We start from the raw sequence: 144,179 nt of genomic DNA, 5'->3' as shown, positions 1-144,179 counted from the left end.
ACTCAAAATTAACTCTGATAAGAGATCAAAAATGAAGATGAGATATGCCGGTTAGGAACTCAAAGTTAACCATAATAAAAAGCTCAGCATGCAGCTATTTAATTGAACTATGCATGAGGACATGAGGTCTGGTTAAATCAATTCATATTTCAACTAGTAATCAAGTCAATTTCATAAGAGATTGGCGTGGTATAGAAATAATTTTTGCATTGGAATCCATTCATATATCTAGTATATAGAAATTCTAATACCAAACGCCAACAAAAAGCGTTGTTTTTTAAATAGAAGCAAAGTTTTTTTTTTTTTTTTTTGAGAATAATTGAAGCGAAGTTTAATACAATGAGAAAGTGGAAAATGCTGAAAAGTCCATACGTACATTATACAATCTTCGGATAAATTTCCCAGTTTATTGGGGCTTGAGTCAGTTGAGTGCTTGAAGCTCGAGGCTTGACGCTTGAGGCATTGTTAATGAAGAGTGGGTATGGCTAACTGGTTAAGGGTAATATATGAAGTTATGAACTGTATGCCAGTTAAACGACATATTAACATCTATATTATAAATAAGTAATTATATGAAGCTTTTTTTTTTGGTGGAAACGATACGAGTCAACAGACAAGGAGGTACACTTATCGCTGAAAACATTAAGGATTTTTCACATCTCTCCTGACTAACGTCTGTATCAAGATATATCTGCTTTGTTCAACAGGCAACAGCTGTTTCCATCTTCCCAGTTCCATGTGCTTCTTCACATCAATTATTTCAGTTCCATTTTTAATTCGTATTGTCCCAAACATTTAATATTTTGGTGAATTACAATGTAGGCAGATGTAGAATCAATAGTATTTATCTGTTTTTGCTGTTTATACATTTTAGGTACGCTATCGTTGTTCTACTGTTCAGATTTGCAGCAACCAAATTAATTTGTATAGTCATATCCATTGCTGATTAACCCAAGGAATCGAACACGCATGTGTACATGGTCTAAACCGAATTACTTGGAGACCAAGAAGACCATGTTGTTAGTTTGAAGTAGATTTAGATAAGTGAAGAAACAATAACGTTAATTAGAATGGCGCATGTCAGCCACTAGAATATGACATGACACTAGCTCTCTAGCTAGTGAGCTAGTATGCGAAATTACTCAAATACCAACTTTATCTTCATTGTGGTCGTGGAAAATATGTTGGTGTTGATTTCTCGCGCAACAACAGTCCACTACTGGTTGAAGCAGTCCCTTCATCTTTGAAAAAGAAATAGGTGCCTAAAAAAATGTAGTCATCTATAGGTCGTTGATATCGCCAAATCATCTATTATCTGTATACATTTTTTGTTTATTCAAACATGTGAATAATTGGTCTTCCATATCGAATTTGATCAAGACTTCTCACTTTACAAAAAAGAAAAAAGAAAAAAGAAAAAAAACATATGTCATAGATTAAATAGTTGATGAAAATCATGAAATACTATATGTGAATTATGAATATACATTAACACATGCATGAGATCGTTTGGTATAATGTTTGAAAACATTTCTCTACATTTGAGACAAATAAGCATGTACCAATCAATAATTTAGCTTATATCATCATTCTTTTCTAGCACAAACCTCCTTTTTATTTTATTTTTTCCATTTTGACGTATTGCTGACAAAGCGACCTTAAATTCAAACCGACTTCTTCCCTAGCTTGGCTAAAACTCTAGGTTAATCTCAGCATTTAATTTCCCAACAAAATAATAAGATATACACCCTCCCATGATGTCGAGGTCAGTGCCCTCCTGTATTCTTTGCGTCTAGTAAAGGGTAATAATAAAAACACTACTGTCAGTGCCTCCTCGTCCTACATTAATTTCCAATCACATCAACGTATTCTGCAAGTTAGTGCAAAACCTTCTGCAAATTGATAACCAATGAAACACTAGGTCCATACTCAACAATAAGTGAGCTAATTAGCTCGATCGATCATATCCTTGATTAAACAAAGAGAGGCTTTACAGATTTCAGCTTTTAGCCATTGGCTTTTGGCTTTTAGATTTATAAAAGACGTATTAGGTGATCGATCGGTGATCCTGATGTGAACAAAAAGATGGTATCGTGTGGAAAATCTGTAAAAAAAAGTTGCCCAACCTTTGACTAAGAAGAATCACTTTTTTTTGAGAAAAAAAAGGAGCTAAAGCCAGTGACTGTTTGTTTTAGTTTTTTCTTCCCTCAAGCGACCCCAGTGTAAGCTTCGTCAACACTGCAAGTATGGGGGAGAGTGTCGGTTCTGGTTTTATTGTGTTTTTCTTCTTGGAATATTATACTAAACTGTTCATAGATTTGACTCCTCTATATGGGAAAAATGGCTTTTTCTATTTGGGACCCGACTGGATTGGATTGGATTGGAGTGGATTTTATCCCTAAACGTGTAGACTAATACTATGCTAGTTTTGGTTCAATCTTTTCAAACTAGTATAGCGGGTGGAGCATGTTATCCTCTGTCGATGCAAACGGCTAGGGCCTGTGGAGTCAAGAATATCAATGGTGGGTTGCATGTGGGTGTTGGACTTTTTGCTTTTATGTTTGATCATCATTGACTGAATGAGTACGAGTTTTAGAAGAATGTGGAAAATGTTGAAAGTCAAGGCTTTTTTCCTTTATTTTTCTTTTCTCGTTCAAAACCATACAACTAGTAGGACTGTAGGAGCATGATCTTCTCATTTATTAAATTGTTTGATACATAAACGCATTTTTGAACTAATGTGCTTATCTTAAATTATTGATAAAGTTTAAGAGTTTGAGGTGATATAAATAGTCTGTCTTTCATAACATTTTAGAGTTGTTGTCATCGGGTGCTTCACGTTTTATATATACAACCAATCACTTTAATGTCATGCTCAGTTACATTCTAAAGATGCAGTCTTTATATTCGTTACCCTTGCATGCAATAAATTAATAAAAAAAATGAAGCTAAAATCGAGATAGGATTATTACAACTTTCATGCCCAAATAGCATATTATACTTCTAGAAATCTAATAATGAACTAGCAATGTAACAAACCATAATTAGTGAATCATAGTTGAGATAATTTAATTTCTTGTTAAACATTATCACACCTATTGAGTTATGGTGGAGAGCCGCCCATTCTATACCAACCTTTATCACTTTTATAGTAATCCCATACCGCCATACGTGTCTGTAACATTTTAATAACAGACCTTACAACTATCGAGATCCACTTGAGCAATTTTCTAGCCAAAAAATCTCTCTCGTAGCAAGGAAGCCAAAGCCTACAAGAGAAAGAAATCTACCAACTGCACGTAATTCTCTGAGCCACATTAAGACTCCTCCTCTCAGAGTCAGAGACTCTCCTCCCCTAGTCCTTCCCCAAATCCTATAGAAAGACCTGAAGAGGGAAGCATTACATTTTCATTCAATTAATTTCGTGTCACTTTCATTCATTATCGATTCCTTTCCCATTTCCCACTTGGGTCTTCTTTCTCTCTCTCTCTTTCTCATACATTAATTCCCAGATTGGATTTCAACTCATAGTCCAAACTGGGTTTTCTCTCTGGCTGTAGTACAGAACTACAGATCTTTGCCAATGCCTTTGAGTTTCATGCGTTTCTGGGTCTTTCTTGTATAAGTTTTAAGATCTAACAAAACCCCATTTGGTTTTTAATTCCATGGATCTTGTAAGAAAAGGCTACTTGATTCATGTCTCTTCATCAGAAGCACAAGCACTTGTTCCAATTACAAGTCCAGGAAGCTCAATCTTTGGGACTCCTATTCATCATTCAGACACTAGCTTCCCCATTATAGCAATTGCCATAATAGGAATTATAGCCACGGCTTTCTTGCTAGTGAGCTACTACATCTTTGTCATCAAGTGCTGCCTCAACTGGCACCGTGTGGATCTCCTCAGGCGATTTTCACTGTCACGAAACCGGCGCGACGAAGACCAGCTAATGGTGTACTCGCCGGGTTTGGAGACCCGAGGGCTCGATGAAGCTGTGATTAGATCAATCCCATTGTTGCAGTTCAAGAAAGAAGGGAAGAACAGAGGTGGGTTTGAACAAGGAAGCTTGTTTTGTGAGTGTGCTGTTTGCTTGAATGAGTTTCAAGAAGATGAGAAGCTGAGGATCATACCCAACTGCAGCCATGTTTTCCACATTGACTGCATTGACGTTTGGCTTCAAAACAACGCGAATTGCCCGCTTTGTAGAACAAGCATTTCATCCAACACAACCCGGTTCCAATTCGATCAAATCGTGGCTCCGAGCTCTTCACCTCAAAATCCAACCCCTGGGAGTCTCGATGGAGGCGACGACGACTTCGTGGTGATCGAATTGAGCAACGAAAACAATCCGGCGGATCAAGCGTTGATGCTTGGAGTGCAAGAAAAATTGAACTCAGGGGAGTTGTCTGTGAGGTCCATTAGTCCTTCCCCAAGGAAATTGGAACAAATTAGAACATTTGTGCCCAAAAAGGCAAGAAAGTTTCACAACAAGGTTACTAGTATGGGTGATGAGTGCATTGACATTAGGGGCAAAGATGAGCAATTCTCCATCCAACCCATAAGGAGGTCTTTCTCTATGGACTCATCTAATGATAGACAGCTCTATTTGGCAGTTCAAGAAGCTGTGCAGCAGCAAAGCCAAGTCAGTGAGGTCAGTCCAATTGAAGGTTGCAGTAGCAGTACTAGTTCTAGAGTCAGAAGGTCTTTCTTTTCTTTTGGGCATGGTAGGGGATCTAGAAGTAACAATGCAATTCTGCCTGTTTATCTGGAGCCATAATTTTTTTTTTCCTTGGAATTTTCCAAGTTTTAGTACTTTTGTCAAATAGGCAATTCTAGATTTATTATTAAGAGATTACAGAATTTGTTACATAAGCCATATATTCTATTGAAATTTAAAAGCTACAATCTTTGTTGTCCCAAAAAAAAAAAAGGTACAATCTTTTTGGGTCCATATATTTGGGATTTGGGGTCTGGTTCTTGAAATAGCTGCAAGCCATTATTATGAGGCTGTGAGCATCATTGCCAGAAGGCCCAAAACCACAACTTTTTCATTTTCTGTTTGTTTTTTAAAAGAAGCAAGAAACTGTTCCCACCTATTTTGAATTGAAAAATTGGAAATCTTGTTGGTTGACAGAGAAAGACAGAGTAACCTCAAGAATCAAATTTTCAAAAGGGTAGAAGGAAAGGGATTAATTTTAGAATGATAGGGCCCTTATGTGAACCAACTAGCTGACCTAGCTTCGGAGAATCCAAAGATTAGAAAAGCGTGTAAAATGGGGAAGGTCCCTTTCTATTGATTGATTTGGGCAGATATGGGTCCTCTTCAATTGAAAAAATCATATAAGCAAGTACTTGTTGGTGTGTGATTATCAATAATGCTAATGCTGGTAGAGGGGAGGTATAGTTTGTTCTTACATATGGTTGTTGAGGTTCTTATTTAGTGATGCACTCTATTCTCCAGACTGGATGATGAACCTCCTTACCTACAATGAAATGATTATATCTCAATCATACAGCAAACGGATATTGAGATTATTAAATTAGGTTCTTTCTATATCAAAGTACAAATTTTGAATGGAGAAAGTCTTGATGATAACAATTAAGGCGTGTACAACCTACTTCCACAATATATCATTACATTAGCAACATTTGACGAGTAATTAAATCTAAAATATGTAAAATTCGGTCGAGAACAACCTAATATGATGAGAATTTTCTTCTCGCTTAGTTTCAGTCGCCGCCAGGCCTCATTTCGTGTTCAATCGGATCGGTCTCTGATCAATTGCTCTGCTCTCTCAATTCCTTCTTCCTATCAATCTCTGATCTCTCTCTACTGCCCCTCCTCATTTTCAGGTCCTATCTTCTTCAATTCCTTTTCCTCCCAAAAATACAAATGTCAAGAGTGTGGAGGCTATCACATAGATGATGGCCGTGACATTGGCCATCGGCGGTGGTGTTTGAGCCCAAAAGTAATTTTGGTTGGAGACTTTAGAGTATTAAGTTTGTTGGGCCGATTCTTGCAACTCAAACTAGTTTTCTTTACATCCTTAAGTTGGGCTTCGCATAAGCCTAAGTTAAGAAGAAAAGATAATCATTGTACAACTGCAAATACGTATACTAGTTCTAAAGGAATGTGTTTAATTATCCCTCAGCAACAAACAACCAGCGAGTGTGTATAAATAGGAGGCTCTAGGGCGGAACAAAGATATAACTTATCATCTATTCAAATATCAAAACCTCTCCAGAGCAACTATCTCAACTATGGTTAACCATGAGAAGTTAAGGACCGCCTTACAACCCCATGTTTCTCTTACTTTTTCGTGACGCCAGAGACCACAACTGAAAGTCTTTATTCTTTATAAGGTAGTAGAAGAACCTTGTGACAGGGTTAGTGCTCGTCCACAGGCCTGATCGAGAAGTCAGGTCAGGGACTATCCCTACAAGTCGCACCCCACTGTGCTTGCAGGCCGCTCAACACATAAAAGAGATTGTTTGCATCGTCTTCTTGGGAGACCCATACATGTAGCAGTGATGAACTTCAGCATGGCTCGGCAGTGGATCCCCTCCTTCAAAGGCTACCCTCAGGATTTGTCCAAATTTGAAATGAGGAAACTCTCCGTGTTGGCTTCTAGATTCGGGCAGTGGCGGTGGTGTCACTGACAGCATCATCCTTATGGAGGTTGGCCTGATGATTTAGCTACTAGTGGTAGTGTTGCATGTGGCAGTTTCTAGTTCGGCAGTCAGGACATTCTCCATGGTGGCTAGGGTGTAATGGGCCCTAGCTTCATTTTAGGGTTTATTTGGGTTTGGGAGTGGATGCCGAGTCCATTAATTTTTGTATTTTCTTCATCTTGTTTTTGGATTTGGGAATGAGAGTGGGAGTCCGAACCCATTAGTTTTAGATTTATTATAATAATTTATACGGATCAATAGTAGGGGGATTCGTTTTTTGAGTAATGGCCGTGTTCGGCTTTGCTTATTCTTTTGTGTATGTATACTCTATAAGTTGAAGTATTTGTTACTAGTTAGGACTTAGGAGCTTGTTTTTCTACACCGTGGTTGGTTTCTTGTAATGTTTGCTGCTAATTGTACTTGAGTCCAAATAATAAAAGTGTTCTCATTTCTCTAAAAAAATCAAAAATACATCGCGTTTATTTTTCACTTTTATTTGTGTGCAAATGGGCAGTGTATTTCATAATTAACATGTATAAAACAAATAGATAATAGACTAATGACAGGTTTACATGTAATTTCTTAAATTACTTTGTCACGACCTCCTTTAGTTGGTACACCAAGTTTGATCACAATCTTCACAGCCATGGGGCACAACACGGCGCGGGTAGTTCAAGTGAGGACTGTTGAAGTCACTTGGGTTTTAACACTTGGCGTCCAAACAGTTTCGATGTCTAACTGGCTGGTTCTCATTCCCGATATTTACTGTTAGTATTGAAGTATGAATAACTTCGTATCAGAAGGACAGATGATCTGCACACCATTCATGATAGGACTGATTGCCAGCCAACCATGTAAATGATAGCATGCATATATCTCACCACCACCACTAATCACACTTGGAACTGAAATTTAGCTGACACAGTTAGAAAGATCACCTAAGGTTTACAAGCAATAAACCTAAAACAAAGGTTCTAGAGTCCACCAGAGATAATAGAGAAAAATCTCAATTTGATTGATAATATGATAAAAGATAGTTCTGCAGCCGTTTAAGCTTGCTTATATATGAGAAAAGAAACCGTAGGGCGACTAACAATGAAACCCTAAACCCCATGGGTAAAAAAAAAAAAAACAAAAAAAACTAGGAAACCGAAAATTCTAAAAAAGAGTAAATTGCAATTTTTAGGCCCTAAACGACCCCGAAAGCCCAAAAAAGCCCACACATCGTGGTATAGTGACGAGTTTTGTTCCTGGCGCGATTCCCTTTCAGAAAAACTATAGTGCGCTCCAATCGGACACCAAGCTATGGCGTGGCTACTAGTAACTTTCGTTTTCCTCCTTTTGCACGATCAAACTGCTCTTTGAATTGGGCTGCCATCCATTCTGCATCAGTCTCCTCCACCTCCGAAGAGCTCGACCCTGAGTTCACTTCAGGATAAAGAACCTCATCTTCACGAAACTCTTGCAGATCAGCCACATTAAAAGTGTTAGAAATGCCCATGGAATCAGGAAGGGCAACAACATAAGCATTGTCGTTGATCTTCCTCAGCACCTTAAAAGGACCATATTTTCTGGGTTTCAGCTTGTTGTAGGTACTAACAGGAAATCCCTCCTTCCTCAGAAACACGATCACATCATCACCCTCTTGGAACACTTTAACTCTTCGATGCTTGTCAGCTGCATCTTTATACCTTGCATTAGTTTCGTCCAACTTGGCCTTAACTTCTTCTCTAACAGACTGCACATCCTAACCCATGCCCTCAGCAGCAACACTAACACTAGGAACTTTAGGAAGCTTCACTAAATCAACCACATGTCGAGGAACAGCAGTATAAACTAATGAGAATGGTGATTTCCTGTTGCACTATGCACAACACTGTTATAAGCAAACTCTACCTGTGGCAAAGCATAATCCCACTGTTTAGGCCTATCTCCACAAACACTCCGAACCATGTTACCTAAAGTTTTGTTAGTAACCTCCGTCTGCCCATCAGTTTGAGGATGAGCTGTGTTTCTACGATTCAAAGTTGTTCCAAACATTCTCCACAATGCAATCCAGAAGTGACTAAGGAACTTCGTGCCTCTATCAGAAGTAATGGACTTGGGCACTCAATGCAAACGAACCACCTCCCTGAAAAATAGTTTGGCTATATTGGACACATAAGCAGTCTTCTTACAAGTTATAAAGTGCGTCATCTTGGAGAACTTGTTAACTATCACAAACACATAATCCACACCCATTTGGGTATGGGGCAATCCCAACACAAAGTCCATAGCAAGATCCTACCAAATATCTTTAGGAACAGGTAAAGGTAGATAAAGACCTGTATTTTGGGACTGACCCTTAAAAACCTGGCAGGTGTAGCACTTCCTCACAATAGCTCCTACATCCTTCTTCAGTTGTGGCCAGAAATACCTCTCCTCAAGGCTAGCAATGGTTTTGTCACAGCCCAAGTGTCCACTCAAACCCCCTCCATGCAAATCTCTAATCAGTTTCTCCCTTAATGATGAACTAGGAATACAAAGCCGATTGCCTTCGAATAAATATCCATCACGCACATGGAAATCTGCAACTGCATGATTGCTATTGCACTTGGCCCAAATCTCCTTAAAATCAACATCTTCCTCGTATAAGTCCTTCAAGAGATCAAAACCCACGACTTCCTGAGCTAGAGTGACCAGCAAGGAAGCTCTCCTACTCAAAGCATCTGCCACCCTATTAAGAGTACCAGATTTATGTTGAATCACAAAAGGAAATTTCTGCAGAAAACTCACCCATCGTGCATGCATCTTGTTTACAGTTCTCTGGCTGCTATGATACTTTAAGGCCTGATGATCAGTGAACAATAAAAACTCTCTCTGAATAAGGTAGTCTCCCATTGCTTCAATGCCCTGAACACTGCATAAAATTCCTGATCATAAGTACTCCAGTTTTGTCGAGCTTCACTTAGCTTTTCACTAAAGAATGCTACTGGCCTCTTCTCTTGTGACAACACATCACCTACTCCAACGCCACTAGCATCACATTCAACCTCGAACATCTTGTCAAAATTGGGAAGAGCAAGAACTGGCGCAGTACAAAGTTTCTCCTTGATTAAAGCAAAGCTCTTTTCTTGTTCTTCTCCCCACTGGAACTTGCCTTTCTTCAAACTTTCAGTTATAGGAGCAGTAATGGTACTGAAATTTCTTACAAATCTCCTGTAGAAAGTAGCCAAACCATGGAAACTCCGCACCTCAGAAACTATTTTTGGAGCTGGCCATTCTCTTATAGCTCGTATCTTCTCTTCATCAACCTGAATGCCTTCTTCTCCAACCACAAATCCCAAAAACAACAGCTTGTTTGTACAGAAAGTGCACTTCTTCAGGTTAACATACAGTTTATTTTCCTGTAAAGCTCCCAAAACCTGTCTCAAATGTACCAGATGTTCTTCTTTGGTCCTGCTATATATTAATATATCATCAAAATATTCCACGACAAATGAACCAATAAAAGGATGAAGAACCTGGTTCATGAGCCTCATAAAGGTGCTAGGTGTATTAGACATCCCGAATGGAATCACCATCCACTCATATAAGCCATCCTTGCTCTTAAAGGCTGTCTTCCATTCATCCCCTGGCTTGATTCGAATCTGATGGTAACCACTTCGAAGATCTATCTTGGTAAACACCTTGGAACCCTCCAGCTCATCAAGCATGTCCTCCAAACGAGGGATAGGAAACCCGTACTTCACAGTGATCTCATTTATAGCCCTGCTATCAACACACATCCGCCATTGATTACCCTTCTTAGGAACAAGGAGGACTGAAACTGCACAAGGACTCATACTTTCACGAATGAACCCTTTCTTCAGCAAGTCTTCAATCTGCTCCCTCAAAATCTCGTTCTTTTTAGGACTCATGCGGTAATGGTGCAGATTTGGCAAACTAGCTCCAGGAACCAAATCAGTCTGATGCTGAATGTCCCTCATAGGTGGTAACTCATTGGGCAGCCCATCTGAAATCAGCTCTTCAAACTCTCCCAACATATTCTGCACTTCCTTAGGAATCATCATATCTTCCTTTTCTGTAGTCAACAACCCTTTAATCACCACTGGACAAATAACTTCAGATTCTTTAAGGCTTCCTCCATCTCGAGTTCACTGCTAAACAAGGTTAGAAAACTCTCCCCTTTCTTTACACCAGATCTCTCAAATTGATAAATAGGAGCCATGGCAATTTTATGACTATTCCACATAAACATCATCACATTATCTCTGCCTTTGTACGTCACATCCACATCATATTGCCAAGGTCACCCAAATAAAATATGACAAGCATCCATATCAATAATATCACATAGAACTTCATCTTTATAATGCTTACCAATGGATACCGGTACTTTGCAGGACTCAGCAACTCGAACTTATGGACCTTTCTTAACCCACCCCAGAGAATAAGGTGTATCATGAGGTTGCGTAGGCAATTGCAAATACTCCACCAACTTCCTGGCTACGAAATTTTCACAACTCCTATTATCCACAATTAGATTGCACACTTTGTTATTAATGGAACAAAGTGACCTGAAAATATTGCACCGCTGCCCATCTTCCTCCTTAGGAGATAATAAGATCCTCTACAACACAATATTAACTTTCTCAGGAGACTCCTCCACCACAAACTCAACCCCTTCATATTCATCACCTCTTCCAACTTCTTCTTCATCTTCATCATAATCATCTATAAGGGCAGATTGTCTCCTCTCAGGACAGACATTAGACCTATGCCCATGCTTGTTGCACCTATAGCAGACATCTGTTGTAGGCCTAGCATAAGGATTGGTAAGTCTCTGGTTTGGGGCCCTATTTGGAGCACTACTAGAACTGCTAGAATTGCCAATCCATTTAGAAGGGGGATTGGAAGCCCTACAAGCACTTCTTGTATTCTGCTGTAAGGCTTTACCTTTGTTAGTTGAAGCATTTACCAAATCTGTGCTCCTTTGGTAGTTATGTCTCTGGAAAGAAGAAGCTTGTGGAGGCTTCTCTAACAATTCTACCTTCAATGCTAGATTTGAAGCTTCTGCCACAGTCCACACAGTTTGCAACCCAATTTTCTCCTGAATGCTTTTGTTCAACCCACTAATATAGCGAGCCACCTTCTAACCTTTAGTTTCTCCTAGTTCATTGCGCTCAGAATAGCGTAAGAACTCAGCAGTGTACTCAGTAACGGTCCTAGTACCTTAGACGCATTCAATATACAATCTGTACAGAATCTGCTCATAATCATCCGGCAAGAATCTCTCCATCATAAGTTGCTTCATTCTTCACCATGTTTTAACTCCCTGCTTTCTTTGCTTCTTCCGGATATTCTACAACTTATCCCACCAAACTGCAGCAGTACTCTTTAATCACCAGGCAACATGCTTAACCTGCTTGTTTTCAGGCACCTCCATAATCTCAAAGAATCTGTCCACCTGAAGCTGCCAATCCAAATAATCTTCCACACCCAAGTTTCCCGAAAAGAAAGGGATCTCAGCCTTGACTTTGTAATCCTGATCAGCTTGTCCTTGTTGTTCAGGTTGCACAATTTCTTCTTCAGAACTAGATTCTGAATTATTATCAACAACTTCACCACGCGGAGCCCTAACTCACTAGCCTCCTTCCCCGCCTCTATTCCGATTATTGTTGTTGTTGTTGATATTCCTATCTCCCAACAGTCCACGAATTTCTCCAATCTGAGTATTCACGAAGTTGAAGGCAGCGGTAAACGCTGCTGTAAGAGCTTCAATATCTGCTTTTGTAACTTCACCCATATCTACCAAGGTAAATAAGAGAGACAGGGAAGACCTGCTCTGATACCACCTAACGCAGTCGGAAAGATCACCTAAGGTTTACAAGCAATAAACCTAAAACAAAGGTTCTGGAGTTCACCAGAGATAATAGAGAAAAATCTCAATTTGATTGATAATATGATAAAAGATAGTTCTGCAGCTGTTTAAGCTTGCTTATATATGATAAAAGAAACCGTAGGGTGACTAACAATGAAACCCTAAAGCCCACGGGTAAAAATAAAAAAAACAAAAATAAAAACTAGGAAACCGAAAAAACAGTAAATTGCAGTTTTGAGGCCCTAAACGACCCCGAAAGCCCGAAAAATCCCACACGTCATGGTATGGCAACGAGTTTTGTTCCTGGAGTGATTCCCTTTCCGGAAATCTATGGCGTGCTCCAATCGGACACCAAGCTATGGCGTGGCTACTAGTAACTTTCGTTTTCCTCCTTTTGCACGATCAAACTGCTCTTCAAATTGGGCTGCCATCCGTTCTGCATCATTAGCCAACCATAAGCCATAAAATGAAGGACATAATTAAGAGTTGGAGAGCACAAATCTAACATAAACCAGGTGAAACTCAACTCTCAAACTCTCAAACTAAAGGGTGGAAATATTATGTTAACAGTAATGCTAATTGACACAATCAAGTTTTTCAGTGACTCATAAATGATATGGCCATAAGTGCCTACAACCACAAGAGGGATGCCACATTTGTTACTTATCCACCCACACCAAAGCAGTTCAGGACATGTCCCTTCTTCTTGGATTGTGGCTTCGGGGATTGGATTGTTGGCAGTGTTGGTGCCAGTAGAGGAGTTCAATTGTAGAAATATTGTTGTGATACGTGTGAGTCGGAATTGCTCTTCTTGTACGTGATGCTTGGGCTAGTTTGATGTTGAGGGGAAAATGAAAATGGTATCGTTGAGCTTATTAACAGGATTGTATACAAATATCCGCATGCTAGTCCTGCGTGCTGCAAGCTAAACCAAGAAAATACTGCACTATTATTATGATCGATGTTGTTGATTCTAAATTTCAGGTCAGCTCCACAATAAACAAGAGACAAAAATCATTCGAAGATCGTGAGCATATTTGAACAAAGATAAATATCAATTTATATTGAACATAACAATCAAGACTACATATGACTTCAAATTGGCTTCAATTGAAGGACAGGATCACGGAGAGCAAAACCATATACTACCAGATATTTTTAGGTGAAACTAAAGTGTCAGTGTAAAATGTCGAACCCCACCAAAAGCAATAATCCTTATGAACAGTCCTCAATGTATTTTCCTTGGGATTATATAATGCCACCTCATCATACATACTATCCTCTTCCAAGATTATCAAAACTTCATCATTCTCTAACATCCATTTAGGCTTCGGATAACATGTAAAACCCCCCACGAAACATATCTCTGAAGGAATTTGTACAAGTCTAGTCCAAGATTTCTCGATCCCATATTCCTTCATCACCCATATTGTATAGGCAAAACCCACATTGTAATTATGATTGTGCCGATCGTGAACATACACAAAGAGACAATTTCCCATTGTCGTTCCAATTCCCACAGAGAGCTCATGATCACATTCTTTGTCGAAAATATTGGTTAATGTAGCGACTTCCTGAAATGTCTCTTTGGCTAGATCAAAAGAGATGATTCTTGAACAGATGTTTTGCGATGTTAAAGGACAACGTTTCTCACGATTTTTAGTCTCTAACCAATGTAGAGTTCCGTTTACTAAGCACCCGTTCCCAAACAATTCGTAATGCTTTTGGCATTCAATGAGTCTCCATGAACTCGTTTTCAGAGAGAAGATGGCAATTCGAGTTGGACTTGCACTTGCACTTGCACTTATATCAGGATCAGAATCTGTGAACTCTACTATGACCTTGTAATCTTGGGTGGTGGAATCATAACCAAATCCCAAAAAAAACTCCTACAAATACGCCTCCTAAAAGACTCGGTCCTGATAGCCTGCATGCATATCTAGTGCAAGGATTCCATACGACCAAGTCAACGGAGCACAGATGAAGTTGTATAACTTCGTCGGTGGTATCTTCTTCCTCGGTGGTCTCTTCGTGAGTATCTTCACAATATAGACATATCAAGCCATTGCAGGAACCTATAAGGCGGTAACTAAATCGATTATCATCTTCTTTAACGCACATAGGGGCAACAAGTTTCCTAGGTCCAACAGGACCATCCTTGTTCAATAATGCTTCATAGTGTATGAATCGGGGTGGATGTAATCCATATAGGAACTTTAACCTGCTTCTATCTCCAAGAGTGACCCTGGTGTGTTTGATGAGAAAATATGAACTGGATATTAAAGTACGCCATGACTTGCATACAAAACGAAATTGTCGTAGTGATTGGAAAGGAAGCCCAGACAGTATCTCGACAAGAATTTCCGAGGGAAGGCTGCCGTCGAGGATCACCTCCATGTTAAGATTGGGTACTGGTATTATGGTGGTTGATTGCAGTCCTCTCTCATCTCTTTCGTATATAGGCGTGGGAGTCTCGGACTTTTCTTAAGCGCCAAGTCTAATAATTGTGCGCGGTTGTAGTTTTCCTTTTTTGGTGAACAAGGGGCCAGAAAAGCCGGTTAACCAAGCAGTATTCCCTGCCGAAAAAGGAGTAAAATATATATTTTATCAAGAGATTATTAAATGTTGATCATACCAAAAGCACATGGAGAAGATCTCGACGATAACAAGAAGGTGTACACAATCTATCTACTTATTAGTTAGAGGCGGAGGCACATAGGATTTTTTTATTTTAATTTTTTTTTTTGAGAAGGGAAAGAAAATTATAATTAAAGCCCCTACTACAATTAGAATTAAACTGAACAAAATTAAAAACAGACAAAGCAGAGAACGGCAACTTTTTGGACCAAGTGATAGGAGTAGATGATCTATGACCCATATTTGTAACAGCATCAGCAACGAAGTTCACTTTCACTTTTTTTTTATTTTTTTATTTTATTTTATTTTTTTATATATTTTTTTTATATAATTGCTATATGATCTAATCCATATAGGAACTTTAACCTGCTTCCATCTCCAACAGTGACCCTGGTGTGTTTGATAAGAAAATATGAACTGGATATTAAAGTACGCCATGACTTGCATACGCCACAAAATTGTCGTAGAGATTGGAGCGGAAGCCTAGACAGTATCTCGACGAGAATTTCCGAGGGAAGGCTGCCGTCGATTACCTCCATGTTAAGACTAGGTACTGGTACGGTGGTTGATTGCAGTCCTCTCCCATCTCTTTCATAATCATATATAGGCGTTGGAGTCTCGGACTTCTCTTAAGTGCCAAGTTTTCTCCCATCTCTTTCGTATATAGGCGTTGCAGTCCTCTCCCATCTCTTTCATATATAGGCGTTGGAGTAGGGATGGCAATGGGCCAGGTTGGGGATGGTCCATCCCCATGCCCGCCCCAATCCCCAATAAAAATATATTGAGGATTCCCCGTCCCCATCCCCATCCCCACTGGGGACGAAGTCTCCAAACCTGCCCCAAATCCCCAATAAGAATTTAAAAAATAGAATAATTTTTTTTCTCATATTGCCTTTTTAAAAATCAAAATCTACAACAAGTAAAATTAAAACATGATTAAATTCATAAATCATAATTTGGTGAGTGCAAAAGTCAAACACCATTAAAGTAAAGTAGTAAATGTATATATTTGTGATTTATATTATAAAATATATATATATATATATATATATAAACTAAAATATATATAAATTAAATATATGTATATATCATTGGGGCGGGTTTGAGGATGGTATGATCTCCATCCCCGATCTTAGATAACGGGGATTGGAGATCCTCATCCCCATTCCCCATTTGTCCCCGAATTCTCCCCCCATTTGGGGCGGGTATCCAATGGAGCTCCGCCTCACTGGGGATTTTTGCCTTCCCTACGTTGGAGTCTCTCCCTAAACCCTAAATACTGGTATGGTGGTTAATAATTGTGCGCTTTTCCTTCGCCAATGAAAGTAATTATCTCCACTTACTGCTAAGTGCTAACAAATTGCTGACTATCTTCAAGTCTTTATGGTTTGGTTATTGTCAGTGGACTTGCCAATTTGGATGGGACGATCAATAATATGAATTTATTTGTCCTTTATTACTCGTATTCATTTGTTGGATTATAAGCCACAACTTTAGCCTAGTTGACTATAAGATTGATGAACAAAGTGTACGAAAGAAAGTTTTTCACTTACCAATTAAATGTTGATCTCTTGGAACTAGTCGAGTCTCTACCTGTTTGAACCTTTTTTATTAGGAATGCAGGATTTTAGAGGGAAGCATGCTATCTTGGAGTGATCTCTAGTCATTAGTTTGCAACTTTAAACAGAGTTCTAAAGATTGTACACTTTTTGTAGGTGTGACGTAGCCAATCAATGCATCATTTCATTGAGTTCGACGATCACAGAAAAGGGTGGTTATTTGGTTAAATATCCTTCTTAGGCTCAGCTCAAACAGTACTGTTAACAAATCTGCACAGCTCTTGTGAAAGCAGTGAATGGTGGAGTGAAGAGTTGTTAATAAACGAGAAGCGAATTGAGCTTAAAATCTGAGCATTGGCTGCCACCATTTCCTTCGCCATCAAAGACTGATCAGTGGCTGTCAATCATCCATTCTATAAATACTGCCATGCATTAAGGTGAGTCATTTTACTGGTTAACTAATAATTAGCTTTTGAGAAATGTTAACTACTGGTGACAAGGTCCAAACATCCCTAGTATTTCTGTTTGTATATATGGCTTCTAATGATACCTCTATAAACTCTTATGTTTTTATTTTTTTATGAATACCAGATGTTCAGAATCAATTGCCAACTACCAGTTGATGATCGACTAATTAAGGACATCAAAGACTGATTTTGGCAAAAATACGTTTGGCCACCACAAAAATTAATACTCTGGTGTCAACTTGCATTTTTCTTTTGCAACTTCAGTCCATTATAAAATGATCTTCTCAGCTCACTTCAAACACTATCAGGTTTGAATCATAACTTACTTTGCCTAGACAAGATGGTAGCTACCAACAGAAACGATGTTCCGACATTCTATGACAGAACAAGTGAACTAAAGGCTTTTGATGACAGATAATCTCGAGAGAGAATCATCATGATTTGCAAAATGTGGTGACAGATAAACTTATATTTCTGGATCAGTATATTTTCTTCTCATGTGATCACTAATTAAATCTGAAGACTGAAGATAGACGAGAGGTTTATCACAATACTTTTGATAAAAAAAAAATTGATGACTTTCTATCCAACCAGTAACATAGAGTACAATTTTATCCCAAACAAAAATCACATAAAGCAAAGCTTATCCAACATAAATCCAACAAGCCCGACACAATTGGGCGTTTTCCTCCTAATACACTGCACCACTCTCAGAGTGGCACTGTTTCCACAAATGTATAAAAGAGGGAGAGACAGAGAGTCAATTAGAAACAATAACAGACAACAAAGTAAGCAGAAGCCATCGGTTACAGTTCTTCACGAAGCTGCTCAGACAGTTCTTCACGTGAAGCCAATCAGAAGGGAAAACTATTGGCTGAATAGCCTTTTCCATATCACCCCACATAACTTGCATCCTCCCTGTACCAGTTGGTACAATCTGCAAAGTCCACATTCATATCGAAGCAAAAGTGAATTTCTCAAAGAATATAAGTGTCACGTAGAGGCTTGCAGATCAACAAAACATACACCTCTAGCTCTCAAAAGATCAAGCTGCCTATGTAACTTGGATCATAAACGGTCTTCCCATCTCTAGTAATCCCATACTCGGCAAAAAGAGCTTCAAGGTCATTGATGCATAGGCTTGCAAGTTGAAAAGACACACTGAAATAGACTTCTATTCTTCTGCAGCCAAGCCTTGCACATATTTGTGCACCGTGGGATTCCCATTCATGCTTCCAAATTGCTCGGTCTCTAGAGAGGTCTGGCCAATAGTTGAGAAGATCTCGTGTTGAAACACCTCTTAGATGAATTGACCGCAAGGGGGTTATTCCACCAATCTTGACAAAATTCTGATGTCATAGTCTGTGAAGAGTAAAAGACGGTGGGATAGGTGCAACACAAGCCCTTAATGAGCAATAAGCATTTGGATTGGTTAGAGCCAATCTCAAGTGCTCCACATTCTGAGAATATACTGAGGGAAGAGTGAAGAGCAGCAATCTTCAAAAGTCACCAAATGGGATCCAAAACATAAAATCAGTCATGAAAACACGAAGGCAAACTGAGAAATTTGACTAAATTATAGTAAATTTTGTTCTCACATCATGGAGAACATTAACCAGGCTCCATGAGCATTGAAGTCTTTATTGCTTCCCTCCTTACCCTTACGGTTGTGAGCATTGAAGTCATTCTTCTTGCTTGCATAGTGGCGTTCCTTCTCAGCCTTACACTTGTGAGAATCGAACTCCTTGTTGTAAGCAACCTTTTCATTCCCTCCATGCATGTTAGTGGGTAGCTGAACAGTAACAGTCAAACCAGTAAGCAAGGGTTTGACATGTGTACATATAATGGATAATCCAATATGAACAAACTGCATATTCCAATATATTAATATTAGCTAGCTAGTAGTATTAGCCTTCAACAGAAGTTGGTAGGCCATTGCAGCGGCCAAAGCACCAACAGTTATCAATTGATCACACAGCACACCAAGTAGCAGTTTCCAAATTCTGTTATAAGAACATCGCAATAAGCTCAAACTATTTTAAAACTAAACTCCATCAGATCGATGCAAGGCAAGCTGGCAATTGCAGTCAATCTAAAGTTATAAACTAAGATTGCCCTCTTCTTAAATCTCAAAAGCCACACTTGTTTCGGGATGTGAAGGAGCAAATGAGTTCCTTGTAAGCTAAAAGAGAACTTAAAAGAGAGAGATGAAACCTGTGTAGACACGCAGAGAGAATGTGTCAGATGTGTTTTCCCAGACCTGAAATTGGTGTTTAAATGGTCACTAAAGAGGTACAAATTTGAAATATTTGGAAATAAAAGCTTATTAGTCCAATATATACAAGCAATCGCAGAAATAATTCATCAAACAAACTCAGCTATGTGCTTACTGGCATTCCCCAAAAGCTTCATTGATAGCCATATATAGTTTCAATCCCCCCCCCCAAAAAAAAATTTATGAACACACAAATTAATTCAAACCAAATAATCAGCACAAAAAGGATACTCTAGAGAGCGAATGAACAGTTATGACCGCAAATTAGTAATTACCTCCCAATAGTTCATCAAGGGCTTGGCTTCCAGTTGTAATGACTATGGACTTCCTCTATACCCAAAAACACAAATCAACTTATTAGATTCACATTGAGCATTAGTCATTCGCTGCAACTCAGATCAAACTGCTTTAGTCTTATTTGATTTACTCAAGCCAACTGAAACCAAGACAGCTATGAACTTACTTTGGTCAAGGCATCACTTCTAGTAATATATGCAAAATTCTGAAAAAAATAAAATGAAAATGAAATTTGATGAGAAAGTTAACAATCTAAATCCACTAGAAAATCTTAGATTAATTTGTCCATTTTTTCGTCCAAACATGGATTAATTTTGAAAATCTAAGTTAGCAAATGGTTAATTTTAAAAATTTAGGGAACTAAATTGGTTAATCTTAAGAACTAAAGAGTAGAAAATTTGATGGAAGGTAGCAAATAAAATAAAACTTAAGGTAACAAATTGACACTAAGGTGAAATCTAGAGTAGCAATTTGGCAATTATCCTTTGAAAAATGTTAACTACTGGTGATCACGTCCAAACATGCCTAGTGCTATTGCTCTTAAAATAGCTTAAAGTTTTTCCTTTTGGCCAATAGCTGTACCAAAAGTTCTTCTCAGACTTATAGCTTTTTATCCTTTGCTTCCCTTGTTCTTAATACGGGCCAGCGCTTATATTTTTACCCTTTTATGGCTTTTTATTGTATGAAGAGGAAACTGGAGCCTTTGAGAACTGGTTGAAGAGCATGGAATATGATTCTAGAAGCAAAAATATATCTACAATATTAACCAAACATGATTTTGTTTCACCAATTTAATTTCATACAGTTTATGCTCTCATTCTTCTATAATTTTTCTTTGCCCTACTGCACAAATCTTGTTTTAGTTGGTTCAAATATATAACCAAAGAGTTGCGAACACTTGTGTTCATTATTCTTTATTCCGGGTTATATTGCATTGATTCTTAGTTTCTTACCCTTGATTTCCGTGCAAATGTTAGAATAGCCAGTCACCTAAAGATTCAATAGTCTCAAATTCAGTCATTTGTACGTACCAGCCCTGGAATCAGTACTGGTCATAATCTCGAGAGAGAATCATCATGATCAGCAAAATGTTGTGACAAATAAATTTATATTTCGGGATCAGTATATTTTCTTCTCGTGTGATCAATAATTAAATCTGAAGAGTGAAGAGAGAGGTTTATCACAATTCCTTTGATAAAAAAAGAATTTGATGATTTTATATCCAAACAATAACAAAGATTACAAGTATCAGTACAAAATTTATTTGTTGCAAACACGCTGCAGAAATACCACCTAATTAAGGAGGTGAAGAAATTTAGTTATAGCAAATAGAACACCATCTATATATTCTTCGAATCGTAGTGCATCTCTCACAATTTAACTGACTACAGTCTATGTTTGGAACATCTTAAGTGCTCCTCTGATGTAGGAAGAGAATGTGATCAGTTTACCCGGAAAACAATCAAAGTAAGAAAGTGGCGTAAAGTCAAAAAGAATGATCGAAAAATAAGTGACTCCTACATAATGAGGACATGAAGTCATTAGCCATGGGAATATTCAAGAATATGTGGTTTTAGACTGTAATAACTCATCCCTAAATTTTTGTTTTTATTTTATTTTCTATTTTCTTTTGCGGGTAGTTTTATTTTAGAAAGAGAATTTTCTTGTTTGAAATCTATTTAGTGGGGCTTTAATTATGAGTTATTGCATGAAATTTTCTGATTTGAAATCTATTCTGACTAAGTAGAGGTCTAGTTAGAAGTTATTGCATGAAATGATTTTTGTGAGTCTGGAATTTATTAGAGAAATAATTTTTGTGACTCTAGAATTTATTAGAGATTTGGAATTTATTTGGGATTTTAGAATTTATGTTTTATTTATGTTGTTATAGAAGATTATAAAATGAAAGTTGATTTTCAATTTAGAATTTATATTCTTATAAGTTAAGGTAGGAAAAGTTGGAATTAAATTTAGAATTTATTTTGTTATTAAAGGTTGAGGAAGGAAATATTGAAATTCACTTTGATATTCAATTTATTTCTGTTGGAGTGTTTTAATGGAGAAGTTGGTTTAAATAAAATCCTACAAGATCGAGAAAATCTTTTCTCTCTTTCATCTACGATCGCGGAACACATCACTTAGAATAAACAAAAGAAAAACGTCGTAGGTGTTCAACGAGAGTAGTGTTTTGAGTACCTTAGTGAACGACATGAACTACGAAGGAGGGACTACTGGTGTGGAGCAAGAACAAGGCTAGACTCATTTTCTTTTTCTGAGTAGGGGTTTTCATTCCAATGATAGATATATATTTAATGTCTCTCTAATTTTTGTGTGAATTGTGGTTTGTTGATTATTGTATTGATAAATTCGTTGTGCATCTTGTTGGTTAAGCTTGAAACTTGATTTCTGACTTTGTTGAATGTGATGAAATTGATGACTTGTATTTATTGCAAACGTAAATGATTGCTTGTGGTACCTCTAGAGTAGAAAGCAATGCCAATGATTTTGTGGCTGTTCGGAGACCTGGGGGATGTCATGAGGAAGGGAGGGGGGTGAATATTTTGCTTAGTAGTTGAGACCAAACCTTATAGGGACCAGGGTTCAGGTGAGTCCGTGTGTCCAAGAGGATGAGATATTTATTATATCTCTACTAAAGATTTTGAGATGAGATGTCAGTAGTCGATGATTCCGAGATGGGATGTCGGCAATCAGTGATTCCGCAATGAGATATTGATGGGGGTATAGTAAGTGATTTTGAATTGGATGATTTGAACCTATAGATCGAGGGGAGGACAAGATGACTAGCAAAGTGGGTTACGGTTGGGTTGAACAAGAGTTAATGTGTAAATGTTAGTTATGAAGGATTGGACTTTGAGGTGCGAGTGTTGCTTGGTGCTTGTGTGCGTTTCTTGCTTCACCAAAGAAGTTATTGAGACATGAGTATGTGAGGAAGATTTTCCCCTACTGAGCGGTAGTATCTCACTCCTATGCTACTATTACTTTTTGCAGGTTGGATCACTTCTCATTGAGATTTCGAGTGCGATGGGTGTGAGCTAAAGATTGTTATTTCTATTTTTGTTCTTTTCATATTGTAATTTTGGAGACATGTTAAACTCTCTTCTATTTTATTTTTCATTGTAATAACGAGCTCTACTTTGTATGGAACCTTGCAAGTATCATTCTTGAAACTCAAAAGTAGCTTGTAAACTTTAAATTTTCTTGAACTTCTATCAAAAGTTTTAGTTTTCTTTGAGAAAATTTTAGGAAGGTCGTTTGAACAATTATCAATTATTGAATTTATGAAGGATGGAAGTCTGCTTAATTGTTTTACAATTTATTTTCTTTTCCTTTTCTTTTCACTCTTTTATTTCACGCACTAACTTGGGAATATTCTTTTTCTCGGGACAGGGTGTGATATGGACTTTTCGGGTTGCTCGTTCGAAAATTTTGGGTGATGAATTGGATTGGAGAAATTTTTGGCCAGAATGTCTGTTTGAGACCTTTCAGGAGTAGGAACGACAAGATCTACAAGTCTCACTTTAGTGAGCCCTATCAGATTTAGGCAAAAATATATCGTCTTAATTATCCGATTCGAGATTTAATATTTTTAGGCCAGTTTTACATTCGTTTTATTTTTAGGGTCTTAGTTTTCTTTTTAATTTAGATTCTTTGGGATTCCTTGTTAGATTATGATTATGATTATGATTAAGGCTTGGATGCCTACATAAGCACCATATATCATATTTTGTATTAGGATCAGTTTTATGATATCAAATTTGATAAAATGAGTTTTTCTCAAATTCTCTTGTGCACTCCAGATTTTTTTTTTTATTTTTTTTTTTTTTTTTTATGGTTTATTGCTTGTTAATACTGTCACTTCTGACTGTGTTAGATGGTATAAGATGATTCCGGCTGCGTTAGTCTTATAGATCTCGTCGTTCTCATTCCGGAAAGGTATTATACATTTCAAACGACACTTTGGCCAAAAATTGTTTCAATCCGATTCACCATCCAAAACCTGACAATTTGCACGAGCAACCCGAAAAGTCCAGAATCACATCTTCCTGAATATTCTAGCGGTTAAATGACCTCATAACGCAAGAGTTACCTATTTTCTAATCATTATTTTTTATTCTATATCGCTTTCTTATTTTAATTATTTTCCGACTAAACTGATCGCATTCTCGGTTAAAAATGAATTTTTCTAAAGAATATAAATGTCACGCAGAGGCTTGCAGATCAACAAAACATACACCTCTAACTCTCGAACGATCAAGCTGCCTATGTAAATTAGATCATAAATGGTCTTCCCATCTTGAATAATCTCATACTCGACAAAAAGAGCTTCAAGGTCATTGATGCATAGGCTTGCAAGTTGAAGAGACAGACTGAAATAGACTTCTATTCTTCTGCAGCCAAGCCTTGCACATATATGTGCGTCGTGAGATTCCCATTCATGCTTCCAAAATGGATAGCAATTGAATCTTCCATTCGTTGCTCGATCTCTAGAGAGGTCTGGCCAATAGTTGAGAAGATTTCATGTTGAAACACCTCTTAGAGTAAGGATGAGAATGCGTTCAGTTTGACCGGAAAATGATTAAACTATTAAAATAAGGAAGCATTGTAGAATTTTTAAAAAAATGATTGGAAAATAGGTAACTCTCGTGTAATGAGATTACTAGTTGCTGGAATATTTAGAAAGATGTGGTTTTGAAGTTTTTAGATTGCTCGTGCGAAGAGTCAAGTTTTGGATGATGAATCAGATTGGAGTAATTTTTTGCCAAAATGTCCGTCTGAGACCGTTCCGAAATAAAAACGATGAGATTTACATGTAAGACTGACTGTTGTGAAATTTTAATTGAAACTCGCAAGCGCACGAATCGTCGTTAGTATAGTGTGCAAGTACGAGCTAGGTCGTTCCAACTGAGGATTGATAATTAATTTAAACCCTCACTCAATTAATCCAAACACAAAATCACAAAAACACAATGAATAATTAAGATAAAGAAAGTATTGTTCTTAGATTTTTCGAATAAAGAAATAATAATGTGAAACAAACAAACAAACAAAATAAAGTTTGTAAGTTGAAAAGCAAAGATGATAAAACCTAGGGTTTCGGAATCAACCACTAACAATCCTATTTATGTTTCGATGCAATTAACAGATTCTTTTGTTTATTTTGATGACAATTCTAGTATCTAAGTCCAGGTACGGCACTTAGACCATAGTTTTCCTTAAGTGTATGATTCTCTCCAGGTACGGCGGAGGTCATATATCCTAACATAGAGTTTATCCTAACATGCAGTATATCCAGGTATGGCATAAATTTAACACATAGGACTCATTACGTTCTAGAAAACAAGATAATCATGCAAATCATTGCTTCAAGTATGACAGTAATGAAATTCACAACTCTTAATCACAAGAAGCTAATTTGAACTATATTGCAGGTATGCCTCAAATTCGTCTTCTAATTACTAGATACAAAGCCCTAAGATGATCAATCAAAGAACTTAAACATAAAGCATCAACTCAAATAGTGACTAAGAATTCATCATAAAGAAACTATAAATCCATCAACAAATTATCAAAGTACATAAACAATCATGCTAGGGCATCATCCTAACCCAAGAAAAAGGTTTCGCAAAAGATAACTAAATAAAACATAAAAAGAATGGAAGGGAAAAGAAGGGAAAATAGATGAGTCGTCTCTGCTCCTTAGGCATCTACCTTGTGCTCCCGAGACTTCTTCTTCTCATGTAAATTCGTGCTTCGTTATATAGGGAAGATTTATGCTCATCTTTGACTTCATGTTTCCTTGTAAAACTTGGGTTTAGATTCCTTTCTTCATTTGGAATGGGAAAACCTTGAAATATCTCTTGTAGAAGTAGGAATAAGTTCATCATTTAATCCTCATCTAAATTAACTTCCTTGAAACATTAGGATTAATGATCTTGTGCCACGGAACATGAGTTCTCCATGAATGGTTGTAAATTCCCGAGCATATTTCCTGTCCGACCTATCTTCACTCAAATAATCATAACTTTCTCCAAAAGTATCGAAATTGAGATCCGTAAAATTCTACAGAAAGTAGACATCCATAGCTTTCCATGAATATATGGGTCATTGTCTGATTCAATCTGATAATTTCCCAGTAATTCGACGAAGTTGGGTGTTCTGCACAGACAGATTCCCAGTCTCAGATTGCACATTGCCTTTCAATCCTACTTAGCTCATTTTGGCTTCTTTTCTTCTTTCTATGGAACAAACCTACAAAAACACTAAAAGCTGTAAATGAATCATAAATAAGGAGAACTAAACATAAAAACCAAGATTAAGAGGCATAGAAATATAGGATAATATGAGCACATCAAATACCCCCACACTTAGACTTTGCTAGTCCTCGAGCAAAACAACAAAAACTAAAAACACAAAGACACAAAATAAACAAAAACACACTAAGCCTTTCAACGTTAGTATCAAAAATCTCATACTTTCATGACATCAAGATTAGCACAACAATCAAGAATCAATCCAACATTTATTCGAGAGTTAACAAAAATATATAACTTAACATATAAACATGTAGGACATGGGGGCTACATTGGTGATATTAATCTCAGCATGCTTCAAACAAGTTATGACTCAAATCCTCACCGGTTTACCCTCTTTCTTCTCTCAGATTATTGGCTCATGCATAATCATATATTCACTCAAGTTGTATGTGAGAAGGATAATATATAAGACAAACAAATAGCTTGCACATAATAGAAAGAAAAAGCGTTTTCTGAAAATATTTTTTTCAAGTATGATCTCATGAAGGATACCAACTACTTGCACAAATAGACCCAAAGCATAGGTTCAACTCTTATGACTCATCTCCACAGATCAAATGCTGCTCTTTTCAAGGATCACAGAGGTCTTATAATTAAGGTTGTAATGAGGCCAAGGCTTAGGGTTTATAGAAACGAAGGGAAGGAAAAATCACAAAGTATCCTAAAAACCTAGTAGAGCTCTTGTTGATATAGAGAGACAATCTTGAAATTCTACCAAATAGAAACGTCGTAGACTCCTCCAAAGTCTTTATAAAGGGCCAAATGTCATCATTGTTGGGCTCATGTTTCATTTTAGGGGTTTAGGGCCAAATGTCATCATTTTTTTCTTCTTCAATTTTTCTAATTTTTACGATTTTTTATTTTATTTTTATTTATAAACCCACAAAACTAACAATCTAATAGAAAGAAGAATCAAAATCCCTTCCCCCACACTTAAATCTAACATTGTCCTCAATGTTGAAAGAATTAAAGTATGCAATGCACATAAAAGCATGGAAAATAGATAAGTGAAAAATCTTTATAAGAAAGTAAAGAGAAGAGTTTAGAGCTCCCTGCTATTTAGTGAAGAATAGCACAAAGTCGATGTTGAAGTCGAAAAAGATCGCAGAAGTCATCAGGAAAAATTTCTGCGTAGATTGAGCACTGTTTGTTATTTCTCAAATATCTCTTAGCTCACAGCTCCGAATGATGATCTGCTTGGTGCGTTGGAAACTAGACTCGCGTAGCTTTCCGGTGATGTCCAGAATCTACGTCAAAAGGCAGGTACAGAACCTTAAGCACAAAAAGATAAATATTTAGGGAACTTACAACTAAAAATTGTAGAAACAAAATATAAAATCAGATTGGTAATCAAGTTAGAATCAAAATCAATATGAGCACATCACTGACGCAGTCGAAATTTGCCTTGAAAGAAAGGTATGGTTGAGCCAAAACCTTGAGGAAGCCTTGGCCTCTTAGATTCATCATTAATGAATAGGAAATTTCGCCCCTTAATTGCAATTAATCAATTACTAATGGAAGTACTTCTTTGATGAAAAAAATTAAATAAATAAATTTTATAGAGAACTATTTCTTTAGGGTGTTTCTATTAATACCTCCAAAATCAGTATTTAGACCTCTCTACTTATTAGACCTCTAAATTACTTTTTCAAGTACACAAAATGCTAACTACACCTCTCTAAACTCCCTAAAATACCCTTAGCTTAAAGCCTTAAACCAAAATTATAATTATTTCCCTACCAATTTTTCCTTAGCCAAAGAATTGGGCTAGAACATCACTGAAAGGGCAAGGCAAACGAACAAATCTGAAAGAGCTAAACTAAAACATGGAGCAAACGATCAAGAATGATAATCAATATTTTCTTTTTTTGAATTTTAGAAGGATAATCACTATATAAGCCAAGAATTTTAGAATTTCCTTGTAACAACTTGTTCTTTTCCAACAATATGAGCTTGGAAGTTATCAAAGATGACATTCTTGATCATTGATAATGTCATCAACTTATTGAAGCAAATAAAAATAAAATAAAAATATACAAAAAAAAGAGGTTGAAGATGAAAACTTCTAATACTACTAAAGTTCTTTGAGCTTCAGTGAGAAAAAAAAAAAAAAAAAAAAAACCTAATGTCCTTTGAGCCCAGATTGAAAAAGTCTAGAAAAATAGAATCTTGCAAATTCATATGTATATGAAGGCTTGGAAAGAAGATTTGGTTCCCAATTACTAAACCATTAGTTTCTTTCATTTCCTGCACAAATTAGAGTTTAAGGTTGGAAGAGTAGGAAAAAAAAAAATTATGAGTTGTTATACTTCTGAAAATTGTATAGTTTGCTTCTTTGATCCCCAAGAAATTGCTCCTCCCCCTAATAAGAATATGTAACCACTAGTAGACTTCACATCCTCATTATCTGTTATCCAATTTTCATCACTATAACCCTCTACCACATTAGGGAATCCCTTATAGCACAATGAGTAATTAAGTGTACCTCTAAGGTATTTAAAGACTCTCTCCAAAGCATTCCAATGCTCCTTACTAGGGTTATGTGTATATCTACTTAGTCTCCCATCTGCATAAGCAATATCTGGCCTAATCTTATTGGCAATGTAAAGTAAAGAATCTATCATTTGAGAATATTTCAATTGTGAACAAGGTTCTCCTTGATTTTTCTTCAAGTGGATGTTTGAGTCATAAGGTGTCGACACGGGTTTGACCTCAAAATAATTGAACTTCTTCAATATCTTTTCAATGTTCCTAGATTGACTCAAAAATATACCTTTAGAGGTTCTCTCAATTTTCATTCCTAAAATCACATGAGCTTCTCACATGTCTTTCATGTCAAAGTTCCTAGATAGATATGATTTTACATTATTAACAATCTCCAAATTTGTCCCAAAGATCAATATATCATCAACATATAAACATAAAATCACGTGTTCCCCATTTTCTACTTTGGAGTATAAACATTTGTCATGACTATTGATCTTAAAATCATAATCTATGATCACTTTGTCAAACTTTTCATGCCATTGTTTAGGAGCTTGCTTAAGGCCATATAAAGACTTAACTAACCTACACACCTTGTGCTCTTGGCCTTTAACTATAAATCCTTCAGGTTGCTCCATGTAAATCTCTTCATCTAAATCTCCATTTAAAAATGCGGTCTTCACGGCCATTTGGTGAATGACTAGATTATGTACGGATGCTAAGGCTATTAAAGTCCTACTGGTGGTAATCCTTGTGACGGGTGAATAAGTGTCAAAATAATCTAAGTCCTTTTTTTGTGTAAACCCCTTAGCTACTAGCCTAGCCTTGTATTTGTCTATACTTCCGTCAGGTTTCAATTTCTTTCTAAACACCCATTTGCAACCTATTGCTTTGCTTCCAGGAGGCAAGTTTGTTAACACCCAAGTGTTGTTTTGGATAATAGATTGAAACTCATCACTTATTGCCTCTTTCCAAAAAGGTGCATCTATAGATGAAGTGGCTTCCTGATAAGTTGTGGGTTCTCCTTCTATTGAAAAGGTGTAGAAATCATCTCCAAATTTCTTTTCTACTCTAGCCCTTTTACTCCTTCTAGGATCTAAAGGTTATGCATTTTCAATTGTATTTGAGCTAGAAGGTTTGTCTCTAATTTGTACTTCCTTTGGAATTCGGGTTTTGAAAGGAAAGATATCTTCAAAGAAAGTAGCATCTCTAGATTCTATGATAGTAGTGTTTGCAACTTCCTTAACATCATAGTTGAACACTAAGAACCTATTGGTGTTGCTATTTTTGGCATAACCTAGAAAGATGGTGTCTACGGTCTTGGGACCTATTTTCTTTCTCTTAGGATCTGGTATAAGTACTTTTGCTAAACACTCCCACACTCTAAGGATTTTGAGATTGAGTGACATTCCTTTCCATAACTGGTAAGGAGTTTTGTCATTATGTCTCACAGTTATCCTATTAAGTATGAAACAAGCTGTCAGCATTAATGCTTCCCCCCAAAAATTCTTAGGTACTCCACTACTAAGGATCATAGAGTTGACCATGTCTAACAAAGTCCTATTTTTCCTCTCCACTACACCATTGGATTGAGGTGAGTAAGGTGCAGTGACTTCGTGAATGATTCCGTGTTCTTCACAAAAGGTATTAAGATCATTAGAGGTATACTCTCCACCTCTATTAGACCTAAGTCTTTTGATCTTTTTCTCTAATTGGTTTTCAACTTCACTCTTATATACCTTGAACTTATCAAATACCTCATCTTTTGTTTTGATAAGAAAGATACAACAATACTTAGAGTAGTCATCAATAAATGTCACAAAGTATTTATTTCCACCTCTAGTAGGGGTTCTATTTGAGTCACATACATCACTATGTATGAGTTCTAAAACTTGTGTGTGTCTTTCTACAAGTTTGTTATAGGATAACTTAGGTCGTTTGGCTTGAACACACACTTCACATTTTTGCTTAAAATCTAAAGTAGACTTTGGTATTAACTCTAAGTCCATCAATCTTTTAACTTTGTTCAAACTCACATGTCCTAACCTTCCATGCCACACATCACAAGATTCAACACTAAAAATTTGAGAAGAAATTTTATTCATTTCATGTGCTACATTCAAATTAATTAAACCTTCACTAACATATCCTTTTCCCAAAAAAAACATTATTCTCTGTAATAACAATCCTATCAGACTCCATTATAATTTTGAAACCTTGTTTCATTAAACATGAAGCACTAATAACATTTCTCCTCACTTCTAGAACATGTCGCACCCCCTTGAGAATTAAGGTCTTCCCAAATGTCATTTTCAACTCTATGTCTCCTACTCCATGTACTGGTGCGACAGTGTCATTTCCTAGGGTTACACTTCCTCCACTTGAGTCCTGATAATTTTTAAAAAACCTTTTGTCAAAACACACATGTACATTTGCTCCAGAATCTACCCACCAATCACTATTAGAGTGTATAAAATTAATTAAGGGCTTAGAACTATACCTCAAAATATGATCATTTTGATCATCTTGATCTACAAGCATATTTACTTGAGCTTTTGGACCCTTTTGCCCTTTGTTCCATTTGGGTTTAGGCTTGTAGACTTCTGTCTTCTTAAAATGGCAGTCCCTTGCTAAGTGATTGGTCCTCCCACAGACAAAGCATGCTTGATCTCTCTTATTATTGGAATTGTTATGAGGCTTATTTGGGTGGGAATGGAACCTATGGTTGAAGTCTCGACGAAAGGAATTTTGGTTTTGGTGGAAGGAATTGTTTCTACGTTGGAACCTATTCCTATTGTTTGAATTCTCCACTAGATTCACCTTAGATTTTCCTTCTTCAATCTGATCCTCTAACCTATGCTTCTCTTCTACCCTAAAGTTGTTTAACACTTTGGTGAAGGTCAACTCTCCTTGTTTGTGCCTAAGACTCTTGGAAAAGTTTGACTAACTAGGGGGTAGTTTATCTATGAGGCAAGACACTTTGAATTCTTCGGTAAACTTGGTTCCCTTTGACTCTACTTTTCTTAAGAGGTCTTTAAACTCATGGATTTGCACACTCACGGTTTTCTCCACAACCATTTTGTAGCAGTTAAATGTTGACACAGTAAAACGATCTATGCCTGTATCATCTAACCCATACTTAGCTTCTAACTCTTCCCAAAGGCTCTTTGCACTAGTGGCATCACGATAGACATTGTAGTTCATTAGAAATGGCGCTAAGAATCCTATTATGACAATGATATTCTATTTCATCTTTTGTCATCGTAGGAGTGGTGGATTTTGAGCTTTGTGTTTCACTAATGGGAGTGGAAATTGTAAGTGTGGTTTTCTTTGAAGGAGTCTCACTAGTTGTATCTTCTAAGGTGGAAACTAGCCCTAAGATGGTTTGCCAATACCTCATTTGTTTTTGCCATCTCCTAAAGTTTTGGCCATCAAACTATGGTATCCATTCTAATTCCAACAATCAAAGATATGCAAATATTTCTGAAAATTGAAATACAAGTCTATTTGAGATTTCCTAACTTGAATCAAGGACTAAACATTTAATAGAAAATATATGTATTCAAGCTAACAATAATAATGATATCAATAAAAGCTGATAGTAAATGATTGAATATATATAATAGAAAGCGACAAACACAATAATTACTATTTTCTTAACGAATTGTCAATTTGATTGTAGAAAGCAAAACAACCAATTAAGTATAAACTTATAACAGCAATTTTAAAAGGTCTAAAGTGAAATAGATAGTTAATTAAAATTGGTTAAAAGAAACTTAACATACAAAGGCTTTAGATTGTTGTAAATATTTTTGGTTTTTTCCTTTGTAAAATTGATTAAAATAGAAAATAAATTTGGTAAAATAAAAGAAAGAAAAGTTAAGATAAAAATAGATAGGCTAATAGATAATATATATATATATATATATATATATATATATATATAGTAAAAGTGTAAAACCAAAGTGAGAAAACAAGCTGGTATGGTGAAATGAGGAGTAGAGATAACCCTTTTGTTGTTAACCACTTTGGAAACCTTGTTGCCTTTTATAGGCTCCAATTATCTCATGTAGCCTCACTACGTGCAGGTGTTGACGGTCTACAAGACTCCAAGATACGACCCCATCATAAAACACACTATAAAATCAGAAAATTAAATCCAAATTGAAACTCCTATAAACCCCAATAAATTATAGGATTAAAAGCATAAGTTACAAATTGAAAATTGAAAATCAAACTAAATTAAATTAAATTAAATTAAAGATGTTAAAATCTTTTAAAATACCAACAATAATATCAAATCCTATTAAAAAAAAATGCTATACACAACAATTGAATCTTTTTATGAATTACACAAATTATGCCATAACCTGCTCTCCCTCAATTTTCGACATACAATTTGCATAGGAAATGGAATTCGTTTGATAAGCTTAACAAAAGATCTCAAAAAATAAAGAATAAGTGGAGCATGCACTTGTCCTGACAAATTTTGTCGCGATAGGACATGCCCCTATTGTTGTTTTTATTTTATTTTTATTTTTTTCATATATTGTCTTTCATTGAATTTCTAAATGGCTTAAGCGGTAAGATAGTAAATAAAAATTTCTGGTCATTTGATAATTTTGATCACGTCAATTTTCATGGTTCTTGTAAATGATTTTATGAATTGGAAATAAATGAATAAGTACACCAAGTTCTTAAGGCGATAATATAAAGTTGAGACAAGAACAAAGCAGACAAAATTTACAAACAGAGGTGTTTTATAAGTTTGAAATTTTACAAATTATTACATTCAAAAATTCTCTAAGCTTCCAAACGTGTTGATCTTGCAATTCATTCTCTCTTTTGTGTTCATTTGTGGGGACTGGCTTTTACTTTCTAGTGTGGTAAACTGGAGATTTATTTTCCATGGAACAAATTTTCCTGCTTTTATGTATTGCTAACATTTGTTCAAGCTAGACTTCTCAGTACTAATGTGTACTGATTCTGAACCTCTTCTCAGTACAAGAAATCAATAAATGAAATTGAATGGAGCATTGCACTGCCTCTAACATACCCTATGGTTTTTTTTTTTTTTTCTAGTGAGGAAAACGAAATCAGGTTCTATTTATAGACACCATTGGTGCTTTAGGTGTTCATATTTTTGATAAATTTCATGCATAACTTGTAATTTGTAATATGTGCTATTGATGGATATTTATCAAGAATATGAACACCTAAACCATGCCATAATTTTGTACATTTCAAATTCAGTCAATTTGTAAATTTCAAACATATTCTTGATAATTTGTTTATTGCAATAATGGTGGTTTAGAAATTCTTTTTTTTTTTTTTTTTTTTTTTCTTTCTCTTATTTTAAAAAGAGGATCAAAGGGTTTCACTCCTACCCTCATGGTGACTCGAACCCATGACTTCGTACATAGGTAGCGGGTGGTTTAGAAATTCTTGATTAGGTATAACTTTTAATTTGTAATATGTGCTATGATAAAGAATTTTCCATTGCGTAATCAAAATCAAGCCATAATTGGCTCCCACTCGATTATCAAAATCAATTTGAAACCTACAACTCATTCATTTAGTATCCAAAGGATTTACCAATATATAGAAATAATTTGAGTTGTCATTTGTTAAGTTATAGTTAACCTAACAAGTACCACAAAGTCGACTTTTTCTCTGCTAGGGTTTTCTCCCTAGCCGAAAAACTGATCGAGCGTTGGGCAGCGATGGCAGCGGAAGATGGGACAGGGACTCTTTCCTTGTCGAATGCGGTCGTAGTGAGCCTGGTTGGGGGCGGAGACTTAATCCACGACCCTTTCTTTTACCTCTGTGGTCGTTTGCTTAACAAGAAACCGGTGATCATTCAGTCGTTTTCGACGGCGATCTCCGGGATATGGCGGTTGAAGGAGAAGGTTCTGATCTGTGAGGAGGAGGGGGGATCTTCGTGTTCCAATTCAATGAACAGGAGGTGAAAGACCGGGTTCTACACGGCGGCCCTTGGTACTATCGTAACTCGATGCTGTTGTTGGCGAACTACGACGGGGCTAGCGCTCTACCGGAGATTCCTCTGCACTGTTTGGAGGTTTGGGTGGCGGTGAAGGGTCTGAGAGTTGCCATGCGCAATGATCGGGCTTTAACCCGGATTGGCAATGTTTTGGGAACTTTTGTTAGGGTTGACCAACTTGCGTTGCGGAGGAAGGAGGCTGTCCAACGAATCCAGCTGATCCATGACATTCACCGGCAGGTCTGGGCTAAGCTTGAGTTTTGTTTCTCGCCGGATTTTACGGTGGTGCTTGAGTTCCAGTATGAAAAGTGCCATGGCATCTGTAAAGGATGCGGTTTCTTTACTCATGCCGGAAAAGACTGCGACAAAGGCTTGCTGCTGGGGGAGGCCGAGATCGATGCAGAGTTGTCGCCGGATGTTGCTACTACTCCATCGACGGCACCTGCGTTGAAGGAGGTCGTGGTTTCTGGGTCTATGGTGCTGGAGGTTGGAGGTGGACTGGTTGCAGGCATCGCTGTGCAGGCGAAGGCGGAACTGGGTCCGAGGTTTTCGGCGGGAAATCCTGATTATGAATTAGGGTTGACTGCTGAGTCTGGTTTGACCAAGGAAAGGGCCAGTGGGTCGTCTATTGGGCTATTTGGGTATGAGGGTTGTGGTCTGTTTTCATTTGGACACCCATCTAAAGTGTTGGGTGTGCGACAACTTTGTGAGGAGGATTGGGTCGAGGACGGAAAACGCATGAAGCTTGCTGATGGCTTAGTTGAAGTTCCTGTTACTGATGGGAAGATTCCGAAGAAGAAGGGTAGGCACCGTGGTCATCGGAACAAACCTAAGCTTGCTCCTGCTTCGGTTGTAGTGGGCTCGGTTGAGGAGGTACTGGAGAAGACCACCCCACCCCACGAGGGTTAGGGTTGTAGTCCAACATTGTCCTAGGTGAAGCTGTTGCTGGGATGGATGCAGAGATGTACACCATTTGAGGTCTTAGGCGTCAATGCTCCATTCTAGCTGCTTGCTTGGGATTGTGTAGGACTACGTTTTCTTTTGTTTTTCTACTTTGAAAAATTTCTCACCTTTGTCTGCCCTCCTATTAGGGTTGGACAGGTGTAGACGCTTTATTTTGTTTCGTGTTTTAGCTAGTTTGGTTTCTGTCTGCTTTCTCTAGGACTATCTGCGTTTTCGCAGTTCGCATTGTGCTTTGATTGTATTAGGAGGGGTTTTTTTGAATCCCTCTACCTTGACGGAGAGTCGTTGTTTGATTAATATATTCGGAACCTGATTCCGTTTCCCTAAAAAAATATATAGAAATAAAATTTATTTTCATATATTTAATAAGAAATTGAAGGGAGCATGTACCTCTCTGGTTGACCAGGTTGTCACAATAGCTCATTCCTCCATTATAATATATTTTATTTTTCATTTACTATCTTTATTCACTCAAGTAAGTTTACAATTGACGTGATTTGTTTGTTCAAATTCTCGATAATTTCTAAGTTTCCTCTTTTGATAATGCTATACGGTATACAACAAATGAATCTTTTTTTAAGTCACAAAAATTATATCTTAACCTGCTCCCACTCAATTTTCGACATACTAATTGATTTGTATAGGAAATGGAATTCATTTGATAAACTTAACAAAAGATCCCAAAAAAAGAAATAAATGAGTGCAGCATGCACTTGTCCCGACAAATTTTGTCACATATGACATATCCTTATTGTTGTTGTTGTTGTTTTTTTTTTTTTTTTTTCATTTTTTCCATATCTTTCCTTTCATTGAATTTCTAATTGGCTTAAGATAGTAAATAAAAATTTCTGGTCGTCTCATAATTTCTATCACGTCAACTTTCATGGTTCTTGCAATGATTTCATAAATTGGAAAGAAATTAATAGGTACAACAAGTTCGTAAAGCGATAAATTAAAATTGAGAAAAGAACAAAGCAGACAAAATTTACATACAGAGAAGGTTTTTTATAAGATTGAAATTTTACAATTTTTTACATTAAAAAATTATCTCGGACTTCCAAACGCGTTGATCTTGCAATTCATTCTCTCTTTTGTGTACATTTGTGGGACTGGCTTTTACTTGCCGAGTGTGGTAAACTGGAGACTTTAGTTGCAACTATTATGAGTCTAGTTAAGAGTTGCTCAGTGTTAGTAATGAACTAATGACAGGGAAAATTATCTTCAGGTTGCTTTTGCCACATAAAATTTGCAGTATGAATCCATTGGGGATTCACCAAAAACTTTCCTTCTTTAACTGCCCAGAACGATTTCTGTGTACGAGCATTTGCTGCAACTACATGTGTGACTGATGGATCGACTTGTGTTGAACAAGTAGCGCCCAGCTGCTCCGCCATCTTCCACAAAGGATGAGTATTAGCTTCGACATTTGAGGGGAATACATGGCTGAAAACAATTTTACAGCCCTTCAAGACTTCCTTCCTAAGGATTTTCAAGACGAGCCTAACATCTCTGTCGATAAGATCCCACCCCTGTAACTCAACTTCATTAAAGAATATGGTGTGGATATTCCCAAGAAGTTGAAGTACATTTGCAAGGTAAGCTCCTCCATACCGGTCACATTCATCAGTCTTCAACTCAGAATACGGCTTGCCCTTACTGAGGCCAAACTTTTGACAACTAGTTCTAAAGAAATGGTATCTAGGCATCACTATTACATTGTCCCTGTTGTCATTTGTCCATACATTTTTTGTATCATCAAGGATCACAACAGCAGAATCTTGCGCAAGCAGGACATCTAGACTCTTTCTCTCTGTTTCTGTGCTATCATCACGCGATATGACTCTACCACCAAAGATATGATTTCCGGGATCAAGCAGCTTAGCCATTTCTAGCGCATAATCTCGATTACCCATTGTGTATATGGACAGCTCAAACATTTGACTGGCTTGCACTAAAAACGTCCTAATATAAGGCCTCAACTTGGTCATCAATTGCCTACTGGGAGTGTCAACAACGTGAACATACTGCAGAGAATGATCAGACTGGGTTTGGGTCTTCAGATATTCTTCTTCGGGTGACATCTCATCAAGGAAAGTGGTATTCAGCAGGGTGTGGTCTAGATCAAGAACCAGATGAAGTTTCTTATGGTTCAACAATAGATTCCTAGTGTTTTCATTGCGTAATCGATCAATCTCAACATCCCTAAGCACTAACCCCTTGGGTATATACCCAAATCTCACTTCAGAGAACCTGGGTTTTTCATCAAAAGCAAAACTTGCCTCTCCTGAAATTCCCACATCAGTCTCTACCTTAAGCCTCTTTGCCCTCTGATCTATCAATCCTAGGTCACTGTAATCAGAATCTAACCCTCGTCCCCTCTTAAGATACCCAACAAGGTTATCAATGTTATGCAAAATGGGAGAGACAGTAGCCACACTCATCATGATATTCAAGAAAAATTGAATTTATTTATGGCAAATTCTTCAGAATTGAATCAAGAACAATCGATAGAGAACAGTAACAAATGGAAATTAGGGTTTCACTATTACACAAGAGAGCAGAGAAAATTGAACCAAATACATACACCGTGAATGTGAAAGAAAACAAGGAAAGAAGAAGCCTTGTGCCGTCGTCGTCGTAGTCTCTGATCTTCTTCGTTCGTTTCTGCGCGGCTTGAGATCGTCGTCAATTGTATTCCGATGATGAGAATAGATGATGAGAATACGAGGAATTGAAAGAGCACAGCGAACCAAGGACGATGGGATTAGGGCTCCGCCGCCGGAAAAAACTTGGGGGTTTTCTGGTAGAAGAGAAATTAGAAATGCAGAGAAGAGTGAGAAGAAAAGGAAAGAGGAGAGTTTTATATAAGCGAGGCGAGTGTATCCCTATCATAATGGGACTAGGAAACGCGTAAACAGAGTGACCTATTTTCCTACCGACCCCATTTCTTTTTGTTATTTGCAATGGGAACTACTTACAATTGGTATTTACATTTTTAAGGCCAATTTTGTATAAAATTCAATTTACTTGGACCTTTTTTTGTTGTTTTTTTTTTTTTTTTTTTTTAAAGGAGATACTGAGAAGGACCACAAGGAGGCACGCAATGGCCTTTTTTACCCGAAGTCCAGCACAGTGCCGCGCCAAAGACGCAGCGACACCCCCCTCCGGGCATCGAGTACACCAAATAGGTGGGCTTGCCCTCCCCGCATAGTCTTTTCCATACACAAGGCTCGAACTTGAGACCTCTGCCTCAAGTCCCTCAACTTGCTTAAGGAGCACAGTCAACTTGCCAACTGAACTGGAGCACAGTCTTTTTTTGTTGTTGCTTGTTCGTTTGTTGTTTTTTGTTTATAACAATATTTCAATTTCTTTAGTTTCGAAGGCTCTATGTCCTCCCCCCCCTAATTGTTACTTTTAATGAGCGTTTAGTAAATTATTTTTATAGTGGGATTAGAAACGCATTTAGTGAAATTGTGTAAACAGAGTGGCATCAAGAGTGACATATCTTCTTAACGACCCCATTTATTTTTATTTTTTGTAATTGGAACTCCTTAGAATTGGTATTTACATTTTAAGGCTATTTTTGTATAAAATTCAATTTACTTGCTAAGAGTCTAAGACCTCTAATTTTATTTTATTTTGTTTTATTTTTTATTTTTTTATGACAACATTCCAATTTCTTTAGTTTAGAAAGGGTTGTACGTCCCCCTCTCCTTATGACAGGACCAGTCCCGGATTTCACCCCGAAATCCGGAGTGGCCCTGCGGGGCCCACCTTAGTGATAACTCTACCGAGAACTGGTCGAGTCACCCCTAAAGTGGACTACCCAAAACAGTAACCCACAATAGATCAGAGCCAAACAAAGAAGTGCGGAAGCTATTCGTCAACTATGCCTCGAACCACGTACGCACGACCTCAACTAATAACGCCTGCAAACTGGGCATTAGAAACCGAAAGGCCCAGGGGAAAGTAAATGAAAAACGTTAGCGTGAGTGGACAAAAATAAACAAATTAAAAAGAAAAAGATTTCATACTTTCCCACATTTATTTCTTAAAAAAAATTCCCGATGCATGCAACATTTATAAAACGTATGTCTTTAAAACTCGGAGTCTCGTGAAAACATACCAGTCCCCGCTGGCTAAAGGAATCGGACTAGCCCCGCTAGTCAAGTAACAAATAGTAGAATATGGGGAAGGGACGTCACCATACGGGTAAAGGAGCCCCTTAGGCTCAACCTACCCTCGACTACCACTCACACATAGATTGTGTGAGGAGGAGAACTAATAACCTCGACTGCCACCCACGTGAGGAGGAGAATAAATCACCTCGACTGCCACTCACAAACACAAAGTAAGTGAGGAGGAGAATAAGCTACCTCAACTGCCACTCACAAACGCAAAGTAAGTGAGGAGGAGACCTAATCGAATGACCCGAGTATGGTGAGGAAATCATTCATAATCCATAAAATCCGAAAGGCTTTCCCAATATCTCACGAGAAAACAAATAAATATATTCCAATGACGTGACCCCGCACGCCAAATACTCTCAAATTCAGAACCAAACCCGGAAATTAGTACGAGCCCAAATTCCTTCGGAAAAATCTCATTTCCAATAATATTCCAGAATATCTCAAACTTGACTACTAAATATAATATGTAATCCAAAAATCATCTCGGTAAAATAAGTCGTCGAAAAATCTCTTAAATCATATTTCCAAATAATAATCATATATTCCAAAACCAATTCCGAAAGTCATACCGAAATAAATCATAATTAAATTCCAAAATCAATTCATATGCTCGGAAAGTGATAGGTTAATTAAATAGAACGTACTTTAGTAAATAAATGCATGCATCACTTATTAAAAAAAACAAAAGTCCACTCACAGTACTATTGGGCGACCACGCAAACGAGTTCCTTCATCGAGCAATAGCTCGGTACGTCGTCCTGTACACAATTATGTTTCCGTAAACGGCAATCCGATAAAATAAATACGAACCTAAACGAAACTCGAAAATCCCTATCTCCATTACTTCTCAAATTCCACCCAAATCTCTTCCACAACACTACTTCCTCAATTTACATATTCCACAATGAAAACGAGGGAAATCCGACGGCCTGATTTCCCACAATTCCATCACAAAACTCCAAACTTCGGAAATTCACAAACAATTCCAAACTCCTCCAAAATTCACCAAACTTCACATACAAGCTCTACAAAAATATACAATTTAATGGGCTAAAAACTGAAATTAAAACACTGCCATATAAGCCTCCACGCGCCACCAACAGTGGCAGCGCGTGGGCCCCACGCGCCGGCGGCCACCACCTCCGATGGCCACCAAACTCCGGCACTAGCATCTACACAACAAGCCCAACCAACTTCCCAACTACAACATCATCCAATTTTACCTCGAAGTGGTCGAATCAAGCTGGTGAAGAAAAGCTCGAAACTTCAAGAACCCTAAAAATGGAAAATTGTCAATTCGATATCTACACTGCAAATTGGATTAAACTACCTTAGGGAAAATGATCACCATCAAAAACCGAACCTTCGATGCTAACCTGGTGGCCGGAGGTGGCCGGAATGGCCGGAAATCGGCGAAACCCCAAAACTGCAACCGGAGCAAACCTTGCTTCGATCAGAGCTTTTCCGGCCAAATCGTCGAAAACTAAGGGCACCAGCGTGACCAGGGGGAGGAGGCGACCCTGTGGTGGCCGGCTTTCTGCCGGGTGATGGCCGGACGGCGGCCAATCGAAGGGAAGAAGGATTTCCCGAAGAAGAAAGAGGGGAAAATCGGGGGAGAGGAGAGAGAAAGGTGGGTTTCCGGTTTTGGAAACCTACCACAGTAATTTTCCTTATATATATAATTTTCTTACCATGAACAGTAACTTTAATCTTTCGCTTATAACTTTCACATACGAACTCCAATTTTTACACACCACATATGCACGCGCTCGGTTTAACGTCCTCTACAATTTTCGTGAAGGAAGTTTCCTCAAATTTTGATCCGAACGAAAAGTCAACTTTTAGGGCCACTAAAAGTACGGAAACGAAAGTAAAAGTGAAAGTAGTTGTCGTTTACCGTCCAAATGACTAGTAAACCGGTGGATTCAGGTTCGGGACGTTACACCTTAACCGTAACTTATAGTAAAATGAGAGATTAGAAATGGTTTTATCCAATAATGTGGTTTGTGTTCAAGTAAATCTCTATTTTGTGTCTGGCCCAAACTCTCTACTTGACCTAGTGATAATAGAGTTTAATTAGATAATCTCGGAGAATCTTAGAGATTCCTATTCAATGTATGATTACATTTCCTTGTACAATTCAGATTCTATGCCTTGTAATCCTCTATATAAAGAGGTCTCTATTATCAATGAGAATACATAGCAATTTTCTCTCAATTCCCGCTTCTCTAAAACACGTTATCAGCACGAAGCCCTAACCCTAAAACCCTAATTTCGTAGCCCTCAAATCCCAGCATCCACCGCCTCACATATCAAAGCCTTAGCCTCAAGTAGCCCAGAACCGGCAGCGGAACCACCAGAACCGGCCGGAATTCACTTGAACCAGCTGTCGGAAAATTCAGATTGGCCCCTGCCTTGTGCCTCCCCTGAGCCTGCCTTGTGCCTGCCCCTTGCATATACGCTGAGAAGCTGCTGAGCCCTGTTGAGACGCTGCCGAGATCCCTGCACAACACCTGCAGACATCTGCCCAGTAGCTGCCGAGAGCCCTGCACGCATCTGCCGAGACCTATGCACCCCTGTTCCTGCCCCTGTCAACATCCGCCGAGAAACCTGCGAAGCCCCTGCTGACACCTGTCGAGCACTTGCCGAGACCCCTGTGCAGCCTTACCGACAGATTGCCTGCCAGCCCCGCACAGCCCCTGCAACAGCCCCACACAACCCAGCTTAGCTCCTGCCACAAGATTCCGGCCACTCCTCCGGCAACCGTTTTCCGGCCTTCTTCAGCAACCATTTTTCCTGTCAAGATTTCCGGCAACTTTTCAAGGTAATTTTTTCTAAAAGTTCCCTTTTTGAAGTTTTTTTTAATTCTTTTCTCTTCTTTTTCTCGGGGACTTGCAACCTCCCTTCTTCTACCCCCCTTTCTTTTTCATAGGGGAGACTAATAGCAGAACTGTGGGGGTTCGTGCTCACTCCAAGCTTGGAGCTTGTAGAGTCCTCCAAATTTAGAGTTTGTTGAGAAGAAAACGATCGACCACATACATCGTTGTTTCGATCTAATCCAAACCCCTCTTGGATTCAGATTTCTTAGGCGCGACTACGCTCAGAAATCCCTAATTTCTTGGAAGCAACTATGCTCAGAAATTTTATTGTTTTCGTGGTAGCCTTTTCCGCTTTTAAACTAACCCTAATCTTTTGTTGTTTCTCAGCATGAGTAACTTGAACAAGTTGAACTTTGTTCCACTGGAGACAACAGGCACATGATACCATAGGTGGGTCTGCGATGTGCACCAACACCTTAAGGCTGATGGACTTTTGGAAACAATACAAGAGCCAAGTCAGAACGTACTCACTGCTGAGCAAGCTACCGCTTTTGAATCGAATCAAGCTAAAGCCATAATTCCCATGACAAGACACATGAATGCAGCGCTCCAGAGTGAATACCTCAATGAAGAGGACCCAGAAAACTATGGGTGGAACTTGAGCAGCGATTTGGCAACGTTCGTGACTCCCTGCTTCCTGATTTAGAAGTGAGATGACATAGCCTCCGCTTCTGTGATTTTAAGTCTGTACTTGACTATAACTCGGAAGCCCTTCATATCAAGTCTTTGATGGAGTTATGTGGAAAGAACATCACTAATATGATGTTGATCGAGAAGACTCTCTCTACCTTCCCCGTCTCTGCACTAATGATTTCTAAGAATTATCGGATTGATGTGAATGTAGGATGTATCATAAGGTTTCATGAGCTTATTGGTTCCATGAACATAGTTGAGAAGCACGACAATATCCTTGTGAAAAACTATAACTCTAGACCTGTGATAACCAAGTCTATTTCGGAGTTTAACTATTGTCGCTCCCCCAAGGGATGAAGCAACGAGCGAAACCCTAGGAATAGGGACAATTATGTACGTTCTGGTCCATATACTCACCCTAAAGAGGAAGGAAACCGCCAAGAAAGGCGTGCACGGAACCGTGGTGGTCAACGTGTGAAGAGAGAGAGGTGGAGCTTCCGGCCATGGTGGTGATGCCACTAAGAGTAATGGTCGTCCAAATTGCGCCCCAAAGGCGCCTCGATCAAGGGAGCATGACCATCATGATGTTTATCTTCGATGTGGATCAACCGGACATTGGGCCAAAGCATATAGAGTATCCCAGAATGTTACAGACACATAAAAGGCATATTGTGAAGTAAGGGAGGCGCACTACATGGAGCAAAAAGATCAAGAGGACGATCTCGCTCTTAGGGTGGACGACTTCAAGGGCCAAGAAACTGGCGATTTTGATTAAGTCCTTTTATTTTCCAAGAGGTGTAAGCAATTGCCATATTATTTTTGTAGTAGATGCCAATGGTTTAGTCTTTCTTCAAAGTAGGTGTACTCAATATAAATGTGATGCCTAGGAAGGTTTTGAGATTAGTGGTACTTAAGTGAGCATCACTCCACCGACATCTCTCTACTCACCTGGTCACATTTGCGTTGGAATTACAGAAAGAAGTTAGACGAATGCCAGTGTTTTGCATTAGCTAGTTTATTGGATTAGATTTTCTTTGGCTAAAGAAACAATGATGTAATTCCATTTGGCTTATTAATAAAAGTTGAGTTCTTTTCTCTATGACTCCTTTTTAATTACGAGCTTTTCTTTTAGGAATGAATTCTGGAGAACTATAATGTCTTGCGGATAATGCGACTACGCACACCATTCTATGTCATAGGCAATTATTCTTAGAAATGTTGCCTACATACTCCTCTGTGACTACGATGGCTGGGCCGCCAGTTTTAGTTCAAGGACATGGAATGGCCCAATTCTTATTGCCAAATGGCACCTTGATTAAAGTCGCAGAAGCTCTCTACGCTCCTAAGGCAAATCGAACCTTATTGAGCTTTAAAGATATAAGAGCCAACGGATTCCTTGCGGAAACGCATACAGAGAACGAAAAAGAGTTCCTTTGCATTACCTCTAATGATTGTGGACGGAAGTGCATCTTCGAGAAGCTTATGTGTCAATCTAGTGGACTTTACGTCACTACAATTCGACCAATTGAACCCAATAATCTAATAAGAGAAGATCTCTTGGATTCAGACACATACTGGCTTTGGCCTGACCGACTAGGACATCCTGGTCATGATATAATGATCCATATACTAAAAACTTCACACTGACATCCATTCTTTAGAGTGGGACGAAGCAAGAATCAAAAATTAATTCCCGGACTTAGTGTGACCGCTGCTGCAGCCACATCTGCGTTACCGCCTTCCTATGCTGCTGTAGGGCTGCAAACGTCCCTTGTGGCACCGCCATAAATGGCGCCAACCATGGCCATGACACCATGGATGTTCCTCCCTATGGCCATGTCACCATTGATGCCACTTTCCACGGCCCCAACGCCATGATGGGTGATGTAGTCACACATTTTTCTTCTAATAGAGCTACAAAAGCTCAGGCCCAACCAAAATCCTCATTGGTTGCTTCTAAGGCCCCTCGCTCATTTTGCAAAGCCTGTTCCTTAAGGAAATTAGGACCGAGACCATCTTACGTAAAGGATCCCAAAATACTCATTCCGTGCTTACAGAGAATCCAAGGGGATATCTGTGGACCAATTCAACCATCATGCGGACCTTTTAAATACTTTATGGTATTGGTTGATACGTTAACACGCTGGTCACATGTCGCGCTGTTATCCACTCGAAATGCTGCTTATGCTAAACTCCTCGCCCAGATTATCCGTCTACGGCTCACTACCCTGACCATCCAATTAAGTCAATTCGACTTGATAATGTTGGGGAGTTTACATCGAAAACATTCGATGACTATTGCATGTCACTAGGGATTGATGTAGAGCATTCAATTCCTCATGTTCATACCCAAAATGGTCTCGTGGAAGCCGCTATTAAACGACTACAGATGATAGTACGGACATTGGTGATGCGCACCAATCTCCCTGTTTCTGCTTGGGGATATGCAATATTGCATGCAGTGACGCTAATTCGTTTACGACCCACTACAACCCAATCTTATTCTGCGTTACAGCTAGTGACTGTGTACGCACGCATTTTTGGGTGTGCTACTTATGTCCCTATTACGCCGCCACAGCATACTAAGATGGGTCCACAACGACGAATAGGCGTCTATGTTGGATATTAATCTCCAACCATCGTCTGCTATCTTGAACCCTTGACAGGCGATCTCTTTACCGCTAGATTTACAGATTATCACTTTGATGAGACAGTTTTCCCATCGTTAGGGGGAGATAAGAACACAAATGTTCAATAAGAACGATAGGAATTATCGTGGTCTGTCCCAACTATGTCTCATCTCGATCCCCATACCGCACAGTCCGAACTTGAAGTGTGACGAATTATCGAACTCCAGAACGTAGCACTGAAGATAAAAATGAAAGAGCTTAATTGAATGGGTTTGATGATCAGGAATATGATTTATATTTTTTATTTTTTTTATTTGTTCTTATGATTTGTGTCTTTATCGGTAATTGTAATAGAGTTGATAAAATCAACTATCATTAAATAAAATTTAGAGGTTAAAATAGAAACTTTAGAGGTAAACCACCACAGGTGATCGAGTTGATAAGAGCCTCCAGGTGTGGAACCCCCACACCCGGGTTCGAATCCCGCCGACACTTGTTGGAGTTAAATCCCAATATATTCTTGGTGGCCAGGGGGGAGGAAGTGTTCTGACAAGATCTCCTGAGCACGGATTAGTCTCTGGACCTAGAAAGCATTTGAGGACACCGTGTGATTGATAAATAAAAAAAAATAAAAAAAACTTTAGAGGTATGAATAGAATCCATCATTTCTTTAAAGGGGTAATTCCCTTTTGCCCAAAAATCCTATGTATTGTTCCCAAATGCACCAACCTTTTCGTATTTTACTATTTGCTTGGAAAAAGACCAAAAGGGGTTGTTCCTATGTGTTATCCTGAGTTTTAGAGATTTTGTTCAACTTTGAAACTTTTATTTTAAAGCAAGTTTGAAAACAAGACTAGCCTTCAACATACCCAAGTTTTTCTCCTAACGGCCTCCTGCCTAACGGATACTTTAACAGGTGGAATCACTGCTGCTTGTCTTAATCTTGGTTTTAAAACTGAGTTTTTCTGGTGAAAAAGACCTTTCAAACTTTAGATGCACATAGGAAGTAGATGGTGATGGACGGAAAACACGGTTAAGAGATAATAACAGATATAATGCAAACTAGATAGTGATAGATAAAGTTAATTAGTTCTGCTACATTTGACAAACATGGGTGGGTATTCCCTTTTATTATTCAACAGAAATACATGCTAGAAATTCAGAGCTTCATTCTAGGATAAACAGCACAAGGCTGTTTAGTTATCCATAGGAATGAAAAACAGGTACTTACTTGTAATGAAAGCACACTACTGCACACTGAATAGGTAGGAAAAGCACACTGCTTACTATGGCTTTCTTACTTCTTGAGAGAAGACTCTTCTACTCCATTTTCTGATGCCTTACAAATGGAACCTAAAGCTCTTTTTATAGAGAGCGGACCTCAAACTGGAATTCAAAACAAAAAATATACAGGATAGTTTTGTGAACTTTTGCTTTTCTGAGTGCTCCTGCTGATGGAGGTCGGATGGAGAAAAACAAAAGTAGATAGGTGAAGTGTTTCTTCTGGTAGGTGAGATGTTTCCATCTTTTCTTCTTTTTTGAAAAAAGCAACCTTTAGCTCTTGAAAGTCAAAAGTACTATAGTTACTACAGTTCTTTGATTGGAAAGTTCACCTATATCTTCACCCGTGATGCTACATATTCTCGTCTGTTTCTGAATGGTGGCCAAAGACAAAGGAGCTGTTATCTGCTTGGGCCATTCTAACAGTAGTAGCATTATCTTCGACATCAGTATCGACATACATCTTATAGTGGTTGTCAGTTTCAAGCTTTTCCACCCATCGCATGCATGCCATAGTTGAATCTATCTCCTTTCTAGTGAGAGATAGGAATAGGTCACTGCTGACTACGTCAGGATGATCGTATGCAGTGATAATTATTTTTTCTCCTGCTGCCAGGAAGGTGTTGCTGATGTCCTCAGAGATGATCTTCTTCATGTATTCCAGAGCCATAGCCTTCATCCAAGGAATGCTTGAATTTGGTTGACCATTGTATGCTACACAGGCTGGTTGGAGATATTTCCTTTGAATGATTCTAACATAGTGGTACGGAGGAATATATTCAACGTCTCCGCTTGCCTTCTGACTCCATTCTGGGGGAGTAGATCTAAACTTCAGACGGAGTGTACAGTCATTTCTCCTGATATTTTTAACTGTGTTGACAATAATGGGTGGCAAACCTTTGAGATCATCATTAGTTTTAGTCCATAGGTTATGGACAAAACCATTCTCAACAAGCCAAAGCTTGTGTTCTTGGGGATGTTCACTCTGAACATTTACCAGATATCTTCCCACATATGGTCCAGCGACAACGAAGAGTGTTGGAGGAACCAGGTCTTCTGGATTGTGCCTTCCTATCAGATTGTGGAATTCATGCCAATCTGATTCATTGAGTGCCATGATAGGGACTTTAGCACTTTCTGGACTTTCAAGGAAGGAAATTTTTTCTTTTCTTACAGCACTCTGCTGCATATGGATTTCATCAGTTTGTGGTCTTGCATTTTCATAAAGTTCTTCAGCTAAAGCAAAGAGAGCTGGGAACATAAGACCACTGCTTCTTTCTTGAAAGGCAAATAAAAGATTGTCCAGGATTGCCTTCTGGTGATAAGCCAGTCTCCTGCCTGTTCTGAACACAGGAGTATCAAAAGTTCTTAATTCATAATTAAAAACATTTAGAACTCCAGTAGGAGTTGGTCTGCTTTTTGGCAAAGCAGCAGCCATCAACGGTCTTGATGAGCCTTTACCGTCTGCCGTTTGAGACGGGCTAGCCAATCCTTTACCCTGGGATTGATCAGTTGTAGCTAAGCCTTTTGGACTTATTAGAAACCTTTTAAGAATTTTTTCTTTGGTTTCTTTAGGATCCTCTTCAGGTTCATGTTCTTTCCCAGTCCTTCTGCTTCTGGGATTACGACCTTCGTCGTCTTCTCTTTGGCTGAACATTGCCATTTCTCTGGTCAATGCGTCTGGAAGATAGTTCTTGTTTCCTGCAATTAATTCAACAGTATAATCATATTGATTAAGAAACAATTGCCAGTTTGCTAATCTTCCTCTATCAGCAGCTTTGTCAAGTTTAAAATTTTTAAAATTCTTTACTCTAGCACAATCGGTGCGGACAGTAAAGGGTTTTCCGAGAAAGGCTGGAGAATTTAAAATTGTTTTTTTGACAGCTAAAATTTCTTTTTCCCCTGTGGGATAATTTAGTTCTGCAGGGCTGAACTTGCCACTACAAAATTTGCAGATTTTTTCAATGTTGGTTCCAGGCGCTTTCGCCAAAACAACACCGGACCAGTAATTATCGCTCGCATCTGTCTGGAGGATGATTTCATCATTCTCTTCTGGTTGTTGGAGAGGAGGGAGGTTCTTGCAGAGATTTTTTATCTGCTTTACGATCTTTTCATCATCTTCTGTGAAGTTCCATTTTTTCTTGGAACTTGTCTTGGGGGATAACATTGCTGTTAACCCTGAGATTCTAGGGATGAAATCTCTCCCATAATTTACGACACCAAGGAATCTCTCTAGACTCTTAGCATCAGGAATCTTATCTGGGAACTTCCAGATTTTTTCAAGAATGTGAGGTTGGAGCTTTATGACTCCATTCTTGATGTTTATTCCTAGGAAATCAACTTCATCGAGGATAAAGAAGATTTTCTTCTCACCTAGGATAATTCCATGCTGGACTATCAGCTTTGTTACCTCGTGGAGGTGCTTCATGTGTTCTTCTCTGTTTTTGGAGAAGACCAGGATGTCATCTATGTAGACGACGCAGAACTCCGCTACATGCTTGAAGATGTTGTCCATCTTTCTTTGAAAGATTGAGGGAGCTTGCTTGAGACCAAAAGGCATTACTAGCCACTCGTAATGACCTTGTGGTGTTCCAAATGCAGTGAGAGGTACACTCTCAGGATGCATCTTGACCTGCCAGAAACCCGACTTTGCATCGAATTTCGAAAAGACTTTAGCTCCTCTGAGCTGGTTGATCAGGACTCTGACTTGAGCGATCTGATATCCGTCTTTGACAGTCTTCTTATTGACATCTCTATAGTCAATAACCATTCTAGCTTTTCCCCTTAGATTCTCTGCATGATTTCTCACGTAGAATGCTGGAGCATGATGAGGGCTAGTGGAAGGTTGAATTAATCTCTTCTTCAGGAGATCTTCAATGTCACTTCTGAATTCTTTCTGATCTTCCTCTTTGTACTGAGGAATGGCTTTGACATGGCAGATAGCATTCATGTCATGCAATCTCAATTCACAGACCACTGGGTCTTTTTCCCAAAACTTCTGAGGATTTGTATCCACATTCTGCTCGAGTAGTTTCTTGATTTTGTCAAGAGTGGGAGTTTGTTGAGACTCAAGCTTGTTCTGAAAGTGCTTGAGGTTGTGCTCATGGATGAAACTAGCTTCTTCATCTTCACTAGCTTCTTCTTCTTCTTCTGAAGATTCTTCAACAAGCAGTTCTTCTTGTTGTTTGATTTGGAGTATGGGTTGAATTTTGGGTTTGTAGGGGGTAAGATCACCACTATTCTGTTGCGATCTCTGATACTGAGTAGTAAAACCGGGACCGACTACACTGAATGCATGTGTGAGGCGGTCAGCCCAGAACACCCGTTCTCCTTTTCTGAAGCCTATCGCTTCTTCATCCTGAATGAATCTTTGTTGGAGAATAAAATCATTGCCCAACAAGAAATCAGATCCTTGGCCTTCAGATTGCCAAACATTCTGGATGATAAATGTTCCTCCACCAATGGTGATATGAACATTTTTTGCTACTTTCTTCATGGTGAGATGGCTTCCATCGAATGTAACACCAGTAGCTGACTTTTTCTTGTCTTCGTTCCAGAGTTCTTCTGGAATTGCAAATCTCTTTGCAACAGTAAAGCCTGATCCATTATCTACAAAAGCATGTAGATGATATTTCCGGTGATCAAGGAACTTGAGTCCGATCTCTATGTAGTTGCTGTATCTACTTGTAGAGACGGCTTTCGATTGGTGAGGCTCCTTTTCTTGAGCTTGTTCCGTTGGAATGAATGGTTTACACTCTTCTGGAACATTTTCCTGAATGGGTGATTTGTCATCATCATCCCAATCTGTAGGAGTTATCTTCTTGCTGTCTGGATTACTGAACCAGGGGGGAGGATCATATCTGACTTTGTAATCAAACTTGCCGGAAGGTTGGCCAAGTAGATCCCATGTATTAGTATCCGCAGCTATCTCTTGTCTTTCTAAGAGATGGATATTTTCTGGTATTTCAACCAGTTCAATATCTTCATCGATTGTTTCTTCACCGATGATTTCTTCCTTTATTTCTGAGGAAGATGGTTGTTCCATAGTCGTTTCTTGGACTACAGTTGCTGCAACATTCTTTGCTTGTTCCATGGTTTCCTGGAACAGAGTTTCAACTTCTTTCGCTTTTTTCTCAGCAAAATACTCTGCATATTCTTGCTCAACCCATTGGCTGACAAGACCATTCTTGGTTTTTCTTCTTGCTTCAGCTATGAAGCATTCTTTGTGATAAGTCTTCTTAGATTCTTCGCAGAACATAGGGAGACCATTCTTCTCGTGACATAAACAGTAGTCACAGACGAACGAACCAGGGTTAACCTGATAAGAAGACATGAAGGATTCTGTCTTGCTTTCTTCCCAGTTTTTGACTTTCAAAACGTTCATTTGTCTGGATTCGAAGTACTCTACTTCAGAATCTATCTCAGACTCTTCTGATGAAGTTTCTTCTTCAGACCAGGCAGCGTATACTGACCTGCCGTCATCTTCATCATCAGTATAAGCTATTTCGTAGCCTTTTATGTTTGCTACCTCTACTATCTGCTCATATTCTTCAAAGAGAGCTAGAGCTTTAGTAGATCTTTTACCCTTTTCTGGGCATTCATTGGCATAGTGTCCTTCAGCTTTACACAACCAACATCTGCAAGCTTTCTTGCTGGGTTGTTTATGCTGATGAGTATTCTTCTTTTTCTTGAAGAATTTCTTTTCTGGATCTTCTTTTTGTTGCTTCTTGTAATTGGAACTTCTCTTGAACTTCCAATTCTTCTTTTGATTACTCTTTTTGAATTTTTTAGAGTAATATTTTTCTTTTTTCTTTTTTCTGTGGAATTTGGATTCATGACATCCCCAGTTTGTGGGCATATCTAGTATTCCATAGCAGAAATTTTCAACTCCTTTGAGTTGCTTCTTGGCCATCTTAGCTCTAAGATTGGCTTTGCATTGCTCCTTCAGTAGTTGCCGGATTCTGTCGGCAATTCCTCCAACTGAAAATCTTTCGATTGGTTTTTCAGCTATACTTTCTCTTACAGCTGTTCTCCATGGTTCAGGGAGTTTTCTGTGCAACAGATTAACTAGATCAGTATTCTCTAGTTCACCAATTGTACAGTAATATTCCTGAAATTCATTCAGGTATTCCTCAAAATATCTCATGTCACAGATTTTGAGTGCATAGATATTTGATTTTGCCGTTTCTTTGGCTTTTTCACTCAGATTTGAGAGATCTCCACAGAATTGATCGTACAGGGGTACTGCAAAATCATACGGAGACTTTGAATTTTTGATTTCTTCAAGCCAGTCTTTTCCTCTGGTAGTTTCCTTGAAAGATAGGTAGTACTTTTTTGCTACTCCGGTGAGAGTAGTTTCATAGTACACCTGCAAATCTGGTGCTTCAAATTTTCCAAGGGTCAGTGCAGAAGCCATCATCAGGCTGTCTACCCATTGGTCAATGGTTTTTCTTTTGTCTAGACTCTTGTCTAGATTCAGCCAGATGCCATAGTTCGTGATCGGAACTCTTGGCAGATTGTCCTCGGGGACGAATCTTTGAGAATTTCTTTCTCCTTTTTTACCCGTGGGGGCTTTCTGAACTGGGAGTTTCATTTCCCTTGTTTCTTTTTTTATGAAAGTTCTGGAGCTTCCTCCTTCTTCCATTTCGGCATCTTGATAAGGAAAGACTTTTCTTGTCTTTCTGCATTTGAATTCTTTCATTTCCTCGATTAGTTTTTCTAATCGTTCAGGGCTTTCACAATTCTCAGCTTCTTTGTAAAGATCAGAGAGCTTTTTAGCTCTGAGCATATGGACTGGTCTGCATAGATCAGCTTCCAAATCTTCTTCTGATATTGGTTCTTCAATAGTGGGTTTTGTACCACTGACACCGGCTTCTCTGGTGCTGTAGCTTCTTCTCAGAAGACTGTTGTTTATCCTGATGTTTTCAGGACAGACATCACTTTTCCTGTGATCTTCAAAGTTGAGGCTGATTTCTCCAGTGCGTCTACTCTCGTAGATCTTTGCTTTTGCTCTTTCCGGCAGCTTTTTTGGACCGGACAGTTTCCATTCAAGAGGAAAAGTTACTTCATTCCAAGCAACCTTGTGAATCTGCTGTGAATGGTTCTTCTGGTTGGTGAGGAATCCAGTAGTGAGACCAGGGATGTTGGAGATCCTTGTCTTTGGTTCCACTGTGGTGCTCATCAGTTTATAGTACACTCTGTATACTATTGCCAATTCTTGCATTTCTTCTTTCATTGAGATCCCGTCTGTCTTGACTCTCAGTCTGAGGCAGTGGGCTGCATCCTTCAAGCTGGTTGAAAAGTCAGGGAAGCAGTTGAAATATGCTACCTGGTTGCATAGTGATGCTTCTAGAGTTCCAAACAGACTAGCTTGGAAGTCTGTCAGTCTGTTGTCTTGCAGGACACATAGGACTGAACAGTTGATGCCTTCTCTTGCCAATAGTTTTATGCCGACTTGGACTGCTCCAATGTGCATAAATTGATACTTCTTTGCTTGTGCTCTGGCAACTTCAGCAGGGGTAATCATCAAGAGATCTGTTTCTCCTGTTGTTGAGGGGGTTGTGAATTCAAGTATTTTGAAATGATGGCTGTCCATTAGGTCAAATGTTCCCCGTCTGTAGATTTGTTTGAAATCTAGCTTTGGAATTGAGGAGTTTTTTACCTCATGCTCGATTTCATTGTATTCAGAATTTAGGAGTTGAACTCCTTTCTTTTTTCCAAAGATGCTTAACATCTTCATTTCTCTTTTTTCCGGGTTTTCATACCGGATACTAGACTGACTAGTAGATGGTTCCAGAAAAATCATATTAGGAACATGATTTGAGTCTGGTTTTTCTAATGGTTTGAATCCATTAGTCTTCTTTTTTACTGTAGGCAATTTCTTGTCCTTCAGTATAGAATCCAGCGTTTTTTGCTGTTCTTTGATTTTTCTACTGACACTTGTCAGTCTTTCTTCTTCCGTTTTTGGAAGATCTTTGATATAATCCAGTTTGTTTTCCAATCTTTCTAATTGGTGGATTATAGCAGGTATTGTTTCTAGTGTCGACTGACATCTAGATATTTCTAGTAACATCTTCTGATATTTCTCATCAGAAGCTTTTAGTAGAGAATTTATTTTCTCTAATAACAATTCTGACATTGTCCCCATTAAGGAGGGGTTCTCCTTTGAGCCTTTTACAAGCTCTGATACCAGTTGGTTGGGTGCGGATCTAACCAATGCTCAAGTAATCAAGAGGTTTTTGTTCCTCTTTCCGAACATATAAGAGATTTTCTATCTCTTCTTCTATTTTATAAATTCTATTTTGAAGTCTATAAATGATATCCCAATAGTTGGGGGATTCTCTATTAAGATTATCTCTATAAGCCTTCAATTTTCTCAATTTTTCTTTTTCTGTTTGCAGTTCTTTTTCAGTATGTTTGCAGATAGCTACTAATTCGAGTCTGTCAACGATCGAAATTATGAATAGTAAATCGTACTGTTTATCTTTGAATGGAAGATGAAAACTAACAGACTTCTGTTTAAATAATTTTGAGAATGGGCCCACCACGTTTCATAATCGTAACAGAAATATTAAATATATATAAACATCACAAGGGTACAGCTGGAAGAAAAAGTGAGAGTTTGTGCAAGTGAGAAAGAAAGAGACAGATACTTGTGTGAAAGGGAAAGGAAATAATTAGCTGGGGTTTTGGGGAAGTATTTTGGTAGAATCGGGGTGTATGAGCATTATCCCTTCTTTAAAATTACACTTATTGGCAATTTCGTTTTAAAAAGTTTATTAGCTAGCTCATCAATGCCGTTACGAAACATATCTCTTCTTCTCACTCTCATTCTCTCAAGTCTGTCTCACCATAACAGATCATCCAACTTCAATCTCTTTAACCCATTACCATTTCACTCTCACACCCACCACCGCTCAAGCATGAAGATAATGGTAGCAATCAAACGCGTGGTCGACTACGCCGTCAAAATCCGAGTCAAGTCCGACAAGGCAAAGCCATCCCCAACCCAAAACCCACATCGTCGTATCTCGTTCAAACTCACACGAACTCTAACCCACCACCACTTTTTTTGGTTTTTGTCTTTCACAGAGCGGCGTGGAGACCCAGAACGTGAAGATGTCGATGAACCCATTTTGCGAGATCGCTTTGGAAGAGGCCCTTCGGATCAAAGAGTCGGGCTTGGCCTCCGAGGTCGTGGCGGTCACCATGGGCATGAAACAGAGCGTCGATACGTTAAGGACGGGTCTGGCTATGGGGGCTGATAGGGCTATACACGTGGAGACTAGTGGGCAGTTATACCCTTTATCGGTTGCTAAGCTTTTGAGAGCTTTAGTGGAGCTTGAGAAGCCTGGTCTTCTCATTCTGGGCAAACAGGTAGTTTGTTGATTAGTTTTGTTAAAGATTTGGGCTTTGCAAATGTGGTTTGTGTTTTCATGCATTTTGTGAATGTGTGTCTGTGTGTTTAGGCTATTGATGATGATTGCAATCAAACTGGGCAAATGGTGGCAGGGCTGTTGAACTGGCCTCAAGGCACTTTTGCTTCAAAGGTTAGTTCGAAATACGATATTTGCAACTGTCAATGCTTCATTGGATTTCTTGTGTTTTGTCGATATGGAAAATGTTATCATTCTGTTCGTGCATTGTTGTTTTTGAGGTTTGAAGTGTAGTTGAATTTGAGATGATGTTGTGCACTAAAGGTGTGACTTCTGGGACTTTAGATCAGTAAATTGAGACATCAATCCATCTTGAGTGTTGGTATTCGCTTGCTCATGCTGCTAATTGTAGGTTTTTAATTGAAGGGCTGTGTTCAAAATTCTTTATATTGATGTGGGGAAAGGCGACTGACTGTGCTTTAGTACTACAGTCAATGTATATGGGGTCTGTGCGATTGTCTCGAACAACTACTGTACTACCCCATTTCACTGTTTTGCTGAAGAGCATTGTATTCATGCAGCACAGAGGCTTACAAATAATGTTGAGTTCAGGAAGTTAAGGTTACTAAGACATTCCTCTCCTATGATGGTTAAAAGGATTTGTTCTGTAGAGTTAAGTTAGATGTAAATCTAGAAGGTATTCTACTTAGAGCCTCACTAGCTACCACCTGGACAATCCGTTTTCTCCCATCTATAAACAGCATAAGTTGTGATCTCTAAGTTGACTTTCACTCCCAGAAAAGCCACTTTTATCCGGTCAAACATCTCCTTTTAGCCGTGACGCTATTTGGTAGACTAGTGTCTGATATCAATGACTTTTATGTGTCTTGGTTAACCTTATAGTTATGCCATCACTAATCGGAAGTTGTATTTATTTCATACAACCTGGTTTAAGTTGTTCAAAGTGAATGTTGCTAACATTAGTTAGGTGTGTCACAATGTGGAATGTCAAAGGAAAGGCACTGAAAGTGGAACGAGGTTGTAAAGAACCTCAATGGAGGTGGGTAATTTGGGGAAAATATGTAAGGTGTGAATTCCCACGTTACTAGTTAGTTCTCTTAAGCAAATGTGCTTATTTAATTTTCTTTTCATTGATAGTCTTAGTTTGAATCGGTCAGATCCAATAATAAGGATCAGAGAACATAGGTATTTCAAGCACCTGGAATAAATAGAGTGGTGTGGTTTAGTTAGTACTAGAACTAATTTTCTGTTTCCATCTAATCATCTATCATTCCCCTATCCTCCAAAATTGCACTTTTTTTTTCCTTATGAAAGAAAAAAGAACAATAATGTTTGTCTACTTTGAATCTGTATGTAAAGCTAAACACATACAAATCTACATGAAGGTAGACTCAATATTTATGTCTTAGTGTTGCTTCCTTTTCTGTATTCAAATTTCTCTTGGAGTTGAATAAGAGGTTTCATTGAATGAGATATATACACTTTTGCTGTCCTATTTTCATACAACACAATTTATGAATTACTTCTTATGACTAAACGTTTCCAGTAGGTTGTGCTGGATAAGGAGAAGCAGGTAGTGACAGTGGACAGAGAGGTAGATGGGGGTCTTGAGACTCTCTGTCTAGATTTACCAGCAGTGATTACGTAAGTATCTCGTCTTGTGCTTCTGTGTTTGGACACTTGGAAACTAATTGAATGCATCTTTTGACTTTCAATTGAATCGTAATGATATGATTAGGGCATTGAAAATATTGTCTGGATAGGTATTAGGAAAATAGGTGCTCTCAAACTTCAATGGTTCAAAGTTCTATTTGATAAAGTTCCAAAATTATTTTCTGCATTTGAGTAGTAGTATATATTAGAAAGAAAAGCATAGCAGGACTTCCTTGGAATTATAAATTTCAAGAAGGCTAATGGACAAGTATTCTAAAGCAGCTTGTTTTTATTTTATTTTATTTTTTATCATTCATTAGAAGTCAACAAGGAACCAGCCCTCCAGGCAATTCCAAGAAGAAAAGGAAGCTAGAGTGTTTCTAAGTGTGAAAAGAATCATGATCATCGGCCAGACAGTCACACCATCATTTCATAACCTCGTTTCTCACAGTATATTAGGATTGGTTAACATGGGGTTGAATAAGTGTTATATTAGGATTAAAATATATATATATCTGATGAATGCTTATTATGAGAATATGCTAGAACTTCTAGTTTTTGTCATTTACTCTCCTCTCTATCAAAACCGAAGAAAACGGAGCCTTTATTTTGTGGCAATGATGCCATCTCTCTCTTTCTCCTCAACCTTTCTCTGCTCAAGCCCTTTCACAAATCCATTTCCTACCCCCTCTTGTTCTGGCTCGGTGGTGGGATCACCTCCATCCTTGTCTTTAAAGGGCTTTGATGATATAAACATTTGAAGATAGATTATTTGGTCTTGTGAAAATTGAATGAATCTTTGAACTGTAACAGAAATGTTTTGCTGACATTAATAAAATAGGTTGCCTATATAAAGTGATTGAGGTAAGTGACCTAGTTCTAGAAGTGCTATGAACTTCTACTAGATAGAAGCGTGTGTGAAGTACATTGGAAGTGGTGACAGTGGAGAAAATAAGAGTGGGAATCTTTTTTTTTTTTTTGCTTTTTTCTAATTATATAATTTAAAAGAACAAAAAACTTAAGACTCCTTGTCTATATAAATTAAAAGGGCACTAGAGGAAGAATTGGCAAAGTCGGGAAAATCCCTCTTATCTTTTAGTTATAGTACAGATTAGTTGCAAATTAACATGTTCAGCACTACTTTATATGTGTATTGGTGTCAAACTAGTTTTTATTTTCTTTTATATATTGAACTCTTCATATAGATAGCACTAGTAAAATAATATGTTCAAGAGGTTTATGATAAAAAAAAACACTTACAAGAGATAAGGTTCTTATTTGTTATATAAGGAGGTGATCTAATCACTTGATTAATTAGCCAAAAAATATAAGGTGGTGATTTAATCATTTTATCAATTAGTTGGGGGTCCTATACATAAAAAATGACATACGTGATAGAAGTACTAAGCTTGATGATATTTTAAGAACACCTGTAACTCTGTGATGTAACTATAGCTTAAATATTTCAGCTTCATATAATTATGTTAGAAAAATTGAAAATATTATAAACGGTCTGAAAACCAGCCAAAAGATCAGTGCTGATTTGAGGCCAAACTTGAGGAACCAGGGAGGTTACCTAGACTTGATATCTGGTGAAATTTATGAATTAACAGTTGTTTACTTTGGCCCCTTTGCAGCACTGATTTGAGGCTAAATCAACCAAGGTATGCAACACTCCCCAACATAATGAAAGCAAAATCAAAGGTCATAAAGAAGTTCACTCCACAGGATCTGAATGTGGAAATCAAATCCGACATAGAAGAGGTTCAAGTCACAGAACCTCCCAAGAGAAAAGCAGGGGTTATCGTTTCTTCTGTGGATGAGCTGATTGACAAGCTGAAAAACGAAGCCCGTGTCATTTGATTTTACTTCAGTTATTTTGCTCAAAGGCTTTGCCCCGATCAAGCTGATCAAGGATTTAAAATTTCAATTGCAACAGTCTCCAGTCTAATAATACAAGTATCTTTTCCCCATCAAATTGAAAGCTCTGCTTTAGTGATTGTATAGCTTACTGAAACTGACTTTTCGTCATTCCGTGTAGCATACATGGCTCCAGTCATCCAAAATTGACTTGTAAGTACCAATTACTCTGAAGTGGTGCTGTTCTTGGAAGTAAATAGAAGAATGCGCACACATTTTTTGTTTACGTATTTGATTTTGTGTTGGTTCTTGTTATTTGGTTGGTGGGGTTGGCTATGGTTTCTTGTTTTTGGCTGCGGGAATCAACCTATTAATGATTGTTCTTTAGTTGAAGCGACATCATATAGATCATGATAAATAAACTGACTCTACACTCCACTATGGCATATTTATCATACTAAATATACTCATCAACAGTTGTTCATATTATAAGATGGGAGAGAAAAGGTCTCCTGTAAAAGACGGAGGAAAATTTGGGGAGTCCAGTGTGTCTTTTCTTTGGGTTTTCAAGCCAATTTTTGCTGTTTCCTACCCATCCTAAAATAGGAAGCTCTATCTAATTTGAGAGTTCAGAAGCGCTTTTAGTTTGGATTCAATTTTGAGTAAACTAAGATAACCACAAACTTCATTGACAAAGTTTTATTCATATTATCATTCATTTCGATGTCTTAAATAGTTATAAGCGTATGCTACATAGTTCAATTCTAACAAATCACGGTATTAATTATTTCGAATAACTAACATATCACAGCTCACTTTACATTGATTTCTAATTACACAGTCAGACTAGTGAAATGTTTCGCAAAATACAAGACTTTCTCCATATCCAGTTTGTTTACAACAAATTCACTTTATAAAGAAACATAATTATGGTTTCAATGGAGGGCAACAAGGACCCTTTCTTACTTCTTCTTTGAACCACATTCACATTCGTCACCCTAAAAACAAAAGCAGCAATAATATTCAATTTCTCAATACAAAAATCCCTCTCAAGCATAGAAGTGATAGAACTTAGGACTTCGTCTCTCTCTGTATTTTCTTCTCCGATGGATGGAATGGAAGGCATAGAAGACTTTTTTGGGTACCCCAGCTTGATCGACGAACCCCAATTCCCCAATTTTCTGTGGTCCAATCCCAGCCCTTCATTTCCTGAGATCGAATTCTCTGCTAATAGTGGTGTTGCTGCTCCCTCACAGACCCAGGAAAAACAGTGCCCTCGCAAGAGGTATGTTCTTGTGAATTCGATGAGAAAGATCGTTGCTTTTGATAATCAGAGTGCCAATGCGTTCTGGGTTTTGAAAATGATCGTTGCTTTTGATAATCTGAGTGCCAATGCGTTCTGGGTTTTGATAAAGATCGTTGCTTTTTGTATGATTAGGGGACGAACCGAGTCTTGGAGTGGCTCAGGGGCCAAAGCTTGCCGTGAGAAATTGAGGAGGGAGAGATTGAATGACAAGTATGCATCTAATCGAATCTGTTTCTTTTTTGTTTTTGTGATGATGATAGAAAATGAATGGAGATTTTTTTTTTTTGGGTGTTTGGTGATTTCAGGTTTGTGGATTTGAGTGCTGTTTTGGAACCTGGGAGGCCAGCCAAGACTGACAAGCCTGCTATACTTGATGATGCCATTAGGGTCTTGACCCAACTGAGAGCTGAAGCTCAGGAGCTCACACAGACAAATGAAAAGTTGCTTGAAGAGATAAAGAGTTTAAAGGTTCTTTATGGCTCATTTACTTTTGAGATTGATCTTGTTTGCTTGCATAGAAGTTTTATTATGAGAGTTGGTAGCTGAGACTGTGTTTTTTATTGACGAAAACGTATATTGGTGTTCAAGATCTTGGGTCCTTGGCTGTTAGCGATTAAGTGTTATGGTCATGTTTGTTTAGATTGATTAGATGATGAGGGTGTGTTGTGTCTCCGTGATAGTTCTAAAGTAGACATGGTAGACGTTAGCTGATCTTTGATCAACCAATAACACTCTTAAGTTCATCTAATTTTGAGTAGGAGATTCGGGAGATGGAAATTCCGGGGGATTTGCCCAAGTAAACAGAATATTGGTTTTAAAAGTTAAATTGGCCGTTGGTAGTTTGAGTCATCTGTAACTTCATAGTGGTGATTAAAGTCTGTTGATTTAGTTAGTTGTAAGGTTTCCATGTGGGTTGCGGTAACTGTCGAGTAATAGTAAAACCATCCATTTTGTTTCCCTTGAAACCCGGGATAGCTCCTCTCCATTTATGTGATTGATCAATTTCAACAATGATCTGATGTGCTGTGTAAGCTGATTCTGCCAAAGAAATGCACAATTATGGTAATTTATGGTTATTCTTCTCAAAAAAGAAGAAGCAGAAATTACGGTTATTACTATTTAGGATAAGGTCTAGTCTCAAAACACCAAATGATGCTCTACGGGGTCTGGAGTATTGTTGGCACCCATAAGAGAATCGACCGTTCTCTACAGGAACAATATTGGTAATGCTTCACTGTTACTATTCCAGGTTATTATTGTTTTGTTACTGCATAATGATAATTGTACCAGTTTAAACTTTAAGCTAGTAGAATTTAAGTTTGTAGAACCCCTACCCTATTTTACTGAATCTTTGGTTCAGTCATTGTAAGAATATGTGAGATACTTTCTTTCACTTTGGTTTGGTTACTATGATGGACTGGTTTTCAATTCATTGTATTTGATGAAAAGGATGCATTACTTATGGTGCATTTGGATGAAAGGCTATACATGAAGAGATTTGAATTTTGAGTTTAAGTCTACATTGGTCGGACGAATCATAAAATTGCTTAATATAATAATAATGCATATCAAATGACTAAATATAATGTAACTTTTTCAACCTCAAATATATGTATAAATATGTTTGTTCGTTCATTATTTTTTTCCTATACAAATCATATATACGTTGGTAGGTTCTGATCAAAACTTTTTGATTACAACTATAATTCTTATATTTGAATCTCATATTTCAAATGAGCTATAAGGTTATTTTGAACTTTTTGGGTACATGAATAGGACATTATAGTCAAGGTGATAGGTTGGATGGTGCAAACAATCCTCACATTTTTCAAATAGTAAAAGAGAAATCTTGAAACTGACCACTTTTTACTGTTTGTATATAACAGGCAGAAAAGAATGAACTTCGTGAAGAGAAAGTTGTACTGAAAGCAGACAAAGAAAAGCTGGAACAGCAGTTGAAAGCTATGACCATTCCACCTTCTGGGTTTATGCCAGCCCACCCAGCAGGGCCTGCCGCATATCACCCTGGGGCAAGCAAGATGGCAGTCTATCCTAGCTATGGCATGATCCCAATGTGGCACTATTTACCTCCATCGACCCGTGATACATCTCGTGATCATGAGCTTAGGCCCCCTGCTGCTTAGATATACAGAACTATTTGGACAACAATAGATGCTTTGTTTTGCATTTGCTGAAATTTTTATTACTTGTTGACAAATGTACATGTCACTGATTTTTCAATTTGCCTGATTTAATTCGGTTGATGGCAAATGTGTGATAGAATTGTTGATGTAGCTAGAAGGTGGTTTTTGAGAATAAATTATAAATGTCCAGTCTTGACAGTGTACATCTTTGCCCTACCTTTTGCAAGAGGCTTTTAATTCCCAACATGATGAGGCAGGTTAATTTCAGATATTCAAAGACGAGATAAGATCTTTGATGTGAAATGAAAGCATGTAGTATTACAGTGACTTTCTCTCTCTCTTGTGGTGCCTGGATTTTTTTTATTGTACAATGTTATGCTTTAGGTCTGTTACCAGTGACTTTGTGACCATAATTTATACCACGGTACCGGCAAATCAATTTGAATACATGGCCTAGGATTTTCTTGAATAAATGAAGTCCAAATACCATAAACAAATCAAACAAAGAGTTCTGTGAAAATTACAGTTGGGAGTTAATAGTAACTAACAGTCGGCATTCTCTGTTTCTCCTGCTCCTTGGCTCTTCTTGCCAACTTCAGTGAATCATTTCCGTGTTTTAGGTTTTATTGGTGTTGAATTTTGATTCATGATGTGCTTCTCAGTGGTTTCCAAGGGAATGATCTAATTCTTCATGGTTGATCATGTAATGCATCCTTCTTGACTGAAGAAATCGTCGGCATATTGTTATCTTTCTCCTCTTCATTTGTCTGATCAGACTCTTCAGACTTAGCGGTGTAAACTTCATCACCTTCTTTTCCCCACAACAGCAAGTATAGGCCAACAATGACGATAGCTGCGCCTACTATGCTGAACAAATGAAAGATGAAAATTTAGAACATTAATTTTCCAAGCTGTTAACAAATCTCTTAAATTAGAAATGCATGAATTTATCAGATATCCGACTTACATATTCTGCTGTCAAAATGTGCTTCATGATTGTAATATTCATGGTTCAATCTAACCAGCAATTTCATTTACAGTCTCTAATAACATTATATGCCAAATTGTTTTGCCGCTTTAGCAAAAGGTGATAGTGGTGTCTTATCTGATATCACATGTCGGTATTATTAGACTGAATCATGATTATGCACTTTGATATTGTTCTAATCAATGGTTTTCATTCAATTGTGTCTAGCAACCAAAAGTTGAACCAAGCGTACAGTCTAATGTTGCCTTATTGATATTTGTGTAGTGTAACCAGAATGTGAATCACCACTAGATAGTTCTACTTGATCCACATTTTTCATTCAGTCTGACAATGTAAAATAACATGACACTGTCAGGAAACTGCTTATTGAACCATGAATCTGCTTTTGTAAGTAGATAATCCAAAATTACCTGCCAATATAGAGTCTTTCACCAAGCACAAAGTATGCTAGAATTGCCACCAATATTGTTGAGACGGGATCAAACATGGTCACAAAGACAGGTCCTTTCTCTACTGTGCACCATAGTTGAATAAAGAGTACTAGGCCAGAGCACACCCCTCCCTGCATATAAATACACAATCTAACCATTGGCTATTAACAAATCAAATTTTACATTTTCAGAATCCTGAAACTTACAGAATACAAAATGCACCAGAGGTCAATGTTGAATCCAACTGTCCAAGCAGCTCGTTTATGTTCTATACAAACTGCAAAGACAGCTGACTGTGCTGCCCCTAGGAAGCTCATCCATGTTATCATTGATAGTTGTGCAGGATATCTTTTCAATGTGACTGCCTAGAAAGTAAATCATTTGTACAAATCAATCAGAAGATTCTATATCTTGTCCCAATTATTCATGCAATACTCATCAAATTTATTAACAAGTAATGTACTGTAATTACATATGCCGGTATCTAATTAGAAATAGATGAGTTTTGAAGTTTGATGAACAAATTTGGTGAGCAAAGCTGTACTTTTTATGTCTTACAGACTAGTTGAATAGCTTATAGTTCAGAGTAAGAGTTAAAAACCTGCATAATGTACCATAAAGACCATGTTATGCAGCTAGCAACAGTTAGAATTGAACCCTTCAACCAGTTCTCATGGATGGAAGTTTTTCCTTGAATATGGATTAGTGGACTCCACAAGTTTCTCATAATAGGTCCTTTGTACAAAGTCATGGTCATTACACCGGCTAAGGAGACTATGGTGCCCAAAACTTTTGCTAATCCACGAGGATTTAGAAGATCAAGAACCTCCAACCTGATTGATTAATTTCTTAAGCATAGCATAAATTGATATACTTGATAATAAAAGATCAATTCTATGGATTTCTGGATGGGGCGGTGTACTAACTTGAGTGAAACTGCAATCACAAAGGTGAGGGAAGCTATGGTGTTGATCATTGATGCAAGGAATGTTGGAGAGGTGTATCTTAAGCTTGCAAAGTACATGTTTAAAGTCAAACCTATCCTGTTTTGTAAAAGACACCAAATCAGACTTTTTATTTTTGCCTTCAAATGTCAGAACTCAGAAGCATGTATGGGTTCTACTTGTTCTCACCCCAGAAAAGAAATAACAAAAAGTTCCAAGAAAAGAGCAAATGTGAGCTTTGGTCTGTCTTTTCTGCAGGAGAATCAAAGATCAATAGTTAAACACATGATGTAATGAAAATATGTAGAAATGTCAATGTACCATAACAGACATGGACAATTTTTGCTGAACTAATATATCCTGTTATGTTATCCGATTAATTGCCAATCTGGATGACATTGATCAGATATGTAACAAGAAAGCATTACCTTTAAGTAGTACAAAATGGAAAGGCAACTGTACACATATATAACCTTTCAAGAAAATAGGCAAAAGGGAGCATGATTATGCCAGACACGATATGTCGATAAGTTATGTAGACATGAGGGTTCATCCCATGATTGAAGGAAGCTTCTGTAATGAAATAGAGAAATGCGTAGGCCACTTGAGATAAAACCATGAGGAGGTGTGGCTTGAACCTCTTGTAAGTTCCCACATGGGAACTTGGCTCTTGTGCCATAATTTCCTCTAGTCCCTCTTCTTCCTTATCCTGTTTCAGTTCTTGACAAGCTGGTAGCTAGAGCACTTCAGCAAGTATTCATATAGAGGGACTAGAGAATAGTTCAGTCTTGATTCTTATTTCAGGTTGGTAGTATAATGAATTTACTGTAGATGACTTTTTCAGGACCCACTGTATTCAATTAGGTGGAGAAAATTAGTGTGTTCAATATTGGAATCATGCGTGTCATTCCATCAATTTGGAATATAGCTTTTGCATTCAGAGTTTTTTGGGAAAATCTGCTTAGCACTATTGATATTTTAGATGACGTGGTTTCCTATAAACCAATTCATGGCTAGAAGAGTTGTGCAGTTGACCTCATCACAGCATTGCCGATGAGCTGTGGTCTGTTGGTTTGTTAGAATAAGTAACATCAAAAGTCACATGTTCAATTCTCACGGTCATTCAGGATAGATTTCTTTCTCATATCCACAAGCTTATGCATTTTTCATGTTAGTATTTTAACTGCCTTGTGCATGCTTATATTGAAGTAGATGAAATTTGAGGGTTTCTTGAATAAACAAGAGGCGAATACTATAGATAAATCAAATAAAGAGATAGATGAAACTTTATGAAAATTAAGGAGAGTTGGGAGTTAACAGTAATACAGTCTGCCCTCTCTCTCTCTCATGCTCCCATCTTTGCTCCTTAATATTTCTTGTCAACTTCGTCTTCTAGTTTCGGGTTTTATTGGTTTCGAAATTTGACTGATGATCCAATTAATCTTCAGGGTTCACCATGTAATGATCCTTCTTGACTGAATTGATTGTTCGTATTCTGTCATCTAGCTTTCTCCTTTTCGTATGTCTGATAAGATGAGTCTTCACACTTAATGATGTAAACTTCATCACCTTCTTTCCCCCACAACAGCAGTATAGGCCAGCAATGACAATCGCTGCCCCTAATATGCTGAACAAACAGCAGACTAAAATTTAGAACATTAATTTTCCCAGCTATTAACAAATCTTTTAAATTAGAAATGCATGAACACGGTAATGATGGTATGTGATATATCCAACTTATTTTGTTGTCAAATCGTGCTTCATGATTGTAATAATCATGGTTCAACCGAACCAGTAATTTCATTTATAGTCTCTAACAACATAACATGTCAAATTATTTTGCGGATTTATTAAAAAGTAATATTGGTGTCTTATCTGACATCACATGATGGTGTTATTAGACTAAATCATGATTGTTGCTCTTTGATTGGTTCTTATCAATGGTCTTCATTCAGCTGTGCCTAGCAACCAAAAGTTGAACCAAGCACAATCTAATGATGTCTTATAGATATTTGTGTAGTGTAACCAGAATGTGAATCACCACATTGATGTCGGTGAAGCTAGCTGTGGTTTTTGTGGAAAGCAAGGAATGAAAAAGTGTGGGAGAATAAACATTGTGATTTGTGAGCCTCAATCTCTTCTACTTAGTGCTCAAGTTTGGCATGCCAATTATCTTCAAGCAAATGTCCCACCCCCCAAGGTGCCACAATAAGCATGGCTGGAAGAAGCCCCTTGTTGGTTGGTTCAGTGTTTGCATGGATGGAGCTTTTGATGTGAACTCTCATTCAGGTGGTGCATGAATTATGGTACATGATGCGAATGGTTTATTTATCTGTGGGATGGCTATTAGCTTTGATTAGGTTTTTTCTCCTGCTCAAGTGGAGGCACTAGCTGGTAAAGTAGCTTGCAGGCTGGTTCTTGACCAGGGATTGGATCCAATTTGTCTAGAATCGGACTCCTTATTGTTGGTATAAGCTATGCATTCTATCCAGGAATCATTTATTCAGCTCCGGGTTATTTATGAGGATGTTTTGGCTTTTTTTTTCTCAGTTGCCTGGAAATACTTTCTCACACTTGTATCGGGAAGGAAATACTTGTTAGAAAGATTTTCAAATTATAAAAGAAAAGAGAAGTTGTATGATATATATACAACCAATAGGTGTGTATATATTGAAAAGGTGTTTCAGATTAATTATAGTATATGCTGATTTTGAACTCAATTCAAAATATATATGTTGGCAATTATACATAATTCTTGGTGAAGAAGTATGGTATCGTTTCAAAAAGCATGACTCATTCTACATATAGGGGATAGTTATCTGCATATTTGCATATCAAGCAACCTTGATTTCTCTCTTCTCTACTTCTTTCTTTCAAATCATTCAATCAATCTTCCTCTCTCATACACAGATAAAGTCTAGCAACTATAAAACTGCAGATATAGTTTCTAGTAACCTTGAGTCTCTTGAAAACCTTTGATCAATTGTTGGGTTGATCTTCATAAGTGCAAGACGCCTATCAACAATAGCAGGACTGCTAGGCTTCATTGTGTCCTAAAGGCTTATTTGATCAAACCCCTTTGCACACTTGTTGTGGGGCAAATAAAGTCTTAAGGAAAGAGTTGCTACAGCGTGCCTTAGAAGCATAAATCCTCTCATATTCCATACCCACAAATTTTGTTCTAACAATACTGTTGCTCATTCTTGTTATGCCCTGTACCTAAACTCACCCGTTTGCTAGTCATTTGGATGGTAAACGACAGTTATCTTTACTTTTTACCTTCATTTCTATCTTTTAGTGGGTCAAAAGATTGACTTTTTATTTTGTACACTTTTTTAGAAAACTTCATTCTAGAAAGTTGTAGAGTATGTTAAACCGAGTTCGTGGATAGGCAGCACGTTAAAATCGGATTTGTAACGAATAAGTTATAAAGGATTAAAGTCAGTGGCAGTCTTATAATTTTTGGAAAACTTTTTGAAGTGTATTTAGATGCTTCCGGAAATAGAGGTTACTATTTTGGGGGGGGGGGGGGGGGGGGAGATTGCCATTTTGGGAAATCGAAAAGGAGAGAAGTCGAGAGAGAGAGAAAGAGAATCCGGAAATGGGCGAACCTTCTCAGCCTCACCGGCGTTGATTCCGGCCACCTCTAGCTGTGAAACCGGTCTCTTTAGAAGCGCCTTGTCCTCCTCTTCCTTTCTTTGGTAGTTACTAGGGACGATTTGAGATTTAAAAGGAGAATCGAGCTAGAAACCAGTTGTGCTACAAAAGAGAAATCCAGTCCGATCGTCGTTTTCTAGCCACCTCAGGCCACGCCACCACCAACATCTTGAAGCTCTCTCGTCTCTAGTTCAAACCCAACCAGTGGGTACTCCAATTTTGCAGGAGAAGGGCGAGAAGAAATTTAAGGTTTTCTAGGTAAATTCTGACTCCTAGACTTGAAATTGAGCATTTTCATAGTTGAGAAAGTTGTTAAGAATGATGAGATGATCTTGTTGATGAAATTTGGTGACCCAATTCGGGGTTGGAACTGGCGGCACATGGGGGAGCGTCCGGCCGTTCTCGGTGTCCTATTTTGGTTTGTTGGGTTGAGCTCATCATTACGAGCATGTGGGTGTAGTTTGGTAGCTATACGACAAACCTTGGGATTGTTGGGAATTTTTGAAGTTTTGGAAATTCGGGTTTTGATTAGGAAAGATCTGACCGTTGGATCAACCCTAGCTTTCGATATGTTGTTATAATTATTGAGTCAATGTAACGTATAAAGTTTGAGCTCATTTTGACATGATTTCAAGCTTCCAATCAATTATCGATTTTAGAGATTCAATTGTTATTATTTTTCGATTATCGAGAAATAGTTAATTTATAATATCAATTTGTCAGGACGACGTGTAGATTGTGTTCGAGGAGGAAATCATTTGACAGCTATCATAGCGCAAATCTATGAGTGGACATTTGATTTTAAATTAAATTATGCATGCAGTATTACTTTCAAGCGTTTTTATATTATGAGATTTATTTACTATTTTATGATTTTATGAGCTTTGATTTATCTAGAATTCTTGATTTATGCTTTCAGTGATTTATTAAGGATTTATGAAATTAATATTGAGTTTTCCTTCCGAAAGCATTTGTTATTTTCGAGTGATGCAAATAATGAGTTATTGGGAGGAACGTGGAGATTTAAATACTTTGAGTTATGGAGTGGATTTCACTATTAGAATTATTGAGTTTTCAAGGACTTCTTTTGGTAAAGTGAGATTTATATATTTTGATTTAAAGAGATTGAGTTTGAGTTCAATTTATTCGAGGAGGTTAATATGATAGAGCATGCTTGCATTACCTGGTCGGCAGTACCCTCTAGGTAATAGTTTGGTCGACAGTACCCTCCGATGCGTCATCTGGTCGACAGTTGGCATGAGGTAGTTAGTTGGCAGTACGTACCCTCTAACTATCTATGGTTAATTGGCAGTACTCTCTAACCATTACCTCCTCGTATTCTGGTTGGCAGTAACCTTTGGTATGTCCGTGGTTGACAATCCTCTCTAGGTGGCATGAGATGACTAGTCGGCAGTCCCCTCTAATCATCACCTATTTTACGATACAAGCATTTTATAAGATTTTAAGAGTTTGAGATGAGATTTGCATTATGATTTGAGATATCATTATATCTTTGTGATATATGAGATTTATGAAAGGATTTAGAGATACTTAATTATATGAATATTTTAACGAGATTTTGAGATGATTTTCGAGATGATTTATAGCAGGAGTTGAGATTTAGTTTCAGAGAATGATTAAGATGATTTTGAAGAGACTTTACTGCATGCTTGGTTTTTAAGAAAATAAATTGGGAAAACATTAAGTTTTGTTTATTTCTTTCGAAATTATTTATTTTTTGTCCACTCACTCTAATGGTTTTTAAATGCTTTTCCCTGACCTTTTTGTTTCTCGTGCCCAATCTACAGAGTAGTTGGGGTCGAGCTTGCGTAGGAGTCGAGGCATAGTGACCACTGCTTCTACCTTCTGTGTAGGTTACATGTTAACCTACTTGTACTCTATTTCAGTTCAGTTGTCTAAATTGCTCTGATGACCATATTTCAATTGGAGCAGTGCTACAGATACCAAAAAATTATACCAAAAAGCAATAACAAATGACATGGCGTCTGAGTTGGCGTCTTACATGTCACGATATTCAATTTAATAATTTTCAGCAAATTTCATTGATTTTATCTAGAAAACTAATTAATCAGCAAAAAAGAAGAACATGATTCACTAAAGAACCAAATCTGCTACCGCCCTTCCTCAAACAAAACAACCACATCTACATAATTAAAAGAGCAAAGAAATCTAGAGAATAGCGCAAATAAATAGTACTATTTCTTTCTCCATTTAACAGTATGAGAATTCTTTTTTTTTTTTTTTCCTGACTTTGTCAAGGGGAACCCAAAGGCTTCCTAGGCCCAAGATAAACCCCTTCGGCGCATGTGAAATGCTTCAACTGTGTATTGCAGCACAATGCCTGGCCACATTGACAGCTTCGGGGTTCGAACCTAGGTTGGGGAGCACACTCAACTAGGCAAGAACCACTAGGCCACTTGCAGTGGTTAAATTCATTTGAAACTCATTTGAAACCCATTAGAGATGGATCTGGCCATCAATTGAAAATCACAATTTCTCATTTACTTCATCGCTACATCTCTATTTCCAGCAGGATGAAACCCACCACCACTAGTAGTATATAATAGATCATTATTCAATTGCCAATGAACTAATGAATTGTTCTTCATTCCTTTTGTTGTTGTTTATCATATACATTTTTTTTCTAATTAAACAACAATAACTTTTAATTATTGATCTTTCCATTTTAAAGAATAAAAATAAAATATAAGAATACATGCTAAAAATAGTTTGATGATATGGCACCTGCCACATCATTTGGTATTGATATTTGGTATAATTATTTGGGATCTCAAGCATTTTTGTTTCAGTTGTGTTAGTATGAAAGATAATTTGCTTTGTGAGTTTTGAATTTCAGTTTGGACTTATGTTCTTGTTGGAGAGTTGTTTATAATTGTGGGGAGCAGGGAGGCACCAGAAGTTGAGGATGGATTTGATTATTAAGGAGTATTGTAATGTTTTTACAGATTTTAGGTAGTCCGCTTTTAAGGGAAGTTCTACCAAATTTTCGATGTAATTTTTTCTAAAGTGGGCCCCGCAGGGCCTGTTTTGGTTTTCAGAGTGAAATTCCATTTGGGTCTTGCTAATTCTCTTGCTCGTTGGCATTATGTAATAGGCCTTGCAATGTTGTTTACACTTCTACACCTCCCTTTCTAGAGGAGATTATTTCTAGAGAATGTACTTAATCTCTTTGCATCAATAAAATTGACGTTTCTTCTAAAAAAACAAATGTGAATCACCACTAATTTATGTCCCGCACTATAGAAGCGTTTTCATTTTTATACCCAAGTTTCAAATTTTATCATTTACATACATACATATAATTAAATCCGTTAGACACCTAAACCCAGAGTTTGATAGTCTGTTAGACATTTATTTGACCGAGTATTTAACTCCAAGCATGAAAACGTCTAACGGAGTTAATTTTAGGTATGTAAATGACAGAATTGAAACTTGGGTATGAAAATGAAAACGACCCTATAGTTCGGGAGGTAAATTGTAATTAATTCTATCTGAAAATCCTACTTGATCCACATTTTTCTTTCAGGCTATGAACCACGAATCTGCTTTCTTAAGAAAGTATTGCCGAAAAATGCATATCTGAATAGATAATCCAAAATTACCTGCCAATGTCTGTCTTTCGAATTGCCACCAATATTGTCGAAACGGGATCAAACATGGTCACAAAGACAGGTCCTTTCTCTAATGTGCACCATAGTTTAATAAAGAGAATTAGGCCAGAGCGCACCCCTCCCTGCAGATAAATACACAATCTAACCATTGGCTATTAACAAAGAATAATGCACGCACAAACAAAAAAAATTAACATTTTCAGAATCCTGAAACTTGATAGAGTACAAAATGGACCAGAGGTCAATGTTGAATCCAATTGTCCAAGCAGGTTGTTTATGTTCTATAAAAACTGCGAAGATAGCTGACTGTGCTGCCCCTAGGAAGCTCATCCATGTTGTCAGTGATAGTTTTGCAGGATATCTTTTTAATGTGATTGCCTAGAATATAAATCATATGCATACATCATAAACCAATATCATCTGGATAAATTAATGACAAAGTTGCATCTCTTGTCTCATTAAATTACTTACATATGATTCATCTACATATTTATCAACATGCAATAGTCGCCAAATTTATTCTCCGAATAATGTACTATATATCAGTACATATGTCAGTAACTTTTTAGAAACAGATGAGTTTTGAAGTTTGATGAACAGGCTTGGTGAGGAAAGCAGTACTATCACTACTAGAGAAAACCCATTCAGAGACAAATTGATATTGTCTCTAATAGCTGAGAATTCGTCCCCTAAAAAAATTTGAGACGGAATCGTTTTGTGGCTAACAGACTAACTATTAACATTATAATAATGTTTTTATTTTCAAAATTGCTGTTTTCATCTTATTTTCAGAATTGTTGTTTTCATCTCTACAGACAGCTCACGACCAAAGACCCCATTGTTCACCTCCAGCGTCCTATCTATATTGAGTTTATATAATTAACAAAATATCAGACCTTTATTTACCTAAATTTGGTTTAGACGGATTAGTAGGTTCTTTAGATATATGTCATCGTTTATATGTTACCATACAGAATTCTATATGTCGATATTACATAAACTGAAATACATGCACATCTTCTATCTAGATATTCACTCATTCTTCAACATGCTTTGCACAACTCTGCATGTCTCTCAGCTTGTAATCTCTTCTATAACAAACTCTGTAATATAGGCTGTTATCTTCTAATAACAAGAGCAATATAAGTTTCAATCATCATAAAGCATTAGTAGGACACATGAAAAAACAAATAAATGAAATAAAATAAAATATAAGAAAAAAAGGAAGAAAGAAAGAAACACTATTAGAACCTGTAAATAAAACTCTACCTTTCCATTGTACTGCAAAGAAATCACAAATTGCTACCTTCAATGAAAAAAAACATATTAAATCTCAATTGTTCATGCCCTATAAGTCTATAACACATGCCTATCCTCTATTTCATATATATTTCCACTGAACTTGGGGATAGAGGGAATATTTGCGAAATTGTTAAACATATTTTACAACACCAGCAATTAACCAAGCAAGCAAAGAGACATATGAATGAGTTGTAAATAGCAGGTTAAGTTTGAAGTTGAAGAGGCATATATAGTCGTATTTATAGGGTCAGGGAAAGAGTCAGCACGTATGCATATGAGAATCTTGAGTACTTGCAAACCCTAAAACTTGCAAGCAGGAAACCCAAATTAAATATTTGTCAAAAGTAAGAAGACTACTCAAGAACAAAGAAATCGACTTGGCAAGTTTGGTGGAGAAGATGGTGGATTTGTTGAAAGGGCTCCCGGAGTTGATAGCAGGGCTCAATAAATCCTTGCGAGATACATATCAAATTACCATACCAGCACCAACTCTACTACCTAGGTTTAGAATAGTTTGTCAAAAGAGGAAGCAAGGATTCTAAGATTCTAAAAGTTATCAGGTTGGAGAACAAGGGTAAGGGAAGTTTTGAGACGAAGATTAGCAAAGAGATGATGGTCACCATGTTTTCTCTTGGGACACGAAGGCCCAACTATGTCACCAAGTCAATCTAGGATAATAGTTCTTTCAATCAAGGCGAATCATATGCCAGTAAACAATTTACAAACAACTCAAGAGCCATCAAGCCAGTGTATTATCAGATATATGACCGAATCAGCAGAACCTAGCTGCAATATTGTATTGAAAACAAAAATCAGCAATACCAAAAGTTAAAAAAAAAAATATTGATTGATATTCCATTACAAACATGAAAAATTCTAATTCAAGAGGCTAGGCAAAAGGAAACTAAGAGAGAAGAGGGATTACATGACGGAGACCTTGTTGCTTGGAGGTATTGGTGTTTCGGAGGCGTATGGAGAAGACGCAGAGCGGTATTGATGCCGTGATCAATATTAGGCGTGAATAGGGAAACAGAATAAAAGATTTCCTACTTATAGAGACCTAAATGATAATTACCGCTCTTTATTCCCTCCAAGTTTTATTAGCTTTGCAAAATCCCGCCAAAAACAAAAGTAAATAAAGCAAAATATTTATTAACTTGGCTAAACCCTACCAAAAATAAACTTCAATAAAACAAAAATATCGCCAACATATTTAGAGGCAAAAAATTTCGTCCCTATTTCTTTTCGTCCAAAATTTGAAATTCAGCATAATTCCCCGCTCAAATTTTTACCAATTATTATTCTCAAAATTTTTTTTTTTTACCAATTATTTACAAATTAGAAAAACATAGGAGACCAAATTAAATCTCATCCCCAATTAAATTTTGGGACAAAAAATATTTGTCCCCAATTGATATTTATTTGTCTCTAATAGCGTTCAAAACTTTTAGGGACAAAATCAAAAAATTTGTCCCTAATTATGTGTTTGGGGGACGAAAAATTGGTCCGTCCCAAAAATTTTTGTCTCTAAATGGGTTTTCTGTAGTAGTGTATAAATGTTTTACAGACTAGTTGGATGGCATATAGTTCAGAGTAAGAGTAAAAAACCTGCATAATGTACCATAAAGACCATGCTATGCAGCTAGCAACAGTTAGAATTGAACCCTTCAACCAGTTCTCATGGATGGAAGATTTTCCTGGAATATGGATTAGTGGACTCCATAAGTTTCTCATAACAGGTCCTTTGTACAAAGTCATGGTCATTAAACTGGCTAAGGAGACTAGGGTGCCCAAAACTTTTGCTTATCCACGAGGATTTCGAAGATCGAGAACCTCCAACCTGATTGATTAATTTCTTAAGCATAGCATAAATTGATATACTTGATAATAAAAGATTAATGCGCTCTTTGGATTTCTGGATGAAGAGGTGTACTAACTTGAGTAAAACTGCAATCACAGAAGTGAGGGAAGCTATGGTGTTCTTCATATTGATACAATGAAGGTTGGAGAGCTGTATCTTAAGCTTGCAATAGTACATGTTTAAAGTCAAACTATCCTGTTTTGTGAAAGACCCCGAATCAGACTTTTTATTTTTGCCTTCAAATGTCAGAACTCCGAAGCATATATGGGTTCTACTTGTTCTCACCCCAGAAAAGAAATAAGGAAAAATTCCAAGAAAACAGCAAATGTGTGCTTTGGTCCGTCTTTTCTGCAGAAGGAGAATCAAAGATCAATAGTTAAACACATGATGTAATGAAAATATGTAGAAATGTCAATGTACCATAACAGACATGGACGATTTTGCTGAACCAATATTTTTTGTTATGTAATCTGATTGCCAATCTGGATGACATTGATCAGATATCTAACAAGAAAGCATTACCTTTAACCAGTACAAAATGGAAAGGCAACTGTACACATATATAACCTTTCAAGAAAATAGGCAAAAGGGAGCATGACTACGCCAGACCCAATATGTCCATAAGTTATGTAGACATGAGGGTTCGTCCCATGATTGAAGCACTACTAGAAAAACCCCCCAATGCACACATATTACAATCACACGGATATTCACAGATGCAATTCTATATGAGGAAACGGGCAATGCACACAGATTTTTGTATGAAAATAACATTCACACAGAAATCCTTGTGAAATATATTCTGAAAGTGGGACCATGAAGAAACTCACACGAATGATCTGTATAAAATATAGTGACACATAGAAATCCGTGTGAAATATATTCTGAAAGTGGGACCATGAAGAAACTCACACGAATGATCTGTATAAAATATAGTGACACACAGAAATCCGTGTGAAAATTTATCTAAAACTTAAGGGAATCCTGCATATGTGTCAGGCACTGCCACAAAGTATCGTATGAATTATAGGGACACACAGACATCCGTGTGAAAACTTATTTCGGCTCCAAAGATTGTCGAAAATTCAAACGGATTTTTGTATGAATTACGATTATACACAGCCATCTGTGTGAAAATTTATTTTCTACATCTTCTTTGATTTTCCCAAATCAGCTTTCCGTCTAATCAAAATTTGTCATTTAATTGCACACACAGTTGTCTGTGTGAATGTAAGATTCTTCAATAATTGTACTAAGCTTATATATTTGTAAATCGATCTTCTGTGAGTTTGTATCATCATAGTTAGAAACTGAAGTGGTCTTTCAACTTCTAGTTTCAACTCTTCATTTTTGCTTATAATTTTTCAAATGTCAGGTAGGCATCTGAGCAAGAGTCGTAATCATGGACCAGTTCGTATTCGCTCTCAATCTCCTCCATATAGTGATTGTCTTCAAAACTCCACCGAACAAATCAATGTACAAGTGCGCCCTGTTAACCAATCATCTCCAGTGGGTTATATTGAAGGCGTTCAACATGCTCCACCTGCGTTGAAGGTAGTACACCCTATACATTCTGGTGTTGTTTGTCCGGGAGGCCGTGTTTTACCAGCCTGGTTTTATCCTAGGAAAGACCCTCGTTACCCTATTAACCTCACTTGTGATGATTCCAAAGAAGAGACTCGTGCCTTGGACGCTCGGGTTAAGATAGAACAACTGGAAGTAAGCTCAAGTCGTCCAAATTCTGATATTGTACTTTATGATTCATCTGATGAATAATGAGAATATTTGTGCTTTTACGTTGTTATAATAAGATAACATTTATATTTCTTTATCTATATGTGGCTACTAAACAAATGTTTAATTTGTTTGTGTATGTACTACATTGTTTGCATACTAGTGATGCACAGATGTGTGTTTTTAATTTTTAATTTTTAATATATATGTTGTCATTTTAGTATGTACTATCTATAATGCATTATTGTTGGAGTTTTTGTAAAATATTATATCGTATTTTCTTTTTGACACTCAGTTGCGGATAATAAAGGACATTAAGTTTATTAGCAAAAGCTTACAATAGAAACAATATGAAAGCTACATAATAATGATAATTATCACTTTTTCTTTAATTATTTTTATCATTTATATTTAAATAAGTATTTTCATTTAATAAACACATGGAGAAGAAATCTGTGTGAAAGTATAATTAACTTTCCTCTTTCAATTCTATTTCCAATTCATTGATGAATTCGTATCCCATTAAACTTCCACCTCTTTCTCTTGCCGCATTGACAGAATATACAATTGCTTGGTGCTTTATACATCTCTATGAATTCAGCCTTCTTCATCAGTTAAGCCGATCAAACAGTTTATTTTCTTCCAAAAAATTGCCTATCAATTCCTTCATAAGGCTTTTCATATGAAAATTCAGAGGCAAATTTTTCTTCTACAGGTAAGTGAATTCGTTATATGCTTGTAGTTGGGTTTCTTAATTACTGATCATAGGTGAATGGGTTTGGGTATTTCGTAATTCGATTATATTGGTCATTGATAGTTGTCAAATGTCAACTGGTGTTGGAAATTTTATTTCTTCATGTTTCTGTAGGATAGGTTTACAGTGATGACTATTTAGGTGTTGTTGATCTTGTATCCACACTTATGTAAGCAATATGGACAAAGAATGGGTTTTCCTTGATCATGACAGTGACGAGTATAAAGAAGGACACCAAGCATTCATCAACCGTTCATTACAATTTTCTTCATTTTCAAATAAAATCTCATGCCCTTGTAGTAAATGCCGCAACAGATGGCTCATGTTAGTGCAAGAGGTTGAAGATCACATTTATGTTGACGGGTTTGACCCCGACTATGTAAACTTGCAGTGGGTAGAACATGGTGAGCAGTTGCCTGAGTTACCAGCACTTAATGTAGCAAGACCCTTTGAGCCACATCAACCAATATCAGTAGGTGATATACCAGATATGTTGCAGGATGCTTTTGGCCTTCATGATAATGAACATGTCCCAGACATAGAGGTTGAGGATTTGGCCAATCATGATTCCATTCCAACACCTGATGCAGCTAAATTTTACAAGCTAATGGGTGAAGCCAACATGGAGTTGTTCCCTGGCGCTAGGAAAAAGAACATTGACTTCTTGATTAGATATTATCAACTCAAAGTTTTGCATGGTTGGAGTGATGTTTCATTCACAGAGTCATTGAAGCTATTGAAGGAGTCATTTCCCGAGGGAGAGAACCTCCCTGATAGTTTTTACAAAACCAAACAGTTGGTGAAAGATCTTGGGTTGTCATACGAAAAGATAGATGCATGTCCAAAGGATTGCATGTTATATTGGAAAGAGCACTCTAAAGCTACTTCTTGTTGTATTTGTGGCACAAGTCGGTACATTAAAGGGGCAGCTGAAGATGGAACATCTGCTAAAAAGATAGTAGCAAAAGTACTTCGTTATTTTCCACTAGGACCAAGATTACAACGGTTGTATATGTCTCGGCACACAGCCGAGTCAATGATATGGCATCCTACAAAAAGACCAAGAGATGGTTTTCTTCGTCACCCAGCCGATTCTCCTGCTTGGTCAAAGGTAGATGAGCTATATCCTAATTTTGGAAATGAGAGTCGTAATGTATGTTTGGGTTTGGCTAGTGATGGGTTCAACCCGTTTGGCAATATGAGTACATCACATAGCACTTGGCCGGTTGTGATGTCTGTGTATAATCTTCCACCTTGGATGTGCATGAAGCAACTGTACATGATGTTATCTTTACTCATTCCCGGACCCAAAGGGCCCGGTAATGATATCGATGTTTACTTGCAACCTTTAGTGGAAGAGCTAAAGAATTTATGGAATGAAGGGATTCATACATATGATGCCTTTACTAAGAGTACATTTACAATGCGTGCAGCCGTATTATGGACTATATCAGATTTCCCGGCTTATGCCATGTTGTCTGGTTATAGTACTAAAGGCTATAAGGCATGTCCTGTTTGCATGGAAGAAACTGATTCTATTAGACTGCATCATGGAAATAAAGAATGTTTTATGGGGCATCGACGATGGTTACCTATTGAGCACAAATATCGGAGGTGGCGAAATAGCTTTAATGGTCTCCCAGAGCATCGTGGTAGACCAACAGTAATGTCAGGAACTGATTGCCTTAGAGCTTTGAGTGGGTTGAGGTTTCAATTTGGGAAGGGAAAAATACCTACAAGGGTTCGAAAACGATCACGGTCATCAACATTGCAGCAAGAGCCAGTCAAAGGAAATTGGAGGAAAAAAAGTATATTTTTTGATCTGCCATATTGGGAGCATTTGCTCTTGCGCCACAATCTCGATGTTATGCACATCAAAAAAAAGGTCACAGATAATGTGGTTGGTACATTGCTTGGGATGAAATGGAAGAACAAGGATAGTGCAAAAGCTCGTGAAGACATGGTACTTTTGAATGTGAAAAAGGGTCTTCACCCTATATCACCAGGTGGAAGATATCCTCCAGCCATTTTCAACTTAAAAAATATGGAGAAGACCACTATCTGCAAGGCATTACATTCAATACATCCACCAGATGGATTTTGCTCAAATATTAGTAATTGTGTTCGTGTTGAAGAAAGGACTTTGGTGGGACTTAAAAGTCATGACAATCACATTCTTATGCAACATCTTCTTCCGGTTGCCATTCGCCGTGCCATTAGTTGTAAGGTCTTAACCACGGGCTTGTTGGAATTAAGCTCATTCTTCAGACAATTATGCACCAAGGTGGGATCAGCTGATTATTATGCAAATTTGTCTCGTCAAATTGCTTTAGCTCTTTGCACACTAGAGGCTATCATGCCAATGGCATTTTTCGACATCATGGAACACCTACCAATTCACTTGGTTGATGAATCCGCTATAGCTGGTCCGGTTCAATACCGCTGGAGGTATCCCATTGAGAGGTATAATAGTTCTTATCAACTATCTATATATGTTCATTTATAGTTTAAATGCATCAAGATAATAGAAAAATCCTAAATTTATTAGCATATTCTGTTTGGTGTTGGCAGGTATCTGTTCACATTAAAAAAATATGTGAGAAACAAAAATCTTCTAGAAGGATGTATCGCTGAGGGATACATAATAGAAGAGTGTTTTTCATTTTGTGTCATGTATCTATAAGATGGAATAGATTCTAAAAGAACAAGAATAGGTCGTAACGCCGATGACCCGAACAATGTCCCAAGGTTGGGATTGCCAGTCTTTGATAAAAAAGGGCGTGCTCTAGAGAAACCACATGAGTTCAAGTTAACTAAAGAGGATTTGCTGCGAGCTCATACTCGCTCATACACATGTTCTCATCAACTGTCCAGAGATCAAATCTTATCTAAAGTAAGTTATTAACTCACTACATGTTGAAAACTTTATTATTAAAAAATTCTATTGTTCTGTTTCACTATATCATTAGTAATTCTTGTAATGGATACTTACTAACAGAGAACATGTGGAAAGAGAAAAAAATAAAAGAGGTCGTCGGTCATGTCAAGATTCTGAGAGATTGGCAAACTTATCATTTGCTGCATACTTCAAGAACCTTGTAAACTGTTATTGCTTTTACATTTTAATGGTGACCGTTTTTGTCTACTGCATTATCAAACTTAGCTCTCAAACTAACTTTTGGTAAATTATGATGTAGATAGAGACAAAGGTTCGGAATGGTGATAGAGGTATCGACCCTGATGTTAGAGCATTAGCTGCAGGCCCTAATGAAACTGTCGGGAGATACAAGAAATATGTCATCAACGGATTTCGCTTTCATGTGAAGTCTCTGGACACCGGATCCAATGCTCAAAATAGTGGAATATTTGTTAATGCCAGATCTAACTGTTACGCTACTGCTGATGACCATCGACCAAGAGATGGAATGCTTGACTACTATGGGATATTAACAGATATCATAGAGCTTGACTATCACAGTGGTAGAAAAGTGTTATTATTTGATGGTGATTGGATTGATAACCAGACAGCTAATTGAGGGATAAAGAAGGATGAGTATGGATTCTTATTAGCAAACTTTAATCACTTGCTTCCTAAGCCAGACACTTTAGTATTTGCCTCACAAACATTACAGGTATTTTATGTAAAGTGTCCTGTTGAGTTGGATTGGGATGTGATTGTGAGGACAAGACCGAGAGATTATTTTGACATGGGAGCAGACTTATCACCTGAGCCATATGCACCTCAGGAACTACATAATGGAGATGATGATGGCGAGGACATGACTATTCCGAGAACGGATATGCCAGACATTGCGTTGGATTAGGTGAAACCTGCATGTATATAGTTGTATTATTGTAAATAATGTGGTTTTGGAACATGATGGAATTGCAACAAGGGAAGATAGAGTTTTTGCTCATGTAACGTCCTACTGACTTCCCTAAAGATTTCTTTTTATCTTTGTTTGTTCATTCAATGACTTGGATCATTAATTTTGAGTTCTTTTCAATGGTCATCTGGTTTAGTTTTATTATGATTTTAGCTTTATTATCAGTTGATCCCTTTCTTTGTTGCCATTCCTTGCTCTCCTAACCCTCATCTTAGAAACATCTCAAATTTATTAACCAGCTGACTTGAATTATTTGGTATTCTAGTACTCATGTTTTTTTGTTCAATGCTTCTGAACATCAGACATGAATAATGGGACAAGCTGGTAGCTAGACCATGTTTTTGAAGAAGGATTAACTAATGATCAATATATGTAACTTATGGAAGACAAAATGGTCATGTATCTTAAGAAGGATTATAAAATTCAGCATGGATGCACTTATATTTTTATGCTCAAAGAGAGTCTGACAATCTAATAGATACCATAAGAAAATGAAGCAAATAACCTTTAGGCCATGTTTGGTTGGTGGAAAGGAAAGGAATCATTTTCCTTTCCATTGGGAAAGTGAATCCTTAGGGGGGGGGGGGAACCAATTTCCTCCGCTTTTTCCTTTCCTTTGGGAACCAATTTCCCTTCCTTGGTTGTCCCAAACGCAGGAAATGAAACACTTTCCTTTCCCAATGCCCAGATTCTGGGAAACAAACATGGCCTTAGTTTATTATATTCCCTGGAAGTGCATTTTTGTATTCTTGTTAATGAGTTTTGATGTAGTCATAGTTCTTTTTCTATTTGTAAATGTATGTTATTAGTATAAACATGATGAAAACCAAAAGAATTTTAAAACCCCCCAAATTGAACAAGGGCGGGAGACGAAATGGATGTCCCGCACTAATGGAACCCATACGGACTCTTGTGGCCAAAATTAAGCCTTTTATGCTAACTTTCATAATGTGATACACGGAATAACGTGGAAATTTAGGGATAATACACCTGTCTGTGTGCATGTACCTGATTTATCAATTTATTTTACTCCCAAACACCCCAAACACAGAAGCCTATCTCTCAACAATGTCTTTCTTTCTCCCCAAAACCTCAATCTCTTTGTAGTAGGCCGCTCGATCGATTAGGCTCATGTAATTATCTCAATTTCAATCGAAGGTCAGTATATATCGAAGGCGTGTCCTGTACTTGTCAGCTATTTCTCAGTGTTTTATGCAAATTGTGAGACCCGTATTGTCCAAAAATTGAAGCTACTAGGTGGTCTTTACTGGAAAGAAGCTGCAAATTTGCTTAGGTACTGTCGTTCTTAATCAGTCTACCCTAGCATAATACTTTTCTTCTAAAGATAAGCCTTACTTGTGTTTTTGATCGTTCCTTGTTCAGGTTTCATATATGTATCTATACTATATTATCATATATGAGCAAGAACATAGCTTTTATAGTTTGCTTATTAAAAGCTATCAAAATCATATATAGCCATCCCAATTTTCATACCAGGAAGGTGTGCCAAGAACATAAATTATCAATTCAAGCTTTTTCCGCAATAGCCTTTATTTTGATAGAGGCCTAAATTGGTAATGGATTGTGACTTTAACTCTACACTTTTAATTTATGTGCAACATCAACTATTTATTTCATACCTTAGTATTTAGTTAGCTGATTATAGTATCCTGTTGTTTTATGTTTGATGTGCTCAATAATTTTGGATGTGGTGCTGGAAAAGTAATAGTTGTATCAGTAATAAAGTTTATAGGTTATAGTGCATTTGTTTTCAGATATGGAGAGCTTTCCAGGTGATGTTAATTATGACTTTGAACAATTAGGCTTGGACAACATGGGGGAAGCCACCAGAGGAGGCATTAGTGAAACAACAGATGTGCAGAATGTTCTCCTAATCCAAGAAAAACAAAGTAATGTATACAGTGAGAATGCTTCAAATGGTAATGATGATGTTAACAACAAAGATCAGAACAACAATGGGAGAGGAAAAAATATAATAAAATGGGGTAGACGTGGAAAGAGGGAAAATGTTTTGTGGGGTGACAGTGGTGCGCCAATATGGCCAATAGAGTGTGGAGAATTTTCTCGTTATCTTGGGTATTTAGCCGCTGATGCTGGACTCTACCCTATTGATGTCAAATCCTTTGCTGAATTCAAAAAGTGGGACAACCACGATAGGATGTGGGGAAAGAGTTAAGGTATCAAATACCAATTTTTAGCTTTTCATACTTGAATAAATGAGTTTGTTCAGATTAATTTTGTCTACTGATTTATGCATCATATTGCAGGGAACTATAGATTGGTCTGTTCCAGAGACTTTATCTAAACAACACAAGATTAGGAAGTATGTTGTGGACATAATCAATGATCGTTGGAGGCAACATAAGCATCAACTAAAAAAAAAAAGTTTTGGGAACCGCATCAAGATTCTCCTGTACGGTTCTTGTGCAGTGAGCATGGTGTGGACGACGGTCAATGGGTTAAGTTTGTGGACAACTTAGACAGAGTCGAGATGAAGGTAAGAAAACAATATATCCAAAACTTGTTAGTAACCAAAATTGGGGTTTCAAATATTACTCGTGTTAACTTAGAGATGGTTGTGAATAGGAAAAGGCTACAATAAATGTCAATAACAGGAAACAAAAGAAGATTAGCCACACAACTGGAACTTTGACTTATGCAGCTAAAATCTATCAATGGGTGAGTTTAAGCTATGATCTTATATCTGATCGTATACAATATTGAGTGTTTTATTTGATGTTTATTTAATGAGAATCCCAATTTCACTTCTACTATGTAATTCTTTTAATGGTTTGACATGTCCCATTGAATGAACGTCATCTAGGTCTGCACCATAATATTATTAGTATCATCTATGATTAGTTTGGTGTTAGGAAGTATATTTGTGCTTTTACACATTGAAGTATTCAGCTTACATCATATATAGTGTATTTCAGATCAAACCATGCTTTAATTAGCTGTATATTGTTAATATCATCTGTGATTTGGTGTTGGGAAATATATATCAAATGCAAAAGATCTGTAAACTTACTAAACTTGTTAACCATATATATGATGTACAAAGTTCAAAATCTTTATGTAGTATTATTTATCTATACTTCTACAATATTATAACCACTGCATGTTACCAAAAAGCTAATAGGTTCTTATTTGACAGCAAGTTGAAAACAACAAAGATGCACCGCCGAACCGTAAGGAAAGATTCAAGATAACACACCTAAAAAAGGGTTCCAAGACACAATACATTGATGAAGCATCCACACAAGCTGTGGTTAGTATTAATGATATTATAGTTATGTGTTTTATTTGAAAGGCCATATAGTCCTTGAAATAGATATAATTTGATGATTATTTGTGTCGGTTGTAGCTTAGCTTGGAACAAAAAGAAGCAGAAAAAAGGAACCAAAATATCGACATAACCCTTGAAGTTGTAGAAGACATATATGCAGAGGTGTTTGGTGTTGAGAAGAGAAACCGCGTTAGGGGAATGGGGACCGGGTATACATGGTCGGATGTTCCGTTTATCCATACAGAGAAACGAGGGGTTTCAAAGGAGGTGGAGGCATTAAGAGCTGCTGTGGAGGAACAAAAAAAAGTGTCTGAAAGAGCATCCATGGAGGTTGAAAGATTGAGAAGTGAAGCTGCAAGAGAGAGGAATGAAGTTGCTGAAAGAAAAAAAACAACGTGAGGCAGAGTTGGAGAAAATAAAAGATGAACAAAAACAAATGATGGAGAAGATGAAGAAAATGGAAGAGAATATGCAAATATCTTTTGCTACAAAAATTAATGGCTGACATGATGAAAGGGGTTGCTGGTGATAACACACATTTTTTGAATTTTTTTCAGCAGATTTCTCAAGTGTCATCATCTCAAGGGGAAACTTCAATGCCTCAAATGCAATCAGCTCTTCCAGATGAAGCTCTAGACATGAGAATGCAAGATGCATCAAGAGAAATGCAATAGGTATGCGTTGGTGAGCATATTTCAGTTACCTATTAAATAGTACTTTATTGTTGCTATATAAATGCACATGAATGCTGTTTAATGTTGGTCATTTTGTTAAATTTTGTTCATCTTGACCAACTGTTATATAATCTTAGGGAATTGAAATAGGCCTTATTTTGTATCAGGAGAAAAGCAGCAGCATAAACTCTTAGTGTATATTAATGTGAAGCATGGTGTATGTTTTTATATATTAATGTAAAGTTTTGTTTATGCTTTGATGGATATTGTGAATATTTGAGCTTTTATTTTTTGGTCTTAGTTGCATTAAATATATGATTTATTTAATTATTTAAAAAAATATATAGATGACCATATATTAAATTGAATATTTTTTATTTTATTTTTATGTTGACAAAACACACAGTTTCTCATCTGTGTGAGATAAGTATTAATAAAAGTAAAATAAGAATATTAATAGCAAAAAGTATTATATATTGATTATTGAAACACACGGATTCTTGGGTGATTGGACGTAATAGCAAGAGTTGTGGTGTAAGTGGGACCCACCAAATGCATTCACACAGATTAGACAATTCTGTGTGAAAGTAGTATTAGCGACGCCAGCAATACGTACAGATTATTAATCTGTCGTTGTACCGTGTGTATTAACATTTTCACACGGATATCCGTATGGAATACTACGATTTCACACAGATTCTCATCCGTGTGTGATGGGGGGTTTTTCTAGTAGTGAAGGAAGCTTATGTGATGAAATAGAGAAATGCGAAGGCCATTTGAGCTAAAATCATGAGGAGGTGTGGCTTGAACCTCTTGGAAGTTCCCACAAGGGAACTTGGCTCTTGTGCCATAATTAAGCTCCTCTCGTCCCTCTTCTTCCTTATCCTGTTTCAGTTTGACGCAGTCGGAAAGATCACATAAGGTTTTCAAGCAATAAACCTAAAACAAAGGTTTTGGAGTCCACCAGACATAAAAGAGAAAATTCTCAATTTGATTGATAATATGATAAAAGATAGGTTCTGCAGCCGTTTAAGGTTGCATATATGGGAAAAGAAACCCTAGCGCGACTAACAATGAAATCCTAAAGTCCACAGGTAAAAACAAAACAAATCCAAAACAAACTAGAAAACCAAAAATTCTGAAAAATAGTATATTACAGTTTTGAGCCCCTAAACGACCCCGAAAACCCGAAAAAGCCCACACGTCATGGCATAGAGACCAGTTTTGTTCCTGGCGTCGTTCCCTTTTCGGAAAGCTATAGCAATCGTGATTCGGACATCGAATGCCAAAGTTGCAGCAAACCGGGTTTTCCTCAATTTCCACGATCGAGCTGTTCTTCAATTCTTATTGCCATTTGCTCTACGTCACAGTTCTTGACAAGCTGGTAGCTAGAGCACTTCAGCAAGTATTCATACAGAGGATTAGAGAATATATAGTTCAGTCTTGATTCTTATTTCATGCTGCTAGTTATTACGTATATTATAATGAATATACTCTCAATGTCTTTTTCAGGACCCTCTCTATTCTATTAGGTGGAGACAATTAGTCTGCTCAATATGGGAATCATGCATGTCATTCCATCAATTTGGAATATAGCTTTTGCATTAAGAGTATTAGGGAAAATCTAGCTTCTTACTTTCTTAGCAGTACTAAAGACATTTTAGCTGATGTAGTTTTCTAAAAATTAAGAGAAAATTAGCTTTAATCCCAATTTTACAATGATTTAGAGCATTTTTAGCAATGCTAGCTATTTTTGAGTCAAATTTTAGCCAAAGTAGCTAAAAGTCATTTTGGCTAGTCATTTTAGAAATACGTCTGCATCAGTGCTCTCTATTTTAGCTAGTTTTGAATTTATATTATTTTTTAAATGAAGATTAAATAGTTTAAATGTATTTATAAATTACATAAAATAACTCAAAAGGAATGTGTTTTAAATTATAGAGAGCCTCATCTCGCTCTCTATATTTAGGAGCGAGATAGGTAAAAGTTATAATGGATAGCCACTTAGAGCATCTTTAGCAGACTCTCTATTTTGGTTCCTTAGCTATTTTGGAAAGCATGTTTAGCTTTTTATCTATTTTAGCAGCTGCACCAGACTCCTAAGTGGCTTTGTATTATAATTTTTAGCTATCTTGCTCCTAAATATAGAGAGCGGGATGAGGCTTTCTATAATTTAAAACATTCTTTTTAATTATTTTATGTAATTTATAAATACATTTAAACTATTTAATCTTCATTTAAAAAATAATATAAATTCAAAACTAGTTAAAATAGAGAGCATTGATACAGACGTAATTCTAAAGTGGCTAGCTAAAATAACTTTTTAGCTACTTTAGCTAAAATTTGACTAAAAAATAGCTAGCATTGCTAAAGATGCTCTTAGGAGTCTAGAGCAGCTGCTAAAATAGATAAAAAGCTAAACATGCTCTCTAAAATAGCTAAGGAGCCAAAGTAGAGATTCTGCTAAAAATGCTCTTATTAGGTTAAACCCAATCACTTTTTCTTTTCAATCTACACGTGGATTGAAACATTCCTTACTGAGTAGATTATTCAATTAATACAATATTCATCAACTTTTATGTTCCCATTGTACCCTTTAGTAGTTTGTAGAAAGTCATATGGAAATAATTAATTTATATGGTTTAGTTTGTGCATGCTTTGAATTCAAATTTTTTTTTTCAAAACTTTTATATATGGAAAATACTTGAGACACCAAATATTTATACTAAAATTGAGTACCAAATGATGTGGTATACACCACTTCATCAATATCATTCCATAAATTTCAATGACATGGATTTATTTACTTTCAATTTAAAAATAGATTTTTTTTGAGAAAATATTTTGTATATTATCAAAACCCTAATGTACGTTTTACAAAAATCAAAGCAATTACAAATATAATTACACTGCTTCACGTAAAGAGCAACCAATATTATTCATTGGCTTCATCTTGCTCAAATTGGGGAAAATGATGAAGAATAAAATGGACAGGGAGACCATTGATTCTTATCCAATTTTTTATTTAAAGTCTTTTATCCATCAGCATTTTCAATTTACGGACAAGCTAGTTGACCTCATCCCTGCTCAGTTCTATTTATCCAATGACGACCGGAATAAGCCATGGTTTCAAGGCCTCAGCAACCTTGAAAAATCTTTAGGTAAGAAAGAAATAAAGAAAGACAGTAAGAAAGCTCGCAGAGATCGATTCAAAACTCAAACATCAAAGACCCAGTAATAATCTTTCATGTGGGAATTTTTTTTTTCTAATATATATTTTGATCTGGGTATCAAGGTTGCAGAGAGCCAGATTGCTAGAACAACTGCATCTATTCCCTTTCTAAATTAATTCGGTATTTTGTTTAATTGTGATTTTTATTTAATATAAGTTTTCTTAATTCTTAAAAAAACATTAAATTTATTTTATATCCAACAAGGAAAACCATATCAACAGAAATTCCAAAGAAACTGATGATATGGCATGTGCCATGTCATTTGGTAAGTAATTTTGGTACAAAGTTTTGGGATCCCTAGCACTTTTCTTTATATATAGCACCATGATTTCAAACTGTAGAGATACTAGTTCATGTTCCTGTAGACTAGAAGAAATAAGTAAGAAAGAACTTCAAATTATTGTTGTGAACTTAATGTATCACCTATGCATTCGTGACCACATTCTTTTTCTAATTTTTGGCTTTCAAAAGTGTGGTATCTACTAATAAGGTATATTATATAGGTTTTTCAAATCTTTTATTTTTTCATCATTCTGCCCTGAATCTTCTGGTAAAGTATCTTGTTCTAAGTTTGTACTTTTCCTTTTGCATATTGTCATATTAATTTGATGGTTGTTCATTCTCAATTATTACCTAATAGATAGGTATAGGGATAAGTTAGAGATTTTCAACCAAAGAAATATGGTCAAATCACAATGATATATAGAATACCTAAAAAAGATGTTGATGTGAAAAAAAATTCTAATAAATAGATTGATATGAAAATTCCTAAAAGTGAGGTTAGCTAAACATATGCGTCTATTCTTTAGGTTGTAAATAGAAAAAAAAAATCTATTAGCTAGGTTAAAAACTTAAACCTCTACCTGTTTTAAGTCAAGTTGCAGGTAAATGCATGAATGAAAAACATAAATCTAGAGTTGTGTTGCAAAACCCAGATAAGAACAACTAATACTAATTAATTGAGTTTAGCTTTTGATTCTGATCAATGTAACAATTGGTTGAACTCAACCCTAGATTGTATTCGAGACATTGTACAAAAGGACATCCCTCCTACTTAATCAAAGCCCAATTCTATTTGCCTTAAAAAAAAAAATTAAGTTTCAGAACACAAAATCTACCTTTACAATAGAAAGTTTAAATTACCAAAAAGTAAATTCTACATTTATTTAAATCAATAAAAAATTTGAATTAAAAAATACTAGCCCCTTCACATGTCAATTGGTTTTTGTTTTTTTTTTTTAAATTAAAAAAAGTTAGAGAAGTTTTAAATACACACCCCTAATTACTTAATACACACTCCTTACTCAATACACCAACCATTTAATTACTCATTCTAATATTTTACTAAATACACAACCCAAATTACCTAAAATATCCTTAACCTAAAAAACCATGAAATACACTATTATTTAACTACATTAAGGCTACTATTTAATTTGATTAGTATATATTAACATATTAGTATTTTATAATTGACCATATTAATTACTTGTGTTAGTTATTGAGAAATCCATAAGGAATTATTATTGTTCCCTTCAAATAGATGCTTAGAAATAGGTTTTGTATTATTTAAGTTCTCATCCACCAAACGCCATATTGATCAAGTATAAAATTTTGAGTCGAACATTCAACCAAGACTGTATCAGTAGTTTCTCCACAATGGTGGAACTACGAAATTGTCATTGGATGGTCAAACAAATTAACAATTACAAAATTTTATACCTGTGATTTTTTTATATTAGATAATAAATTGACTAATCATAACTTTTAGAAAAGAAAAAAAAACTAAAAGTGGGAGTAAAGAAATTTGTTTTAAAAACATTTAATGCCATTGATTTTGTAAATGATATGGTTTCTCACCCCATTTAATTACAATTTATTTAAGGAAAATTTAAATTAGATAGTTTCTAACTTTATTCTTGTTTATAATTATAGAATCATATAAGGAAGATATGATTATTATTATTATTTTTCTTCTAATATATAGATGTCTATTTTGGTCATTTAATCTACTTATAAAATCTGATTTGAAATATAAAATAATAGGGATGTGTATTAAGTAGTTTGGGGTGTGTATTTAAAATTTCTCAAAAAGTTACATCTTTCTCTTCTGATTTTGAGGAAGTTTCTCCATTTTTTATGGGAGGTATTGCAATATTTTGGAATATGATATAGTCAATTGACTATCTTATCCTCATATATAAATAATTTATTTATTAATATCTATATTATGTTAGGGCATATATGGTAGTTCAAAAATTTAACTATTACCTCAAGAATTGACTTAATTATATAAGATGTAAAGAAAAAAAATCTATAATTCTAGCCATAATGATGAGTAGAAGGAAAACTGCTGGAATAAAGGGACCAATAAAAAAAAATCTACCATTAAGCTATTCAAAATCTACAATTAATGTATTTAAAGAGGATGTTAATCTTGTTAGTTAACTTATATATATCAGATTTAAATAGTGGTAATATGTGTAATTAAAAAAAAAAAAAAAACTAGATGGCATAATTAGGTGTAGATTGAAAAAAATAATAGGTGGATTTTTTTTTTCACTAGATTTTATATGAATTGGGTCTATAATGATTAATTCTTGGCCAATAAGCAGTGTAGTTAACCTCATCACGGCCTTGCCCGTAAGCTGTGGCCTGTTGGTTCATTGGAATAACTAAGATAACAGGTCACAAGTTCAATTCTCATGATCATTCAGGACAGATTTCTTTCTCATACCCACTAGCTTATGCAGTTTTCATATTCATTTATAATTTTGTCAGTTTTTTAACTGCCTTGTGCATGCTTATATTAAAGTTGATGAAATTTGAGGGTTTCTTGAATCGACAAGAGGAGAATACTAGAAGTAAATCAAATAAAGAGAGAGGTGAAACTTTATGAAAATTAAGGAGGGTCGGGCGTGTTAAGTCTGCACTCTCTCTTTCTCATGCTCCCATCTTTGTTCCTTAATACTTCTTGTCAACTTCGTCTTCTTGTTTCGGATTTTATTGGTTTCGAAATTGAATCAAATCTTCATGGTTCACCATGTAATGGATCCTTCTTGACTGAAGTGATTGTTCGTATTCTGTCATCTTTCTCTTCGTATGTCTGATCAGATGAGTCTTCAGACTTAATGATGTAAACTTCATCACCTTCTTTCCCCCACAACAGCAAGTATAGGCCAACAATGACAATAGCTGCCCCTAATATGCTGAACAAACAGCAGATGAAAATTTAGAACATTCCAAATTTCCAAGCCATTAACCTCTCTCCTAAACTAGATGTGCATGAACATGGTAATGATATTTTATCAGATATCTGATGTATTTTTTTTTTTTGTCAAACTCAGAATCATGATTTTAGGTTCATATGTGGTTCAACTTAGTGAATAATCTTCATTTTAACAACATAACATGTTAGACTGTTTTGCCGCTAGTGGATGAACAAAGCATATATTAACAATATCTTATCAGATATTTATGATAATATGTTAACCGATGGTTAATCGTGTTATGCATTTCAATGTTGTTTAACCAAATCAGTGGTTTTCATCGTCTCACAACACAGCATGCAAAGCTGTGATTGAACCACAGAATCTGCTATTCTGTTTTGAACTTTTGTTGCAGTATCAGGGTATTGCCAGCAACTGCATATACGAGTCTATAAATATAAAAGGCAAATTACCTGCCGATGTAAAGTCTTTCACCGAGCACAAAGTATGCTAGAATTGCCACCAAGATTGTTGAAACAGGATTGAACATGGTCACAAAGACTGGTCCTTTTTCTTCTGTGCACCATAGTTGAATGAAGATTACTAGACCAGAGCACACCACTCCCTGTCATACACCACCCACAGAATTACAATTCAACAATTGACTCTTGTAATGTAATATTTCACATTATTATTTCAGAATCATGAAGCTTACGGCGTACAGAATGGACCAGAGGTCAATGTTGAATCCAACGGTCCAAGCAGCTCGTCTATGTTCAATACACACGGTGAACACAGCTGACTGTGCTGCCCCTATGAAGCTCATCCATGTAGTCAGTGACAGTTGTGCAGGATATCTTTTCAACGTGATTGCCTACATTTTTATGTCAAGTGAATAAATAATTTGCTTACACTGAAAAAATAAAAATAAATAATTTGCTTACATCATTTGCCACCATCATCTCTATAGATTAATCAGAAAATCCTATTACTTGTCTCATTGAATTACTCATATGTGATTCATATACATGTTCAGTAATTATTCATGTTATAGTTGCCAAATTTATTCAGCTAATTATGTGTCATTAAATATGTCCCCTCTTGTATGCGATAGTTTCATTAATCAAGGCTTGAGAGCAGCCGCCCCAGCCCTTTATTCAAAAAAAAAAAATATATGTCAATATCTCAGATTTTAGAAATAAATGAGTTCTGAAGTGTAGCAGTGCTTATGTTTAGAGACTAGCTGAATCGCTTATGGTTCAAAGTAAGAGTTAAAACCTGCATAATGTACCAGACAGACCAAGTTATGCAGCTAGCAACAGTGAGAATTGAACCCTTCAACCAGTTCTCATGGATGGAGGATTTTCCTTCAATATGGATTAGTGGACTCCATAGATTTCTCACAGTAGGTCCCTTGTACAAAGTCATGGTCATTACTCCTGCTAAAGAGACTAGGGTGCCCAAAACTTTTGCTAACCCGCGAGGATTTCGAAGATTAAGAGCCTCCAACCTGGTCAATTAATTAGGCTCATAAGCCTAACACAAAAATGAATATAGTATGGTGATACAAGACTAATGCTTGTATCAAGAAATGTACTAACCTGAGGGCAACGGCAATTACGAAAGTGACAGAAGCTATTGTGTTGACCATTGATGCAAGGAAGGTTGGAGAGGTGTATCTTAAGCTTGCAAAGTACATGTTTAAAGTCAAACCCACCCTGTTTTAAAAAAGACCCTTAATTAGACTTTGCCTTCAACTTTCGGAAGCATAAATGGGTTCTCTATTTCCTCACCCCAGAAGAGAAAGAACAAAAAGTTCCAAGAAAAGGGCAAATGTGAGCTTCGGTCTTTCTTTTCTGCAGTAGGAGAACCAAATATCAATAGTTAAACACATGATCTGTAGAAATGTTTATGACAAACGCGGATATTTGTGTTAGACAATCTTTCATATATTATGTTGTCAGACGGTCAATTTGGATGATGTAAACATGCATGTAGAGGCTTGTTTTAATGGTGTCAGACTGTCAGGTTGAAAAACATGTAATAGCAAACAAAAATGCAATTGTACACAACCATACCTTTCAAGAATATAGGCAAAAGGGAGCATCACTACGCCGGAAACAATATGCCGATAAGTAATGTAGACATGAGGGTTCATCCCATGATTGAAGGAAGCTTCTGTGATGAAATAAAGAAATGTGTAGCCCATTTGAGCTAAAACCATGAGGAAGTGAGGCTTGAACTTCCTGCAAACTCCCACATGTGAACTAGCCTTTTGTGCCATAGCCTCCTCTAGTCCCTCTTCTTCCTTCTTCTATTTCAATTCTTGACAAGCTGGTATAGCACTTCATTCAAGTATTCATATAGAGGATTATAGGATAGTTGAGTCGATCTTAATTGATTCTTGTTTCATGTTGGTAGTATCAGGTTCTTGATTAAATTATTCCTCTGACGCACCGAAAACTTCCCAACTTCACTGCAAAAGAGACAAGGGGAATAGAAGAATATATATGCTCATCCATGACTGATGACTCACAAGACGTTGTTGCATCTGCTCTAATGGATTTACTATATATATATATATATATATATATATATATATATATATATATATATATATATATGATTTTTCATGAAATTGGTGGAAGCTAGCAATTTGTTGTTTCTAAAACAAAAAGAACAAGGCAAATTTTACCCACTTGAGGCAATTTGGAATATAACTTTTGCATTATAGATTTTAGGGAGAATCTTCATGATAATCATCCTTTTTGTTTATTTATTTTTTGTTAATCTTTAAGAATTTATGTGTTTGAATATTGTCATCTTCTATGGAGTCATATGCTTTTAGCACGGAGTGAAATATTCTCCGTTTTTTGTTTTTTATATATTTATTATTATTTAAAAAAAATTATCTGATTTCCATCTTCCATCTTTTTTTTAAAAAAAAAACTTAGTAAACTAACCAATCGTTTAAGAACACTTAGTTTGTTTGTCTGACTCAAACTCTGATTATTTGTTTGAGTTGTAATAATGTTAGTCTTAGGGATATCTACAGAGATATATTGAAGATTCAATTACCTAAGACGGAGATTCTTTGCTTGTAGTCTTTTATATAAAGAGGCCCCGATTACCAAGTAAAGTACAACTTATTCCCTCCTAATTTCTGATTTTCTAAACACCAATGACGAATGTTAATCTCATTACAGAAAAAATCTTCATAGAATAGCAGTGAAAACATTACTAATCAGTCATTTAATTACTGTCATTATCACTTATGACGGATAATTTTTGTTGACCAAACGATTTTTTCTTGCAACTGATTTTGTTGCAGAGATAATCCTCAAAAAGTGACCTGGCTATCTTGTGTGAGGAGTATCACTCTCTTACGTAATGTGGCATTTGAGCCAAACCGTACACGACTTATATTTGATGAGGTAAAGGACACGTGATCTAACAAACACAAGGCTTAACATGTTAGTTGCATGTTCTCAGCTCATATATTTGTTAGGATCTTCCTATCAAATAGTTCGCACTTAAACGAAATGCCTTAAATAGTGGAACACTATATATTTGCTTGTAAGAATGATGAGCAAATGGGCTGTGACTTGTGAGGGCAGGAACGCTCCCATTTATTGTGGAGTTGGGTGCGGGGCTCTCCATCCCCCAAAATGGATTTTCCGTTTTCAAAATCTTGAAAACTGAGACTTAGAGCCAGTTTGTACGTCGATGCTGCCAATCCAAATGAAAAGGTCACCGAGGTGATTGCATGGCCATGTTTTTGATATTCGGAAGAGAGAGTCCTGAAAATCAAATCTCGCATTATTATATTTTATATTACATGTCATGGTGACATTATCACATCATTTGATGAGTTCTCTAGTCTATAACATATTTTTTTTTCTTTTTTCTTTCGAGGGTGACTTTTTAAGTTTAACAAAAAAAACTAAAAATGTGAAGAAAACAATAGAGAACATTTGATTTTTGCAATTCTCATGCCCAAGTGTTCTTGGTCCAGCCAGGAAAGCTTCCAGACTTGGATGTTGAAGCGGCGGAGCGAGGTATTCCCCGTTTAATAAAGCCGCGATGACGACAGAGGGGCACACGGGGGAAGTTTAGGTAGGTGCGGGGGGAATTAGCAAAATGGGGGCATTTGCCCCATCCACCATCCCTACCTGTTAGTCGGTGAGACTATATGGAATCAACACTTGGTTAGTTACAGGGAAGTTGGGCACATTGTGTGATGTACTTATAACAGTCACACAGCGATCATTGGAATATCTGTAAGAGTATTCTTTTCATCAAGCAAGCCCACCATCCCACCGTGAAAGAATAGCTTCTGCTGAGCACAACCCAACCCTTTAAAATCAGGATCTGGTATGAGAGACACAATTCATGTTCACTCTTTCCAGGACCACTCAGGAAGCGAGGAAATAGAATAGACACTACAGGCATTTGTGAATCATTCTGTCCAGGACAAGCTCTATAGATCATGATGATACAAAACTTCGAAAATGGTTCGTTGACAAGTGATAGAAAACAATGTCTTCAAAGTGGTGAGTCTGGTGAAACATTGTGACTCTGACTTTCACCAGTTGGTGGGGTCCTAACCAACCAACGAATCATCAATCACTAACACACTAGACCAACATCTCTGCTTCCACTTACTTTTGTTGGTAACCATTTGTTGTTTACATAATTACAATGACATTTCCCAAAAATATGATGGTCTATCAATTTCAGGGCATATTTCTTTATTAAACCCACAAGCTTTAATTTGCTGCAGACCACAAATACACCTACCACAATGCTGCATAAAGTAATTTGCTTAACCTAAGCAAGGTTAAAGCAGACTTCTTAAAGTTAAATAATGTGATAAAGGGATACACTTTTTCCTGTGAGTCATTGGTTCCTGCAGATTCTTGTATAATAAACCATATTTCCAACAAGTAGATACATCAGGACCACTGAACCTAGATGGCAATGTGCTTACCATTTCAAGTTGTTACTTCGTAAGGAAAGAACCCCATCACTCTGATTAGATGGACTGCCAGTTTAGACTGGAATAATGTTTCATAACAAGTTAATGTACACAAATGGTGCAGAACAAAAATGCCAGAAATTATAGATGTAGAAGTATCAAGGAAATATCATAAACTAAATAGAAAGCTCAACAATACAGAATTTTAGTTGTTGTACATATACAAAATCATTGTAGACCATACACAGTTCTCCCCAGTTTTTAATATAACAAAAGCATACAGTAAAGCCTAGGCTGTCTCCAACTCAGCCACACAAATTATAGACAGCACTTTGCTTGGAGTTTGAGCTTCTTCAGCCACTAACCAATTGGTATCTTCATAAATTTGGACATATTCTAACTAGAATTGATTCTTTTTCCTAATAATTCAAGTCTGCAAGTACACATATGTTTCCGTTGTTGATACAACCATTTCCCAATTCTAATCCCACTCCATCCAAACAAAAGACAAGGTAACGAGAGTAATTTTTTGAGTATTGTACTGTTATCCTGTTTGTTTCCTTTTCTATTGAGTATTGACTATTGACATTGCAAAATTGTGTTTCTCTTGTAAAAAATGAAAAAGAAAAGAAATATATATGACAGAGAAATGGTACAATGAGATGAATCCATCCAATCCAATGGCCTATACAAGCAAAATCTCTAACCTGCCGCCAATAGCCAGAGCATGATTAGAGAAGAAATTGCAATTGTTACCCAACTCAGGTAAGCAAAAGCAACTGCCATCTGGTATTTTTGGCATTCCTCTCCAAAACTGCAGTGGCTCAAGTCACTAAAGTATAAGACAGTTATTCCAGCTGAAGCAGAAGCAGCTGCAAGAGACAGTGTTGCTGTAACCTATTTGAAAAAAGAAGAATCTTCAAACTGTTAATTTCACAAATTCTAGAAACACAGAAGAATTCAAATAGCAATTAAGAAAGTCAAGGATTTATAGTCTGACCCAGTCTCCAACTACAAAGAGGCTGACCAATACAGGGTTGTGGAGGGCCTTCTTTTTCATCAAGGAATATGCATCTAACAATGCCAGAACAAAACTCCAAATCACTTGCAGACCCATTGAAGCAATCAGGTAGCTGCAACACAAGAACTGAAATGTGATCTACTATAACCAGCAGTAATCAACATTTGCTATTTCTAATGTTGAATAAATTTTGCCAAGTCAACTTCTAGGATTACAAACCAATTTCAACTTAATGCAGACAAGTTTTAAATTCCTTATGCTTAAGCATTTCATTCATGCAAATTCCAGCAAATCAAAACTCTTTTAATCGCATCGATTCAACTCTTCTTGAAAGAACCCATCTTTCAAATCCGTTTGAAACTTTGAATAAGAAATCACTGGATTATAAAAAAAGAAGGCAAATACCAGAAAGCTGTGAAATTGAAGAAGCTGGAGGTGGTGGCCATGGAAGCAATAGAGGCAGCAGCAAAGACGCATTGTAAAATCCTGAGAAGAAGCCCAGTCAAAGTCCCAGGAGTCCCAGGAAAATTCTTCATTTTTGTTCCTCTCACAAATCCAAACAAAGTATCAGATTCTTAATGGCTCAGACAAAAAACCCATCTTCCCATATCACAAAAGCACATCCCACATCACCAAGAAAACCAACAACACAAAACCTCTCAACACCCCACTATTGCTTTCAGAATAGCATCAACAATATGGCACCAAGGACCAGAAATCTGATACTCTTCTGTTGGTAAATCACAAGTGGGAAGTTTGGTATTTGTGTAAGAACTACAAAAAAAAGCTAAGAACTTTGAGTTGAATTTACAATAGAGAAGTTAAAAAGATGAAGAAGTAACAGCTTAACAAAAAAGTGGGATTGCGGCTAATGAAGAATTGACAAGTCGTCATTATTATTATTATACCTCAAGATTCTCAACCAACATGCGTACAGTCAAATTGCGTGGGCAACCTGTTATGCTCCTACCCATAACATGAATAATCAAATTGAATTCTGCCTCCCTACGCGCCATGTCGGAGCGTAGTTCCCAATCACCAGGTGATTACGAATTCACAGGCGGGTAGACATCGACTGTTCGACCCAACTGCCGAATCTTTTTCCGTCAACGGATCTACAGAATGTGACTTGTAATTGTATTGGCCATAGGGCACAATAATTGTTACACTGTACCCCTTTATGTCTGTACTCAAAACTTTGGAAATGACCAAAAAGATATTTGGAAACTTGACCCTTGGGTCCATTCTCTGTCAGTAGTATGTTAAAATGGAGCTCTACTGTATCATCTTCAAGCAAGAGGATATGATGCTTCTCTTATTAGGAGAGTATTGAAAGAGATCATGGTTCCCTAATTGAGATAAGTGAAATCCATGTGACGCATGTTTTTTCGTTAAGTAAATTGTGTAGCTCATCGTTTATCTCATTTTGTAGGTAAAATTCATGTGACGCATGTTTTCCGTGAAGCAAATTATGTACCTCAATATTTATCTCATTTTATAAGTGGAATTCATGTGATGTATGTTTTTTAATGACTGTAGGTTAAAATGGACTCTAGTGTATGATGTTCAAGCAAGAATAGATGATGCTTCTCTTATTAGGAGAGTATTGAAAGATATATAGTTTCCTAATCGAAATAAGTGAAGTTCATGTGACATGTTTTTCGTGAAGCAAATTGTGTAACTCATCATTTATCTTCTTTTGTAAGTGAAATTCATGTGACGCGTGTTTTTCGTGAAGCAAATTGTGTAGTTCATTATTTATCTTATTTTATAAGGAAAATTCATGTGACGCATGTTTTTTTATGACTGTAATATTTTTGTTCGGAGCTGAAGTCCAATGCCTTCTCGGTATATAATCAATCTAGGAATAATAATAAGGATTAAATTCTGCTTACTACCCTGTACTTTCAAGGGTTCATCAGTTCAGTCCTTAGTCCCTACACTTTTAATTTAATTAGAAAAGACCTCACACTCTCCAATTTCATCAAATCGATCCATTCCGTCAATTTTCTCTGTTAAGGTGCTAACGTGGCACATTTTCACAGAAAAAAATCCCCAAAATACCCCTACTCAGAGCTACAACTGAATCTTCTTGCAGAAGCATGCTTCCCTCTTTAAGTTCTACGAACACCTTCAACTTTAGGACTCAAATCCATGTCAATGACACTAGCTAACTCTGTAATATATGCTGCCATCACATCTCCGAGAAAATTTTACATTGCAGACATTAAGTCCCTCTCAGTTATAATCTCACCAGGACCTTTCGGCCCTCACATCACATATTCCACTAGTGGATGATAAATTATAGAAACCAACAAACCTCACTACATCACCCAAATGGTATCTGTAAATTCCTCTGAAAGTAGTCGTGAGCACTTCAGACACCTTCCCCACTTCAACACTTGAAACATCAACTACTTCTCTAGCAGTAGCCTCACCCCCATTCATATCAAATGGAAGAAATTCAAAATAGGCTGCAATTGGTCATAGCTTGCTCACAATCCCACACCAATTCCTTCCCTCACACACTGCTCGAACTCTCATTGCCAAGTCTACTTGAGGCCCACTGAGAACCTCAATTACAGATCTCCAAACTGGGGAACCTGTGTTCAAGATCATAACATAGTTACTCCCACTTGGACTTTAGGAGGCTGGATGATGGAGTCGGGGCAGGACCCGAAGCTTCCGTTGTTGATTCGGGCAACGTTGGGGTCGTGGTGGGAGAATTCAGCGGCGATTTCGGAGGGGGTGATGAAGTAGAGTTTAGATCGTTGTTGAGGGTGTGATTGGGGGAGGAGGCCTTGGCAGTGTCGACGGCCTCGTGGTCTGGACGGTCGCCGAGGGCGTTGAGGACGGAGTGGGTCTGGGCGACGTCAGAGACGGCGCGAGTCATGGCGGCAATGACTGTGGGGTTGGAGAGGTGGGGCATCTGGTTGAGGAGGCCTGAGGAGGATGAGGATGGTTGCTAGGGTTTGATCAACTGGGCCTAGCCATTGTCGATTTGAATGGACTCGAGGCTGGAGATGTCGTCGATAGTGGACTTGGATCCTACGGTGGAAAGGCGGTCAATGACGTAGGAAAGGATGGGGAAGCTGGCGGGTTCGGATCCATTATTGTGTGCGTTGGCTGAATGAATCGGATCTATCTTGGGAAGCTGGTTGAGAATTGAACGAGGGAAGGAATGAGGAGAAGGAGAGTTTGTGTGTGAGTTTGTGTTTATACTTGTATGGGTATTTTGGGAATTTCCCCTGTGAAAAGGTGTCACATCAGCACCTTAACAAAAAAAATTGACTGAATTGATCGATTTGATGAAATTGGAGAGTGCGAGGACTTTTCTGATTAAATTAAAAGTGCAAGAATTGAACTGATGAATCTTTGAAAATACAGGATAGTAAGCAGAAATAGAAGAACAGAATTAAACAAGCTGAATCATAGTTTGGCAAGGTAGGAAGAACACTCTTCCTCTTCAAATCCGCCTCCTGGTTATTATGCTTCCAATAGACCCTCTGTAGGGTTAATGATGTCCTTGATAGCTTTCTCTTTCATTGCGGGTGGCTACGAGCCTTCTTGGTCAGTAGCCACAGACGTCGGATCAAAAGGACCTAAAGGCAATTCGATCACTTGAGAAAAACACAACGTTCAAATTGGCTAAAACTTAATATAGAGCCAAATTACAGAGTTAAGATTTCTCATAATATTGGTTATGACTCATAAGCCATAGACTTGGTTTCATATCATTTAAAGGATCAATTCACTTTGCCAAATCTAATCTGGCATCAGTGGCATGTAATAATCTCTCGCTAAGACACAGCTAAGACAAGACATACAAAATAGTTGGTAAAAATGTCTGTTATTGGAAACCGATTGTGGTCACTCTTCAAATATACACATAGGCTGCAACTACCTATTTCTTTAACCATGCATGTATTCTACTTGGAAAATGGAAAACTATTCTTACTGTATCAAAAGTCTAATTTTCACAGAATTTGTGATGGTTATTAGGACATCATATTAAGTCTGGGATAGATTTTTCATTCCAAATACGAACTTCAAGCCAGCTCGGAAAGCTTTGCATCTTTAGATCATAACAAGTGAGTTTCTCTTGTAACTCGTAATACAAAGTTCAAAAGACATGTTGCTACCCCTCACATTCTTACAATACAAGCCAAACTGAGAGATTGACAGAACATAAGCTAAGAGCCACAAGTTCTATTTTAAGTTGTTAGCTTTAGAACTTTATTTTACCAGAATGGAACTTCATTCAGCGACACATATTTCAAACTGAAGATTTGAGCCAGTGGAAGTAGCTAGCTTCATAGCTTGAACTGGTCAAGTCCAGACCTCTCATCAAGCCCTTGGGAAAAGAACTTGCCATGGTACTCATCTATGGAGAAATCCTTGTACAGAGGAGGGTTTTCATCTGATATAAGCTCTTTGATCGGACCATAAGACTTGGCAGCAGTCTCTCCTTTAAAAAAATAAGCTACGGAAACTCGTGGACCGACACAGTTGGTGAGCACTCTATGTTGAACACTCTTGAGCCTGTCATTTGATATAGCCTGGAGAAAGTCCCCTATGTTTATTACTAAGCCTCCTGAAATGGGGTCAACGTTAACCCACTGATTGTCATGAAGGACTTGAAGGCCACCGATTTTGTCTTGAAGAAGAATTGTGAGGAACGCTGGATCTGAATGCTTGCTAGCTCCCAAAGTTAGCTCTGGTTCAGGGCATGCTGGATAGTAGTGGCAGACACAGGCATAAAACTTAGCACACTCCATTTCCCTTGTTAGGTAATCCGGTTTGAGTTCCAGAGCCTCTGATAACAATCCAAAGAGTTGATCTGCCAACTCTATGACATGGTTTGTGTACTCAAGTGCTACTTCTCTGCATTTTTTGAATGAACAAATATGTAAAAAGTTGTTCTAGCTAGACTTTTCGGTTAAGTGACTCAAAGGATTTGCACAACATTTATTAAACTCTTTATGACATGTGTATGTTGTCCGGCTGTTAATCTGGTATGGCACATTCACACAAGAGTCCATCTAGAAAATCATCCGGTGTGCGTATAAGGGCTGGACTACATTTACCTGTAATCACATGCTTCTAAGACCAGATAAGAGTATTATTTGGATCTATCTGACATAAGAGTCTCATAGCAATTTAGCTAAATCGATCGGTCATTTTCAAAAACGATATGGTTTTCAAATAGATTACGATGAAACGTCCCTAAATGTTCAGATACTTAACATCACGAGCATACAGCATGAGGTCATGACAGTTTAAAGATCCACAATAAGTAAGAAAAAAGTTTCACTCAACACAACAACTAATAAAATTGACAGTGTTACTAAGAAAGTACCTACAAACTTGAGGGAGTTCTTGGGGTTCATGATCAACTGCGGGCTTGGTAAAAGCCAAAGTGTCCCTCCAATTAGCTGCTTTTGACTGGTAGAGATCGTAATTGCTATTGAATCTCACAGTTCTCTTTAGATCACGACTATAGAACTCTTTCTTCGCCTCAAGATCTTGCTCATTAAACCTCCTTACGCCTTGGATCATATCTTCAAGCACATTCAATGGAACTCCATGATTGACCACTTGGAAGAAACCCCATGTCTCGGATGCAATCCGTACTTCATTAACAATCTCCTTGTGGCGATCACCGTAGAGGCCACCGAGATTTATGACAGGAATTTGCAAATTTGGTTGCTGACATGTTGGAAAATCAGCATGATCATTAGATGGTGCTATGAATATCTTTGGGACTTTGCCTATGCCTGCATCTACAAGGCCTTTGACTCCAGCCTTTGTCTCATCGAAACTCTTTACCTCTTGAGCTCGGTTGTATTCAGCAGATTGAGTTTCACCTGAGACTTCCATGACATGTTCAGTAATCAGTACAAGGATTGAAGGTGTTTGATAGCTCAAGCACTAAAAGGCAAGGATAATTGTATGCAGATTCAGCTGGTAGTTACTTGCTTCGGGGTGGCTAACATTAAGCCACACAAGCGCACAAGCCACCAAGTGTTTTCAGAGAAAGTCTTGCGTACGGCAGACGCAAGGAGCATGTGGTACGTACGGGCTGACCAATCAAACTCTTAGCAAGGGGGTATTTTGAGTATTTTACCTTTAAAAAAGGACAGTTTCGGAATGAAAGAAATTTTTGGTGAGTTCTAATTGGGCAGCCGCATGGCCACGTGGTGCGGCTGCCGTATGTAAGAATTTTTGTTTTTGTTTTTTTTTTCCTTATATTCACGGAAATGACGTTGTGGGTAAAAACATAAGCACCCAATTAGCTAAAGTCAAAACATGTGAACGAGATTGGCTGAATCGTAAAATACATAAAAAGCTGAGATCAGCAGGGTCCTCAAGACTTGAGAAAGAAGAGTTCTTGTATTTACAGGGAATTTGTCAAAACTTCTATCACTGGGACTTTGCCCCTCTTAATTTACACACAGTGCAGCTATCTATCTTTTTCACCATGTTTTTCTTCAAGATAGAATGAGTAATTGCTTTTGACAGCATCAAAACTCGAATTTCAAAAAAAATTGTGATGGTTATGATGACATCACAATAATTCTTGAGAGATGTATCAGCATTTTAATTCAAGTATAAACATCAAGAACAGAACAGATGGGAAGGGTAAGCTAGTATCTTTATATGTAAAACCAATAACATCTTCATCTAGTTTGGGTTATTTAGTTGTTACAGTACAAGCCATACAAACATATGCCAAGAGCCACAATGTACTATTCTTCATTGTTACCTTTGGCACTTGAAATGTGTTAGTGCAGAGTTCCCATCAAGCCCTTTTCCATAAGAGTAAGCAATGAAGTCTTGAAGTGAGGTTTCTTTGTATACAGGGGGGCGATTTTCTGACAGCAATTCGTTTATGGGGCCATACAACCTTGTTGATGGATAAACATGCAAGGTGAAAAAGCAAGCAATAGATACTCTTGGTCCTTCGAGGTTGGCAAGCACTTGATGCTCTACGCTTTTGAATCTGTCATTGGATATAAGCTGCAAGAAAATACAACAGAACAGTCTCTCAATGAGTTCTAGTAACAACAGAAGTACAGAACCATCTGTTTTCAGTTTTCAGATATTTGTGCCTTTCACATTCTGTTATATCAGCTTCTTATATAAGTAAAAACGACACCCAAGTTATGATATCCTAGAGTGATCCTCCTTCGAATCTATGCACAAAAATGCCTATATCACAGAGACCTCAGTTCAGTTCAATTCACTGGAATTGAGTTCCTTGTACATGGGACAAGGCTCATTCATTAAAGGATCAGATGATTGTCGTGTGATTATTGTCCCAAGGTACCACTAGAAATCCTGGTCTACTTCTGTTTGGAGGTTTATCAGAAACATGCAATGAGTAATGACACTCGAATGAATTATAAACGATGGGAGATGGCAACTTTAACAGTAATGGTTCAAAATGTAGAAATGTATGGCAAAATGTCTGTACATTACCAAATTTTGCTGTCTTTTTTCTTTTTTTTGGTCAAAAATTTAGCTGCCATTAAATACTAATATAGAGAGGGCTTGCCTGCAAGAGATCTCCAATGTTGACCACTAAAGCTCCAGGAACAGGAGGAACATCAATCCATTGGTTTTGACACAGAACTTGGAGGCCACCAATATGGTCTTGAAGTAGAATGGTGAGAAAATCCGGATCAGAGTGTTTGGTTGTGCCCAAAGTCAGTTCAGGCTCAGGGCATGGTGGATAGTAGTGACTAAGAATAAGATGCCCCTTTGCACAATCCAATTCTAAAAGGTGGTCCGGTTTGAGCCCAAGTGCCTCAGATAGCAACTCAAACAACGTCACACCTAGTTTGTGAACTTGATCTGAATACTCCATGGTAATGTCTCTGCCAATTAGATAAATCACACTTCAATTATACCAACTGGGGTGAGTCATGTTTTCCTCCAGTTCACTAGAAGTCTAGAACCAAATTTGAACTTCTCACAAATCACTGACCCCCATCTATTACAATATAATCAACACAATGTTTCTAAAAGTTAGAGACTCTTTTCAAACCGTGTCTACCTGTGTCTATATAAACATGATCTACAGATTAGTGACAAGTCCAGCAATGCAAGAGGAGACACATTCTAGACCACCTCACACCATTATAGGCAAATTGAGTCTAACTTTTACATCGATTTTTTTGGTCGGTGTTTATGAATAAACCAAATACAACACAATGTGAGAGTTCATATGACTTAACATCAGGTTAGCAGGATATGCCAACATCATCATAGGCTTACATGCGAGATTAGACCCCAATTTTACGAAGCTTGACAATAGTAACCAAGATTACAGACGACTAGACTAAAACCTAGAAAGACCAGGACCAAATATGCAAACTATAATGTGGGAACCACCAAACTTCTTATGTGACTATAGTGTAAATACAGGGATGTAAAATAATTTTAACCCAAAGTTGAACACTATAAGTAAAAACAATTAAGAAGATTATGATGGATCATACCTGCAAACCAGAGGCAACTCTTGAGGATCAAGAGGCTCAGGACCCATGACACAAAACAAGGTGTCCCTCCAATTAACAAATCTCGACTGATACAAATCAAAGTTGCTCCCAAACTTGACTTTCCTCATCAGCTCCCTACTATAGTACTCAGCCTTCGCTTCCCTCGGCAGCTCGTGGAACCCACGCGCTGCCTCCAACATCCCCTCCAACACTCTCTTGGGTATCCCATGGTTCACCACCTGGAAGAACCCTACGCTCTCCGCCGCCCGCCGCACTCCGTCGATCACCTCCGGTCGCCTGCCGGCAGTGTCAGCGAGGTCTACCACCGGAATACTGAAATGGGTTTTGGTTGTCTTGCCGGAAACTTGATCTTCGCAGGCGTAATCTGCCGGAGGCCGGACAAAAATTGGTGGGATTTTGGTGATGCCCGCATCAACGATCCCTTTGACACCAGCTTTGGATTCGTCAAAGGCCTTGAGCTGTTGGAGACGGTCTTGGTTGCTTGAATTGTCGGAGACCATTTTGTTGTTTGCAGCTTGTGTTTTGGAATCGTAAGCTGGTGAGCTTTGACTAGGATAGACGCTTTACATCCACGTCTTTCATTGCTAGCTAGCCACATGTTTTGGTTATATGTCATGCTCAGTTTACTGATGGTAAATGTGTATCCACTGTTCTTGAGGTTTTCATGATATGAATAGGTTGAAATCTAGAATTAGAATTCCCATTTCTGCTGTGGACTGTACTTATATTTTTTGCTTGCATGTCAAGCTAAACTGCTACACTACATTTCAATTATTGTATTCTCCCCATGAACAAACTTTTCTGGTAAATTGAAGGGCGTGTTGGTTTCCATTCTTTTCCGCCAAGTTTCCCTGCATTTTACTATCAGATTACCAACAACATGATCTGTGAAGAAGACCAACAAAGTGTTCCCAAAAAAAAAAAAAAAAAAAAAAAAAAAAAGACCAACTAAGTTGAAGACCCCTAAACTATCTTTATGATTTGATGAGATTAGTTGAAACATGAAAGACATGACAGTAGTATGGAACTTAATTGGAAAAATATTTATATATATTCATTGCTAGCGAGGTCGACTAGTCGACTACCGAGATATTGAAATGGGTTTCGGTTGAAATGCAGGAGACTTTATTTTCTGGTGGACGGATGAAAATTCCTGGACTTTAAAAATGCATTGACACACCAAATAAATAGCGCATTTAACATCTTCTGTAAATTTGGGAATTTTAGCGTACTAGAATATTTTTTAGATATTTGAAATAAAATGAGTAATAGGGCATCTCCAACAATGGTGATCAATTTTTGGGCTCTCCAACAGGAAGAGACTGATCAATTATTGCATAGGCTATAAATACTAGACCCATGTACATGTCGAGAGGGTCAAACTTCATTATTAGTTCACAGCTTCAAGCTTTCTAGCCCCGAGACCTCATATGCTTCCCATTGCTTGTAGTGGCACATAACATATTCTTTCATAGTTGCTTCGCGGTAAACTTGAGATTTTTCTTCAGATGTCAACTCTTTGATTGGCCCCAGTCTCGAAGAATTTTCTAGCGACTGTCCAAAAAAAACAGGCCACGGAAATTCTTGGACCTTCCTTTTTAGCCAATACTCTGTGAATCACGCTTGTGAAGTTATTATTTGACATTAGCTGCATCATGAGGGTATCCATTAATTAGAAACTACAAAAAAACTCTGATGAACTGATTTATAATTGCTGGGTAGAGGTGGCAAACGGGCCACTAAGCACGAGCACGGCATGGGCCCGGCACGCTTAAAAGCGGTCCGGCACGGCCCAAGCCCGTTAGCGGCCCGGCACGACCCGAGCACGTTAGAATAACGGGTCGGGCTGGGCCTAAGAATATTGGCCCATTAGCCCGGCCTGGCCCGAGCCCGGAATAGGCCCGGCACGGCCCGAGCACGACATATTGTGGGCCGGCCCGTTACAACACACAAAAATTCATTTTGTTTTTAAAAATATAAAAAAACTACAATGATGAGATTTGAATATGAGACATTTTTATTTAAAATCTTATGACAATTTCACCAATGCTTTCTTTTATATTGTCAAAATAATGAAACAAAACATTATATCCTTGTTTTGACATAAGTATTTTTTCTAAATATTAAATATATGTTTATTAATAAAGACTAATCTCATAATAATACAACTATAGAATGAAGGAAAGAATAATAGATACTAAATCTTCATTATATTAATAAAGATTAATCTCACAATAATATACTAAAAACAATATATTTTGAGTTTTTTTTTTCTTTCTTTCTTATAGTGGAATATAAAAAATTATTAGAAATCTAATCTTAAAAAGCTAAGATTAAGAAAAACGTTGTAGAACTTAATTTATTTTAATTTTCTAAATAGTTAAATAAAATTAATTTTTATTTGTTCAAATTAAGATTTTAAAATCGTACTTTATAGTGGGTAGGCACGAGCACGGCCCGTTATTGACCCGGCACGAGCACGGCCCGACACTATATGGGCTCGGGCCATGGGCCGGGCCGGGCTTAATATTTAAGTAAATGGGCCGGCACAAGTCCGGCACGATAATAAATGGGTCGGCCCAAGCACGGCACGAAGCACGACTAGGCCCGCTTAAAATGGGTCGAGCCGGGCCGGGCCGGCCCGTTTGCCACCTCTATTGCTGGGAATAAAAAATTGACATTGGACTATTAAATTCATTATGAAAATTCAAAATGCAACAGAATTGACCTAGCTTTTTAGAAGTTTGTGAAATAATTCATTAGCAGTGATAGCGTAAAAGGAATTCGATATTGTTTATTGTACCTGAGGAATAGTCTGCATTTAGCAACTTTTGAAGTCAACAACATAAGGAATTGTATACACTGAAGAACATATATAAATATACTATATTTTACATGATATAATGACCTATTGGTTCAGAAAATATAAAGGTTCTATCATGTATTTATAGATAGATTCTAAACAACCAGTCTATTTATTACAAATGGATAAAATTTGAAGGTAAAGAAAGAAATAAAAGAAATAAATAAATGTTTATAAATAAAAGGGGTTGTGACCACTTACCCAATTTTAGACTCAAAATTGCCCACTTACTCCACTAAGAGTTTTTTAACCCCATTTACCCAATTTAATATTTAAGTACAGTTTTGCCCTTAACTCAATTATTTAATTACATATGCATCTCCTTGTCTCTCTCATCCCCCATTCCCCGATCTGCTCTTTCTCTGTCATCCCCCATTCTCTCTCTCTCTCTCTCTCTCTCTCTCTCCCTCTCCCTCTCCCTCTTCTGTGGCAGCGTGCTGGGCCTGCGCAGGCTGGGTGGCCCTAGGATGGGCAGGCGTTGGGCTGCGCAAGACGTGGGTGTGCTGTGGTGCGCAGGCGGCGGGGCAGGCCTGCCGGATTCTGCAGTGATCTGTGTTGGGATCTGCGCTGTGGGCTGCGCGGGTTGGCCGGCAAGGGTGTGCTCGCCGAGTGGGTAGGAGGACGATGGGATGCTGCTGTGCGAGCAGGAGAGGGACTAGGCGCGGGTGGAGGCTAGATCAAAGGCTGGGAGGCTCCGATGAGGAGGCTGGATCGAAGGCCGGAATGCAGGCGGTTGGGATCGGTGTTGCAGGTGGTTGGTGCTGCAGATGACTCCGGTGAAGGGGAGGCAGTGTTGCAGTTCCTTATGGGCTGGCGGAGACGAAGGACGATCTGGTGGTTAGGCCGCCGGGAAGAATTTTTTTTAATTATTATATATATATATATATATATTTGAACGTCAACTCTTTTTTTTTTTTGAAATAGTTGATGCCTCAAAGTATTGCTGTTTAGTTCATTTTTTGGCAAGGAATAGCATTTTTTTTTTTGAATGTCTATTGGATTGGAGGCCAATGATCTACTATCTGTTCAACAATGTGAGTAATCTGACATTGCAATGTAACTGTGGGGTTTGTTTGATGGTCTACTGGGGGGCAGTAGACACATTATTGGCCCCCAGTAGACTTTGAAATGAGGGACAGGGATCACTATAGTGTGGTGTTTTGATAAGTGACCTGTTGTTTTCTGTGTATTAAAGTCAAATTATCTGTGAATCCTACAAAATGGTGCATTTTTGGTCGTCTATTGGGGGGCAGTAGAGACATTGGACTTTGTATTGGAGGCCAATGATCTACTATCTGATCAACAATGCAATAATATGATTTTTGGGGAGCAATAATATGATTCTTGGGGGGCAATAATATGCATATTAATTGATCAATTGTGCCTGTAGTGTATTCATTTTGGTTTTGGGAGATTATGCAATTCACTGAGAGGGCAATAATATGATTACTGGGGGGTAATAATATGGTTACTAGGTATTATTAGGGGGTAATAAATTCAGACGCCGGAATCTGGTCAACAGTACGGTGGCCGGATTCCGGATTCTGGGCATCGGTCGGTTGATTCCGGTCACTGGAGTCCGGTCACCAGCCACTAGTCACCGGAGCACAGCAAAGTGGAGGATGACTTTTGTCGTTAAGCGAGAAAGAAGGAGAGAGCAAAAAAGTCCCAAAAATAAATAAAAAGAATAAAAAAAGAATTAATTGGGTAAATGGGAAATAATCTCTTAGAGTGTTTTGGGTAAATGGGGTTAAAAAACTGTTAGTGGAGCAAGTGGGCAAATTTTAAGCTAAAATTGGGTAAATGATCATTTTCCCTAAATAAAAATGATGTTATCTGAACTATTAATATTAACACTATTTAATCTAACCCGTCCATTTATATCTATAAATACACGATTGAACCTCCTAGAAAAGGGAAGATGATTCTTTATGGTTTCGGAGAACTCTCTATTTCAAAACTGTTTATCTCCTCCTTCTTTCCTCTGCATGTCTATTAATTTGGCTCCGTCGTTATAATTGACCGCCAGATTCTTCCTTCTCTCTTGCTAATATATCTCTGGATATATTTACTCATCTCTTTCTCTTACTCAAAAACAACATTGCTATAAGAACATCTAGGACTGCCTACCCATTTGTCTCGAAAGGGGACTGTTTGCCTGGGAAACCAGTCTGGCGTGCAAACAGTCTCTTTTGAGTGACAACACCTTGTGGTGCAATAGTTGGGGCGTCCCTAGCCTTGACCTGACTTCTTCTCAAACATTGTGGACGAGGAGAGCACCAACCTTGTCACCAGGTTATTTTCTATGCCTTTCAGAAAATGACTTCTTGCCTTACCTGTAAGGACTTGTGATGTGATCTCTTGAGTCACCAAGTCGATACTTAACGTTGTAGGTTAAGCAGAGCAATCACTGGGAAGTAGGAGAAAGCACGGGTTTTGCTAAAGCGTGAATTTAGTTTCGCTGGGTTGCGAGGGCGTTACCCTTGCTTCGCTGGTTTTCAACTAGGTTGAAGGTAAGTTTGCTCTGGAGAGGCTTTGATAATCGTTGATTGGAGAGTTGTTGTCTTCTATATCGTCTTTAGTCTCTATATATAGGCTGCTTGCTGTAGATTCTCCTCCCTAATAGGAATGTAATACTATATTTTAAGCCACAGTTATTGGCTTTGAATCAAATCAAAACTCTTAATAGTCTTGATAACTATCGTAAACAATAATAGATTAACTCTGTCATAGCAATCTTCTAGGCAAGGTTAATCACCTTCTGAAAAACAACTTCTGGGCATGCTTCTATATACTGTATGTGCATGCCATTATACATTAATTGCATGGGAAACTTGACTATTTACGTGGCTCACGTTATTGTTTCCTCTCGCGCAATGCTTGGTAATCAAGCAAACAAGTCACTATTAATTATCAAATATTTGATAATTACTAGTATATCAATGAATATCTAGATTTGTCTCAAGATTGCTTGATCTCCAAGTAGGCTTTACTTAGCCTCTAAATAATATTTTCCGAACTTGTCGAAAATATAGGCTTGGGCCTCGGATATTGGCCTGGATTTCTTCGAGTCCCCCTTGTCGGGAAAAAATGTTAATTTTGGGTTCAAACATTGCCACCCCCCGACCTTGAAGTCAAAGTTCCCCATCTTGACTGAAGAGGTCTTGAGTCAGCACTAATCTTGCAATAATGTTGCTTTAAAGCCACTTGCATTGGCTTAACTGATACCACTGGACGGATCTCAGATAGGCCTATAATTAGGCCATGAAGCTTGATTGTCACAATCTAACTCAATCTTGATAGACAAAGACTCGCGGATAATGTACTCGCCATATGTCTTCGAATTGCTCCAGAAAGTATATCATCAACTTGGATAAAAAACTTTATTTGTAGGCCACCGGAATTGGCCTTAAAGAGCTTAAAACATTACATAAGTCTTGAGCAAGAATATTGGAAAAGTAAATTCACCACTTGACAAAGTAAGAACTTTGGTAAAAACTTAAAAGCCACAGGTGTTGGCCCAAGAAGTACTAAGACACTGTAAATCTTAATAAGAAGTTTGGCGTTAAAGTAACGCCACAAAAATGCTCTATTTGCCCCCAGCTTTGACATATGGTATGAAGCGAGTTGCACTAGGGGTTGGCGAGACTGGAAAAAGTGTAGAACCTCAAGACTTCAGCGTGCCCCCATGCAAAGGACTAAGAGGCAGCCCTTCATTGAGAACCGCTGTGAAATCCCATGGCGAACTATATATCTTCCTTCGCAAACCATTTGTTAAAGAGAATGGAGGTGATTATGAAGCGAGCTATTCGCAAACCATGCTTTTTCATCTCTTCGCAAAATGCATGCTTGTTCAAGTAAAGTGAATATGCATGAATCATGGCTATAAACAACCATCACATGTGTGTCCAAGTGAGCCCACCACCATAGCATATGCAGACACGACACTTGCTCACAACAATTAAAACCGTAGGGGTTTTTAATTATGCTTAATTAAAAGTCACCAAGCCACTATGTTGGCTCCATGTGAAGTGTTAATAATTAGGCCATTGATAGACTTAACCCCCTAACGAGCAATCCTAACGAGCAATGAACTATGCGTCACATGTTGGCCTGGGTATGTTTATTGCAATGCTTTACTGTGTCTTTCAAGTCTAGGCCAAAAGTCAAGGCCTCTCTTTATAAGTTGATTTTGTCAAACCTTGCTGCTGACTTCTCCATGTTGTACACCAACCTGAGAATCAATTTGACTTGCCAAAGGAAAGCAGGCTTCACGAGAGACTTCCATGTTGGCAGAAGTTTTCATGCCTTAAAAGAATCCAGAACTTTGTCAATGCTAGCATCTTGATGACAAAAATGTATCTGAAACTCTATGGTAATAACAGCAAGGCAATAAAACCTCAAAATAATTTTTTAACACTTAGGCCACTGGCTTTGGCTCTTACAAAACCTAAGACATTTGGTAAGCCTTCGTCACATATTTTTTGGCATGAACCAAGCTGCCACTTAATAAGTAAAAAACTTGGAAAAAATTTAAGGCCACAAGTCTTGGCCCAAGTAATACTCAGACACTTTAAACAAGTCTTAATGTGTGAAGTTTGGCATTAAAATCATGCCACAAAAGTTTGAACTACATGCCCCATATGTGCCCCCCAGGGGTAAGAACATGCTGCAACCAGTTATTTAAGTATATCAATGAATATCTAGAACAATGGCAAGGCTGCCTTTGAGGGGTCCTTTTTATCATGAGTTCGAATCCCACTAATGACATTTTTGCATATGTTTTCTTAAGTTTTTTTGTATATTTTTGAATTAGTTTTTTTTTTTTTTTAGTACAGACATGTTCTTAAGTCGTATGTCTTTGAAGTAGTTATATAACATAAATACTATATGTTTCTTTTCGTTGTTATCATTTTATAATTATTAAATTAAATAAAAAATAACTTGATAAGGAAAAAAGAATTGTATATCTTCGCCTCAGGCCTCTACAATCTCAGGACCGGCCCTGGTGAAATCCATGTGATGCATGTTTTTCCTTAAGCAAATTGTGTAGCTAGTCATTTATCTCATTTTATAGGTGAAATTCATGTGACGCATGTGTTTACGTGAATCAAATTATGTAGCTCAATATTTATCTCATTTTATAAGTGGAATTCATGTGACGTATGTTTTTTAATGACTGTTGGTTGAAATAGACTAGTGTGTATGATGTTCAAGCAAGAGGAGATGATGCTTCTCTTATTAGGAGAGTATTGAAAGATATATAGTTTCCTAATCGAGACAAGTGAAGTTCATGTGACTTGTGTTTTTCGTGAAACAAATTGGGTAGCTCATTATTTATCTTCTTTTGTAAGTGAAATTCATGTGACGCATGTTTTTCGTGAAGCAAATTATGTGGTTCATCATTTATCTTATTTTATAAGGAAAATTCATGTGACACATGTTTTTTAATGATTGTAATATTTTTGTTTGGTGTTTAAGTCCACTGCCTTCTCAGTATATAATCAATCTAGCAATAATAATAATAATAATAGCATGCTGGGGCTGAAGCTCTAAGCTTGACTGTGTTACAAACCCTATTTTTCCAATAAGAAAAAGAAAAAGTGGAGTATCAACAGTAATTATGTTAGCCATCTCAATTATCTTGGGATAATTTCAATTAGCATCTTCAACTTGAGAAAAAAATAGGTCTAGCCTCCTTCGCTATTCGGAGCCTCGACATTGTCCTAACAAAACCAATAGGGAAACGATGCTTGATGAGTGATGACAACTCATATACTACACAACAAAGCAAAATAAAACAGAAGAACAAAATTAAACAAGCTGAATCATAGTTTGGCAAGGTAGGAAGAACACTCTTCCTCTTCAAATCCACCTCCTGCTTATTATGCTTCCAATAGACCCTTTGTAGGGTTAATGATTTCTTTGATAGCTTTCTCTTTCATTGCGGGTGGCTACAAGCCTTCTTGGTTAGTAGCCACAGACCTGATGTAGAATGAATGACAGTCTGAATTGAAGAACAACTCGATCGCGGAAAAGGAGGAAAACCCAGATTGCTGCAACTTTGGTATTCAATGTCCAAATCGCGATTACTATAGCTTTCCTGAAATGGAACCACGCCAGGAACAAAACACGTCGCTTTGCCTTGACGTGTGGGCTTTTTTGGGCTTTCGGGGTTGTTTAGGGCCTCAAAACTGCAATTTACTGTTTTTCAGAATTTTCGGTTTCCTAGTTTGTTTTGGATTTGTTTTATTTTTACCAGTGGGCTTTAGGGTTTCATTGTTAGTCGCCCTAGAGTTTCTTTTCTCATATATAAGCAACAGTAAATGGCTACAGAGCCTATCTTTTATCATATTATCAATCAAATTGAAAATTTTCTCTTTTATCTCTGGTGGACTCCAGAACCTTTGTTTTAGGTTTATTGCTTGTAAACCTTAGGTGATCTTTCTGACTACGTCAGGTGGTATCAGAGCAAGTCTTCCCTGTCTCTCCTATTTACCTCAATAGCTATGGGTGAAGTTACGAAAGCAGATTTTGAGGCTCTTACCGCAGCGTTTACCGCTGCCTTTAACAGCGTGAATACTCAAATTGGAGAAATTCATGGATTGTTGGAAGAGAGGAACAACAACAATTAACAACAACAACAATCGGAATAGAGGCGGAGAAGGAGGCCAGGCCAATGAGTAAGGGCTCCACATGGTGACGTTGTTGATAATAATTCATAATCTGATTATTTGAAGAAGAAATTGTTCAACCTGAACAACAAGGACAAGCTAACTAGGATTACAATGTCAAGGCTGAGATCCCTTTCTTTTCGGGCAACTTGGGTGCGGAAGATTATCTGGATTGGCAGCTTCAGGTGGACAAATTCTTTGAGATTATGGAGGTGCCTGAAAACAAGAAGGTTAAGCATGTTGCCTAGCGATTGACGAGTACTGCTGCAGTTTGGTGGGATAAGTTGCAGAATACTTGGAAGAAGCAGAGGAAGCAAGGGGTTAAAACATAGTGAAGAATGAAAAGCTTATGATGGAGAAATTCTTGCCGGATGATTATGAGCAGATTCTATACAGGTTGTATATTGAATGTGTCCAAGGTACGAGGATCGTGGCTGAGTACACTGCTGAGTTCTTACACTATTCAGAGCTTAATGAACTAGGAGAAACTGAAGGTCAGAAGGTGGCTCGCTATATCAATGGGCTGAAGCCAGCCATTCAAGAGAAAATTGGATTGCAAACTGTGTGGACTGTGACAGAAGCTACAAGCCTAGCATTGATAGGAGCATAAATGCGACGAATATAGTGTGAAATCCCTTACACTTTTCTTAGTTATTTCCTTTAAAAAGTCAATTTTAACTTTGTTTTCTTTTTAGGTAGTTCATGGAGTGATTCAAGAGAAATAGGAGCTGAAAGGGAGCAATGGAGCCATGGATAATGAAGTACTGATGCAGAGGACCAATTTGATCAACCTTTTGGCCAGAAATTACTAGGGAAGTCCACGGAATTCATTGTGCAAAACAGTTGCTGCAAAGCAGAAAATTACAGTTTCAGAATCAGCTTTCTGGGAACGGTTTTGAGGAGCAATTCTTGCATCATTCCAATTGCTACTTTGAAGAAAGGGCCCACAATATTTGAATAGATGATGTTATATTTTAACTAGAGCTAAAGAACTGGTCAGAAGCATCAACGAGGCAGCAGGAAATCAAATTCAAAGTAGGCTTCCCAATAAGGCAGAAACTGTCAGCTTTTCACGAAGCTTTTTGGGAGATCTTTTCCGGCGATTTTCTTGGAGTTCTTCCAGAAGGTTGTTGATCAATCTAGAAGATATGATGTCATAGAAAACGTGGGAGTCAATAACCATCCAGAAAATTGTCAAGACGAAGTCGTTCCTAGTCCAAGAATGAAGCTTCAGAGTCAGAAATTGAATCCTAGTCAAAACAAGACAGTTTGGCAGAAAAATTCTATGGACGGATTTCTTGGGCATTTTTGGAAGGTTATTGCTGCTGCAAATATGAAGGAGAGTCCTATAAGGATTCCTCAAGATTTTTAGAAGATTATTATGGCTTGGAAATCATTTAATTGTGCACCAATCAGAGTAATCCTCAAGCAACTAGGGGAGGTTTTCAAAGCAGAATTGGAAAAGGAATCTTGAGGGTGCTCCACATACACATAGGGCTTCTGCAAACGTTGAAAAATAACAACCCCACAGCGCCATCTTCTGCCATAAACCCTAGCACACAAAATCTTGAAATTCCGAAGTCCTCTAAGAGCAAAAACCGTGCACACCATCATCCATCTTCATCAAGCCTTGCCGTGTACCATCTTGAGGGGGGTTCTTGCGTTCAAGGCTGCCTAAAAGTGAATTCGTGGCTCTCATCTTCTGCCATTTACGGTTTTTATTTTCTTGTAATTCAAACTTATATGTTTCTAGTTGTGAATTTTGAGACAATGTGTGGCTAATCTACTTTTGTTAGGGGCGAGGTTTGAAGCCCCTAAGATATGTTTTTGACAATATTTTGATTCCTATTTTTGTGATTGCTTTGTTGTGAAATTGTTTATTTGGTTTTGGTTTACAGATAACTCTTACTTGTTTATGTTCATGAACGCGTGCATAGAACATTATGAACTTGTAAGTGGGGCTAGAAATAGGTATTTTAATCTCCTAAACGGTTAATAATGCTTGTTTCAATGGTTGTAAAACCTATAGGACAATAGGTGAAACCAAAAAAAAAGGATTGCATGCTAGGTAGGCGTTCCACACTAGTTTTGCATACTTGTTCAATCAAACTTCTATATGTGATTAATGCTTAGAATAAATTGTTGATAGGATAGCGTTCTATACCTTGATTGTTTATTCTAAAGGCTTAGTAATGGTGCGTTCATCTTGCTTAAGTAATCTAGGGAAGTAATAAGAACTCACGCATGCTTCATGGTTTGTTCTTGATTGAAACCTTTTTCACGACTTAGTAATTGAAACTAGGATGATAAATTTGTCTCAAGCATATTTTGGTGGTGGATTTCCGAGTTCCTAACATCTTCATCCATATCTTTTCAAACCTTAAACTCAAAATCGTTTTTCTTTACTTTATTTTCTGTTTATTTTCATTAAAAACCCAAAAACCCCCAGTTTAGTGTGTTTCAGGATTGCAACGCCTCTACAATCCTCCTCTCTGTCCCTCCATCTTTTTCTCTTCTCTTTTTGTGTGTGACGTTTTCTTTAGTGTTAGTTTTGTTTTGTTTTGTTTTCTTTTGTGTGAATAATATTGTTACCCTCAATCTCTGGCATCGAACGATCCTTGCTTATCCTTTACTACTGACGACTACATTCTTGCAGGGTTAAATTGAGCGTCTATTTTGGGCGTATCAAGCATTGAAAGCATAACTATTAGAGAAGCCTTCACAAGCTTCTTCTTTCCAAAGGTATATCTCTCAAAGGAGCATAGAGTTGGTGAACTCCTCAGCTGGCAAGGGAAAGCCATACAACAAAATACAGAGGGTGCTCCTAGGGCTTCTAATCCTCCTTTTAAAGGGGCTAGCGGTTCTAGCAATTCCAGTGGTGCTCAAAATAGGGTCCCAAATCAGAAGCCTAATAATCCTTATGAGAGGCCTACAACAGAACTCTGCTGTACATGCAACAAGCCTGGACATAGGTCTAATGTGTGTCCTGAGAGGAGACAATCTGCTCTTATAGATGATTATGATGAAGATGATGAAGAAGTTGGAAGAGGTGATGAATATGAAGGTGCTGAGTCTGCGGTGGAAGATTAATATTGTGTTGGAGAGGATCTTATTAACTCCTAAGGAAGATGGGCAGCGGCGCAATATTTTCAGATCACTTTGTTCCATTAAAAACAAAGTGTGAAATCTAATTATGGATAATGGGAGCTGCAAAAATTTCGTAGCCATAAAATTGGTGGAGTATTTGCGATTACCTACACAACCTCATAAAGCACCTTATTCTCTGGGATGGGTCAAGAAAGGTCCACAAGTTCGAGTTGCTGAGTCATGCAAAATACCGGTATCCATTAGTAAGCATTATAAAGATGAAGTTCTGTGTGATATTATCAATATGGATGCTTGTCATATTTTATTTGGGCGACCCTGGCAATATGATGTGGATGTGACTTACAAAGGTAGAGATAATGTGATGATGTTTATGTGGAATAGTCATAAAATTGCCATGGCTCCTGTTTCTCAATTTGAGAGATCTGATGTAGAGAAAGGGGAGAGTTTTTTGACCTTGTCTACCAGTGAATTTGAGATGGAGGAAGCCTTTAAAGAATCTGAAGTTATTTGTCCAGTGGTGATTAAAGGGTTGTTGACTGCAGAAAAGGAAGATATAGTGATCCCTAAGGAAGTGCAGAATATGTTGAGAGAGTTTGAGTTGATCTCAGATGAGCTACCCAATGAGTTACCACATATAAGGGACATTCAGCATCAGATTGATTTGGTTCCTGGAGCTAGTTTGCTAAATCTGCCCCATTAATGCATGAGTCCTAAGGAGAATGAGATTTTGAGGGAGCCGATCGAAGACTTTCTAAAGAAAGGGTTCATTCATGAAAGTATGAGTCTTTGTGTAGTTCCAGTCCTCCTTGTTCCTAAAAATGGTAATCAATGGCGGATGTGTGTTGATAGTAGGGCTATAAATAAGATAACTGTGAAGTACAAGTTTCCTATTCCTCGTTTGGAGGACATGCTTGATGATCTGGAGGGTTCCAAGGTGTTTACAAAGATAGATCTTCAAAATGATTACCACCAGATTCGAATAAAGCCAGGGGATGAGTGGAAGACATCCTTTAAGAGCAAGGATGGGTTATATGAGTGGATGGTGATGCCATTCAGGTTGTCTAATGCACCCAGCACCTTTATGAGGCTTATGAACTAGGTTCTTCGTCCTTTTATTGGTTCTTTTTTCGTGATGTATTTTGATGACATATTGATATATAGCAGGACCAAATAGGAACATCTGGTATATTCGAGGTAGGATTTGGGAGCTCTACAGGAAAATAAAATGTACATTAACCTGAAAAAGTGTACTTTCTGCACCAGCAAGCTGTTGTTTCTAGGTTTTGTGGTTGGAGAAGAAGCCATTCAGGTTGATGAAGAGAAGATACGAGCTATAAGAGAATGGCCAGCCCCAAAAACAGTTTCTGAGGTGAGAAGCTTCCATGGTTTGGCTACTTTCTACAGGAGATTTGTAAGAAATTTCAGTACCATTACTGCTCCTATTACTGAATGTTTGAAGAAAGGCAAATTCCAGTGGGGAGAAGAAAAGAAAAGAGTTTCGCTTTAATCAAGAAGAAACTTTGTACTGCACCAGTTTTTTCTCTTCCCAATTTCAACAAGGTGTTTGAGGTAGAATTTGATTCTAGTGGCGTGGGAGTAGGTGCTGTGTTGTCACAAGAGACCAGTAGCATTCTTTAGTGAAAAATTGAGCGAAGCTCATCAGAAGTGGAGTACTTATGATCAGGAATTTTTTGCAGTGTTCTGGGCATTGAAGCAATGGGAGCACTACCTAATCCGGAGAGAATTTGTATTGTTCATTGATCATTAGGCCTTGAAGTACCTTAATAGTCAGAAAACTGTGAACAAAATGCATACAAGATGGGTGAGTTTTCTGCAGAAATTTCCTTTTGTAATTTAGCATAAATCTGGTACTCTTAATAGGGTGGCTGATGCTTTGAGTAGGAGGGCTTCCTTGCTGGTCACTTTAGCTCAAGAGATTGTGGGTTTTGATCTCTTGAAGGACTTATATGAGGAAGAAGTTGATTTTAAGGAGATTTGGGCCAACTGCAGTAGTAATCATGCAATTGCAGATTTCTATGTGAGTGATGGTTATTTATTCAAGGGCAATCGGCTTTGTACTCCTAGTTCCTCATTGAGGGAGAAACTGATCAGAAATCTGCATGGAGGGGGTTTGAGTGGACACTTGGGCCAAGGTAAAACTATTACTAGCCTTGAGGAGAGGTAATTCTGGCCACAGCTGAAGAAGGATGTAGGAGCTATTGTGAGGAAGTGCTACACCTACCAGGTTTCTAGGGGCCAGTCCCAAAATACTGGTCTTTATTTACCTTTACCTATTCCTGCAGATATTTGGTAGGATCTTGCTATGGACTTTGTGTTGGGATTACCCTGTACCCAAAGGGATGTGGATTCTGTGTTTGTGGTAGTTGACAGGTTCTCCAAGATGGCGCACTTTATATCTTGTAAGAAGACTGCTGATGCTTCCAATATAGCCAAACTGTTTTTCAGGGAGGTGGTTCATTTGCATGGAGTGCCCAAGTCCATTACTTCTGATAGAGACATGAAGTTCCTTAGTCACTTCTAGATTACATTGTGGAGAATGTTTGGAACAGTTTTGAATAGTAGCAGCACTGCTCATCCTCAAACTGATGGGCAGACAGAGGTTACTAACAGAACTTTGGGTAACATGGTTTGGAGTGTTTGTGGAGATAGGCCCAAATAGTGGGATTATGCTTTGCCATAGGTGGAGTTTGCTTATAACAGTGTTGTGCATAGTGCAACAGGGGAGTCACCATTCTCATTAGTTTATACTGCTGGTCCTCGACATGTGGTTGATTTAGTGAAGCTTCCTAAAGTTCCTAGTGTTAGTGTTTTTGCTGAAGGCATCGCTAAGGATGTGCAAACTGTTAGAGAAGAAGTTAAGACCAAGTTAGAAGAAACTAATGCTAAGTATAAAGCTACAGCTGACAAAGATTGAAGAGTTAAACTGTTCCAAGAGGGTGGCGACGTGATGGTGTTTCTAAGGAAGGAGAGGTTTTCTGTTGGTACCTACAACAAGCTGAAGCCAAGAAAATATGGTCCTTTTAAGGTGTTGAGGAAGATCAACGACAATGCTTATGTTGTTGCACTTCCTGATTCCATGGGCATTTCTAACACCTTTAATGTGGCTGATCTGCATGAGTTTCGTGAAGATGAGGTTCTTTATCCTGAAGAGAACTCGGGGTCGAGTTCTTCGGAGGTGGAGGAGACTGATGTAGAACGAATGGCAATTCAAATTGAAGAACAGCTCGATCATGGAAAAAGAAGAAAACCCGGTATGCTGCAACTTTGGCATTCGGTGTCCGAATCAAGATTGCTATAGCTTTCCGGAAAGGGAACGATACCAGGAACAAAACTTGCCACTTCGCCATGACGTGTGGGCTTTTTCGGGCTTTCGGGGTCGTTAAGGCCTCAAAATTGCAATTTACTGTTTTTCAGAATTTTAGGTTTCCTAGTTTGTTTTGGATTTGTTTTGTTTTTACCTGTGGGCTTTAGGGTTTCATTGTTAGTCGCCCTAGAGTTTCTTTTCTCATATATAAGCAACCTTAAACGACTGCAGAACCTATCTTTTATCATATTATCAATCAAATTGAGAATTTTCTCTTTTATCTCTAGTGGACTCCAGAACCTTTGTTTTAGGCTTATTGCTTATAAACCTTAGGTGATCTTTCCGACTGCGTCAAGACCTCAGATCAAAAGGAACTAAAGGCAATTCGATTACTTTGAGAAAAACACAATGTTCCAATTGGCTAAAACTTAATAGAGACCAAATTACAGATAGTTAAGATTTCTCATAATATTGATTATGACTCATAAGCCATAGACTTGGTTTCATGTCATTTAAAGGATCAGTTCACTTTGCCAAATCTAATCTGGCATGTAATAACCTCTCTCGCTAAGACACAGCTAAGACAAGACATTCAAAATATTTGGTAAAAATGTCTGTTATTGGAAACCGATTGTGGTCACTCTTCAAATATACACATAGGCTGCAACTACCTATTTCTTTAACCATGCATGTATTCTACTTGGAAAATGGAAAAGTAACTATTCTTACTGTACCAAAAGTCTGATTTTCACAGAATTTGTGATGGTTATTAGGGCATCATATTAAGTCTGGGAGAGCTGTTTCATTCCAAGTACGAACTTCGAGCCAGCTCGGAAAGCTTTGCATCTTTAGATCATAACAAGTGAGTTTCTCTTGTAACTAGTAATACAAAGTTCAAAAGACATGTTGGTACCCCTCACATTCTTACAATACAAGCCAAACTGAGAGATTGACAGAACATATGCTAAGAGCCACAAGTTCTATTTTAAGTTGTTAGCTTTAGAACTTTATTTTACCAGAATGGAACTTCATTCAGCGACACATATTTCAAATTGAAAATTTGAGCCAGTGGAAGTAGCTAGCTTCATAGCTTGAACTGGTCAAGTCCAGACCTCTCATCAAGCCCTTGAGAAAAGAACTTGCCATGGTACTCATCTATGGAGAAATCCTTGTACAGAGGAGGGTTTTCATCTGATATAAGCTCTTTGATCGGACCATAAGACTTGGCAGCAGTCTCTCCTTTAAAAAAATAAGCTACAGAAACTCGTGGACCGACACAGTTGGTGAGCACTCTATGTTGAACACTCTTGAGCCTGTCATTTGATATAGCCTGGAGAAAGTCCCCTATGTTTATTACTAAGCCTCCTGAAATGGGTTCAACGTTAACCCACTGATTGTCATGAAGGACTTGAAGGCCACCGATTTTGTCTTGAAGAAGGATTGTGAGAAACGCTGGATCTGAATGCTTGCTAGTTCCCAAAGTTAGCTCTGGTTCAGGGCATGCTGGATAGTAGTGGCAGACACAGGTATAAAACTTAGCACACTCCATTTACCTTGTTAGGTAATCCGGTTTGAGTTCCAGAGCCTCTGATAATAATCCAAAGAGTTGATCTGCCAACTCTATGACATGGTTTGTGTACTCAAGTGCTACTTCTCTGCATTTTTTGAATGAACAAATATGTAAAAAGTTGTTCTAGCTAGACTTTTCGGTTAAGTGACTCAAAGGATTTGCACAACATTTATTAAACTCTTTATGACGTGTGTATGTTGTCCTGCGTAAAAGGGCTGGACTGCATTACCAGATAAGAGTATTATTTGGATCTATCTGACATAAGAGTCTCATAGCAATTTAGCTAAATCGATCGGTCATTTTCAAAAACGATATGGTCTTCAAATAGATTACGATGAAACGTCCCTAAATGTTCAGATAATTAACATCACGAGCATACAGCATGAGGTCATGAAAGTTTAAAGATCCACAATAAGTAACAAAAAAGTTTCACTCAATACAACAACTAATAAAATTGACAGTGTTACTAAGAAAATACCTACAAACTTGAGGGAGTTCTTGGGGTTCATGATCAACTGCGGGCTTGGTAAAAGCCAAAGTGTCCCTCCAATTAGCTGCTTTTGACTGGTAGAGATCGTAATTGCTATTGAATCTCACAGTTCTCTTTAGATCACGACTATAGAACTCTTTCTTCGCCTCAAGATCTTGCTCATTAAACCTCCTTACGCCTTGGATCATATCTTCAAGCACATTCAATGGAACTCCATGATTGACCACTTGGAAGAAACCCCATGTCTCGGATGCAATCCGAACTTCATTAACAATCTCCTTGTGGCGATCACCGTAGAGGCCACCGAGATTTATGACAGGAATTTGCAAATTTGGTTGCTGACATGTTGGAAAATCAGCATGATCATTAGATGGTGCTATGAATATCTTTGGGACTTTGCCTATGCCTGCATCTACAAGGCCTTTGACTCCAGCCTTTGTATCATCGAAACTCTTTACCTCTTGAGCTCGGTTGTATTCAGCAGATTGAGTTTCGCCTGAGACTTCCATGACATGTTCAGTAATCAGTACAAGGATTGAAGGTGTTTGATAGCTCAAGCACTAAAAGGCAAGGATAATTGTATGCAGATTCAGCTGGTAGTTACTTGTTATGAGGTGGCTAACATTAAGCCACGCAAGCGCACAAGCCACCAATTGTTTTCAGAGAAAGTCTTGCGTACGGCAGACGCAAGGAGCATGTGGTACTACGGGCTGACCAATCATACTCTTAGCAGGGGGGTATTTCACTTTAAAAAAGGGGCAGTTTCGGAATGAAAGAAATTTTTGGTGGGTTCTAATTAGGCAGCCGCACCATGTGGCCGTGCTGCTGCCGTATGTAAGAATTTTTTTTTTTTTTTTTGTTTTTTTTTTTTTCCTTAAATTCACGGAAATGACGATTGTGGGTAAAACATAACCACCCAATTAGCTAAATTCAAAACATGTGAACGGGATTGGCTGAATCGTAAAATACATAAAAAGCTGAGATCAGCAGGGTCCTCAAGACTTGAGAAAGAAGAGTTCTGTCTTGAGAAAGAAGAGTTCTTGTAATTACAGGGAATTTGTCAAAACTTCTATCACTGGGACTTTGCCCCTCTTAATTTACACACAGTGAAGCTATCTATCTTTTTCACCATGTTTTTCTTCAAGATAAAATGAGTAATAGCTTTTGACAGCATCAAAACTCGAATTTCAAAAAAAATTGTGATGGTTATGATGACATCACAATAATTCTTGAGAGATGTATCAGCATTTTAATTGAAGTATAAACTTCAAGAACAGAACAGATGGGAAGGGTAAGCTGGTATCTTTATATGTAAAACCTATATATTTAGTTGTTACAGTACAAGCCATACAAACATATGCCAAGAGCCACAACGTACCATTCTTCATTGTTACCTTTGGCACTTGAAATGTGTTAGTGCAGAGTTCCCATCAAGCCCTTTTCCATCATAGTAAGCAATGAAGTCTTGAAGTGAGGTTTCTCTGTATACAGGGGGATGATTTTCTGACAGCAATTCGTTTATGGGGCCGTACAACCTTGTTGATGGATAAAGATGCAAGGTGAAAAAGCAAGCAATAGATACTCTTGGTCCTTCGAGGTTGGCAAGCACTTGATGCTCTACGCTTTTGAATCTGTCATTGGATATAAGCTGCAAGAAAATACAACAGAACAGTCTCTCAATGAGTTCTAGTAACAACAGAAGTACAGAACTATCTAGTTTCAGTTTTCAGATATTTGTGCCTTTCACATTCTGTTATATCAGCTTCTTATATAAGTAAAAACGACACCCAAGTTATGATGTCCTAGAGTGATCCTCCTTCGAATCTATGCACAAAAATGCATATATCACAGAGACCTCAGTTCAGTTCAATTCACTGGAATTGAGTTCCTTGTACATGGGACAAGGCAGGCTCATTCATTAAAGGATCAGATGATTGTCGTGTGATTATTGTCCCAAGGTACCACTAGAAATCCTGGTCTACTTCTGTTTGGAGGTTTATCAGAAACATGCAATGAGTAATGACACTCGAATGAATTATAAACGATGGGAGATGGCAACTTTAACAGTAGTGGTTCAAAATGTAGAAATGTATGTATGGCAAAATGTCTGTATATTACCAAATTTTGCTGTCTTTTTTTTTGGTAAAAAATTTAGCTGCCATCAAATACTAATATAGAGAGGGCTTGCCTGCAAGAGATCTCCAATGTTGACCACTAAAGCTCCAGGAACAGGAGGAACATCAATCCATTGGTTTTGACACAGAACTTGGAGGCCACCAATATGGTCTTGAAGTAGAATGGTGAGAAAATCCGGATCAGAGTGTTTGGTTGTGCCCAAAGTCAGTTCAGGCTCAGGGCATGGTGGATAGTAGTGACTAAGAATAAGATGCCCCTTTGCACAATCCAATTCTAAAAGGTGGTCCGGTTTGAGCCCAAGTGCCTCAGATAGCAACTCAAACAACGTCACACCTAGTTTGTGAACTTGATCTGAATACTCCATGGTAATGTCTCTGCCAATTAGATAAATCACACTTCAATTATACCAACTGGGGTGAGTCATGTTTTCCGCCATTTCACTAGAAGTCTAGAACCAAATTTGAACTTCTCACAAATCACCGACCCCCATCTATTACAATATAATCAACACAATGTTTCTACAAGTTAGAGACTCTTTCCAAACCGTGTCTACCTGTGTCTATATAAACATGCTCTACAGATTAGTGACAAGTCCAGCAATGCAAGAGGAGACACATTCTAGACCACCTCACACCATTATAGGCAAATTGAGTCTACCTTTTACATCGATTTTTTTGGTCGGTGTTTATGAATAAACCAAATACAACACAATGTGAGAGTTCATATGACTTACCATCAGGTTAGCAGGATATGCCAACATCATCATAGGCTTACATGCGAGATTAGACCCCAATTTTACGAAGCTTGACAAAAGTAACCAAGACTACAGACGACTAGACTAAAACTTAGAAAGACCATGACCAAATGTGCAAACTATAATGTGGGAATCACCAAACTTCTTAAGTGACTATAGTACTGTAAACACAGGGATGTAAAATAATTTTAACCCAAAGTTGAACACTATAAGTAAAAAAAATTAAGAAGATTATGATGGATCATACCTGCAAACCAGAGGCAACTCTTGAGGATCAAGAGGCTCAGGACCCATGACACAAAACAAGCTGTCCCTCCAATTAGCAAATCTCGACTGATACAAATCAAAGTTGCTCCCAAACTTGACCTTCCTCATCAGCTCCCTACTATAGTACTCAGCCTTCGCTTCCCTCGGCAGCTCGTGGAACCCACGCGCCGCCTCCAACATCCCCTCCAACACTCTCTTGGGTATTCCATGGTTCACCACCTGGAAGAACCCTACGCTCTCCGCCGCCCGCCGCACTCCGTCGATAACCTGCGCTCGCCTGCCGGCAGTGTCAGCGAGGTCCACCACCGGGATACTGAACTGGGTTTTGGTTGTCTCGCCTGGAACTTGATCCCCGCCGGCGTAATCTGCCGGAGGCCGGACAAAAATTGGTGGGATTTTGGTGATGCCGGCATCAACGATCCCTTTGACACCAGCTTTGGATTCGTCAAAGGCCTTGAGCTGTTGGAGACGGTCTTGGTTGCCTGAATTGCCGGAGACCATTTTGTTGTTTGCAGCTTGTGTTTTGGATTCGGAATCTGGTAAGCTTTGACTAGGATTGCCACATGTTTTGGTTATATCACTTATATGTCATGATCAGTTTACTGATGGTAAATGTGCCTATCCACTGTTCTTGAGGTTTTCATGATATTTGATTAATTTCATGACTTGGTTGAAATCTAGAAATCCCATTTCTGCTGTGGACTATACTTATATTTTTGCTTGCGTGTCAAGCTACACTGCTACACTACATTTCAATTGTTGTATTCTCCCCATGAACAAACTTTTCTGGTAAATTGAAGGGCGTTTTGGTTTCCATTCTTTTCCGCCAAGTTTCCCTGCATTTTACTATCAGATTAGCAACAACATGATCTGTGAAGAAGAAAGAAAAAAAAAGGACCAACAAAGTTGAAGACCCCTAAACTATGTTTATGATTTGATGAGATTAGTTGAAACATGAAAGACATGACAGTAGTATGGAACTTAATTGGAAAAATATTTTTATATATTCTAAGGGCCGAGGTATTCAAGTTAAATGTTTTTTTTTTTTTTTTGAATCAAACCCAAATCGGGTGTCAATATATTGCATCACAAGGCAGAATAGGCCGGTACATACCCTTCCGCCGTAGACAATAAGCTAGTGGTAATACCCACAATGGTACATAGCTATAGACCTACTCATTAGACAATTAAGTACGTAGACATAGTGAGAGTCCTCTTTCGGTACTACTCCTGAGGCGCTAGAGGTACATAGGGTGCACAAAAGTGCTTAGGTTCCTAAAAAGAAATTATTTTAATTAGAAAAACTAAAAACATAGGAATGGGCGTAGGGAAAACACCCCAGCCCAAAATAAAAGCCCTAGAGGGCAGCTCTAAGAGAGAGGAAGTCCAGCTCAAGGCCCAGCAGAGAAGGGTGCCCCAAGCCCAGCCCAAACACCATCGCCAACCCAAAATCTGTGCACAGGTTCGGTGCAGCGCCGCCGACCAAGTTAAATGTTTAGTTAAACATATATATATATATATATATATATATATATATATATATATACAGGCGGGTTCCAAAGAGGACGTCCGCACTTTCACTAAAGTACGGATGGCGCTGCTGCAGCAGCTTTCAGGCGGTGACGGGGCGGCGGGGCTTGCCTAAAGGAGGCCGGAGGCATCCCAGACATCTTTTGGGCAGCGATCGAGGTCGGAGGAGATCGTGGTTGCAGGTTTCTGGGCAACGACCTCACCTGCAATTGCAGGTTTCTGGGCAGCGCTACAACCACGTCGCCGGTGACTCCACCAACTGCAGACCGGTCCGTCCGACCCCTGGCCTCCATCCTGCAAGCCCCGCCGCTCCGTCGTGCCCTTAGCTGAGCTGCAGCATATATATATATATATATATATATACAGATTTTATCCAGAGCGGAGCTCCGCTTTGAAATTAACATGTGACGTTCGAGTTTTGGGTCACTTTTCGGTCGCATATCCACATCTCGACCGTTCATTTTTTAGGTACTAGTGTATAGATCATCTCTGTAAATTTTCAGCCAAATTAATAATCGTTAAGGTATGTAACTCGCTTAAACCAATGGACGGACTGAATTTGTCAACTTGAACCGTACTAGTTTTAAAGCAGTTATCAATGTCTTAACGATCATCATTTTGGCTGAAAATTTGCAAAAATGATCTATACACTAGTACATATATATATATATATATATATATATATATATATATATATATATACAGATCCTATCCAGAGCAGAGCTCCGCTTTGAAATTAACTTGTGAAGTTCGAGTTTTTGGTCACTTTTCGGTCGCACATCCATATCTCGACCGTTCAGTTTTTAGGTTCAGGTTGACAACCATCCATTGGTTTAAGCGAGTTCAGGTTGACAACCATCCATTGGTTTAAGCGAGTTCAGGTTGACAACCATCCATTGGTTTAAGCGAGTTAGATACATTAACGATCATCAATTTGGCTGAAAATTTGCAGAGATGATCTATACTCTAGTACCTAAAAATTGAATGGTCGAGATATGGATATGCGACCGAAAAGTGACCAAAAACTCAAACTTCACTCGTTAATTTCAAAGCGGAGCTCCGCTCTGGATAGGATATATATATATATATATATATATATATATATATATTTTAATCACTCAACTTTCTCTTGATTGACACTTTGGTCACTCATGTTTATAAAATCTCATTATAGTTACTCAACTTTAACTCTGACTATCACTTTAGTCCGCCGGTGAATTTTTCCGATAAAAAAAGTCACATGATGCCTCACATGCCATTTTTTAAGGGTTATTTTCGTCCCTCACCATTTACCTGCCGTTTTCCTCAAACTCTTCATAATTGCCTCCAAAATCTATGGCTTCCCTTTAATTTTCCTCCCTTCTCCTTTTCCTTCGACCTACCATTGTCTCTCTCTTATTAAATTCTTTAAACACATCCAGCGTTTTCTCTATTGCTAGGACTTTCTCGTATTTGTTCTCATGCATGGGCTGTTGGTTCACATCAGTTTACTCAACCTGCATTTGAAATATTTTTGAAAGAAAAGATGATAAATTTTTATATTGTGCAGGAAATACTTGGTGATAAAGTTGAAGGCCAAACTTATGCATCTTCTCTGCCAAATTCATCTACACAAGCTCTCTCAAACGTTACCCCAGCCTCACTCAATATAAGGTCTCATCCCCAACAAATTTCTCATCTGTTTACATTGATGGTAAAACAAGATTCCCAATGAGGTGGAAGTCAGCTGCAAAGAATAACAAACCATTTAAAACACCAAGAGACAATTGTGCAAAAGTGGGGATCCAAAAGGAACCGAAAGCAGGAACTGTCAAGACAATTTGGAAGACCTGATTCTGACTTATGAACAACATCCTTCTATTTTGAATGAGATTCTATGTTTAAATCTATATTTTGTTTTGTGACTTGATTAAGCAGTTAAGAGATTTAATGTGTATGCTTGCTGTATTTGGAACATAAGTTTAGGAGGAAAGCAATATTTCGGGATTCATGTATTTTGTGGTTGTTCATTTTGAAACTCATTGTGCTACAATTGGAAAGAATTACCATAAACATTTTGGAAATGTTATTTCGTTGGACACTTGCACTACCTCTCCCATCATTACTACACAATTGCAATTGTATGAATGTAGGAATGGATTCTAATTTTTCTTGTTTTCAATGATCATGGATCTTGCTTTTAACAATGAAGGAGATGAAGCTATTTCTAGGTACAAGTTTTGTGTGTTGGCATTCCATACAAAACGGGAAAGTATCATTGAGGTTAATGGGTTTAATATCTTTTGGTTATTTAAAGATATTTTTCTATGTGCCATATTGGATTATTAATTCCCAAATATTTTAGGATTTGGTGTCCTTAATTATATATATTTGTTATTAACACAAAAAGATTTGTTTTCCTTGTAGAAGGTGGATTAGGGTAATTAGCTGTTCTTGGTTGTTTTGGTGAATACGTTAGCTAACCCTGATAAGAAGGAAAAACAGACGGCAAAGGGTGATACATTCAAAAATGCAAGAATTTGTAATAGGGTCTTGCATGTTTGTTTGAGTTGGTGTCTTCACGAAGAGTCAAAACACTTGGTCCATGTATAAGTGTTTGTGATCATAGTTTCATATGGATAATACTCTCTCGAGATCAGTAGAGAGACTGTGAAGAAAGAAGAACAAGATTTGAAGATCATTCAAGGGAAGGAGTTCTAGAAGGAAGACAAACTTAGAGTTAGCTTTTGTCTAAATCTTATAGCCGAGCAAGTGCTATACAAGTTTGTACAAGAACATATCCTTTTGAATAAGATGATTATTATTTTGGGTTCTCAAGAATAAGAACCCCGCAGTGTTTTTAATCTCATATTTGAGGTTTTCACTGCGTAACCAAAAATCTGGTGTTTTGTTCGTTATTTTTGGTTTCTGCCCAATAGGGATTGATCCGTGCACTACAATCCCCATTCTCCAGAAAATCACATTTTGTCCTTGTATTTTCACTATTTTTAATGATCATGGATCTTGCTCTTACAAAAGTGGTACCTTTCTTTCTGCTTTGTGATTCAAATAAAAGACAATAAACATTTTAGGATATAATTGAACTAAGACCTTCCCATTTTCCTTAAATTTGAAACTTATAATTGACGTATTGATCTCCTGCTTGCTTTCAATCTCGTCCTACAATTGGAGAACAGCAAAACAGAGGCAATTATATGGGACTTTTTTTTTCTTTTATCAGGGAACTTGGCAATTGTAAGAATCTGTTCCATCTAAGGGAAAAAATACAGATTGTAAGAACAGATTCTTAGTCTTAGCATCTACGGAACTAAAATTTTTTTTCAACTGTTGAGTTTTAGTCACTCATCTAAAGATGTTCTGGTAATGATATGGGACTGTTAACCAACAGCCCAGACATGAAAATAAATATGAAAAGGTCCTAGCAATAGAGAAAACGTTGGATCTGTTTAAAGAATTTAATAAGAGAGAGACAATGATAGGTCGAAAGGAAAAGGGGAAGGGAGGAAAATTAGAGAGAAGCCATAGATTTCGGAGGCAATTGTGAAGAGTTTGAGGAAAACGGTGTGCAAATGGTGAGGAACGAAAATAACCTTTAAAAAATGGCATGTGAGGCGTCATGTGACTTTTTTTATTGGAAAAATTTACCCGCGGACTAAAGTGATAGTCAGAGTTAAAATTGAGTGACTAAAGTGAGATTTTATAAATATGAGTGACCAAAGTGTAGATCAAGCGAAAATTGAGTGACTAAAACTGTATTTTTTCCTATATATATATTCTAATTTTTAAAAAGAGGATCAAAGGGTTTCACTCATGCCTCCATGGTGACTCGAACCCATGACTTTGTACATAGGTAGTGGGTGCTCGAACCACTAAGCTAACACCACTTCGTCACGTACTCTCTCGGTTATCCCGTGGTTCATCACCTAGAACAACCCATATCTCTTTCCAACCCTCCGGACTTCGTCGATCACCTCAGCACGCCGGCCAGCAATATTGTTAGTGATCGAGGTTCACTTCTCGGATACTGAAATGGGTTTGGGTTGAAATGCAGGAGACTTTATTTCATGGTGGACGGATGAAAATTAGTGGGACTTTAAAAATGCATTAACACACCAAATAAATAGCGCATTTAACATCTTCTGCAAATTTGGGAATTTTAACGTACTAGAATATTTTTTAGATACTTGGAATAAAATCAGTAATAGGGCATCTCCAACAACGGTTCAATTTTTGGGCTCTCCAATAGGAAGAGACTTGTCACGCCCCTGATTTTTAACACAAATAAAAATAGATATATAATCCCATAATTATACATGCGCGATCGTTCAGCCATCAATACAAAATACCTGGAAACTTTTTCCCTTTAACTGCACACATATTGATGCCCTGAACCTACTATGTCAATATTGACCCACACCACAGAGTCATATATTACATAAGCTTACGAATTAAATTGTCAACAACAAGATAAAACGTAAATGCTCCTCAGAGCTTACTACACCGGAAGTCCAAAATAACGGTAAAGTCACAAAATTGGCTTCCTACCGTTTAGCTGCAAGTATGCAACCCCAACTTCAGCCACGATTTTCTTGACCTATAGGATTAACCCCTACACCGTTTGAATGGTGCACGGGGTTGCCACACAACAAATCTGGTAAGTTTTTGCAAGCCCGTATGAGTAACTCAAAACAGTTAACACAACTCACACCAGAAATAAGGAAAACAACTCACGCTTTGATTTCTTGTCAAATCGAAATAAAAGAAAGCAACATACACCTTGGTTCCTTTTAAAGCGAAACATAGAAAACAACTCACTCCTTGGTTTCTATCAATCCTACCAAAATCGTACCATAGAAAACAACTCACACTTGAATTCTATCAATATAACATAGAAAGCAACTCACTCCTTGATTTCTATCAATTGTACCAAAATCGTACCATAGAAAACAACTCACACTTGAATTCTATCAATATAACATAGAAAGCAACTCACTCCTTGATTTCTATCAACTGTACTAAAATCGTACCAAAGAAAACAACTCACAATTGAATTCTATCAAATCGTTAATAAGGAAAACAACTTGTACCTTGTCCCCTTAAAAACCGGTAATGTCATGAGTTATCAATAACCAGTTCCCGTTACCCCATGAATTACCTATATGGCAGACACACTAGAGCTCTAACTGAAACGTAACCACTCGTCCAGCCAAAGACGTGATTACCTGCTATTCTGCCCAAGGTCATAGACCTTCATTCCTTGAACTTTTCCGTCCCTTGGAATAAAACATTGAAGGAGTCGCACTTGACCCAAAATGTTACACGAATCTCAATGCTTTTCAAAACAATCGAAATCAACATTTCCAAAATCATTGTTTTCCGAAAAGCCATAACACAAAACAATAAAAAGCATCATTCCATGCATAATTTTTTCATACACAAATCTCAACACTTTTCCCAAATCTCAACACTTTTCAAAACAAATCGAAATCAACATTTCCACAATTATTTGTTTTCCAAAAGCCACAACCCAAAATAATAAAACGCATCATTCATGCCTATTGTTTTCATAATCTACAAACCACCAAAACATATATATTTCACATAAATATATATCTATATGTAGTCATCCGCTCAGGAATGCCTACTAATATCAACTATAGTTTGCAGTTAATAAATAACTCTCAAAACAATAAGGGTATTCCCGTTCGTGAATGAACTTCGTGAGATTACTCACCTCTAAACTCCCGCTGCATTTTCGATAAAGAACAAAGCAGCTAATCCACGAAATAACCGTCCAAATACTTCGTCAAGTACCTAATCACATACGGTTCCAACTTAGTAACGATTCACATTTGATTTAAGTTCGAAACCCCTGTTTTGAACTAAAATCCCCAAAGTGGCACCAATCGAGGAAAAACCACATCCGAGACCTCCCAAAGTCTCCGGAATACGTCCACGATGGATGTGACCAAACCACAAGTTGATTGGACGCTCGAATCCTCAAGGATCGAATAAATCGATCGGTATGAAACTGCAAAAATCATAACAATTCCATACGAACTCCAAAATTTTCATATTATATATTGAAACGCTCGTATCAATGAGTAGAACATATATAATACCAAAAACAGTTCCTTAAGTGGCCGGAATGCCGCCAGAACGCCACCACAGGCGGTGGCGCACTGCCGCCGGCCAAAACTCAATATTTCACAAAACTCCCAACATCAAAAAGCTTCATCTAAGCATGCTTGTGAACTTTCATAACTAGCTCGAAGTCAGAAAACAAGCATAAAGGGTCGAAAACTACCTCACAAGCCGTGAACAGTAATCCAATCTGAGTTGAACCAAGTTTTACGTGAATTGATCCTAACAACCACCAAGGATCGATCAAGGAGGCTGCTCTGAGCTCCCCAAGCTCAACTTGAAGCCCGGCCGACGTCGGAGATCGGAGAACGGATCGGGTCCGAAAACACTCAACTGTGCCGCCTTGCCGCGCCGCTGTGGAGGAGAATCAGAGCTAGAGGACACCAGAGGGACGACCAGACGGAGGAGACGATCCTATCTGGAAAGTTTTGTCGCTGAAGACCACCGCAGTTCGCCGGAAAATCCGGGTCGGGTCGGCCGGGTCCGGGTCGGGTCAGTCGGATTATTTTGTTTCTGAAGGTGCAGCCGAGAGAGAAGAGAGAGGAAGTGAGTTTTCCAGGAATGGAATTAATGAAAATAGTAAGTTTCCAACTTGGGAAACTTCTATTTATACCAAAATGGAAATTCCTTCCAATGACCATAACTTTCTCATACAAACTCCGATTCTCGCGTTCCATATGTCTACGAACTTGTATTGACGTGCTCTACAACTTTTGTGAAGGAAGTTTTTTAAGAATCCCAACATATAAAAAGTCAAACTTCACACGACCCTCTAAACTGTGAAATTCGAATATTTATACGTACGAAAACCATTCCACCTCACATACAACTTACGAATAAAGCACAATACCAAATATTCGTACAATTGGTCCATTATTAACTACCAAAATTAAATAACGAAAATCCAGGTCATCACAGTCTACCCTCCTTAAAGGAATTTTGTCCCGAAATTCACGCTTGCTGATCAACAAACAACTGTGGGTACTTCGCTCTCATATCCGACTCCAACTCCCAAGAAGCATCACCCTCGTCATGGTGACTCCACAATACCTTAACCAAGTCAACTTCCTTCCTTCGAAGTTGCTTTGTCGACCTATCCACAATACGAACAGGTTCAACAACAAAGGTCGTATCCGCATGCACCTCAATCGTGCCATAATCGATCACATGTGACTCATCCTGGACATACTTCCTCAACATAGACACATGGAACACATTATGAACACCAGACATACTAGGAGGTAAGGCAAGCCTATAAGCCAAGTCTCCTACCCTTTCCAGAATTTCGAAAGGTCCGAAAAACCTCGGTGACAACTTCCCTTTCTTACCAAATCTCACCACACCCTTCATGGGTGAGACCTTCAAGAACACATGATCACCCTCTTTAAACTCAACCTATCTCCTTTTCAAATCTGCATAACTCTTCTGTCTACTCTGTGCTGTTCTGATCCTGTCCCTGATAACTGAAATCTTATCAGTGGTCTCTTGCACAATCTTAGGACCCAATAACACTTTATCTCCCACTTCTGCCCAACATATCAGAGATCTACATGGCCTACCATACAGGGCCTCATATGGTGCCATGCCAATACTAGAGTGATAACTGTTGTTGTAGGAGAACACAATCAACGGCAGATGATCCTCCCAACTTCCTTTGAAGTCCAACACACAGGCTCTCAACATATCCTCCAACACCTGATTCACTCGCTCAGTCTGCCCATCAGTTTGAGGGTGAAATGCTGTACTCATATCTAAGTCAGTTCCCATGGCCTTTTGGAAACCGCTCCAAAATTTTGAAGTAAACCAAGCATCACTGCCAAAAAAAATCGATACGGGCACTCCGTGAAGTCTCACGATCGCTCCGATGTAAAGCTCACACAACGTGTCAACCGAATATGTCATTGACACCGGAAGAAAGTGCGCCGACTTGGTCAAACGGTCCACGATCACCCACACTGCATTGTGATTCCGTTTAGACCTAGGCAGTCCAGTAACAAAATCCATTGAGATCTGCTCCCATTTCCACACGGGAATAGGTAATGGCTTCAACATACCTGCAGGTCTCTGATTCTCAGCCTTCACACGTTGGCAAGTAAGACACTTGGAAACATACTCTGCCACATCCCTTTTCATTCTATTCCACCAGAATTGCCTTCGCAAATCCCGATACATCTTAGTGCTACCAGGGTGCACAGTATACCGCGATCGATGTCCCTCATGAAGAATCTCTCCCTTGAGGTCAACAGGATTACTGAACATACAACTATGGTTCATCCGCAAACCACCATCCATTCCCACCGACCACTCCGATGGAACTCCAATGGACGAATCCACAGCTAACTCTGCCAACTTCGCACGTGAGAACTCATCCTCTGTTTGACCATGAATGATCCTGGAAATCAGGGTAGGTTGTACCGTGACACTTCCAAGGAAACTCCCATTCCCAACTCCTGCTTGTACAAGGTCAAACTCATATGCAGTCTCCAACATCAGCCACTCTTGAACCATAACAGAAGCAACAATACCTCTGGGCTTTCTACTCAAAGCATCCGCCACTACATTGGCCTTCCCTGGATGATACTCCAAGGTGAAATCATAGTCCTTTATGAGCTTCATCCACCTTCTCTGTCTTATGTTCAACTCCTTCTGAGAGAATAGATACTTCAAACTCTTATGATCCGAAAAGAGTTCGAACTTTTCTCCATACAAGTAATGCCTCAAAATATTCAAGGCAAAAACAACTGCAGCCAACTCCAAATCATGAGTGGGATAATTACGCTCATGCACCTTCAACTGTCTAGAGCCATAAGCGACAACACTGCCATGCTGCATCAACACACACCCTAAACCCTGATGAGACGCATCACTATAGATGACTAAACCTCCACCACTTGTGGGAATAGTCAACACTGGGGTTGTGATCAATCTTCTCTTCAACTCATTGAATGCTCACTCACATTCCTTAGTCCACACAAACTGGACATCTTTCCTGGTCAACTTGGTCAAAGCCGAAGCAATACTAGCAATCCCTCAATGAATCTCCGATAATAACCTGCCAAACCCAGAAAACTACGTACCTCAGTAACCGTAGTGGGTTGGCCCCAGTTCATCACTGCTTCAACCTTGGAAGGATCCACAGAGACCCCATCCTTCGAAACTACATGACCAAGGAACTTGACCTTCCTTTGCCAAAATTCACACTTCTCGAATTTTGCAAACAATTTCTTTTCTCTTAAAATCTGTAGCACAATGCGCAGATGCTTATTATGATCTTCCAACGACTTGGAGTAAACCAAAATATCATCCACGAACACTACCACGAACTTATCCAAGTATGGACTGAACATACAGTTCATCAAGTCCATAAAGGCAGCAGGTGCATTGGTTAGACCAAAAGGCATGACAACAAACTCAAAGTGTCCATACCTAGTCCTAAAAGCAATTTTTGGAACATCATCATCCTTCACCCTCAACTGGTGATATCCAGATCTCAAATCAATCTTCGAGAATACAGTAGCTTCCTTAAGCTGGTCAAACAAGTCATCAATCCTAGGTAAAAGGTACCTATTCTTGATCGTCACCTTGTTCAACTGCCGATAATCCACACACAACCGTAGTGAACCATCCTTCTTCTTCGCAAACACCACAGGTGCACCCCAAGGAGAAGTACTAGGTCTAATGAACCCTTGTTCAAGTAAACCATCAATTTGATCCTTCAACTCTTTAAGTTCTGTTGGTGCCATCCGAAAAGGTGCCATGGATACAGGTGAAGTACCTAGTATCACATCGATAGCAAAATCCACTACCCTCCTTGGAGGTAACCCTGGTATCTCCTGAAACACATCACTGTACTCGGAAACTACAGCAATCTCTGCCATAATCGGAGCACAACTGACAGATTCCACATGAGCTAAGAATCCTGCCCTCAAAGCAGTATCTGACCTAAGACACCGATAATGAAACACCTGCTGTCCAGGCGTATGAAATGACACTACCATTTCAAAGCAATCAATCATTGCGTGATTTGGCCTCAGCCAATCAACACCCAAAATAACATCATACGTATGATCTGCTAGCACAATCAAAGTCGCGGTAAACTCCCTACCACCAATCACAATTGGGCATGCATCACAAAACATACACAACTCAAGGGAAACACCAAGTGGGGAAATAACACACAAGGGTCTAGCAAGAGGCCTAGGAGTCAATCCTAACATATCAACCACAGAACTTGATATGAAGGAGTGGGACGCTCCCGTATCAAACAACACCCTAGCAAGGAAATCAAATAAGGATAATGTACCTTCCACTCCGGTATTCTGCTGACCAACAGCAAACACCCTCGCATTTCCTTGAGGTAGTTGCCTTTGCTGGTTCCCTTGTCCCCTACCTTGCTGCTGGGTACAATCCCTGGAGAAATGTCCCATCTGGCCACAAGTAAAGCACGCCAAGTTCTTCGGTTTTGTGCAAGCCTTAGCAGTATGGCCAAACTCCTTGCAGTTGTAGCTCAAGGGTGCTCCCTGCCCAATAGGTGCAGCCCTAGCCGGCGCCTACTGATTTGTCCTCTGCCGCTTCCAGAATCCACCTAGATTCCTAGATGCCTTACTGCTCCCCGCAGTTGCCTTTCCCTTTCTTTGGAAATTCCTCTAGGCCGATTCCTGTTCCTGGAAAGTCAGGTTTTCCTGCTCAATAGCCATAGCCTTAGTGAAAATAAGCTCCACAGTCTTCAATTCCAGAATAGCAACATCGCGCCGATCGAAGCATCCAGTCCCCACTGAAACTTCATAGCTAAGCTCTCAACATCCATCTACCTCAAAAAGCGATACAACCTTGAGAACTCAGCCTCATACTCCCTCACACTCTTAGTCCCTTGGATTAATGAGACAAATTCCCTTTCCAATTGCTCCCTCACAGAAGGCGGAAAGTACTTCTTCCTGAACAGTTCCACAAAACCGTCCCAAGTCATGGTGGACACATCCATCACTCTCTGTGTGCCATTCCACCACACCCTTGCATCGCCTTGGAGCATAAATGTGGCAATCTTCCTCTTTTCAATGTCGTCGCAGACGACCATCTCGAAGTAGGTCTTCATGTTTTCAATCCACTGATCTGCCAACATGTGATCCTAGGGACTCCTCCCAATCTCGAAATCTCCTTTGCCAACTTTGACAACCGAGTGGGATCTACAACATTTGCAACCTCCACAATAGGTGGAACAGGCAGCTCAACATTTGATGCCTCCACATCATTCTCGAATATCTCCTCAACAGGAGGAGGAATCCTGCCCCTACCTCGGGCTCTACCCCTGACTCTGGGTCAACCTCGACCCCTAGCTCTGCCTCCTTGAGAATCCATCACCTAAGGAGCATAACAACCTGTGATTAATATTTGGACAACTTCCAACCACAAATATAAGTCAATATCATGACTAAATCAACCACAATACTACGTCAGAAGATACAATTCTATCCCCTACGTAAACAAGAGTTAAATCTAAAGGTCCTCATTCCTCAAAAGATTATAACTCCTAGAAGCTACCTTAAGCTCCTACACTTTGTTCATTGAGCCAACACTACCTTGAAGACTTACTTTCCAACGTTCACTACATACCCAACGACTATATCAATACCGAAGAGCATCAGATGGAGATCCGCTGCAGACGGGCCATCACTCGAGGAGTATTGATTGTCGCCAAATATGCACCTTACGCTCTGATACCAATCTGTCACGCCCCTGATTTTTAACACAAATAAAAATAGACATATAATCTCATAATTATACATGCACGATCATTCAGCCATCAATACAAAATACCTGGAAACTTTTTCCCTTTAACTACACACATATTGATGCCCTGAACCTACTATGTCAATATTGACCCACACCACAGAGTCATATATTACATAAGCTTACGAATTAAATTGTCAACAATAAGATAAAACGTAAATGCTCCTCAGAGCTTACTACAACGGAAGTCCAAAATAACGGTAAAATCACAAAATTGGCTTCCTACGGTTTAGCTGAAAGTATGCAACCCCAACTTCAGCCACGATTTTCCTGACCTGCAGGATCAACCCCTACACCGTTTGAATGGTGCACCAGGTTGCCACACAACAAACCCGGTAAGCTTTTGCAAGGCCCTATGAGTAACTCCAAACAGTTAACACAACTCACACCAGAAATAAGGAAAACAACTCACGCTTTGATTTCTTGTCAAATCGAAATAAAAGAAAGCAACATACACCTTGGTTCCTTTTAAAGCGAAACATAGAAAACAACTCACTCCTTGGTTTCTATATATCAATCATACCAAAATCGTACCATAGAAAACAACTCACACTTCAATTCTATCAATATAACATAGAAAGCAACTCACTCCTTGATTTCTATCAATTGTACCAAAATCGTACCATAGAAAACAACTCACACTTGAATTCTATCAATATAACATAGAAAGCAACTCACTCCTTGATTTCTATCAATTGTACCAAAATCGTACCATAGAAAACAACTCACACTTGAATTTAATCAATATAACATAGAAAGCAACTCACTCCTTGATTTCTATCAATTGTACCAAAATCATACCATAGAAAACAACTCACAATTGAATTCTATCAAATCGTTAATAAGGAAAACAACTTGCACCTTGTCCCCTTAAAAACCCGTAATGTCATGAGTTATCAATAACCAGTTTCCGCTACCCCATGAAATACCTATATGGCAGACACACTAGAGCTCTAACTGAAACGTAACCACTCGTTTGGCCAAAGACGTGATTACCTACTATTCTGCCCAAGGTCATAGACCTTCGTTCCTCGAACTTTTCAGTCCCTTGGAATAAAACAATGAAGGAGTCACACTTGACCCAAAATGTTACACGAATCTCAACGCTTTTCAAAACAATCAAAATCAACATTTCCAAAATCATTGTTTTCCGAAAAGCCATAACACAAAACAATAAAAAGCATCATTCCATGTATATTGTTTTCAAACACAAATCTCAACACTTTTCCCAAATCTCAACGCTTTTCAAAACAAACCAAAATCAACATTTCCACAATTATTTGTTTTCCAAAAGCCACAACCCAAAACAATAAATCGCATCATTCATGCCTATTGTTTTCATAATCCACAAACCACCAAAACATATATATTTCACGTAAATATATATATATATATATGTAGTCATCCTCTCAGGAATGCCTACTAATATCAACTATAGTTTGCGGTTAATAAATAACTTTCAAAACAATAAGGGTATTCCCGTTCGTGAATGAACTTCGTGAGATTACTCATCTCGAAACTCCCGCTGCGTCTTCGATAAAGAACAAAGCAGCCAATCCACGAAATAACCGTCCATATACTTCGGCAAGTACCGAATCACATACGGTTCCAGCTTAGTAATGATTCACATTTGATTTAAGTTCGAAACCCCTGTTGTGAACTAAAATCCCCAAAGCGGCGCCAATCGAGGCAAAACCACATCTGAGACCTCCCAAAGTCTCCAGAATACGTCCTCGATCGGACGCTCGAATCCTCAAGGATCGAATAAATCGATCGGTATGAAACTGCAAAAATCATAACAATTCCATACGAACTCCAAAATTTGCATATTATATATCGAAAAGCTCGTATCAACGAGTAGAACACATATAATACCAAAAACAGTTCCTTAAGTGGCCGGAACACCGCCGGAACGCTGTCACAGGAGGTAGCGCACCGCCGCTGGCCAAAACTCAATATTTCACAAAACTCCCAATATCAAAAAGCTTCATCTAAGCATGCTTGTGAACTTTCATAACTAGCTCGAAGTCAGAAAACAAGCATAAAGGGTTGAAAACTACCTCACAAGCCTGGAACAGTAATCCAATCTGAGTTGAACCAAGTTTTACGTGAATCGATCCAAACAACCACCAAGGGTCGATAAGGAGGCTGCTCTGAGCTCCCCAAGCTCAACTTGAAGCCCCGCCGACGTCGGAGATCGAAGAACCAATCTAGTCCGAAAACACTCAACTGCGCCGCCTTGCCGCGCCGCTGTGGAGCAGAATCGGTGCTAGAGGACACCAGAGGGATGACCAGACGGAGGAGACGATCCTATCTGGGAAGTTTTGTCGCCAGAGACCGCTGCAGTTCGCCGGGAAATCCGGGTCTGGTCGGCCGGGTCCGGGTCCGGTCAGTCGGATTTATTTTGTTTCTGAAGGTGCAGCCGAGAGAGAAGAGAGAGGAAGTGATTTTTCCGGAAATGGAAATAATGAAAATTGTAAGTTTCCAACTTGGGAAACTTCTATTTATACCAAAATGGAAATTCCTTCCAATGGCCATAAGTTTCTCATACGAACTCTGATTCTTGCGTTCCACATGTCCACGAACTTGTATCGACGCGCTCTACAACTTTCGTGAAGGAAGTTTTTGGACAATCCCAACATATAAAAAGTCAAACTTCACACGACCCCCTAAACTGTTAAATTTGAATATTTATACGTACGAAAACCATTCCACCTCACATACGACTTACGAATAAAGCACAATACCAAAAATTCGTACAATTGGTCCATTATTAACTACCAAAATTAAATAACGAAAATCCAGGTCATCACAAGACTGATCAATTATTGCATAAGCTAGTAAATA

At 37.9% G+C, this 144,179-nt stretch overlaps 10 protein-coding genes and 2 pseudogenes across 10 annotated transcripts; 4 read left to right on the top strand and 8 right to left on the bottom strand.

The window, feature by feature from the left end:
* The first annotated feature begins 3,196 nt into the window (after positions 1 to 3,196).
* On the top strand, positions 3,197 to 4,900 carry LOC112198224 (RING-H2 finger protein ATL16). The gene has a single exon (XM_024339308.2). It carries the CDS (start codon positions 3,666 to 3,668, stop codon positions 4,773 to 4,775), a length of 1,110 nt encoding a protein of 369 aa, XP_024195076.1. The 5' UTR covers positions 3,197 to 3,665; the 3' UTR covers positions 4,776 to 4,900.
* Positions 4,901 to 36,425: 31,525 nt separating this feature from the next.
* Positions 36,426 to 38,560, bottom strand: LOC112198254 (RNA polymerase II C-terminal domain phosphatase-like 4). The gene has a single exon (XM_024339341.2). It carries the CDS (start codon positions 37,993 to 37,995, stop codon positions 36,751 to 36,753), a length of 1,245 nt encoding a protein of 414 aa, XP_024195109.1. The 5' UTR covers positions 37,996 to 38,560; the 3' UTR covers positions 36,426 to 36,750.
* Positions 38,561 to 54,957: 16,397 nt separating this feature from the next.
* On the top strand, positions 54,958 to 59,363 carry LOC112196840 (electron transfer flavoprotein subunit beta, mitochondrial). Its single transcript, XM_024337308.2, has 5 exons — positions 54,958 to 55,155; positions 55,256 to 55,540; positions 55,633 to 55,713; positions 57,110 to 57,204; positions 58,851 to 59,363. The coding sequence occupies exons 1-5, from the start codon at positions 54,958 to 54,960 to the stop codon at positions 59,074 to 59,076; spliced, it is 885 nt and encodes a 294-aa protein (XP_024193076.2). The 3' UTR covers positions 59,077 to 59,363.
* Positions 59,364 to 59,980: 617 nt separating this feature from the next.
* On the top strand, positions 59,981 to 62,785 carry LOC112196841 (transcription factor bHLH104). Its single transcript, XM_024337309.2, has 4 exons — positions 59,981 to 60,358; positions 60,512 to 60,589; positions 60,685 to 60,847; positions 62,266 to 62,785. The coding sequence occupies exons 1-4, from the start codon at positions 60,180 to 60,182 to the stop codon at positions 62,521 to 62,523; spliced, it is 678 nt and encodes a 225-aa protein (XP_024193077.1). The 5' UTR covers positions 59,981 to 60,179; the 3' UTR covers positions 62,524 to 62,785.
* A 134-nt stretch (positions 62,786 to 62,919) lies between these two features.
* LOC112196839 (WAT1-related protein At5g07050) lies at positions 62,920 to 65,630 on the bottom strand. Its single transcript, XM_024337306.2, has 7 exons — positions 65,360 to 65,630; positions 65,076 to 65,138; positions 64,869 to 64,985; positions 64,544 to 64,775; positions 64,149 to 64,307; positions 63,922 to 64,073; positions 62,920 to 63,390 (listed from the first exon to the last, which is right to left on the bottom strand). The coding sequence occupies exons 1-7, from the start codon at positions 65,563 to 65,565 to the stop codon at positions 63,213 to 63,215; spliced, it is 1,107 nt and encodes a 368-aa protein (XP_024193074.1). The 5' UTR covers positions 65,566 to 65,630; the 3' UTR covers positions 62,920 to 63,212.
* Positions 65,631 to 66,323: 693 nt separating this feature from the next.
* On the bottom strand, positions 66,324 to 86,569 carry LOC112198725 (annotated as a pseudogene).
* Positions 86,570 to 91,539: 4,970 nt separating this feature from the next.
* On the bottom strand, positions 91,540 to 94,666 carry LOC112200878 (WAT1-related protein At4g08300). The gene is made up of 7 exons (XM_024341886.2): positions 94,239 to 94,666; positions 93,954 to 94,016; positions 93,762 to 93,878; positions 93,439 to 93,670; positions 92,876 to 93,034; positions 92,634 to 92,785; positions 91,540 to 92,160 (listed from the first exon to the last, which is right to left on the bottom strand). Exons 1-7 carry the CDS (start codon positions 94,442 to 94,444, stop codon positions 91,983 to 91,985), a joined length of 1,107 nt encoding a protein of 368 aa, XP_024197654.1. The 5' UTR covers positions 94,445 to 94,666; the 3' UTR covers positions 91,540 to 91,982.
* A 2,628-nt stretch (positions 94,667 to 97,294) lies between these two features.
* Positions 97,295 to 99,045, bottom strand: LOC112198016 (CASP-like protein 5B3). The gene is made up of 3 exons (XM_024339022.2): positions 98,565 to 99,045; positions 98,139 to 98,271; positions 97,295 to 98,035 (listed from the first exon to the last, which is right to left on the bottom strand). Exons 1-3 carry the CDS (start codon positions 98,693 to 98,695, stop codon positions 97,841 to 97,843), a joined length of 459 nt encoding a protein of 152 aa, XP_024194790.1. The 5' UTR covers positions 98,696 to 99,045; the 3' UTR covers positions 97,295 to 97,840.
* Positions 99,046 to 102,157: 3,112 nt separating this feature from the next.
* LOC112197517 (1-aminocyclopropane-1-carboxylate oxidase homolog 11) lies at positions 102,158 to 104,152 on the bottom strand. The gene is made up of 2 exons (XM_024338237.2): positions 103,519 to 104,152; positions 102,158 to 103,043 (listed from the first exon to the last, which is right to left on the bottom strand). The coding sequence occupies exons 1-2, from the start codon at positions 104,037 to 104,039 to the stop codon at positions 102,473 to 102,475; spliced, it is 1,092 nt and encodes a 363-aa protein (XP_024194005.1). The 5' UTR covers positions 104,040 to 104,152; the 3' UTR covers positions 102,158 to 102,472.
* A 641-nt stretch (positions 104,153 to 104,793) lies between these two features.
* LOC112197515 (1-aminocyclopropane-1-carboxylate oxidase homolog 1) lies at positions 104,794 to 107,269 on the bottom strand. The gene is made up of 3 exons (XM_024338235.2): positions 106,664 to 107,269; positions 105,718 to 106,039; positions 104,794 to 105,179 (listed from the first exon to the last, which is right to left on the bottom strand). The coding sequence occupies exons 1-3, from the start codon at positions 107,182 to 107,184 to the stop codon at positions 104,922 to 104,924; spliced, it is 1,101 nt and encodes a 366-aa protein (XP_024194003.1). The 5' UTR covers positions 107,185 to 107,269; the 3' UTR covers positions 104,794 to 104,921.
* A 12,145-nt stretch (positions 107,270 to 119,414) lies between these two features.
* LOC112198723 lies at positions 119,415 to 120,029 on the top strand. Its single transcript, XM_024339846.1, has one exon. It carries the CDS (start codon positions 119,415 to 119,417, stop codon positions 120,027 to 120,029), a length of 615 nt encoding a protein of 204 aa, XP_024195614.1.
* A 3,402-nt stretch (positions 120,030 to 123,431) lies between these two features.
* Positions 123,432 to 128,461, bottom strand: LOC112197519 (annotated as a pseudogene).
* Between the last annotated feature and the right edge of the window lie 15,718 nt (positions 128,462 to 144,179).

Source organism: Rosa chinensis, chromosome 4 (genome assembly GCF_002994745.2).
Source record: "Rosa chinensis cultivar Old Blush chromosome 4, RchiOBHm-V2, whole genome shotgun sequence".
In the NCBI taxonomy this organism is placed as follows: Eukaryota; Viridiplantae; Streptophyta; class Magnoliopsida; order Rosales; family Rosaceae; genus Rosa; species Rosa chinensis.
This window is presented reverse-complemented; position numbering and strand designations above follow the sequence as displayed.

Bases quoted from the DNA above. Each gene is read 5' to 3' on its own strand.
- LOC112198224 (XM_024339308.2), top strand. From the start codon at position 3,666: ATGGATCTTGTAAGAAAAGGCTACTTGATTCATGTCTCTTCATCAGAA.
- LOC112198254 (XM_024339341.2), bottom strand. From the start codon at position 37,995: ATGATGAGTGTGGCTACTGTCTCTCCCATTTTGCATAACATTGATAAC.
- LOC112196840 (XM_024337308.2), top strand. From the start codon at position 54,958: ATGCCGTTACGAAACATATCTCTTCTTCTCACTCTCATTCTCTCAAGT. The intron at 55,541-55,632 runs GTAGTTTGTTGA...CTGTGTGTTTAG, and splicing joins TTCTCATTCTGGGCAAACAG to GCTATTGATGATGATTGCAA. The intron at 55,714-57,109 runs GTTAGTTCGAAA...CGTTTCCAGTAG, and splicing joins AAGGCACTTTTGCTTCAAAG to GTTGTGCTGGATAAGGAGAA.
- LOC112196841 (XM_024337309.2), top strand. From the start codon at position 60,180: ATGGATGGAATGGAAGGCATAGAAGACTTTTTTGGGTACCCCAGCTTG. The intron at 60,359-60,511 runs GTATGTTCTTGT...TTGTATGATTAG, and splicing joins AAACAGTGCCCTCGCAAGAG to GGGACGAACCGAGTCTTGGA. The intron at 60,590-60,684 runs GTATGCATCTAA...TGGTGATTTCAG, and splicing joins AGGGAGAGATTGAATGACAA to GTTTGTGGATTTGAGTGCTG.
- LOC112196839 (XM_024337306.2), bottom strand. From the start codon at position 65,565: ATGGCACAAGAGCCAAGTTCCCATGTGGGAACTTACAAGAGGTTCAAG. The intron at 65,139-65,359 runs GTTATATATGTG...ATTCTCCTGCAG, and splicing joins TTTGCCTATTTTCTTGAAAG to AAAAGACAGACCAAAGCTCA. The intron at 64,986-65,075 runs GTGAGAACAAGT...TTTACAAAACAG, and splicing joins TTTGTTATTTCTTTTCTGGG to GATAGGTTTGACTTTAAACA.
- LOC112200878 (XM_024341886.2), bottom strand. From the start codon at position 94,444: ATGGCACAAAAGGCTAGTTCACATGTGGGAGTTTGCAGGAAGTTCAAG. The intron at 93,671-93,761 runs GTTAGTACATTT...TTAATTGACCAG, and splicing joins GTAATTGCCGTTGCCCTCAG to GTTGGAGGCTCTTAATCTTC. The intron at 93,035-93,438 runs GTTTTAACTCTT...ATAAAAATGTAG, and splicing joins CTGTCTGGTACATTATGCAG to GCAATCACGTTGAAAAGATA.
- LOC112198016 (XM_024339022.2), bottom strand. From the start codon at position 98,695: ATGAAGAATTTTCCTGGGACTCCTGGGACTTTGACTGGGCTTCTTCTC. The intron at 98,272-98,564 runs GTATTTGCCTTC...CTTGTGTTGCAG, and splicing joins TTCAATTTCACAGCTTTCTG to CTACCTGATTGCTTCAATGG. The intron at 98,036-98,138 runs GTCAGACTATAA...TTTTTCAAATAG, and splicing joins TCTTTGTAGTTGGAGACTGG to GTTACAGCAACACTGTCTCT.
- LOC112197517 (XM_024338237.2), bottom strand. From the start codon at position 104,039: ATGGAAGTCTCAGGTGAAACTCAATCTGCTGAATACAACCGAGCTCAA. The intron at 103,044-103,518 runs GTACTTTCTTAG...CAAAAAATGCAG, and splicing joins GAACTCCCTCAAGTTTGTAG to AGAAGTAGCACTTGAGTACA.
- LOC112197515 (XM_024338235.2), bottom strand. From the start codon at position 107,184: ATGGTCTCCGACAATTCAAGCAACCAAGACCGTCTCCAACAGCTCAAG. The intron at 106,040-106,663 runs GTATGATCCATC...TCTAATTGGCAG, and splicing joins GAGTTGCCTCTGGTTTGCAG to AGACATTACCATGGAGTATT. The intron at 105,180-105,717 runs GCAAGCCCTCTC...ATTTTCTTGCAG, and splicing joins ACATTGGAGATCTCTTGCAG to CTTATATCCAATGACAGATT.
- LOC112198723 (XM_024339846.1), top strand. From the start codon at position 119,415: ATGGATAATGGGAGCTGCAAAAATTTCGTAGCCATAAAATTGGTGGAG.